The 143,305-nt window shown below is 46.2% G+C and overlaps 2 protein-coding genes across 2 annotated transcripts; one reads left to right on the plus strand and one right to left on the minus strand.

The window, feature by feature from the left end:
* Nucleotides 1-31,150: 31,150 nt before the first annotated feature.
* LOC101001601 lies at nucleotides 31,151-31,729 on the minus strand. The gene has a single exon (XM_003895226.5). It carries the CDS (start codon nucleotides 31,710-31,712, stop codon nucleotides 31,203-31,205), a length of 510 nt encoding a protein of 169 aa, XP_003895275.2. The 5' UTR covers nucleotides 31,713-31,729; the 3' UTR covers nucleotides 31,151-31,202.
* Nucleotides 31,730-32,605: 876 nt separating this feature from the next.
* Nucleotides 32,606-108,972, plus strand: TRIM71 (tripartite motif containing 71). Its single transcript, XM_021934940.2, has 4 exons — nucleotides 32,606-33,514; nucleotides 88,222-88,389; nucleotides 99,869-100,003; nucleotides 105,126-108,972. Exons 1-4 carry the CDS (start codon nucleotides 32,663-32,665, stop codon nucleotides 106,575-106,577), a joined length of 2,607 nt encoding a protein of 868 aa, XP_021790632.2. The 5' UTR covers nucleotides 32,606-32,662; the 3' UTR covers nucleotides 106,578-108,972.
* The last annotated feature ends 34,333 nt before the right edge of the window (nucleotides 108,973-143,305 follow it).

Raw genomic sequence — 143,305 nt, forward strand, 5'->3', positions numbered from 1 at the left:
AGTAGAACGGCATGAACCCGGGAGGTGGAGCTTGCAGTGAGCCAGGATCGCGCTACTGCAGTCCAGCCTGGGCAACAGCAAAACTCCATCTCAAAAAAAAAAAAAGACTAATATCAAAATCCCCCTTCTAGGAAACTACATTTTCCTCTTAGATACTAAATGGAATGCCTTCCTGATGATTTGCTGTTGTATAGCTTCACTAGTTCTGAAGGCCACACGTCAAGATCAAGGTGCCAGCACGGTCAGGTTCTAATGGGGCTCTCTTCCTGGCTTATAGATGGCTGCCTTCTCCCTGTGTCCTCACTTAGCTAGAACTGGTTTCCCTCCCTCCCTCCCTCCTTCCCTTCCTTCCTTCCTTCCTCTCTCTTTCTTTTTCTTTCTTCTCTCTTTCTTCTTTCTCGCTCTCTGTCTTTCTCTCTTTCTCTCTCCTTTCCATTTCCCTTTCCCTTTCCTTTCCTGACAGGGTCTCACTCCATCGCCCAGGTTGGAGGGCAGTGGCACGATCTCAGCTCACTGCAACCTCCGCCTCCTGGGTTCAAGCGATTCTCCTGCCTCAGCCTCCTGAGTAGCAGGGATTACAGGCAGGCACCACCACACCCCACTAATTTTTGTATTCTTAGTAGAGACGAGGTTTCACCATGTTGGCCAGGCTGGTCTCAAAACTCCTGGATTTAAGTGATCACCCACCTTGGCCTTCCAAAGTGCTGGGATTACAGGTGTGAGCCACTGCACCCAGCTGCTATCTTTAAAAGTTTGCTCTTGCTTTTCTATTTAGCTCCCAGCACTCCTGTCCCCACACTGCTTCCAAAACAATCCAATAAGGAAAGCACAAAGACATCCAAATTTCCCTTTGTAAAAATGGCATGTTTTCTAGGTTGAGAAACTCCAATTTCCATTTAATTATTGTGGCTTTCATTAGCGCTGAACACCAGAAAGGGAGGAATCTGGGAGATTTGGGAGGTGGCTGCAGATGCAGGCAATAGTCAAAACACTGGTTAGAGGAGCCCTGTTAGGATGAGGAGATGCAGCACGGGGTTGAGAAGTGGTTAGTGTGGCTGCTCTTTCTTGATCTACATCTGGTGAAATGCAGGGTGGACAGCAGTCCTGAGGTGGGGATTAATCCATCATCATCTGGTGGGGGCAGATTTTTAAGGTCCTGTATCTCAGATAGGGTTAGGTTTAATGGCAGGACTGGAAAGAAGCATAGATCGGAAAGGTTGAAAAGAAGCCTTCGGCCAGGCACAATGGCTCACATCTGTAATCCCAGCACTTTGGGAGGCCTAGATGGGTGGATCACCTGAGGTCAGGGGTTCAAGACCAGTCTGGCCAACATGGTAAAACTCCATCTCTACTAAAAATACAAAAATTAGCCAGGCGTGGTGGTGCGTGCCTGTAGTTCCAGCTACTAAAGAGGCACAGGTGAGAGAATCTCTTGAACCTGCGAGGCAGAGGTTGCAGTTAGCTGAGATGGCACCATTGCACTCCAGCCTGGGCAACAGCGTGAGACTCCATTTCAGAAAAAAGTAAAGTGAAAAAGAAAGAAAGAAGCCTTCTTCCCGTGCCACACTAAGTGGTTGGGACAAGGAGCCTACTTGGACAAGATTCCTGCTGTCCCCCTGAGAAGATCAACACTAGCCACAGGCCCAGTGATGACACCGCCAGGCACATGAGTCCCACCAACACAGGCTTCTGTCACTCAAGTCAGGCAAAAGGTGGGTTCTTTTCCATGGACTTTGGATTTTCACTTTGCTGCTTTCTAATTTCTTTGTGATGCATCCACGTGTATGCCTCCTCCTCCTCCTGGATAGCACTTCAGGGAAGGTGGGAAACATGTTCTCAGAACCAAACTACTGAGGTCCAATTCCCAGCCCTACTATTTCCTGTGTGACCTAGAGCAAGTTACTTTACCTCTCTCTGCTGCAGTTTCCTTTTTTTTGAGACAGGGTCTTGCTCTATCTCCCAGGCTGGAGTGCAGTGGTGCTTTCTATGTTGGCCCACTGCAACCTCCGCCTCCCGGGTTCAAGAAATTCTCGTGCCTCAGCCTCCCGAGTCGCTGGGATTACAGGCATGCACCACCACACCCAGCTAATTTTTGTATTTTTAGTAGAGATGGGTTTCACCATGTTGCCCAGGGTGTTCTCGAACTCCTCAGCTCAGGCAATTCGCCTGCTTCCGCCTCCCCAAGTGCTGGGATTATAGGCGTGAGCCACTGTGTCCAGCCAATTTCCTTATTTGTAAAACAGGATGATAATGATACAGACCCCTAGACCTGTTAACGAAGCTTAAATGAGGTTGTATTTGTAAAGCTCAAGAAACAGTCAGTCCCTAGTACTCAGTAAGTATTATACTAGCTCAGTGAAAGTTACATAAATTAAGTAAATGCAGAAGCTACCATCAATGCCATGTAGAACTCCTGTATCCAGACCTCCCTTGCAGACTTGGAAGGGAAGCAGGATGCGTTCTCGGAAAAGTCTTGAGCATTGGGATTAGACGCTCCTGGATTCAAATCCCAGCTCTGCTACTCCCTGGCTCCGTGAGCGTGTAAGCTTGGCCTCTGAACCTCAGCCCCCACACCTGTAAAATGAGAATACTGCTCACTTTGCAGGGCAGTGGTAAGGAAAAGAGTTTCCTTAGCTAAGGCTACACAGTAAATGGCCTCTGCTGTTGTCAGAGTGGTTCCTGAGGTTTTCTGGGTTTTGCCTATGAAAATCCAGTCCACTAGGGATGGCAGCTGCCACAGGTGTAAGGAGTGGGTAAGAGTGAACCTTCCCTGGCCTATACTTCCCCTGAATCCCCTGAAGTTTTCAGGCCTTCTTTCCCAGAATGGGGGGTGAAAAATAGGCTTTTTTCTTCCTTCTGGTTTTTCTTTTTTTTGTTGTTGTTTTTTTGTTGTTGTTGTTTTGTTTTTTTTGAGACGGAGTCTCACTGTGTCTCCCAGGCTGGAGTGCAGTGGCGCGATCTCGGCTCACTGCAAGCTCCGCCCCCCGGGTTCACGCCATTCTCCCGCCTCAGCCTCCCAAGTAGCTGGGACTACAGGCGCCCGCTACCGCGCCCGGCTAGTTTTTTGTATTTTTAGTAGAGACGGGGTTTCACCATGTTAGCCAGGATAGTCTCGATCTCCTGACCTTGTGATCCACCCGCCTCGGCCTCCCAAAGTGCTGGGATTACAGGCTTGAGCCACCGCGCCCGGCCCTTCTGGTTTTTCATAAGAACAGTTGTGGTTGGGCGCCGTGGCTCATGCCTGTAATCCCAGCACTTTCGGAGGCCGAGGCGGGCGGATCACAAGATCAAGAGATTGAGACCATCCTGGCCAACATGGTGAAACCCCATCTCTACTAAAAATACAAAAATTAGCTGGGTGTGGTGGCAGGCACCTGTAGTCCCAGCTACTCTGGAAGCTGAGGCAGGAAAATTGCTTGAACCTGGGAGGCGGAGATTGCAGTGAGCCGAGATCGCACCACTGCACTGCAGCCTGGTGACAGAGCAAGACTCTGTCTCAAAGAAAAAAAAAGAGGGAGAGAACAGTGTGAAAAACTTTGAAAATCACAGGAGTGGTTTTGTGATCAAAACCCTGAAGTCACATGCAACCCCTCATTTGGCCTGTCAGCCCCTCACAGGCCCCAAAAGTGGGGCAGCTGTCGTGGAGCCCAGTATTGCTATTGACAATTGTCCCTTCAACTAAGAGTCTGATGCTTTGTAGAACTCTTGAGTATAGGTTTTATCTATCTATCTATCTATCTATCTATCTATCTATCTATCTATCTATCTATCTATCATCTATCATCTATCATTTTTTACTACAATCCAGGCTAGACTAATCATTAAAATAGAAAACAGGGGCCAGGCGCGGTGGCTCATGCCTGTAATCCCAGCACTTTGGGAGGCCGAGGCGGGTGGATCACAAGGTCAGGAGATCGAGACCATCCTGTGAATGGTGAAACCCCGTCTCTACTAAAAATACAAAAAATTAGCCGGGTGTAGTGGTGCGTGCCTGTAGTCCCAGCTACTCCGGAGGCTGAAGCAGGAGAATGGTGTGAACCCAGGAGGCAGAGCTTGCAGTGAGCCAAGATTGTGCCACTGCATTCCAGCCTGGGCCACAGAGCAAGACTCTGTCTCAAAAAAAAATTAGAGAACAGGATTCTTGGAGGAGATGACAAGCTGTGGTCCCTCCTTCACTGATTCCTGCAGTAAAATTCATAGAACAAAAGTATTCAAGGCCGGGTGCGGTGGCTCATGCCTGTAATCCCAGCACTTTGGGAGGCCGAGGCGGGTGGATCACTTGAGGTCAGGAGTTTGAGACCAGCCTGACCAACATGGAGAAACCTCGTCTCTACTAAAAATACAAAAATTAGCAGGGCATGGTGGTGGGCGCCTGTAATCCCAGCTACTTGGGAGACTGAGGCAGGAGAATCACTTGAACCCAGGAGGCGGAGGTTGCAGTGAGGTGACATCCTGCCATTGTACTGTAGCCTGGGCACGAAACTCCATCTCAAAAAAAATAAAAAATAAAAAATAAAAAAAAGCACTTTGGGAGGCCAAAGCGGGCGGATCACCTGAGGTCGGGAGTTCAAGACCAGCCTGACCAACATGGAGAAGCCCATCTCTACTAAAAATAAAAATACAAAATTAGCTGGGCGTGGTGGCACATGCCTGTAATCTCAGCTACTCAGGGGGCTAAGGCAGGAGAATTGCTTGAACCTGGGATGCAGGTTGCAGTGAGCTGAGATCGGGCCATTGCACTGCAGCCTAGGCAACAAGAGCAAAACTCCCTTTGAAAAAAAAAAAAAAAGGATTCAGCAGAAACAGATCGACATGGTTTTTTTTCTTTTGTTTTGGAAATTTTAACCAGGTTTGGCTGTTCATGAAAACTTCTAATAGCTGAGTTTTTTCTGTGTTTTGTTTTGAGTGGGAGTGAAGTTCTGAAAGGGTCAGGAACAAATGGAAGAAAATGGAGCTAACGGGGGGCCTTGAGGCACAGTGAAGTGTTCTTAGGCCCACTGAGTCAAAGGCACAAGAATCAAATTGTAGAGAGTGAGGAGCTCAAGCCAGACAAAGCCAAAGTGGTAGATTTCCTTTCTTAGGGCAACTAGGTTTTCCTTTGCTATGAAGGAAGAGGGGCTTTAAAATTTTTGATCTAAAATAGAGGTGAGTTTAGGGTGCCGTACGGCTGCATTTTTCACCCCTCAGAATCCCTTCTGCTTGAAAAAGGTCTTAATGAGGCCTAGTGGCCCTAACTCGACCTGCATGGTCAGTGTTTCTTTCTTTAGAGAGTGATTCTGCTGAATTAAAATTCAATTAATCCAACTTTAAAGGCAAGAAAAACTATTTGTGAAAAATCATTAAACAGCACATAAAACCTTTTGAGGAAGAGTGAATACTAGGAGAAGTACAGCCTGGCTTTTGTTAAGGTACTTTGGGCCCAATGAGTTAACTTTTTCAAGGAATTTTAACAAGATAGTGGTCAAAGTGGAATTTGTTCGTGTAGTTTATTTAAGGTTTTACAAGGCCCTGCAAAGAGTCCCTCCCCTAAGTCTGGAGAAGAGAGTTTGTAACAACGTGGTGAGAGGTAAAATCGTAGGGGGGCATTTTTAGACCTGGGAGAAAACAAAACTACTGGCCTAGATGCTTCAAAAATATCAGGGTCCTGGCCAGGCGCTAAAACACTTTATGGCAGGGCGCGGTGGCTCACACCTGTCATCCCAGCACTTTGGGAGGCGAGGCGGGTTGATCTTCTGAGATCAGAAGTTCGAAACCAGCCTGGCCAACATGGCAACCCCCCCGCCCCCCCGCCATCTCTACTAAAAATACAAAAATTAGCTGGGCATGATGGCACTCGCCTGTAATCCCAGCTACTCGGGAGGCTGAGGCAGGAGAATCACTTAGAACCCAGGAGGCGGAGGTTGCAGTGAGCCCAGATCGTGCCTTTGCACTCCAGCCTGGGTGACAGAGCAAGATTACATCTCAAAAAAAACAAACAAACAAAAAAAAACAGGGTCTTGAAAGACAAAGGAAGGCCAGAGAACTGCTACAGATGAAAGGAAACTGGGCCCGGAAAGTAGCTCACGCCTGTAATCCCAGCACTTTGGGAAGCCGAGGCAGGTGAATCACAAGGTCAGGAGTTCAAGACCAGCCTAGCCAACATGGTGAAACACTGTCTCTACTAAAAATACAAAAGAATTAGCCAGGCGTGGTGGCTGGCGCCTGTGATCCCAGCTACTCGGGAGGCAGAGGCCAAGAATTGCTTGAACCTGGGAGGCGGAGGTTGCAGCGAGCCAAGATTGCGCCACTGCACTCCAGCCTGGGTGACAGAGCAAGACTCCATCTCAAAAAAAAAAAACAAAAAAAAAAAACTGCAGAGACTTGACAACTGAATGTAGCATGTGATCATGGATTGGATCCTGGGAAGGGAGAAACAAATTTGCCCAGAAAGGACAGATTTGGGACAACTGGTGAAACGTGAATCTAGTCTATGGATTAGATAATGGTAGTATATCAACATTTAATTTCCTGACTTTGAGAACTGTACTTTCGTTATGTAAGATAATGACCATGGTCTTAGGAAATGCACAAGGAAGTGATTAGACATAAAGGGGCATCACTGGAGCACCAGTTCACGCCTGTAATCCCAGCACTTTGGGAGGCTGAGGTGGGCAGATCACATGAGGTCATGAGTTCGAGAAATAGAAGGGCGTCATATCCACAACTTTACTCCCAGATGGTTCAAGAAAAATAGTATACGTGTGTATAGATATATATACTCACACTTATACACACGTATTTACGTATCCCAACATATACGTACTGTGTACATGTAACACATATATATAATATAAAGATATAGTAATATATATATAAATCTATGGGAGAGAAGAAGTGATAATGCAAATTGGGCAAAGTGTTAATATTTGGGGACTCTAGGTTAAGGATATATTGGGGTTATTTGTACTATTACAGTTTTTCTCTACATTTGAAATTATTTCAACATACAAGGTAAGGTAATAAAAAATTAAGTGAAACTAAATAAATTTAAGAAGAGATAAAAGCTTCAAAAAAAAGCCAGGCATGGTGGCTCATGCCTGGAATCCCAGCACTTCTGGAGGCTGAGGCAGGAGGATCATTTGAGGCCAGGAGTTCAAGACCAGGCTGGTCAACATAGTGAGACCTCATCTCTATTAAATAAACAAACAAACAAATAGGCTAGGCGCAGTGGCTCGCCTGTAATCCCAGCTCTTTAGGAGGCTAAGGCAGACGGATCACAAGATCAGGAGATCGAGACCATCCTGGCTAACACGGTGAAACCCCGTCTCTACTAAAAATACAAAAAATTAACCGGGTGTGGTGGCACACACCTGTAGTCCCAGCTACTCGGGAGGCTGAGGCAGAAGAGTCACTTGAACCAGGGAGGCGGAGGTTGCAGTGAGCTGAGATCGTGCCACTGCACTCCAGCCTGGATGACAGAGAGATTCCGCCTCAAAAAAATAAATGAATAAATAAATAATAAACAAACAAATGAATAAATGAAAAGAAACCTTAAAAGAAAAAAAAAGAAAGAAAGAAAGAACAAAAAGGAGGTAGATAGGGAAACAATCTGTGACATTTTTTGATTTCCTCTTGCCCCATAATATACCAAGACAGGTGCTAATAGGCTACATAAGAATCACCCCAAAGAGGTTTGTAACCAAACTAGGAAGACCTAAGGCACTTGCAGTAATTGAAAACCTGTGTAGTGCTTGGTGGCGTGGCTCGAGCATAATCCAGCACTTTGGGAGGCCGAGGCCGGTCCGAGGTCAGAAGATGAGAGACCATCCTGGCTAACGGTGAAACCCCGTCTCTACTAAAAATAAAAACTAGCTGGAGGAGCCTTGAATTGGCGAGAGCCTGTAGTCCCCAACCTCGAGGAGGCTGAGGCAGGAGAATGGCGTAAACCCGGAGGCAGGCTGACTGAGATCCGGCCACTGCACTCCCAGCCAGGCGACAGAGCCAGACTCGATCTCAAAAGCCACAGGTGTGCATCCATGTGTCCAGCAGCCATCATTCAACAAAAGAGTTAATGAAGACTTCTAGGCGGCTGTGATAGCTCAAGCCTGTAATCCCTGCACTTTGGGAGGCCGAGGCGAGGAGGCGGGATCTACGAGGTCAGAGGTGGGGTATCCTGACTGCTTCCGGTGGAAACCCGTCTCTACTAAAATACAAACTAGCCCGAGCAGTGGCGCTTCAGCCGTCCCAGCTACTCGGGAGGCTGAGGCAGAGAATGAGTGTAAACCGGGGCCGGAGCTTGCAGTAGCTGAGATCCGGCCCTGCACTCAGCCAGGCAAGCAGACTCGTCTCAAAAAAAAACCTGTGGTCATCCATGTGTCCAGCAGCCATCATTCAACAAAGAGTTAATGAGGCACTGGGCGGTACAGCGGTGGCTCAAGCCTGTAATCCTGCACTGGGAGGCCAGAGGCAGGCGGGATACGAGGTCAGAGATGAGACCATCCTGGCTGGCACGGTGAAACCCCGTCTCTACTAAAAATACAAAAAAGAAAAACTAGCCAGGTGACCTGTCAGTCCCAGCTTCCTGGGAAGCAGGGCAGAATAGATGTAGGCAGGAGGCCGGACTGCAGTGAGCCAGGTCAGGCACTGCACTCCAGCCTGGGCGACAGAGCGAGACTCCGTCTCAAAAAGAAGAAGAAGAAAAAAAAGACTTCTGGTTCCCAGGCCAGAGTTTGTGATTTAGCTCCTGCCTCCAAGGAGCTGGCAGTTTTATGCAAGAAACCAACACACACAAAATTATTGCAGTGTCCACAAGAATTGTGATGGTAGCATAAACGTGGAAGTGTGCATCTCAGTCTGGGGAGGGAACCTGCCAGAAAAAACTTACTTCTCAGAACATGTGACACTGAAAGTAGTTTCTGAAGGCTGAGTAGGAGTCGTGAGCCATGGTAGACGAGACGGTCTGCAAAGCACAGAGATAGGAAACAGTATGCAACAGCCAAGCAACAAGGGCACATTAAGCAAAGTGGGTGCTGAAAAGCATCAGGCAGGAGTCTGGACAGGCGAGTCACCGCTGAAAGGCTTCGAAGAGGCTAGTTTGAGCTAGGATTTGAAGAAGGAGACTGCCAAGGATTCGTGAAAACCACGTATTATAGACAAACAGAGGCAAAGAGCACACAGGTCAGGAATGAGCAAATCCCGAGGCTGAGGGGATGGTAAACACTCTGGAGCCTGGGCGTCTGCACCAGGTGAGGTTGTGCAAGGTGTTTGCTTCTCACCTGAGCCTGCAGGCTTTCACATGAGGCCTCAGCCTATAGTCCCATGGTCAGGGTCAACCCAGGAAAACAGAAATGACTTCACATATTTATAACAGAGAAATTGAATGGGGGGATTTTGTTGGACAGGTGATAGAATCAAGAGGTCAGCTAGAGCAGGAAGCCGCTGCCACTTCTAGGCTGGAGGGTCAAGGGAGGAAGTGATGTTACCTGAACCCAGGGGTTGAGGTCACCTACTGGAAGCTGAAGCCACAACAGGTCTGTAACTGGAGCCATGGAAGAGATGCAGCCACTACTGAAGACGGGAGTTGCTACCCAAGGCAGAGGGAAGAGAGAATACCCTGGTTTTTCCCTTCTCATCCTCTAGTCAACTGTCATCCTCCTATTGGCTAAACCCAGCCAAAGCCAACTGACATAGGAACTGAGGGAGTATACCTGAGGATCAGCGTCGCTGTGATCCAGGACAGACCAGGGGAAGGGCTGGGAATGGATCTGAGGGCACCCAGACCCAGAAGCAGTCCATATGGGAGCTGTTTTCAGTCCCACACATAAATTGGGCAGTCTTTTCTGTCCATGTGTCAGCACTGACCCATTCAATCCCCCAGTGTTCTTCGGCTCAGGAAATGGTACCACCATACCTCCAGATGCTCACAAAAAATCTCTGAAGTCAACCCCACTCTCACCTTTTGACTTCTGTCTTTCATCCAATCCATCAACAAATCCTAAGGGCTCTATTTTGTTTTTGTTTGCTTGTTTGTTTGTTGTTGTTGTTTTGAGACGGGTCTAGCTCTGTTGCCAGGCTGGAGTGCAGTGGCTTGTAAAATGGAGAAATCAAAAGTGCCATTTTCTGGCTATTTAGAACCATTATCGAGTTTGTATTGGGACCAAGCGGTGTTGCAGAAAAAAAGTAAGACGCTTAGATTTTAGGTCAGGCGAGAGTTGAAGAGGTTTAAGTTTTTGAGAACACAGGCTAAGGGAGAAGAAGGAGGAATGGAGGGTGGAAGGTTGCCCATAGTGAAGGAGGCAAGCCCAGAGAAAAGACAGGGTAAAGACATGGAGAAGCGGGTGTAGTGAGCAGCCCTGGGCTGCAATGTGGGTGAGCAGCCAAAGCAGGCGTCCCACAATTGACTTGCCACCAAGGGAATGTGGGTGAATGACCAAGGCAGGTGTCCCTGCAGTGATCAGACACCAATAGAGTGTGAGTGAATAATCAGGCAGGCGTCCCCGCGGTGATTAAACACCAAGGGGGCCGGGCGCGGTGGCTCAAGCCTGTAATCCCAGCACTTTGGGAGACCCAGACGGGCGGATCACAAGGTCAGGAGATCGAGACCGTCCTGGCTAACACGGTGAAACCCCGTCTCTACTAAAAACTACAAAAACTAGCCGGACGAGGTGGCGGGTGCCTGTAATCCCAGCTACTCGGGAGGCTGAGGCAGGAGAATGGCGTAAACCGGGGAGGCACAGCTTGCAGTGAGCTGAGATCCGGCCACTGCACTCCAGCCTGGGCGGCAGAGCAAGACTCCGTCTCAAAAAATATATATATAAATAAATAAATAAATAAATAAATAAATAAATAAATAACACCAAGGGAAGACTGTCTTCCTGAGTCCGTGACCGGCGCTGGAGTTTTGGGTCCACGATAAAATGTGTCTCCTTTGTCTCTACTAGAGAGGAAAAAGAACTGCAATTGGAAGGTCAGGGAGATTGAAGGGTAGCTAGAGAGGCTGGAGAAGAGAGTAAAAAGACCGCTTACCCGATTTGAAATTGGTGAGATGTTCCTTGGGCTGGTTGGTCTGAAGACCCGAGGTCATAGGTGGATCTCCTCACGGAGTGAGGGCGAGGACAGGGGACTGGTCTCCCAAAGGAGTCCTCCTGTCCCGGGTCTTCGGCACCAAATGTCACACGCGTCTGTGTAAAGAGACCACCAAACAGGCTTTGTGTGAGTAACAAGGCTGTTTATTTCACCTGAGTGCAGGTGGGCTGAGTCCGGAAAGAGAGTCAGTGAAGGGACATGGGGTGGGGCCATTTTATAGGATTTGGGTGGGTAGTGGAAAATTACAGTCAAAGGGGGTTTTTCTCTTGCGGGCAGGGGCGGGGCGTCACAAGGTGCTCAGTGGGGGAGCTTCTGAGCCAGGAGAAGGAATTTCACCAGGTTCATCGCTCAGTTAAGGTGGGGCAGGAACAAATCACAATGGTGGAATGTCATCAGTTAAGGCAGGAACTGGCCATTTGCACTTCTTTTGTGATTCTTCACTTGCTTCAGGCCATCTGGACAAATACGTGCAGGCTTGGGCTCAGAGGCCTGACACAATTCTCCTGCCTCAGCCTCCTACGCAGCTGAAATTACAGGCATGCGCCACCATGCCCAGCTAATTTTTGTATTTTTATTTTTTATTTTTTTGGTTTTTTGAGACCGAGTTTTGCCCTTGTTGCCCAGGCTGGAGTGCAGTGGCACGATCTCGGTTCACCGCAACCTCCGCCTCCCGGGTTCAAGCGACTCTCCTGCCTCAGCCTTCCTGAGTAGCTGGGATTACTGGCATACACCACACACCCATCTAATTTTGTATTTTTAGTAGAGACAGGGTTTCCCCATGTTGGTCAGGCTGGTCTCGAACTCCTGACCTGAGATGATCTGCCCACCTCGGCCTCCCAAAGTGTTGGCATTACAGGCATAAGCCACTGTGCCCGGCCAATTTTTGTATTTTTAGTAGAGACAAGGTTTCACCATGTTGGCCAGGATGGTCTCAATCTCCTGACCTCATGATCCACCCGCCTTGGCCTCCCAAAGTGCTGGGATTACAGGCATGAGCCACAGCGCATGGCAAGGGCTCTACTTTAAAAACATTATGTATTTCATTAGTTTGAAGAAGCACATTTTTCTTTTTCTTTTCTTTTTTTTTTTTTTTTTTTGAGACGGAGTCTTGCTCTGTGCCCCAGGCTGGAGTGCAGTGGCGCGATCTCAGCTCACTGCAAGCTCCACCCCCCCTTCACGCCATTCTCCTGCCTCAACCTCCCAAGTAGCTGGGACTACACCCGGCTAATTTCTTGTATTTTAGTAGAGACAAGGAATTTCAACGTCGATGTTAACCGATCTTGATCTCTGACCTAAATGATCCGCGTATCTCGGCCTCCCCAGCAAAGTGCTGGGATTACAGGCTTGAACAGCGCTTGACGATCTCTTTCTTTCTTTTTTTTTTTTTTTTTGAGATGGAGTCTGGCTCCCGGTAAGCCATGCTGGAGTTCAGTAGAAGCCATCTCCGGCTCACTGCAAGCTCCGCCTCCGGTTCCGGCGGGCTACTCCTGCCTCCAGCTCCCCAGAGTAGCTGGGACTGGGCACCCACCACCTGCACCTGGCTAATTTTTCTGTATTTTTAAATAGAGACAGGGGATTTCACCATAGTAGGCAGGATGGTCTGGTCGCCCTGACCCTCATTGATCCGCCTACTCGGCTTCCCAAAGTGCTGGGATTACAGGCGTAAGCCACCATGCCTGGCAAAGAGGCACATTTTTCACTTGACATTTCTGAATTTGGGATGAAGTTTTCAGAGGACTAAACTAGTGGAGTTTTTCTTTGTGTGGCGGTAATAATGGTATATGCTTCAATTATTTAGTGCTGCTTAACAAACCACTTGAGAACTGAGCTGCATAAAACAACCACCATTTTACCTTGCTCACAGGTTTTGTGGGTCTGGAATTGAGAGAAGGCACAGCAAGAAATATTTGTCTCATCTTCACAATGCCTGGAGTCTTAGCTGATGGCTGGGATGACTGTAAGGGCTGGAGGCTAGAGTCATCTGGAAAGGAGTCACTCTCAAGTCTGGCTCCTTGGTTGGGATGACATGAATAGCTGGGGGCTCACTGGCTGGCTATCTATCTATCTATCTATCAATCATCTATTGTTATATATTCTCGGAACTTCTCCATGTGGACTCTCCACATGGCTTCCTCTCTATTATGGCAGCTCATGGTTCTGAGGGCCAGTGTCCCAGCTTCTTATTCCGATTGGACTGCTATAATAAAATACCGTAGACTAGGTAGCCTGTAAACAACAGTTTACGTTTCTGAAGGCTAGGAAATTGAAGATAAAGTACCAGTAGATTTGGTTTCTGGTAAGGGCCTGTTTCTTCATAGAAGACATCTTCTCGCTGGGCGGGTGGCTCACGCCTGTAATCCCAGCACTTTGGGAGGCCAAGGTGGGTGGATCACGAGGTCAGGAGTTTGAAACCAGCCTGATCAACATGATGAAACCCCGTCTCTATTAAAAATCCAAAAACTGGCCAGGCGCAGTGGCTCACGCCTGTAATCCCAGCACTTTGGGAGGCTGAGGCAGGTGGGATCATGAGGTCAGGAGATGTCGAGACCATCCTGGCTAACACCGTGAAACCCATCTCTAATGAAAAATTACAAAAAATTAGCTAGGCTGGTGGCATGAACCCAGGAGGGTGGAGCTAGCAGTGAGCCGAGATGGCGCCCGGCACTCCAGCCTGGGCGTGGGCCCGAGACTCCGTCTCACAAAAAAAAAAAAAAAAAAATCCAAGAGCTAGCCAGGTGTGGTGGCACGCGTGCTGTAATCCCAGCCTCAGGAGGCTGAGACAGGAGAATCGCTTGAACCTGGGAGGCCGGAGGTTGCAGTGAGCCAAGATTGCACCATGCACTCAGCCTGGGGCGTGGAGCAAGTGAGACTCCATCTCAAAAAAAAAAAAGAAGGCATGTTTTCGTTGTAACCTCACAGGGCAGAAGGGGTGAGGGATCTCCCTGGGGTGTCTTATAAAGGCACTAAGTGATCATGAGGCTCCATTCTGATGGAATGGAATGCCTCCCAAAGGCCCCACCTCCTAATACCATGCACCTTGGGTGTTGGGATTTCAACATATATGAATTTTGTGGGGAGACACACATTCCAGACAGCCTTTTAAGTGAGCAAGGTTTTGCCTCGAGGAAGTCACATCACATCACTTCCATTGTACTCTGCTGCTTGAGCAGTCATAAGCCACCCAAATTTTGGGGAAGGCACACAGACCCTCACCTCTCCATGAAGAGTGTCACAGCGGGCGTGGCTCCGCGCCTGTAATCCCAGCACTTTGGGAGGCCCGGTAGGCGGATCCATGAGGTCAGGAGATCAAGACCATCCTGGCTAACATGGTGAAACCCTGTCTCTACCAAGAAATACAAAAATTAGCCAGGCGTGGTGGCGGGCACCTGTAGTCTCAGCTGCACAAGGGAGGCTGAGGCAGGAGGAATCTCGTGATGATGGATAAACCAAAGTGTCGGTGGTCAAACCGCAAAGGCCGTCAGTCCGCAAACCAATATGGTGCGCTGGTTACGATACCAATGCCAGGTTTCCATCGGCTATAACTGCCCTTAACTTGACTTATAAGGGCCCTATAATCAAACCCCTGACTTTATAGCTGACCTTACTTCCTGGCAGTTTACCCGCCTGTTCATTCCATTGTTTCACTGGCAACATTGCTGTTTCTCAAAGGAATCTATCATATTCATACCTCAGGGTGTTTTAATTTGTGGTTCCCTCTTTCTGTTACACTTCTCACCTAGGTATCTACATAGATATCTTTCACCTCATTCTGGTCTCTACTCAGATGTCATCTCTTCAGACAGGCCTTCCTTGACCTCTCCATCCAAAAACAGCACACTCAACTCTATCACTCTGTCCCCACGCCTAGCATGGCTTTGCTGTGCTTTGCTTTACAGCACTGATCACAAAAGGCTAATCTACTCCACATTCATTTACATGTGACAGCCCGGTCTCCACCTACAAGGCTGGGACTGTTTTGCTCACTGCTGCTTTCCCAAAGCCTAGTATATGGTAGGTGCTCAACAAATACTAATTGAATGAATTCACTTATTGCCTCATTTCCTCACTGTGTAACCTCAGGCAAATCACTTCTCAGGGCAGTTGGCAAGCAGACTGGTGGATGGCTGTTCCCGCAGGGTCTCACTCACATAGTTGTTAGTTGGCCAGCTGTCTGTGGGGAGATGGAGGTAACAGAGCCACATGTCTTTCATCCACCAGCAAAGTAGCCCAGGTGATCACATAGGTTGAATAGCAGCAAGAAGGCAAGCTCCACATTCTCTTCCGCTTGTGTCATGTTTGCTATTGTTCCATTGGCCACAGCACGTCATGTGGCCCTTCTCAGAGTCATGGTGAGAGCAGTCAAAAGGCAAGCATACAGGGAGGCGTGAACAAATCGGGGGCCACGATCACAACAGTCTACCCCAACAGCTAATTTCAGAAGAGAGTACTAGCTTAAGTGCAGCAAAGGTGGGAGGTGGCAAGGAGGAAAAACAACTTCTGACCTTAGCAGGTTCTGGAAAAGCAGGGGACTTAGAGTCACTTTTTCTTTTTCTTTTTTTTTTTTTTGAGACGAAGTCTCGTTCTTGTCCCCCAGGCTGGAGTGAAGTGGAAAGCGATCTCGGGCTCACTGCAAGCTCCGCCCGGGTTCACGCTTCATTCTCCTGCCTCAGCCTCGAAAAGGCTGGGACTACAGGCTCGGGCCACCTCGGCCTCGGGCTAGTTTTTGTATTTTTAGTAGACGGGTTTCACCCTGTTAGCCAGATGGTCTTGATCTCCTGACCTGGATCCCACTGCCTCCCAGTGTTGGGATTACAGGTTTGAGCCACCGTGACCCGGCCTGTATTTCTTTTTGTAGAGGGTTTGCCATGTTGCCCACGTTAGTCTCAAACCTCTGGGCTCAAGTGGATCTGCCCTCCTCGGCCTCCCCAAAGTACTCATGACACCACAGGTGTGAGCCCCCATTACAGCCTTAATATCTGTTTTTTTGTTTTTTGTTTTTTACTTATTTATGTATGTATGTATGTATTTATTTTATTTTGAGACAGAGTCTCATTTGTCGCCCAGGCTAGAGGCAGGGAAGCTGTATCTCAGCTCACTGGTAAGCTCCGCCTGAAACACCATTCTCCTGCCTCAGTTCAGCAGCTGGGACTACAGGCGCTCACACCCCCAGCTGGCTGCTTCTGTATTTTGGCACAGACGGTTTCACCTGTTAGCCAGGATGGTCTGATCTCCTGACCTCGTGGATCCGGCCTGCCTTGGCTCCCTCAGCTGGGCGATGACAGGGAGCCATCACCGTCCTATTTTTGCTTTTAATAGTAGCCATTTTGCCCGGCTGCGGTGGCCTGCCTGTAATCCCAGCACTTTGGGAGGCCGAGATGGGCTGGATCACAAGGTCAGGAGCTTGAGACCATCCTGGCTAACACGGTGAAACCCCGCTTTCTACTAAAAATACAAAACATTAGCCCGGGCGTGGTGGCGGCTTCGTAGTCCCAGCTACTCGGGAGACTGAGGCAGGAGAATGGCGTGAACCCGGGAGGCGGAACTTGCAGTGAGCCGAGATGGCCCCACTGCACTGTAGCCTGGGTGACAGAGCGAGACTCTGTCTCAAAAAAAAAATAGTAGCCATTTTGATCGACGTGAGATGGTATCACACTGTGGCTTTGATTTGCATTTCTCCAATGATTAGTGATGTTGAACATTTTTTAATGCTTGTTTGCCATATGTATGTCTTCTTTTGAGAAGTGTCTGTTCATGCCCTTTGCCCATTTTTTTAATGGGGTTGTTTGTGTTTTGCTTGTTGATTTGTTTAGGTTCCTTATAGGTTCCCGATATTAGATCTTTGTCAGATGTATAGTGTGCAAATATTTTCTTCCATTCTGTAGACTATCTGTTTACTGTGTGATAGTTTCTTCTGTGTGCAGAAGCTTTTTGGCCTAATTAGGTCCCACTTGTCAACTTAGGCTTTTGTTACAATTGCTTTTGTAGTCTTTGGCATGAAATCTTTGCCAAGGCCTGTGTCCAGAATGGTATTTCCTAGGTTTTCTTCTAGGGTGTTTATAGTTTTGGGTTTTATATTTAAGTCTTTAATCCATCTTGAGTTGAGAAGGAAGGATCCATTTTCATTCTTATGCATATGGCTAACCAGTTATCCCAGCACTATACATTGAATGGGGAGTCCTTTCCCATTGCTTGTTATTATCAACTTTGTCGAAGATCAGATAGTTGTAGATGTACAGCTTTATTTCTAGGTTTTCTATTCTGTTCCATTGGTCTATGTGTCTGTTTTTGTATCAGTACCACACTGTTTTGGTTACTGTAGCCTTGTAGTACTGTTTGAAGCAGGGTAGTATGATGCCTCCAGCTTTGTTTTAAAAGCACTATCTCATTTAATTTTCATAATCACCCAGAGCACTAGGTTCCATTTTCTTTTTTTTTTTTTTTTTTTTTCCTGAGACGGAGTCTCGCTCTGTCGCCCAGGCTGGAGTACAGTGGCCGGATCCCAGCTCACTGCAAGCTCCGCCTCCCGGGTTCCCGCCATTCTCCTGCCTCAGCCTCCCGAGTAGCTGGGACTACAGGTGCCCGCCACCTCGCCCGGCTATATTTTTGTATCTTTTAGTAGAGACGGGGTTTCACCGTGTTAGCCAGGATGGTCTCGATCTCCTGACCTCGTGATCCGCCAGTCTCGGCCTCCCAAAGTGCTGGGATTACAGGCTTGAGCCACTGCGCCCGGCCCTAGGTTCCATTTTCATCTCTTTTTTTTTTTCTTTTTTATTTTTGAGATGAAGTCTTGCTTGTTGCCCAGGCTGGAGTGCAGTGGTGCAATTTTGGCTCATTGCAAACTTTGCCTCCTGCATTCAAGTGATTCTCCTGCCTCAGCCTCCCAAGTAGCTGGGATTACAGATGTGCACCACCATGTCCAGCTAATTTTTGAAATTTTTGTAGAGATGGGGTTTCACCATGTTGGCCAGGCTGTTCTCAAACTCCCAACCTCAAGTGATCTGCCTGCCTCAGCCTCCCAAAGCTGGGATTACAGGTGTGAGCCACTACTCCTGGTCACAATCTTGAGCAACAAGAACAAACCTGGAAGCATCACACTACCTGATTTCAAAATATACTGCAAAACTATAGTAATTAAAACAGCGGCCGGGCGCGGTGGCTCACGCCTGTAATCCCAGCACTTTGGGAGGCCGAGGCGGGCGGATCACAAGGTCAGGAGATCGAGACCACGGTGAAACCCCGTCTCTACTAAAAATACAAAAAATTGGCCGGGCGCGGTTGTGGGCACCTGTAGTCCCAGCTACTCGGGAGGCTGAGGCAGGAGAATGGCGTGAACCCGGGAGGCGGAGCTTGCAGTGAGCCGAGATCGCGCCACTGCACTCCAGCCTGGGCGACAGAGCGAGACTCTGTCTCAAAAAAAAAAAAAAAAAAAAAACAGCATAGTATTGGCATAAAACAGATACATAGATCAATGGAACACAATATAAAGCCCAGATATAGATCCATGTATTTATGCGCAATTAATCTGCAACAAAAGTGCCAAGAGCACACAATGGGAGAAGGACAGTCTCTTCAATAAATTGTGTCAGGAAAAGTGAATGTTTGCAGGCAGAAGAATGAGATTAGACCTTTACAGCACACACAGAAATCAACTAAAAGTGGATTAAAGACTTAAAATATAAAACCAAAAACTGCAAAACTACTAAGAAGAAACGGGGAAAAAGCTTATTCACATTGGTCTGGACAATGATTTTTTTGGGGTATGACCCCAAAACCACAGGCAACAAAAGCAAAAATAGACAAATGGGATTGCATCAAACTAAAAAGCTTCTGCACAGCAAAGGAAATCAACGACAGAGTTGAAGAGAACCTATAGCATGGGAGAAAATATTTGCAAACCACACATCTGATAAGAGTTAATATCTAAGATATATAAGTAACTCAAGTAGCTCAACAGCAAGAAAACAAATAACCCAATCAAAAAATGAGCAAAGAGGCCAGGCACAGTGGCTCATGCCTGTAATCTCAGCATTTTGGGAGGCTGAGGTGGGTGGATCACCTGAGGTCAGGAGTTCAAGACCAACCTGACCAACACGGTGAAACCCTGTTTGTACTAAACATACAAAATTAGCGGGCGTGGTGGCACATGCCTGTAATCCTAGCTACTCGGGAGGCTGAGGCAGGAGAATCGTTTGAACCCAGGAGGTGGAGATTACAGTGAGCCGAGATTGCACCATTGCACTCTAGCCTGGGCAACAAGAGCAAAATTACATCTCAAAGAAAAAAAAAGCAAAGAGCCAGGTGCAGTGGTGTATACCTGTAGGCCCTCCTACTTAGGAAGCTGAGGTGAGAGGATTGCTTGAGTCCAGGAGTTTGAGGCAGACCCAGGCAACATAGGGAGACCTCATTTCTAAAACAATAAAAATAAAAAATTTAACGGGCAAAGGACTCAAATAGATATACCTCAAAAGAAGACATATAAATGGCCAATAGGTGTATGAAAAAATGTTCAACATTGGCCGGGCATGGTGGCTCACGCCTGTAGTCCCAGCACTTTGGGAGGCCAAGGCAGGTGGATCATGAGGTCAAGAGATTGAGACCATCCTGGCCAACATGGTGAAACCCCGTCTCTACTAAAAATACAAAAATGAGCTGGGCATGGTGGCACATGCCTGTAGTCCCAGCTACTCGGGAGGCTGATGCAGGAGAATTGCTTGAACCCGAGAGGCAGAGGTTGCAGTTAGCCGAGACTGTGCCACTGCAGTCCAGCCTGGTGAGGTGAGTGAGACTCCATATTAAAAAAAAAAAAGAAAGAAAGAAAAATACATCACCACTCATCAGGGAAATGCAAGTCAAAAGCACAATAAGGTATCACCTCACACTTGTTAAAATGGCTATGATCAAAGAGACAAAAGATAACAAAGATGGGAACCCTTGCATACTATTGGAGGGATTATGAGTTGGTAGAGCTGTTACGGAAAACAGTTATGGTGGTTCCTTGAAAAATTAAAAATAGAACCACAGGCTGAGCGTGGTGGCTCATATCTGTAAGCCAAGCATTTCGGGAGGCCAAGGCAGAAGGATTGCTTGAGTCCAGGAGTTTGAGACCAGCCTGGGAATCACAGTGAGACCCTATCTCTACAAAAAATAAAAAATTAGCAGGGCCTGGTGGCCGCACCTGTAGTCCTAGCTCCTCGGGAGGCTGAAGTTACAGAGTGAGACCCTGTCTCAAAAAAACCAAAAGAACTACCATATGATCCAGCAATCCCATTTCTGGCTATATCTCCATAGAAAACGAAATCAGTATGTTGAAGCGGTATCTGCGCTTCCATGTTCATTGCAGCATTATTCACAATAGCCAAGATATGAAATCAACCTACGTGTCTGTGGAAGGATAAATGAATTTTTAAAATGTGGTATATCCAGAGAATGGAATATCATGGAGCCTCAAAAAGGAAGGAAATGTGGTCATTTGGAACATGGATGAAGTTGGAGGACATGCTAAATGCAATAAGCCATAATAAATGAAATAAGCCATTATGCTAAGTGAAAATATAAAGACAAATATTGCATGATGTCATTTATATGTGGAATCTTAAAAAGCTGAACTCATAGAAGCAGAATGTAGAATGATAGCGGCCAGGGACTGGTGGGTGGAGGAAATGGGGAGCTACCGGTCAGTTATTATTACACAGCTGTTTTAGTCATGCAAGATGAATAAATTCTGGAGATCTAATATACGGCAATTATAGTTAATAATACTGTATTGTACAGTTGAAATTTGCTAAGAGAGTAGTTTTTTTTGGGGGGGGGGTTGGAGGGTGAACTGAGTCTCGTTCTGTCACCAAGCTGGAATGCAGTGGCACAATCTCGGCTCACTGCAACCTCCACCTCCTGTGGTTCAAGCGATCCTCCTGTCTCAGCCTCCTGAGTAGCTGGGACTACAGGCACGCGCCACCACGCCCAGCTAATTTTTTGTATTTTTAGTAGAGATGGGGTTTCACCATGTTGGCCTGGATGGTCTCGATCTCTTGACCTCGTGATCTGCCCACCTCAGCCTCCGAAACTGTTGGGATTACAGACATGAGCCACTGCGCCCGGCTGAGAGTAGATCTTAAATGTTCTCACACATGCACAAAAAGCAAAAAGTTAACTATGTGAAGTGTTTAATATGTTAATTAGCTTGATGTGGTAATTATCTTTTTTTTTTTTCTTTTTTTGGGACAGGGTCTCGCTTTGTCACACAGATTGAAATGTAGTGGTGCAAACCCTGCTCACTGCAGCCTCAATCTCCCAGGCTCCACCAATCCTCCTGCCTCAGCCTCCCAACTAGCTGGGACTACAGGTGCATGCCACCACACTCAGCTACTCTTGAGATGGAGTATCAGCCTGTCCCTCTCTCAGGCTAGAGTGCAGTGGTGTGATCTCTGCTCACCGCCAGCTCCACCTCCTGGGTTCATGCCATTCTCCTGCATTAGCCTCCTGAGTAGCTGGGACTGCAGGGGCCCACCACCACACCTAGCTGATTTTTTAGACATTTTTTTTTTTTGAGACGGAGTCTCACTCTGTCGCCTAGGCTGGAGTGCAGTGGCCTCGACCTCAGGGGCTCACTGCAAGTCTCACTCTGCTGGGTTCCTGCCATTCTCCTGCCTCTAGCTCTCCCGAGTAGCTGGGACTACAGGCTTCACCACCCTCGGCTAGTTTTTTATTTTTTTTAGTAGAGACGGGTTTCACTGTTACCAGGATGGTCTCTGCACCTCTCTGATCTTGATCTCGCCTGGCCTCTCGGCCTCCCCAAAGTGCTGGGATTACAGGCTTGAGCCATCACACCAATGATTTTTGTATTTTACTAGAGACGGGTTTCATCATGTTAGGCCAGGGATAGTCTCATCTTCTGACCTCGTGATCCTCACTTCCCAAAGCTCAGCTAATTTTTGTATTTTTTGTAGAAACAGGATTTCATTTCAACGTATTGCCAAGGCTGGTCTTAAACTCCCAGGCTGAAGCAATCCACCCGCCTCACCCTCCCAAAGTGCTGGGATTACAGGCATGAGCCACCGTGACCAGCCGATGTGGCACTTATCTTACAATGTGTAGGCATAACAAAATGTTATGTTGTTAGCCAGGGATGGTGGTGTACACCTGTAGTCCCAGCTACTCCAGGGAGGTGGAGGCTGTAATGAGTTGACGAAGCACTGCATCTCGGGTTGGGTAACAGAGGGACACCTTCTTTTTTTTTTTTTTTTTTCTGAGACAGAGTCTCCCTCTGTTGCCCAGGCTGGAGTGCAATGGGCACTTGGCTCACTGCAGCCTCCGAGTCCCGATTTCAAGCAATTCTCCTCTCTCAGCCTCCCGAGTAGCTGGGACTACAGGCGTGTGCCACCACACTCGGCTAATTTTTGTATTTTTAGTAGAGATGCGGTTTTGCCACGTTGGCCAGGCTGGTCTTGAACTCGTGACCTCAAGCGATCTGCCTGTCTCAGCCTCCCAAAGTGCTGGGATTACAGGCACAAGCCACCAATTGTCTGTATTATTCACAATATGACTTTTTTTTTTTTTTTTTTTTGAGACGGAGTCTTGTTCTGTTGCCCAGGCTGGAGTGCAGTGGCACGATCTTGGCTCACTGCAAGCTCCACCTTCCAGGTTCAAGTGATTCTCCTGCCTCAGCCTCCCAAGTAGCTGGGACTACAGGCACCTGCCACCATGTTCGCTAATTTTGTATTTTTAGTAGAGATGGAGTTTCACCACGTTGCCCAGGCTGGTCGCAAACTCCTGAGCTGGCAATCCGCCTGCCAAAGTGCTGGGATTACAGGCATGGGCCACTGCGCCTGGCCATGACTTTTTTTTTGAGATGGAGTCTCGATCTGTTGCCCATGCTGGAGTGCAGTGGTGCTATCTTGGCTCACTGCAACCTCAGCCTCCCAGGTTCAAGCAATTCTCCCGCCTTAGCCCCCAGAGTAATTGGGACTATAGGCATGCACCACAATGCCTGGCTAATTTTTGTATTTTCAGTAGAGACGGAGTTTCACCATGTTAGCCAGGATGGTCTCGAACTCCTGACCTCAGGTGATCTGCCTACACCTGGCATTACAGGCATGAGCCACTGTGCCTGGCTTGTTGTCGTTTTTTTCTTTGAGGCATTGTGTTGCTCTGTTGCCCAGGCTGGAGTGCAGTGGCACAATCACAGCTCACTGCAGCCTCAACCTCCCAGGCTCAAGTGCTCCTCCCGCCTCAACCTCCTGCTAGTAATATACTATTGGCATGTGCCACCATACCTGGCCAATATTTTTGTTTTTTCTGTAGGGACGGAGACTTGCCATGTTGCCCAGGCTGGTCTCAACCTCCTGGCCTCAAGAGATCCTCCTGCCTTGGCCTCCCAAAGTGCTGAGATTACAGGCGTAAGACATTGTGCCCTCATATACACTTTATTTATCGATTACACCTCAGTAACCCTTGAAAAAAACCTTAATTTAAAAATAAATAGGTTGGGTGTGGTGGCTCATGCCTGTATCCCAGCACTTTGGGAGGCCAAGGTGGATGAACCAGGCCAGGAGTTCACAACCAGCATGGCCAGCATGGCCAAATTCGTCTCTATTAAAAATACAAAAATTACTCGGGCATGGTGGTGCATACCTATAATCCCAGCTACTTGGGAAGCTGAGGTATGAGAATCTCTTAAGCCCGGGAGGCAGAAGTTGCAGTGAGCTGAGATCATGTCATTGCACTCCAGCCCAGATGATGGAGCAAGACTCTGTCTCAAAAAAAGAAAAAAAGGCTGGGTGTGGTGTCTCATGCCTATGATCCCGGCACTTTGAGAGGCCAAGGCGGGTGAATCACTTGAGGTCAGGAGTTTGAGACCAGCCTGGCCAACATGGTGAAACCTTGTCTCTACTAAAAATACAAAAAATTAGCTGGGCATGGTGGCGAGCACCTGCAGTCCCAGCTACTCAAGAGGCTGAGGCAGGAGAACAGCGTGAACCTGGGAGGTGGAGGCTGCAGTGAGCCGAGATGGCGCCACTGCACTCCAGCCTGGGAAATAGAGCGAGACACTGTCTCAAAATAAAAAAAGAAAAAAGAAAAAAAAAAAGTCTTCCCCCAATTTTCTGTTTTTTTTTTTTTTTTGAGACAGAGTCTCGCTCTGTTGCGGAGGCTGGAGTGCAGTGGTGCTATCTTGGCTCACTGCATCCTCCGCCTCCTGGGTTCAAGCGATTCTCCTGCCTCAGCCTCCTGAGTAGCTAGGACTGCAAGTGTGCACCACCATGCTTGGCTAATTTTTGTATTTTTAGTAGAGACCATGTTGGCCAGGATGGTCTCAATCTCCTGACCTCATGATCCACCCGCCTCAGCCTCCCAAAATGCTGCGATTACAGGTGTGAGCCACCATGCCTGGCCTTAAAAATTTTTTCTTTAATTTAAATATTTTGTAGAGATGAGAGTTTTGCTGTGTTGCTCAGGCTGGTCTCAAACTCCTGGGCCCATGAGATCCTCCTTTGGCCTCCCAAAGTGCTGGGATTACAGGTATGAGCTACTGTGCCTGGCCAATGAAGCTGTTTTTAAAAATGAGCTGGGAGTGCCCGGACACTGTTGCTCAAGCCTGTAATCCCAGCACTTTGGGAGGCTGAGGAGGGTGGATCAGGAGGTCAGAGGTTTGAGACCAGCCTGGCCAACGTGGTGAAACCCCTTGTCTACAAAAAATAAAAAAATTAGCTGGGTGTGGTGGTGTGCGCCTGTAATCCCAGCTACTCAGGAGGCTGAGGCAGGAGAATCACTTGAATTTGGAAGGTGGAGGTTGCAGTAAACCTAGACTGTGCCATTGTACTCCAGCCTGGGCAACAGAGCAAGACCTGTCTAAAAAAAAGAAGAAGAGCTGGGAGTAACAGATGTCCCCATTATTTATTCCTGTGCTGCAGCAAATGACCCCAAAATATAGTGGCTTAAAGCAACAGTCATACCATTATGTTTCACAATTTTGTGGATCAGGGAATTCAGACAGGCTTGGCTGGGTGGGATGTTCAAGGATGGAAGTTTCAAGATGGCTTCACTCTTACACCTACCACCTTGGCAGGGACAGCTGGGAGGCTAGGCTCCAGTGGGTCCCTGTCCTTCATGGAGATTCTGAGCCTCTTCATGTGGTCTCTCTAGAAGGAAGGTCAGACTTCTTACATCATGGCTCAGGCTATGAGAGACCAAGGTGGAAGCTGCCAATTATCTTAAAGGTTAGACCTGGACCTGACATAGCATTACTTCTGCCATGCTTTATTAATCAAAGTAGTCATGTTCTGGGAAGAGGGAAAAGGCTGAGTTGGAACTGCCAGGCAGAGCTACGATGGCACAAGTGCACTCCAGCCTAGACAACACAGTGAGACCCTGTTTCTAATAATAATAATAATAATAATGCAAAATAAAAAAGGAAGCCATAATGGGTCCTAAGCAGTTGAGTCTGGGTATATGATGGTTGTGGGTGGGCCTTGTGTGGAAGAGTGATGGAAATAATACTGAGTCGGGCACCGTGGCTCACGCCTGTAATCCCAGCACGTTGGGAGGCTGAAGCAGTTTAATCACCTGAGGTCAAGAGTTCGAGACCTGCCTGGCCAACATGGTGAAACCTCGTCTCTACTAAAAATACAAAAATTAGCTGGTATGGTGGTGCATGGCTGTAATCTCAGCTACTCGGGAGGTTGAGGCAGGAGTATCACTTGAACCTGGGAGGTGGAGGTTGTAGCGAGCCAAGATCGCGCCACTGTACTCCAGCCTGGTGACAGAGCAGACTGTCTCAAAAAAAATAAATAAATAAAAAATAAAAAAATAAATTAAATTAAGTTTAAAAACAAACAAAAAAAGGAAGCAATGCTGGGTAGGAGTCTTATGAGAGACTAGAGAGGTCCTCGGCTGCCAGGTTAAGCAGTTGAGTTACCTTTTCTAGGTAAGAGGGTAGTCCTTGAATTCTACAGCAGGTGAAGTCAACGAATGGGTAAAAGACAGCATTAGGCCAAACAAGGATGAATAAATGGCATAAAAATTTTCAGCTACAAAATCAGGCAGCATTTGGAGTAAGAAGCGGGTCAGGCTTAACAGCATGTATTGATTTATATATCTTTTGATTTTTCTGCTTTATTTATTTATTTATTTATTTGAGATAAGGTCTCGCCCGGTAACTCAGTCTGGGGTGCAGTGGCACGATCTCGGCTCACTGCAACCTCCACCTCCCGGGTTTAAGTGATTCTCCTACCTCAGCCTCCCAAGTATCTGGGATTACAGGCGTGTGCCACCACGCCTCGCTAATTTTTGTATTTTTAGTAGAGACAGGGTTTCACCATGTTGGCCAGGCTGGTCTCGAACTCCTGACCTCAGGTGATCTGCCTGCCTCGGTGAGCCACCATGCCCAGCTCGGATAATTTTTCGTATTTTTTGTAGAGATGGGTTTTCGCCATGTTGCCCAGGCTGGTCTCGAACTACTGGGCCCAAGCAATCTGCCCTCCTCGGCCTCTCAAAGTGCTGGAATCACAGGCATGAGCCACCATGCCCAGCCTGTATTTTAAAAACAACTTTCATTGTTTTTACCCTTATTATGAAAGACACAAATTTCATTTTCAAAAATCCAGAATGACAGTTGAGCTTTAAAATGGTTGGCAGCAGGTAGCTACTTTGGGGTCTTGAGCTGGGAATGACAGGAGGCAAGACTGCAACTTTCACTGATGGAGGAGAAGGAGGATGTGGTTTATTGTGTGAGACGCTGAGGTCCAGGGGAGGGTAGTGATTAGACAATGACAGACTTAAGGGTTGGCAGGCAATTTGCAAACCAATCTGCTGAATACCAATTATTATAATTTTTTTTTGGTCTTTTTTTCCCCCCTTTTTGTGGATAACGAGGTCTTACTATATTACCCAGGTATGTCTCGAACTCCTGGGCTCAAGCTATCCTCCCGCTTCTGCCTCCATGAGAGTGGGGATGACAGGCGTGAGCCACTGCACACGGTGAATACCAATGATTAAAAAACAGTGAACATGGGGCCCGGCGCCGTGGCTCACATCTGTAATCTCAGCATTTTGAGAGGCTGAGGCGGGTGAATCACGAGGTCAGGAGTTCGAGACCAGCCTGGCCAGCATGGTGAAACCCCATCTCCACTAAAAATACAAACGAACTAGCTGGGCATGGTGACATGCTCCTGTAGTCCTAGCCACTTGGGAGGCTAAGGCAGAATTGCTTGAACCTGGGAGGCAGAGGTTGCAGTGTGCAAAAATTGCACCACTGCACTCTAGCCTGGCGACAGAGGGAGACTCCATCTCAAAAAAAAAAAAACAAAATAAACAAAAAGCAGTGAACATTTATTGAGCACTTACACATGCTTGGTATTATACTAAACACTGTACATTTAATAACCCATTTAACCCTGATAGTCAGGTACCTGTATCATTCCCATTATATGGATTAAAAATTTGAGGCACCAAAGGGTTAGGTAACTTGTCCAAAGCTCCAGTTAAGCGTGGTGGAGCTCTCAAGTCTGTAGTCCCAGCACTTTGGGTGGCTGAGGCAGGAGGATTGCTTGAGACCAGGAGTTTGAGACCAGCCTGGGCAACACAGTAAGACCTTGTCTCTAAAAACAAGAAAAAAGGGGGAAAAAAAAAAGAGTAGTGGAGATGAAGTGTTAGTTTAGCTGAGTTCTGTAGTTATCTACCAAAGCTAGATATTTACTTTTACCTTTTATATGTGCAATTCGGGTTTCTCCATTCTAATTTATAAAGTTCTAGATGACTAGAGCTTCCATGATACCATCTGACATGTTGCTGCTCTGGACTCAGGGTTGTTGAAAGCAGCTGACATACTCTGTTAATGATTCCAAGCCAGAGTCAGGCTGGAGTGAAGAGTTGGCCCGGTGTGTAAGAACTCCATCCCCCCTTAACTGGCAGGATGCAGGCAATGATTCAGCAGGTGAGGCTGGTCACCTCCCCCATCCCCTCACCCCCTGCCATCGTTCAAAATAGTAATTATGATGTAATGTTGGTTTAATGTTTAAAAAAATACTCTGATGATTTATGGACTTAAAAGTTATCTAAATGCACCCTGAGGATGATGGTGAAAGGTGCAATTTTGACATCAAAACAAGCGGGTGCATCGAATATTTAATTAAAGGATCAGATGAAGAAAGCAGATGCAAAGTCGCTCAGATGGAAATGTGGCCTAACCCCCCAACCCAAGGTCTGAGAGTGGCAGAAGCTAGTGTCACCTTTGAATACAAAACACGGCTACAGACGAATTCAAGAAAGAGTGAGAATGTATTGCTTATATAATTTTAGGGCTTTTTTTTTTTTTCTGAGGCGGAGTCTTGCTCTGTTACCCAGGTTGGAGTGCAGTGGCACAATCTCAGCTCACGGCAACCTCTGGGTCCCGGGTTCAAGCAATTCGTCTGCCTCAGCCTCCCAAATAGCTGGGATTACAGGCGCCTGCCTCCACACCCGGCTAATTTTTTGTATTTTTAGTTTCTTTTAACAAATGATTAATTATTAAAATACAAGATGATTTAAGGATTCTTGAAGGCATATAGACTCCCTTTCAAATGTAAACGAGTAGAGGAAAAACCGGAAGCCTGCAGTCCTCCTCCTTGGCTAACAAAGGGTGTTTATTAGCTAGGATGGCAATGAAACATTTAATACAATGTAGTTTATAGCAGTGGACCGTGTCTTTGGCTCCTCATCTGGATGTGTAGCTCTGGCTTCTCATGGATAAGCTGTATAAAGCCTTATTAGATTCAAATACTGTCACCATGCCATATTAAAAAAAAACATAGCTATGAACTGTATTTCTTATACAAGTGGGGTTAAATTAGTTGATTTAAAGATTTCCCTCTTTCCTACTGGTGCTAAAAAATTGTTAAACAAAATTAGGAATGTGCTAATTTAACAATTTACACTACAGGCCTGCTGCCTGGCAATGTGCTGTCAATTCAAGAAAAGCAAGCAAGCAAGCTACTTCATGATGAGAAATCAAACCTCACCCCCACTTCTCTCTCTTTTCTTCCTTTTTTTTTTTTTTTTTCCCCTCTGAGCAATGGTCCCCAGGAAACAAACCCACAAACCGCTGTCAAGTCTGATTCCTCTTTCTGGAGTTACAGCCTTCCTGCTCCTCCGTGATGGCTCAGCGGACGCACCACCTCTGCTACTCGTTTTCAAAATACATGTTGAGTCTTAGGACCAGGACCAGGAGGACGATTGAGATTTTTTTCCTTGTCATCTTTCTTTTCTTTTTCTTTCTTTCTTTTTTTTTGGTGGTGGGTGGGGCCAAACTAAGAGGGAGACAGCAGGTCTGGGCCATCCCTCCTCTGACCCTCTGGGGCCATCTTCCTTCTGGCAATTCTCTTCCCCCATCTGTTTTCCTCTTGTTTTTGTTTTTTAAAAGAGAAAGAAAAACAATCAAAGAAAGGAAAAGAAACGAAACAAAACTACATGAAACATCTCTATGGCAAGGCCAGTACGGTAGAAAATTATGGTTAAAAAATTATAGGAGTGCATTGATTCATGTGAGCATTCCATGTTTCCACAAAGGTCTCAAATTATGGAAGAAATACATTGTTTAGGCAATAGATGGTGGCATGAGAAGCTTCCTCTTTTAATTTTTAAATTATACAAACTTTGCTTCTTCGTCTGGCAAAGGAGGGGCTCTGTTTTGGTTTTATTTGATCAGTAATTTTTCATTCCTTACACATTTCAGTAAATGTTCACTGATCTTCGCTTTGCTCCAGGTGCTGAGGAGGGAGCTCTGGGGGCAGCTGAGGGCTTAGGCATTCCTGGTGGGGCTGCCAGGCTCTTCCTCAGCCTGGGAAATGCTCCCATCACAGGACAGCACCCGGGCCCCTGAGATGGCTTCATCCTTTTGGAGAGGTACTTCTGCAGCTTCCTAGGGCCTTCGGCACATGTGTCTAGCGGGGTTGATTTAAGGACTCTTTCCAGGGTGATCATCCCATGGATTCCAATGAGCAAAACCAGAGGAGCTGGGGAGGTCCACGTAGTGTATTTCTAAATTTCTCCATCTTTATGATCCAGGCATAGTTATGAAGGTTGGACACCGAGGTGTTTTTTAAAATTGCTTATCGAAGTATAATTTAAACAGTGAAATTGTGCACAGATCTTAAACGGCATTTATAAGTTTTGACAAATGTACATACATGGCAATCTATTTTTATTTCACTATCCCAGAAGGTTCCTTCATGCCCTTTCCCAGTCAATACCTCCTCATCCCCAAGGGTACTTTTCCTCTCCCCATAGCTTAGTTCTGTCTGTTCTAGAATTTCCTGGAAATGGAATCACGCAGTATGAACTCTTTTGTGTTTGGGTTCTTTCTCACAACACCATGTTTTTGAGAGTCATCAGGTTGTTGCCTGTACCAGGTTAAATAGGATATCACTAACAGCGAGATAGTGTTAAGAAGGGACAATTTTTACCCCGTTGGCCTCCAGGCCAGATACTACCTAAATCCTGGTAAGTGGCCCTCTTCCGCCCTTCCAAGTGAGTCTCTCTCCAGGGCCATGCAAGTTTCTCTCCCAGAACCGCTCAGGCGGCCTCGGGCACCACCCAGATGGCTGCGGGGCCATCACCAGGTCGCCTCCCCAGAACAGCTGCCCCCTGCTTCCCCCCAGCCCCATTAAAACTCAAAAGGGAACTCTGGCCCCTCTGCCGATCAGAATTCAGATTCGCTTAATTCCACGCATCCAACTGCACACAACTGTGGGATGTTTTGGTGATCACAGATATGCAGAGTCCTTTAAAAAACGTAAAAAGAAAAAAAAAAGGTGGGTAAAAACCGAGATCTCCAAGGCAGTGGATATCAGTCTCGGTTGAGCCAGGGATTCAGAATGAAATCTTTTCTTTTTTAAATAAACGGAAGAGTCGTTCTCTGCTCCTCGCTCAGAAGGTTTCAAAGGTCGTCACACTGAAGCCCGGGGGCGTTCATCTCCCCAGCGGCCGGGAGAAGGGAGGAGGTTGGAGGGAGGAGGGAGGGAGCACACAAAAGCGGGCCGTGCTGAGAGGGCTAATGTTTCCTGTTTGCCTGGAGCCCCCTCCCCTGCCTCCCCTCCCCCAGCCCCCTCCCAGCACTCGGGCGGAAGTGAGTTTGCTCCTTTGGAGATTAAAAGGATTCCGAATTCCGATCAGTCCCAATAACCGGCGTACTGAAGAGAAGAGGAGGAGGAGGAGGAGGAGGAAGAGGCGGCAAAGCAGAGAAAGAGGGGGCGCGCGCGCGCGCACGCAACCCGAATTGGGGGAGTTGTGCAAAGCCCCAGGAGGCCGGGGCACGGCGAGAGCAAAGCCCGGTAGGCGCAGCGCGGCCGAGGCCACCCGCGTCCGGATCGGCGATTCGTTTCAGAAAGAAGATGACGCGGGCGCGAGCCGGCGGCGTTGGCCACGCGGCTCCCGAGCTCGCCGCGCGGGGCTGTTGCCGGTTCCACTGATTCCAGCGCGCCTGAGAGGAGCCTCCATCCCCGAGGCTCGGGATCGGAGGGGGGACCAAGGCGAGGGCGAAATGGCCCAATGACAAAGGAAATGTGATCCCCCTTCGCTGCCAAGGTTTCAGAGAGGACGGACGTGAGGAGGAGGAGGGGCGCAGGGCGCGCGCGGAGCTCGGATAGCATTGCACGACGGTCCGCGCGGAGCGGGTACATCTAATATCTTCCTGCTGATGAATAATTCAGGGCGGCCCGCGGGGACCTGCGGCCCCGCGCGCTAAACCGAAGGGGAAGGAGCGTGCGGGAAGCGCCCAGGCCAGGCGAGGCGGGGGCACGAGGGCTCCGGGCCGCGTGGGGCGCGCGTGCGTGTTAAGCGCGGGCAGCCGCGGCCCGGCTGGGCAGGCGCGCGGGAGACTCGAGGCGCGTGGGACGCGCGTGCGTACTGCACGCGTGCGGCCGCGGCTGGGCCACCACGAGCTGCAGCTGCTGCGGGGCCCACCGCCCTGCAGACGAGGCCGCGCCTGGCGGTGCGCAAGCCCCAAGCGCAGCACGCCGGGCCACCCAGGAGCCCCTAGCCGCCGCGTCATGCGGCGGGGCGGCCGGCGTCGCGCGGGGAGACACCGGCTTGGCGACGCGCCGCTCCCGCCTTTACTAGTTTGGGGCGCCTTCCCCTCCCAAGAACAGACTAGATTGGTTTAAAGAAAAGCAACGCACCAAATACTCGTGGAACCAAATTCTGCTCTCGCCAGGACTGGGACTGCACAGAGAACTCTCCTTTTGGGAACTCCTTTCGGCTATCGCGAAGCGAAGCCCCAGCTGCTCCAGGGAGTCTTCCGACCTCCCTGCCCCCGCTCGCCCCTCGCCTGTTGGGGCTTGTTCCGGTCTTCTCTCTTCGGAAGGCACGCGGCCCCCAAGTTATCCGGAGGAATCTTTGTTGCCGCTGGATAGTGGCATTTAATGCCTGCAGTGTCGGGGGTGGCAGCGCTCGGGCCGGACGTGGCGAAGCCTAGCGGGCAGCGCTGCTCTGGTGCCGGCTCCCGGACTGCAGGCCTAATCGATGCATTTTTCTGAGTGAGTCGGTGGCTCCCCCACCCACCTCGTCCGCTCTCTCCTCCTCCTCCTCCTCTTCCTCTCTGGTCTCCTCCCTCCTCCGGGCTGGGTTGCAAATGGCTTCGTTCCCCGAGACCGATTTCCAGATCTGCCTGCTGTGCAAGGAGATGTGCGGCTCGCCGGCGCCGCTCTCCTCCAACTCGTCCGCGTCGTCGTCCTCCTCGCAGACGTCCACGTCGTCGGGGGGCGGTGGCGGGGGCCCTGGGGCGGCGGCGCGCCGCCTACACGTCCTACCCTGCCTGCACGCCTTCTGCCGCCCCTGCCTCGAGGCGCACCGGCTGCCGGCGGCGAGCGGCGGCGCGCCTGGAGAGCCGCTCAAGCTGCGCTGCCCGGTGTGCGACCAGAAAGTAGTGCTAACAGAGGCGGCGGGCATGGACGCGCTGCCTTCGTCCGCCTTCCTGCTCAGCAACCTGCTTGACGCGGTGGTGGCCACTGCCGACGAGCCGCCGCCCAAGAACGGGCGCGCCGGCGCCCCGGCGGGCGCCGGCGGCCACAGCAACCACCGGCACCACGCTCACCACGCGCACCCGCGCGCGTCCGCTGCCGCACCGCCACTCCCGCAGGCACCGCAGCCGCCCGCGGCTTCCCGCTCGGCACCCGGCGGCCCGGCCGCTTCCCCGTCGGCGTTGCTGCTGCGCCGGCCTCACGGCTGCAGCTCGTGCGATGAGGGCAACGCAGCTTCCTCGCGCTGCCTCGACTGCCAGGAGCACCTGTGCGACAACTGCGTCCGAGCGCACCAGCGCGTGCGCCTCACCAAGGACCACTACATCGAGCGCGGCCCGCCGGGTCCCGGTGCCGCGGCAGCGGCGCAGCAGCTGGGGCTCGGGCCGCCCTTTCCTGGCCCACCCTTCTCCATCCTCTCAGTGTTTCCCGAGCGCCTCGGCTTCTGCCAGCACCACGACGACGAGGTGAGTGCGTGGGGGCGTGTGTTTGTGTTCACCGGATAACTGCGTGTATGCTCAACAGTGGTCTCCTGGCCGGTCCCGTAGCGAGGAGGGGAGGCCCTCTCCGGATTTGCTTTGTATTTCCTTCAGCTACGTGGCAGTCCTCGCTACCAAAGTAGATCATGACCTGGGAAGTATGTGGAAGTGGATTCTGTGTAAGTGTCGCGAGGGGCCCCGAAATATCCCATAGCGTGGGATCCTCCCTTTTCCGATTTCAATTTGTGTGTGGCAAAACGCGGCAATCGTCTTCAGTTAGGCATGAGTTGGGAAGAGATAGGTGTGTTTGTGTAGACGTGGCCTCCTGGCGCGGGCACGCCAGAAGCCTCCCAACGTGATGAGAAGGGGCTCCTTTATTTTCAGATTTTTGTTTGGAAAACTCCTAGGTTGTTGCCTTTAAAATAGGGCGTGAGCCCGGAAGGGATGGTTGTGTGGTGGTTGTGTGGGTGAGTGCGTGGAGTTGGTGTGCCTCCGTAGACCTGGTTTCCACGTGCGCACTTGTGAGGGGAAGACTTTTTTTTTTGTTGTTGGGACAGCATGGTAGTCCTTGCCTCCTTATGTTGGGTAAGAGTGGGAGAGTCTGTGGATCTTTGAGGGCCAAGGGCCCCCAGTCTTAAGGCCTTCTCGCCGCGGCTGCTTCCTATATTGTTTGAAATGCGTGTTCTGGCCCCTGAACTCTCCTAGCGTGAAATCGCCTTTCGTAGGCCCACGGCTCCACCCCGAGATAGAAGCAGAATAAGGGGACGACGTTACCTTCACCCGCCTGAGTCTCTTGGGCCGCGCCCGCCTGCCCGGACTCCAAGCCCTACAGGAACCGGTTTCCCTGGTTAGGAGGTATCCACCCGTCTCAACCAGGGGCTCCACTTCCTTGGAAAAGACCAAGGCAGCCGTACGCTGCTGGAACGCCGGAGCGCGAAGGGTCTTAGGGCTACATCGCAACCCTCGGGCTTGATTTCGCCCTTTGGGCTGTCGAGTAAACTTTTGCTTATTTTTCACACAGTGTGAACCCTTTCTCGTTTCCTTTGGTATTACGCGAGTATCTTCTGCTCCCCCGAACCCAATAAAGGCAGGCCAAAAGTCTTGAGAAGCAGGCTCTGCCGGAGGGGGTCAGTAACTTAAGCGATCTACCTGTAGACCGGTGAGAAAGGGTGTTGGTGAAAGTCTTGATAGCGTAAGCTGGAGACTGCAGAGGCTTTAAAAACCATAGTGGGGGTCATGGCCTGTGTGAGCTGGAGAGTGGGTACCGAGCACCGCAAAGGTGAGCCCAGCGCTGCTACCTTTTCCACTCCTAACCTGCTATTTGGGGAGGAGGGCGGAGCCCATTGCCTGATGGCCTTTAGCTGGCTTCTCCTGTTGGGAAAAAGTTGAAATTCTAATCTACTTGTTGTGGGCATCTCCTTTTAAAAGGTTTCTTCTAGGTAAGAAGCTAGGGGGCAGTTTTCATTTTTAAACTTTGAATGGACTCCTAGTTTTAACATATGGGTTCATGTTCTTTAAGCACTTTTAGAAAAATGAATGATTGAGGTAAATACCGATCCAAATCCCAGGAACAGAAAAATGGAGCCAGTTCACTTGCAGATTGGGATCAAATGCAGGGCGAGCAGAATGGGGTTGAATCCAGGAGTTTCCCTCCTGAGAGCTGCTTTTAGTTTAAACGTCAGTTTATATTTCCAGTTAAAGATCCACCTATATTTTTATTTAGACTGAAACAGTAGATGCTCAGTATTGGCAGACTTGTAAAAGATTGATTCACTTTTAAAATTAGAAAACCCTTCAAACTGCATTGGGGAGTGTGAATTGAGAAGTGAAGCTCTCCACTCACCCTGGGTGGGAGGTACTCGGAAGCTCTTCAGATTCACTTTTTAGCATGTGCAATGTCAGGTTGAAGTAACTAATACTTAACATAAAATTTGCTCAGTTTTGAGCAAGATTCTACTTACTCTCTTTAGCTTTTCATGAAAAACGTTTTGGAAATTAATTGTTTGGCCCTTTTATTCTTTCCTGGATTTAGAACGCCAGCAATTTGAGATTAAAGGTGACAAACCAGTGTTCTGAGTAGAAGACAAGTGTTTAGGAGAGAAAGCACTGCCAGGTAGTGAGGTTCATAAACGGTTCCACCCACAGCTTAAATAATTCCTTTTCTTTGAAGGAAGTGATCACGTTAACAGTTTGAGAATATTGTTCCTTTAAAAAGACATCCCTCTGGCTGGGAAGGAGCTTTAGGACATTTACATTTGGAGGATGATAGGCCCATATCTTGACTGTGGCATACTGAATGCCTAAATCCACTTATTTTAATGTGTATACTGTCTACCTCAATTTTTAAGACAAGCTCCTTAACTGAGTTACTTCCCTTGTCAACAGGCTCCGCTAAATAATTCAGAGCAGCACCTTTTCCTCATAGTGACTGACCTTGGGAAGGAGGCCCAAACACCCTACCCCAGCCTGCAGTGTCTCTCGCCCAAGGGGACTTTCTTCCATAAGCGTCCCCTTGGAAATGTCTCCTTAGGATTGGCAAGTGAGGTGTCTTGTCTGAGCAACTGGCTTTAAGCCGTAGTGATGATAACCTGGAAATCTTTGGGTTTTTCAACGAAATAATGAGACTTGCTTGCTACTACTCTCTTTGGCTTATTTCAACAGCATAGTTGGGGCTTTTCACTAGTTCTGTGCCTCCAGAGTCCGAAAGACCTGCAGGCTCCGTGGCCCAGCCAGCATCCGGGCGGGGAATCCGAGGCCGCTGTCCCCGGAACAGCTGGCCTCGGGCCCGCTGCGTGCCGCGGGTCCCGGGAGAGGCGGGTGCAGGCAGAGTCGCCACGGGCCTGTGCCGCCGCCCGGCCAGCCCGGAGCCTGTCTCGGCTCTGGGGACGTGGCCTGGCCGGTGGCTGCTCTTCTCCCTGCAGGCACCCGCTGGGGTGTTCACGGTTGCTCTGGTCATGGAGAAGGGTCTTCGCTTGAGTTTTGGAGGAAGAGTTTCCCAACTAGGGAGCTGTGAGCGCTGCTCCAGCTGCTCACAAGTGGCCTTTTAGCATTGTTTTGCTTTTGGCACATAGGACATGAGCCCTTTGCAGCCTTGGAGGCGACACCGGGAGCAGAAATCCTGGGTGTGTTATGTGCCTAAGCTGGGCGTCAGGATTCTGTGAATGGCGGGAAGTTGAGCAAGGTTTGAACCCAGGAAAGCCTCTGTCACTAGTGGTGAGGGGCAGTGGGGGTGACATTGTTGCCACCCGGAAAACATTGTAGCCCGCCCCACCCGAGGATGGCAATATTGTTCCCAGTTAGGCGGGTCTGGGGGTGGAATTTTCTGGAGTCTCTGGTTGGAAAAAGGGGTGCAGGTGTTGGTAGTATGCATGCGGTCCCTGTGTTGGGTTTTAAAATGCCACCTGAAGATAAAAGTTCTAGAATTCCAACCTGATTTGACCCTGAACATTGAGCACTCCCTGGGACTGTCTCCTGGCAGGAAACTTAAAGTGGCTTCAGACTCTTGGAACAAGGTTTGCTGCCTAAAATAATCGGTTGTTGTGTGAATTTCTGTTTCGTATATTGCGAGTAAATGGGACCGTACCTGTATTCAGTACCAGTGTATATTATTCTCTGTTCCCAAAGTCTTAAGTTTTTTCGAGCCTGCATATACTCAGTGTATGCACGCTTATTTTTAAATTATATGCATGTTCTTGTGTAAATTATAAAATCCATACCAAAATATTTTTAAAAGCATAATACAAATTTCCCACTTATACTGTCCTATCTTTTTCTTCTTTAGAAGTTATCAGATGTAACTAAGTTGGTGAAATTTATGATACAGTTTGAGAATTTCTAGCTGAAATTGGGATTTCAATTGGAATCTGATTGATTCATATTAATTTCAACAGCTTTTTTTTTTTTTTTTTAAAGTAAGGACAAGGAGAGAAAGTGAACAGAAATGGGTATTCTAGTATTTCTGTCCCTGCTCTACACTACCGGGTGAATATGTCCTCTGAGTGCAGACATCTCACCTACTGGCTGGAAAACCAAACTTTACATGCCTTGGAAATAGTTACAGAGGTTGCTGCTTTGAATCCAGTTCAGCAGGTAGACATTTGGAAGCCTATTGAATTCAGAAAACACTTGATAAAAATATATAGGAGGGAAATGTTCATTATTGATATGTTAATTGCTTAGCCTTTGTGGACTTAAGCTATTTCCATTAAAGTGCATAGGAATGGATTTTTCAACATGGACCCTCAGGAAGTGGGGGCCATGGCTAGTTTGGCAAGCCTGTGCTGATGAGGTTGCCTTGAAGGCATAAGGTGTCATGAACTGTGCTAGTAATATGGAGGCTGTTGTAGTATCAGCACTGTCTGTGAAACCTTTTGTGATTATTTGTTCAGTTTCCTTTCTTTGAAAAGATAAACTGTAGTGATTTGGGGATTGCATAGATTTGATACAAGATTTTTATTTCCAATTCTGGGAATATACATTTTGGAAAACAAGATATTTGGGAACAAAACGGGTACTTTTTCTAGACTGCCAGGTCTTCATTTGACAATAATATCTGTTCTTTATCATTGACATTGTTTTCTTTTTTCTTTTTTTTTTTGAGATGGAGTCTCACTCTGTCGCCCAGGCTGGAGTGCAGTGGCGCCATCTCGCCTCACTGCAAGCTCCGCCTCCCGGGTTCACGCCATTCTCCTGTCTCAGCCTCCCGAGTAGCTGGGAGTACAGGCGCCCGTCACCAGGCACGGCTAATTTTTTTGTATTTTTAGTAGAGACGGGGTTTCACCGAGTTAGCCAGGATGGTCTCCATCTCCTGACCTCGTGATCCGACCGCCTCGGCCTCCCAAAGTGCTGGGATTACAGGCGTGAGCCAGGCGCCCGGCCAACATTGTTTTCAACGTGAAATAGGTGTACTTGAAATGGGGAAACCCAGGAGGCGGAGGTTGTGGTGAGCCGAGTTGCGGTGAGCCGAGGGGTTGCCATGTTGGCTAGGCTGGTCTAGAGCTCCTGACCTCAAGGTGCTCTGCCTGCCTCGACCTACCAAAGTGCTGGAATTCAGGTGTGAGCCACTGTGCCTGGCCCTTAGATATTTTCTAGAAGGATCTCAGGAGGCTAAAATGTGTAGTTTTCTCAAGTACTACTTAATATGGATGTAACTTTCTCCTCACATGTAAAATTATGAGCATAATTGGACTTCTTGTCTTTTTACTGAAAAAAATAACTAATAATCGCGCATGTATAGTAAGAGAGTTAGCTCTTGTGGAAGCTGTCAGTGAGGTGAAAAGGCTAAAATGCTTTTTGAAGTGTTTTGCCAGGGTAAAACGTGTTTGTAAGTTTTTCTGGTTCAAGAGGAATTTTCATTATTTCTGTAGGTCTAAAATTTAACCCCCTCCCAGTTATTTTTGGTGCTAAAAGTCACATGGTTTGCCATTTCTCCATCCGGTTCTCCACACAGGGCAAGGTTTATTTTGTCTGTATTCATTCTTAGCAAATAAAGGACCATTTCAGTGTCAGTTTTGACGCTTAGGCAAAAGGGTGAGATGAATTCTATACTATGCAGGCAGTTTCAAAATACTGCTTCCCTTCTCCCACTCCCACCTATAAAACTAATAAACTAATAAAGGTTAAAGGCCTGGCTCACTAAGGCTGTTTTTGCTATCTCTGCCATTTTGGAAGAGAGCAAGAGAAAGATAATGATAAAGAATTACAGTGGCCTTAAGGGAGCAAGATGCCACCCATTGAAGCCCACTGTTACCGCTTTTCTTCTTGACCTTTCAAGCATTGTGGCTTGCAAGAGTAAGCTTGATCCATCTTTCCTCTAAAGCTGATGTGACCTCCTACTTGTTCAATACTAAATTATTCCCCTCCTTTTGAGGTTTTGTCTATACTCACAAACCGAGTTGGCTGAAACCAGATTGACTGTTTTGATTGACAAGACTCTGACTTGTCAACCTAAAAAGTGGGAGGAGTAGGGGGCCTAGTGGTGTCCCTTTACATTTGAAACTGTTTGACTTAAACCATATTCCAAGGTAAATCTTTGCCTCTCCCATGCCATTTCTTGCCTTCCTCGTGGTGTAGATAAATGCAGTTTACTTACAAACTGGCTTTGAAGGTAGAATGAAATGAAATGGGGGACGATCCCACTCAACTGCCCTCCGGTGGGGGTGCGGTGGCTTATGCCTGTAATCCCAGCACTTTGGGAGGCCGACGTCCGATCACATAAGGCCTGGAGTTGGAGACCAGCCTGGCTAACATGGTGAAACCCCTTTGCTACTAAAAATACAAAAATTATCTGGGCGAATCCCAGCTAGTGAGGCTGAGGCAGGAGAATCACTTGAACCTGGGAGGCAGAGGTTGCGGTGAGCCAGGATTGTGCCACTGCACTCCAGTCTGGGCGATAGAACAAGGCTATGTCTCAAAAACAAAAACAAACTCCCATCCAAACCTGAGTTTTAGAGATACTCATATTAGACTTAGGCTAATAGTTTTTTGGGTCATCCTTACTGTAGATTTTCTAATCCTAGATGGTTCCTAACCTGAACTTTAATTCCCATCAGGTGAGTTCTGGTGTTTTTTTTTTTGTAGGTGTGAGCCACCACACCCGGCCAGGTGAGTTTGTTTGTATTTTTGAGACACAGTCTTGTTGCCAGGCTGGAGTGCAGTGGCCTGCTCTCTGCTCAGCTCACTGCAAGCTCTGCCTCCCGAGTTCACGCCATTCTCCTGCCTCAGTGTCCTGAGTAGCTGGGACTACAGGCGTCTGCCCAGCTAATTTTTTTGTAATTTTTTTTAGTAGAGACAGGGTTTCACCGAGTTAGCCAGGATGGTCTCAATCTCCTGACCTCGTGATCCGCCCACCTTCGGCCTCCCAAAGTGCTGAAATTACAGACATGAGCCACCGCACCCGGCTGTGAGTTTGTTTTTAATGAAGCTGTAGTTAAATTATCAGTTGGAACAAAAAATTAGCAGCCAGTTGTATTTCACTCAAAAACATTTTTCCACATAGAAGTAGTAGTCTTTAGCAATAAAAATACTGTTTTCAGTAATTATGTTAGCGTATTGAAGTTGTGATTATTGGGAATGAGGTCCTTTGTCATGAAGTGTGGGGGGATAATTCTTTTTTTTTTTTTTTTTTTTTTTTTTTTGAGGTGGAGTCTCACTCTGTTGCCCAGGCTGGAGTGTAATGGTCTGATCTCGGTTCATTGCACCTTCTGCCTCCTGGGTTCAAGCGATTCTCCTGTCTCAGTCTCATAAGTAGCTGGGTATGCACCACCATGCCTGGCTAATTTTGTATTTTTTGTAGAGACAGGGTTTCGCCATATTGGCCAGGCTGGTCTCCAATGATCACCTTTCTCAGCCTCCCAAAGTGCTGGGATTATAGGCGTGAACCACCACGCCCTGCAAGGGGGCATAACTCTTGATTGTGATCATTTATATGAGCTTCTGCAGAATAGCACATTTTGTCAACATTAATAGGTTTTAAATAGAGCGGTGGGCACAAAAAGAATAAAGTGGATGCAGATCAGTTGTGTAGACTGAGGACATACCCTTCTGGGTCTGACACCCTGTGAATTCCACGGGCCCTTGAATGGACTTTGGAGCCTGAGTGGTCAGTCAGGTCAGGCGCCCCTGAGAATGAGAGCCTTTGTAAACATCTGTTGGCTGCTGCATCCTGTAGCTGTTACTTCTGGAAAGTTTGGCCAGCCATTTTGTTCTTGTCTTAACCTTTTGCAGTTCAAATGTTTTTCTTGAAATGCCAGTGGATTTGGGGAAGTCGTTTCATACTCTTTTGAGACTGATTGGGATAATTCCTAAAATGGTGTTGTATAAAAAAATCTGCACTTAAGGTTTGCTGCTGAGTATAGATTTGATGACTACTTAAGCACTGGTGTTTTAAAAATGAGAATTGTGAATGAGTGGCATCAGCAGCCATTATTACCATGTGTGGGACAATTAAAGGAAGTCAGGAGTTTAGATCGTTTATCTCCACATTTTGATCTGTACGCTCTGAGATCAATGTCAAAGGGAGACATTTCTTCTGTTACTTAGGATTATCAATAGATTTGTACTGAAAATGCTTCCAGAAATGTTGTAGATAAGCATTGAGCGGGAGAGTAGAAAGTTTAGGGTAATAGTTGGAAAAAAGTAAGATTCCTGATAGGCAGTCTTAATCAAGTGTCTGTTTAATTATTTGGCTTTGCTTGAGTGCTCTGGTTCTAGGTTAGATTCTACTTTGCCTCAGTTTTTGCATCTGTAAAATGAGGGTAACTCTTTGCGGTGTTGTAAGGATTAGAGCTGACATGTAAAGTCTTATAGCACAGTGCCCTACAATTGAAGGCAATTGTAAACTTTTTTTTTTTTTTTTTGAGGTGGAGTCTTGCTCTGTCACCCAGGCTGGAGTGCAGTGGTGCAGTCACAGCTTACTGCTGTCTCAACCTTCCCGGCTCAACTGATCCTCCCACCTTAACCTCCCAAGAAGGTGCATGCCACGAAGCCTGGCTAATTAAAAAAAATTCTTTTTGTAGAAACTGGGTTGCACCATGTTGCCCAGGCTTGTCTCCGACTCCTGGGCTCAAGCCCACCCTCCTGCCTGTCCTCCCAAAGTGCTGGGATTATAGGCATCAACCACCTCACCTGGCCCCTGTTTACATTTTCTATGATGTGTTTGAAAACCACTAATTTTTCTTTTTAATTTTTTTTGTAGAGACGGGGTTCTCACTTTGTTGCCCAGGCTGGTCTTGAACTCTTGGCCTCAAGTGATAGTGATCCTCCTACTTCAGTCTCCTAGAGTATTGGGGTTACAAGCATGAGCCACTGCCCTCCACTAGAAAACACTAATTTTTTTTTTTTTTTTGACACAGACTCTCGCTCTGTCGCTCAGGCTGGAGTGCAGTGGTGTGATCTCGGCTCACTGCAACCTCCACTTCCCCGGTTCAAGCGATTCTTCTGCCTCAGCTTTCTGAGTAGCTGGAACTACAGGCATGCACCACCATGCCTGGCTAATTTTTTTTTTTTTTTTTTTTTGCGACGGAGTTTCACTCTTTGGTGTGATCCCGAGTAGCTGGGATTGCAGGCGTGAGCCACCACACCCAACTAATTCTGTATTTTTAGTAGAGACAGGGTTTCTCTGTTGGTGAGGTTGGTCTTGAACTCCTGACCTCAGGTGATCCACCTGCCTCCCAAAGTTCTGGTATTAGAGGCGTGAGCCACCGCGCCCGGCCACGTCTGGCTAATTTTTGTATTTTTAGTAGATACGGGGTTTCACCGTGTTGGCCAGGCTGGTCTCCAACTCCTGACCTTGTGATCCACCCACCTGGCCTCCCAAAGTACTGGGATTACAGGCATGAGCCACCGTGCCCTGCCACCATCACTAATCTTTAAAGCCAGGATATTGTGTGGAGGCTGGGGAGAGGAAGGGAAACTGTGGCATATCAAGGAAGCAGATCAACTTGCTCAATGGAACAGTCTAATCTCTGCAACTAGAGTATTTAGTAAGCATTAATGTCATGGTATTGTATCTGTGTGTGTGTGTGTGTGTGTGTGTCTGTGTGTGTGTGTGTGTGTGTGTGTGTATGCATTGGAGGAGGCATCTGAAGAAGAATCAGATTGTCACAAGAAAGGCCTTAAGTCTTCATAGAAGAAGCTTCTCCATTACAAATGGGAATGCTGGCCGGGCGCGGTGGCTCAAGCCTGTAATCCCAGCACTTTGGGAGGCTGAGACGGGTGGATCACGAGGTCAGGAGATCGAGACTATCCTGGTGAACATGGTGAAACCCCGTCTCTACTAAAAAATACAAAAAACTAGCCGGGCGAGGTGGCGGCGCCTGTAGTCCCAGCTACTTGGGAGGCTGAGGCAGGAGAATGGCGTGAACCCGGGAGGCGGAGCTTGCAGTGAGCTGAGATCCGGCCACTGCAACTCCAGCCCGGGAGACAGAGCGAGACTCCGTCTCAAAATAAAACAAATGGGAATGCTGAGGCCTGGGGTATGAAATGACTTGATCAGAAACTGTCCTGACTCCTAGTCTAGCACTCTTTCCACATTGCTCTTTATGTGACAATAACATGTGTTACTGACAAACGTAGCTTTTTGAGATTAATCCTTAAAAATCTGCTTAATACTAAATTTACGGCCTGAATTTTTTTTTTTTTTTTTTTTTTTGAGATGGAGTCTTGCTCTGTCACCCAGGCTAGAGTGCAGTGGCACCGTCTTGGCTCATTGCAACCTCTGCCTCCTGGGTTCCAGCATTCTCTTGCCTCAGCCTCCCAGGTACATGGGACTATAGGTGCATGCCACCATGCCCGGGTAATTTTGTATTTTTAGTAGAGATGGGGTTTCACCATATTAGCCAGGCTGGTCTTGAACTCCTGACCTCAGGTGATCCGCCTGCTTTGGCCTCCCAAAATGCTGGGATTATAGGCGTGAGCCACTGTGCCCAGCCTCTACGTGTGTTTTTTTTTTTGTTTGTTTGTTTTGATTTTATCTTCTTGCTTTGACCTAAGTCATTAAGGAGAAAATTAAAAAGCATAAATGGGCTCTGGTCTCTTAGCCAAAAACTGAGTGTAACCATCTTGCAAAAAACTGCTTGTCATTCCAAAATTAATTTAGTAAGTATTACCAGAACGATAATTTAGCAAAGGAGAAAGCTTTGAGTTTTGTTAATCTCTTGAAATGATAACTGCATCTCATAGTGTCAGGGTGAGGTACATCCTCTGGGCATATTCTATTCCAGATTGCCGGGAATGGAGCCCACCTCCTGCTCCTGTCCCCATGCCCTCTCACCCTAGCCCCAACACCTCAGAGCAATTTGACATTAATGGAGTGGGGATTTTTACACTAAGTCTGGCCTCTTGTCGATATCAGCGGATTTAAGGACCACTTCCAGCTTTTGCCTGATTGTCAACTTCCAATGAGTTAATGCAAGTTGGGTTTGACCCTCAGAAGATGCCCTTCATTCCTTTGCAGAAACAAAGGAGACTTCTTAGTTTTCAAGCCATAGAATGCCTCCCCCTGCCCCAAATGTTGAGGGTTTTTTTTTTGTTTCTATGTTTTGTTATTTTGCCAGAACTGGAGTGCAGTGGCGTGATCTAGGCTCACTGCAACCTCCGCCTCCTGGGTTCAAGCGATTCTTGTGCCTCAGCTTCCCCAGTAGCTGGGATTACAGGTGCCCGCCACCATGCCTGGGTAATTTTGATATTTTTTTTAGCAGAGACTGGGTTTCACCATGTTGGCCAGGCTGGTCTCGAACTCCTGACCTCAGGTGATCCACCTACCTCGGCCTCCCAAAGTGTTGGAATTACAGGCGTGAGCCACTGTGCCTGCCTGCAAATGTTGAGTTTTGATGGACTTTTCCAACCACATTATATAGATGGGGGTGGGGGACTGTTGGGGGATTTTGGAGATGAAAGGGGAAGAGTAGCTTGAAAAATGCTCACAGCTTCTTGGTATAGGTAAGACCATGAGCCATAGGATAACGACTGGATTTAAGTCCTAGTGTTGCCCTGTGTGACCTTGGACAAGTCACTTAACTGACTTGATTTCTGACCCTTAAGATGGGAGTGATAGGGGTGGCTACATCTTCCAGACCTATTTATGGGGAGCTCTTTCACATGAAGGTGGTTTGAAAGAGATAGAAAAATTTGTATTGTAATGTATGTGCCCATAACTGTAAATATCATGAAAAAATTTGGCTTCAACTTTTCCTGCAAGTTGCAGCCAAACAGCTAAAGTTTGTTTTCGTGAAATTAAACAATGTTGCTTATCTTCCTTTTTTTTTTTTTTGGAGACAGAATCTCGCTGGGATGACCAGGCTGGAGTACAATGGCGTGATCTCGGCTCACTGCAACCTCTGACTCCCGGGTTCAAGTGATTCTCTTGCCTCAGCCTCCGGAGTAGCTGGGACTACAGGCGCATGCAACCACACCTGGCTAATTTTTGTATTTTGAGTAGAGATAGGGTTTTACCATGTTGGCCAGGTGGGTCTTGAACTCTTGACCTCAAGTAATCTGCCCTCCTTGCCCTCCCAAAGTGCTTGGGATTATAGGCATGAGCTATTGCACCCAGCCGTTATCTTCCTTAAAAGATATTTTTTGGTTGATGGCCAAGCAGTATTTGATGCCATGAAATAACTTGGGCAGTTCCTCATTGCTGACAGAACTTGGATGTGTTAAAATTTGCCTTCAAAATATTTGAATGCCTATTTCTGCTCAGTGTGAATTGTGCTCTTCGCTGAAGATGTGTAAGAGCAGTCTAGGTTCTATTCCTTGCTTTAGTCTTGTGGTTTGACTGGGAATATAAAACTGAAAAGGAAAAGGTGAATTGCGGGGAGGGGATTCTCTACTTCCCTATATGGCCTCTTTATATGTGGCCTTATTTAAATTACTAGATGAAATTTAAATGCTAAAGTTGGCCATGCACATTGGTTCATTCCTGTAATCCCAGCACTTTGGGAGGCTGAGACAGGAGGATGGCTTGAAACTGGGAATTTCAAGACCAGCCTGGGCAACAAAGCAAGACCCTGTCTCTGCAAATTAGTCGAGCACCGTAGTTGTGCCCCTGTGGTTCCAGCTACTGGAGGAGTGGGGAGGGTCTGAGGTGGGAGGATCACTTGAGCCCAGGATGCAGTGAACTATGATCATGCCATTGCATTTCAGCCTGAGCAACGGAATGAGATCCTGTCTGCTAAGGTTGATGGAATCCAAATAAGTTCAGATGGGGAGATGAGTTTGAGGCTGAATGAACAGTAATGTTGGGGAATTACCCAGGTGTAGTGGCACACATATGTGGTCCCAGTTACTCAAGAGATAGGATTGCTTGAGCCTGGGAGGTGGAGGTTGCAGTGAGCTGAGATCATACCACTGCATTCCAGCTTGGGTTGCAGAGTGAGACTCCGTCTCAATAAAAAATAATACAAGTTTAAAAATCAGACCTTTTACCTAATTATTTCTACTTCTTTCAACATCCGTAAGGAAGATATAAGGGTCCCCTCCTCTTCCTCCCTTCCTAGGGGGTGGATGATTGATACATTGAAGAAATAATATCAGGGGCCAGAGCCACATTAAATAATAGATAATATAAAGAATTATTGACTGGGCCGGGTGCAGTGGCTCACGCCTGTAATCCCAGCACTTTGGAGGCCAAGGCAGGTGGATCACCTGAGGTCAGGAGTTCGAGACCAGCCTGGCCAACACATGGTGAAACCCAGTCCCTACTAAAAATACAAAGTCTAGCCAGGCTTGGTGTTACGCGCCTGTCATCCCAGCTACTTGGGAGGCTAAGGCAGGAGAATCACTTGAACCCGGGAGGTGGAGGTTGCAGCGAGCTGAGATCGCACCACTTCACCATTGCACTCCAGCCTCGGTGACAAGAATGAAACTCTGTCTTAAAAAAAAAAAAAAGGCTGTTGTTCCCAAACCTGCTTATTGTAATTAACCTAGCTCAAGTAAAGATGAAATAGGGGTGCAGAATATTGTAATTTCTATGGAAACTGGAATTTCTATGAAAACTGATTTGATAAAGTAAGCCCTGGGGAAACAGCAGAGAGCAAAACAGTCCCGCATCCCTGCTGTAGACTTCACATTTGGGATAATAAGATGATCCCCTGCCTTGGCTGTGTCCTTAATCTGCTTCTGACTGGAGTGGAGGCTGCTGCTGTTGCACAGAGGGAGCGTCTGTGGATAGCTGGTTTGGAACCCCCCGGCTGTCTCCCCGGTGTGAAGTAAGACATTCAGTGCATGATGGTTATAATCTTAAGAGTGAGATGGGGAGGTTGAGTACAGGCTGCAGGAGTACTGAGCACGTTTTTTTTTTTTTTGCTCAGGCTAAAGTGCAGTGGGAAGAACGACCTGACTTTTTTGTTTGAGAATCAAATGAAATATTTTCTGCAATATGCCCTATTTATAAGTGAAGACATTTATGTAGAAATTTAATGTGAAACAATTAATATGGGGACAGTGCTGCATAGGGCTAATGGAAGCACCTACTGTGCCCCACCCCCATCCTTGATCTTTGGGGAAAAAAATGCGTCTTTGTTTGTTTTTAATTTTCTTCATTTTCCTAATACAACAGGTTTCTACTTCCTTTGTTTCTGTCGTTAGCTTGAAAAGAGCCTTCAGGGATTTAGAGGAATATTTCAAGAGGAAAATTAGTTTTTCCAATTTAATTTGATTTTGAAAACCACATAGGTGCTGCAAATACAAAGAAAAAACACAGCTCTGTTCAGCTGTGGACTGACCCAAAATATTTGGAGCTTTGGGGCTCAGAGTTACCTCCGTGTGTATAAGTTAAGTAAGGTTTAAGTGTCTCCACTTTTAAACTGAAGTTTGGTAGGTGAAAGAGTGATTGTGTTTGTTATGGTCATAAATGGAAACCATTTGAAGAAAGGATAGCAAAGCCTCTCATAGCAGGAGATAGTGATTAAGTCTAGATGACGTTTGGGACTTGACAAAGCAGCTACAAATTTCATGTTAAGCCTGTTGTGCAATAAATCCAGACTTGCCTTGATTGAGATCCTGTAGCTGAAGTTGTTACCTGTCTTCATCTGCAGCTTTATTGTTGGTTTATTTAAGTAGATTGTGTGTTAATTACATACACAAATGTTAACATACACAGGCATACAATGAAAGGCATTAAGTATACCAGGGTTTCCTAGATCGGGGGAATTTTACTTCTAGTATAGCCAGTTTTAAAGTTGGAAAATGAGCATTTCCTTTTCTCATAAAAGGAGGGATGGTGGGAGGCTGGGTGCGGTGGCTCACACCTGTAATCACAGCACTTCGGGAGGCCGAGGTGGGTGGATCACAAGGTCAATATCGAGACCATCCTGACCAACATGGTGAAACCCTCTTCTCTACTCAAAATACAAAAATTAGCTAGGCGGGGTGGCGGGCGCCTGTAGTCCCAGCTACCCTGGAGACTGAGGCAGGAGAATAGCCTGAACCCGGGAGGCAGAGGTTGCTGTGAGCCGAGATTGGCCAGCTGCACCCAGCTCAGGACAGGAAACAGACTCCATCTCAAAAAAAAAAAAAGGAGGGATGATGTTCACATTTGGCGTTTTGAGCATTCGTTTTGTCTATGGTCTACTACAGAATCTGAGCACAGAATTTGTCTGAATGTAATGACATTCAGACAAATTCTGCCCTAACTGGCAGAATGAACTGTCAGTGCCTTTTTGTCCTAACCCCATAGAATTTTTTTTTTTTTTTTTTGAGACGGAGTCTCTGGCCTGTCGCCTGAGGGCTGGAGTGCAGCCTGACCCCTGCCTTCATCAGCCCGGGCCTCCCCGGGTTCACGCCATTCTCCTCGCCTCAGCCTCCTGAGTAGCTGGGACTACAGGCGCTCTGCCACCTCAGCCTCCCTCGCTATTTTTTGTATTCTTAGTAGAGACGGGTTTCCACTGTTAGCTAGGATGGTCTCGACCTCCTGACCTCGGATCCGCCCCATCTCGCTCCCAAAGTGCTGGGATTACAGGCTTGGAGCCACCGCCTCAGCCCCATGGTAGTAGAATTTAATTCTATACAGATTTTTGTTTGGTTTCTGTTGAGACGTGAAAACCAGCTGTCTCTCTCCCCACTTAGAAAAGCATCGAATGGAATAAAATTTAAAAGCCGTGTGCAAGATGAAACTATGAAGATGAGAAGGAGGTGATGTTAAGCTCTGGTTTGAGAGAAGAGGTTGAGTTTCAGGCTCTGTTGGGTTCCTGCTATTGGTACAAGCTGGCTAATGACCTGACAAACTACAGGTTTTACGCAGCCACATGCGGGGAGTGGGGCAGAATGTCCAACGTGTAACAGTTCTGTAGCTTCAGCAGGTTAAGAAACATTCTCGGCCGGGCGCTGTGTGGCTCAAGCCTGTAATCCCAGCACTCTGGGAGGCCGAGATGGGCGACCATGGGCAGCCAGGAGATCATACCATCCAGGCTAACACGGTGAAACCCCGCCCCACTAAGAAACAAGCAAAAATAGCCGCCAGTGGCAGCCACTCTGCAGTCCCCAGCCACCCGGGAGGCTGAGGCCGGAGAATGGCGTGAACCCGGGAGGCGGAGCTTGCAGTGAGCTGAGATCCGGCCACTGCACTCCAGCCTGGGCGACAGCGCGAGACTCCGTCTCAAAAAAAAAAAAAAAAAGAAACATTCTCATTTTAATTCCTTGACTTTACACCTATTTGTAAATGTTATCACTGTGCGAGGGTCCTCTCCCCCTCTAAATGGTAAAAACAGGTTGACTCACTGTGAACAGAAAAGAGGAACCCAGAGGAATGAATGCTTAATCAAAAGTATGTTAACACTTGATAGGGGTGAAAAAGGGAGGGAAGGGGTAACAATTTTGTTTTAAATGTGTGTTTAAAAGACAACAACGTTTAATGGTTTTGGGAAAATGACGTTTTGTTTAGAATTCACAACGCCTGTCATTTTAGGTTGTAATTTTTCTGAGTATGTCTATGCCTGTGAGTATAATATTTGATGTTTTTCATTTCTCCTTCCTTCACCATCCTTAGTCAGCTCGTAATTGCTGGATGAATAGAAAACTGAGATTTTTCTCAGGGATACCTTTTATCCTAGGAAGTAACTGTAGTTAACTCTAATCGTAAGTAATATAAACCTATTTGTTGTTTGGATTATCTGTAAATTTTATTTTTAAAATGTACTTCTGTCCCACTTCTTTCCAAAGTGTGTGGTGTTCCAGGTTCGTGGGGCTCCTTTCAAGCAACCATTTACAGACACAAGCATATAGAGTTTAGTCTCAAAAAACATGTGTAGATGCCACCCTGTACTGACTTGCTGGTCGTTATTTGCACTAAACTTGGCCTTTATAGTGTGAAATTTATTTTGCCTTTCTCTGCTTCTGATTGCCTCTTTTATTTGGCTATTGCCAGCAATGCACATCCTTGTGTCCCTGTTACCCTCTCTTATAGAAGGGAGATCCTCCCCTCCCCCGCCTGCTTCCCCAGCTAGGAGATCTCTGGAACCCTGGAGAGGCACATTTGAGATGTTAATAGATCGCAGCACTTTACTCCTGAGAGCTTGCCTCCCACCAGCCACATTTCCTCCCTCTCCACCCCTCCCTCATTGCCATCAATCTAATGAAAAAAAGGGTTCGTCCTGTTGTTTTACTCTTCATTTCTGCGATCGCTATGAGGTGTGCGTGAGCTTTTTGTATGTTTATTGGCCATTTGAGTTTTCCTCCTGAGTTCCCTGCTCCTGTTCCTGGGTTGATTTCTTGGGTTTAAAAAAATTTCAATTTGTAGGCATTTTGGATAAATACTGATTACTAGTTGTGTGTTACAAAGGATTTCTCTGAGGCCATGGTTTGCCTCCATTTAGTTGAACTTGGTATACATTTTAAATTTTAGTGTGATAGACATTTACTTTCTCTACATTTTGTGTCTTTAGGTCCCACTTTAGGATATAGTCTTGGTATATCATATGAGGTGGATCTAATTTTATTTAGAACAAATGATGAGCCTAATGTCCTGTCTCTGTTAGTGAATGGTTTCTTGTCCTTTTTTTCTTTGTACCTTAGATTTCAGGGAAGCCATTCTGAAAATAGCTAGTGGCTGTGGATGAAGAGCAGGTATATGAAGGTCCTTAACTTGTGAATGCCAGCTGGCTTGCAATCAGTTGAGTGTTCATGCTTCGTGGCCATATACTGGTAGCTATTATACTGGTAGCTATTAAGGAAATAGTCTCTGCAGACGTTCATTTATTCACAGCAGACAAGTGATGGTGCTTGTATTGGTCTAGGTCTTGTTACAAACCACCCATTCCTTCAGCATGTACCATTGGTCTAGGTCTTGTTACAAAACACCCATTCCTTCAGCATGTACCTATTCCCGGGCTGGGCTTTTTCAAAAACATACAGAATTGCTGTCTTATAGGTGCCTTTTCCCCCCTCAATTTTTATCTTCATTGGATTTTTAAATTGCAAAAGAAATAAGTAGTCACTGTAACACAGGCAAACTTGAAGTATATTTAAAAACAAAAAAAAAAATTACCAGTTTGACTCCCCAAATGTAATCATTGTTAACAGCATGGATAATATCATTGTTCTTATTTCCTAAGCGTATGCAATGCCATCTTTATGACTGTCTGTAATTTAGTTGTGTACACATTGATATAAAGGTGTTTTGAAATATATATTGCATTTTGTACTGTCTGATAAGTTTGTGTTGCCACCACCACAATCAAGATAGGGCATTTCCACCAGCCCAGAAAGTTCCTTTACTACGTTGCCTTTTAGTACAAATCTGTGGAGAATTTGGCCTGCTTCTCTGGTTATGGGTCTCAAAAAGATTTATGAAAAGTATAGTTTGAGGGGCTGCGGATATGGTCAAGTCTCTAAGGATGAAAAGTTGCAATGTCTGATGTCCTGGCTTACTACTGATCTGATAATAGTTGTAAAACTTAATAACGTCACTGGGCATGGTGGCTCACGCCTGTAATCCCAGCACTTTGGGGAGGCCAAAGTGGGCGAATCACGAGGTCAGGAGATCATCCTAGCCAACATGGTGAAACCTCGTCCCTACTAAAAATACAAAAAATTAGCCGGGCATGGTGGGACGCACGTGTAGTCCCAGCTACTCGGGAGTCTGAGGCAGGAGAATTGCTTGAACCCAGGAGGCGGAGGCTTCAGTGAGCTGAGATAACGCCACTGCACTCCAGCCTGGGTGACAGACTCAAAAAAAAAAAAAAAAAAAAACAACCTCCTAAATTCTTTACCTCTATGGCATTTAGCTTCTCAGAAGGCTCAGATTCTCTCTGTTTTTCTGTTTTAAGGGCCACAATGCAAATGGCCAGGGCACATTGTTGTCCTCTGAGCAGATGCCTGCTGGCAGGCAAATTCCTCAAGGATTGCTCGAAAAATGTGGATGTGAATTTCATGTGGATGTGAATTTCGCTCAATCAACACACTTGTCATTGAGCATCTGCCATGTGCCTGGCTCTCTCCGGGTGTTGGAGGACATAAAGCAATAAACAGGGCTTGCCCTCTGGAGGCCCTTATATCACTTATAAAGGGAAGTAGAATTACTGGGGATTTGGGGTACCGTGGATAATGATGTACATGTAGAAGTACTATATTATTTTGGATTAGGTACTATCCAAGTTTCACTCTTGTTGCCCAGGCTGGAGTGCAATGGCGCGATCTCTGGCTCACTGCAACCTCCGCCTCCCAGGTTCAAGTGATTCTCCTGCCTCAGCCTCCCGAATAGCTGGGATTAGAGGCATACGCCACCACGCCTGGCTAATTTTATATTTTTTAGTAGAGAGGGGGTTTCTCCATGTTGATCAGGCTGGTCTCAAACTCCCGACCTCAAGTGATCCACCCGCCTCGGTCTCCCAAAGTGCTGGGATTACAGGCACCACTGCACCTGGCTTTTTTTTTTTTTTTTTTTTAAGTCAAGCACTGAAGGGGCATGCAGTGGAGAAGTGAAGCCCTAACGCAGAATGCCAGTTTCTATGTATTCTCCTAGCGGCGCTTGGTATAGGGGAGCTAAAGCTCTTTTGTCCTTGGAGGACAGTTGCTTGTAGAGACTAGTGAAGGCTTATGAGAAAGTTCATAGCTTTTCAGGCCTGCTGGTCAATTGGATGTGACAGATTGGTGGTTTCCATTCCTGAAGACTTTTCTTCTCAGGAAAAATTTGGGTTCTGAGCTCTTTTTTTTTTTTTTTTTTGAGATGAGGTCTTGCTCTGTCACCGAAGTTGGAGTGTAGTGTCGCGATCTCAGCTCTCACAGCAACCTCTGCCTGCCCGGTTCAAGCAATTCTCCTGCCTCAGCCTCCTGACTAGCTGAGATGACAGGCACATGGCACCATGCCTGGCTAATTTTTGTAATTTTAATGGAGTCGGGGTTTCAGCATGTTGGCCAGACTGGTCTCGAACTCCTGACCTCGGATGATCTGCCCGCCTTGGCCTCTGGGATTACAGACGTGAGCCACCATGCCTAGCTTAGAGCCTCCTTAATCAGAAATCTAAACTTACAAGGACGTTTCATTTCAGGGGTGTGAGTGGAGGGTGTTTCTTGTCATGGACCAGCTATTATACATGCCATTCAGAACTGCCTTTCATGGATGGTAAGGTCCTGTGTGAAAGTGACATGAATTTTTTCTGAGACAAGAGTCTCATTTGGTCACTGAGACTGGAGTGCAGTGGCACCATCTCACTGCAACCGCCGCCCCCTGGGTTCAAGTGATTCTCTTGCCTCAGCCTCCTGAGTAGCTGGGATTACAGGTGTGCACCACCACGCCTGGCTAATTTTTGTATTTTTAGTAGAGACGGGGTTTCGCCTTGTTGGTCAGGCTGGTCTCGAACTCTTGACCTTGTGATCCATCTGCCTTGGCCTCCCAAAGTGCTGGGATTACAGGGGTGAGCCACCGCACCCGGAAGACATGATCTTACCAAGGAGGGACATCTGATCCCCCAAGCCCCAGAACTTACAGTAGGCTTTAGGCTGTTTCCTCGTGCATAATTGTTGAGACCTCACTGTAGAAAGTCAAATTGATTATTGAACTTTTTTGTAGGGGCAAGGTCCCTTATCACTTGGCACTAGCAGGGTTCGGAATTGGTTCCTCATATCTAATTCTTCCCTCACGCGTGGATCTGCTGGCAAGTCAGAGTTTGCTGGGCCAGAATGGGGTACGGGCATTGAGGGTGGGGGTACTGCCCGGGGAAGAGGGTATAAGAAACACTTGCAGGTCCCAGAAGAAAGATCTGGGTGCTTTTGAGGAGCTGGGTGTTGGGAAAATTGGGAAGCACTTTGCTGAGGACTCCACTGGCGATTAGAACTGTATCTACAAAGCAAATGTTCAACCAATGTTTACAGAGTTCATTCAGACTGGCTGCAGTTTAAAAACTTGCCGCCTCTGCCCTTCAAAGCAAGAGAGAACCTTGCTGTTTTGTAAGTATGCCTCAAAATGTCTTTCCCAAGGCCCCCGCAAGCCGCCTCCAAAACAGAAGTTGTTCATCTCCTGTTCATTTGAAGATGTACCCACTGTATTGTCAGTGGAGGAGTGCACCAGCACAGGGAGGGAGAAAAGTTTGCTTTCACCAATTCCTGTGTTCCCCACCCCTCTTCTCTTCCAGAGGTCCTTTTTGCTGGGGATCTCTGATTGGAATCTCCCTAGAATCATCTCATGTTGATGCAGGCAGTCTTTTAAATAGGCCAACAAGCCCCACATTCTGTGCTTTGAAGGACAGTAAAATGTTTGCACTGGTTACAGTAAAAGCCAGTACATGGCATGAATACAAAGCCCCTCGAGATAAAGTTAATGATTAAATTCAGAGGTTTTGGCCTGTTTCCTATACAGATTGCTCTCTCCTGAACTTTACTCCATTATGTTTTGAGACAAAGCCCCCAAATTGCCTTCTGTGTTTATAAGGTCCAGTTGTAATCTGTGCTGGAGCCTTTTCCTTGAGTTTTCTCCATTCCTCCAGCAGGGCATGCAGTGGGGGTAGGCTTCCTTAGGGCCCCTTGCTGGGGCTGCTTTCTTCTGTCCAGTTTTGTTTGGATACCACCCCCAACCCACATGCTTGGGGCAGGAGGAATTCCACCCTGGGCTCTTTGTTCAGCAGGAATGGCTGCCTCCTGGAATGTTGATCACCTTGGCCCAAGTGGCTAACACTGGTGAAGCCTTGTGTTTCTGCTGCTAGGGAGCTTTCAGGGCTCAGCTGGGGGTGCAAGGGGGCATGCGTTTGGCCCTGAGTGGTGGCCTCCCTTCTCAGTCACCTCTGGGCTAGTCTAAATGAGCCAGCTTTTATCTTATCCACAAACTAAAGATTCTATCCCTTCCTCATTTAAAAAAGCCAGGGAGCCAGGCACAGGGAAAATGTGTGCCTTGATTATATCGATAGCACCCTGAGTGTGATATTATACTATTGTTTTGGGAGATGTTACCAGTAGGAGAAACTGGGTAAAGAATACTAAGTATCTTTACCTAGTGAGGTGGCTCACACCTCTAATCCCAGCACTTTGGGAGGCCAAGGTGGGTGGATCACTTGAGCTCAGGAGATCAGCCTGGGCAACATGGCAAAACCCTGACTCTACAAAAAAATACAAAAGTTAACTGGGCGTGGTGGTGTGTGCCCTGAACCAAGATTACGCCACTGTACTTCACTGTACTCCAGCCTGGGCAATGAGTGAGGCCCACCCCCAACCCCTACCCCCCAAAAGAAAAAGCCCCAGAGGCGGGGGATTGGTTAATATGTTTAGTGCTGTACCCATTCTTTGGCTTAACGAGGCTTCTCTACTGATGAAGCGTTGTAAGGTTTATTGTTTCCTTTTTCTTTTTTTTTTTTTGAGACGGAGTCTCGCTGTGTCGCCCAGGCTGGAGTACAGTGGTGCGATCTCGGCTCACTGCAAGCTCCGCCTCCTGGGTTCACGCCATTCTCCCGCCTCAGCCTCCAAGTAGCTGGGACTACAGGCGTCCGCCACCTCGCCCGGCTATTTTTTTGTATTTTTAGTAGAGACGGGGTTTCACCATGTTAGCCAGGATGGTCTCGATCTCCTGACCTCGTGATCCACCCGCCTCGGCCTCCCAAAGTGCTGGGATTACAGGCTTGAGCCACCGCGCCCGGCCAATTGTTTCCTTTTTCAAGAGGTTTGTGGGACTTCACCTAAGTTGGATTCCCAGGACTTACCAGGAAGCTTCCTTTTTAATTTATTTTAATATTTACTTTTATTTAAAAAATTTCTGTAGAGACAGGAGTCTTGACATGTTGCCCAGGCTAGTCTGAAACTCCTGTACTCAGGTGATCCTTGGCCTCCCAAAGCCAAGGGATTGTAGGCATGTGCCATGGTGCCCAGCCAGGGTGCAGTTCTTGAACTCACGGCATACACCTAGGAACAACTCCACTCGTTTCTGAGCAACTGTCTCTACCTGCTTTGCTCTAGCATAATAAAGATTGCCCCTGTAATTTCAGCAGGGATTTCCCCACAGCTTAGCAGGGAGAGAAGGGAGGAGTTCTTCCTTCTCTCAGTGCTGGTCCTCATATGCTCAGAAGGGGAATTTGCAGTTCCATCACTGTCTAGATTTACTGCTGGGAAAACATTGTCCGTATTGAAAACTGACAGTTTGATAATGGCATAATTATTTAGTGTTGCTCATTTTGCTTTGACTGCCAGGAAGCTCAGAGCCAAACTCATGGTCTCAATCCAGGAAGTCCTATCCGCATGCTGCTCTTCTCCTTTCTTGACTGGAGCTTGCTTGTGTTTGTCTTCTTTGTAAGCTGCTTTTCTTAGATTTGGATGAGAGTTCCTGAAATAAATTTCAGTAAAAATTGAGTGAAAGATGATGGGGTTATAAATTGTCCAGGATAGACAGGTTTTGATCCAACAAATCAGACTGCTGAGTAGGTAAAAGAATTAGGCCATTGTACCAGCATAGCACTTGTCAAACACGCACGTAATCCCCATGTATGCTCTGTCCCTTCCTGGATAGAGTCCAGACCCGTGCCAGGGGGCGGGTGCAGAGACTTGCTAGCATGTGCCTCACAGAGAAGCCTGGGCAGTGAGGACTACAAAGCTCTCCTCTGTAAAAATCAAAGTGATTTGAGAAACCCCAGGGTTATTCATGTCCCCTTATACAGGCCTTAGCCAGGTGTAGGCTCTTCTGATCCCCGTCTCCCCGCCCCCACCCAGGAACGCTCTATTCTGCAATTTGGTACATCTTGAAACCCCTTCTTGAGAGGTGGGAGGAAGTGGTTAATCCCCACTTCCTTCCCTGGGAGTTTTATGGGCCTCTGGGAGCCTGCCTTACTCTGGCCTTAATGGTCATAAATGACCCTCTCTCAGGGCAGGGTGAAGCCCCTATGAGTCTTTGCTTGGACTCTAGGCAGTTAGGTGCTTAATAAATGCTTTTTGATGGTGATTCCCTTGGTCTTCTGTAATTGGAGGGTGGGGGTGGGACTGTTTGTAGGATTATCGGGGTGTTGGCCACAGCCCCTCCAGCTGGGTATGGGCCTGGAACGTTGTGATCGGGCAAGGGCTTCCAGGGGGCTGGGACTAGGTTTGACGGAATTGGTCAAGTCATGCTTTTGTTGAGAAATCCAAGGGGGCAGGGCCTCACCCTCCAAGGGAGCCCTCTGCTTCCTGTTACTTTCACCCCCCAAGATCTGACCTGCATGGTAACAGGGGGTAGGAGAAATGTGAAGGTAATCGTAATTGAGGGTTGATCTGGCTTTCACCTCAGGACACTCTCCCCAACTCCCCAGGATCCTTTTTTTTCATCCACCAGAGTTTTAAAGCATAGCAGTAACTCCTCAGTAAGCTTATTTCTTGGTTTGCCCAGCTCTTGGGACAGGCTTACCCAGGGGCCTTCAAGTAAGGGATACCGGGATCTGTGAAAATGGAGTGGATGGCCCAGTTGTGCTTAGCACGTTTAATCTTTATTAGTGGCAAAAGAGCTCTGGGAAGGAAATCTGGGCAGGCATCACCTCTCCTGCTAGCAGGTCCCCCTCCCTTTCCCTGCCAACTAATCCCCGTGCCTCCCATTCTGCAGGGTTTTAATTAACTGTGTTTAATCTTCCCCGGGAAGCAGGCTTAATGCCCGCCTGCGTGCTTATCCCGTTACCCGCTGGGTTTTCTGTTCCAGCCCAGCCAAGGACAAGTAACATTCTGGAGGAGTCTTCGCCCAAGGGCCATTAGCTGAGGGAACCTCCCTGAGCTCCTTTCCTGTCGTGCTGCTTTTTGGGAAGGTGCAGAGCCGGCCCAGAAAGCAGCCAGGGTGTGGGCAAGGGTTAATCTGGGCCCTGCCCGCCCACCCTGCCTTTGTGGAGGAGCTCCATAAATCCTGCTGGATTTAATGTTATGCAAATAACTCCAGATAATGCACTTTTTTCTGGTTAGAATCTCAAGATGTCTTAATGTGAAATACAGAAAAAATAAGTGTCCTAAAAACGATGAGAGCCGAAGTATTTTACAGGAAATCATTTGTGGTGACTGCCTACTATGTGCTTACCCATGCTTTCTGGCTGTGTCGTGGTTATTTTGTGTGGTTGCATAAATCAGCCCTTCCCTGGTTAACAATGACCTGGGAGTTGGTTAGCCCTGGGGCTCCCTACCCCGTGGAGATTCTGATTCTCTGAAACTGGGGTGGGGCTCAAATTTGCATCTTTAACAAGTACCTCAGGGGATTCTAATGCTGGTGGCCCCTTTGAGAAACAGATTTAAATGTTGCCCTAGAAGGAAGGAGGGGACTTTAGGTCATGACGGAGTTCCCAGCACACTGTTTTGTTTTGTGAATTGGCATTTTACCCAATTGTCAGTCATAACTTTACTTTTATTCCCTTTCCTTGAGACTGGGTCTCAGCTTGTCACTTAGGCTGGAGTGCAGTGGCATGATCACAGCTCACTGGAGCCTCAGCCTCTCAGGCTCAAGCAATCCTGCCTCAGCCTCTGGCATAGCTAGGAGTACAGGCACTCTCCACCATGCCTAGCATCTCACCAGTGATCCACCATGCCTGGCCAATCATAACTTTTCTATTTAATTTTACATGATGTCTCCTGAATTGTAAGTTGGTAGACCTATATTTAAGCAGCCCTTGATACTAATGAAGCTTTAACTTAGCTGATGAAGTAGGTTAACCAACTTTAAGACGTAACAATTCCTAGAATATTGAATCAACTTTTAGCCGTTCCTCTCCTGAGCCACCTTGAAAAGATAGCCAATGGGGACATTATATTTCTGAGAAGCCATTCCATACTTCCAAAGTTCCCCAATTTTAATGACATTGGGATGGAAATTCAATTTAAGACAAGATAGTGAAGACAATGAGTTTTTGGACTGAATTTGAGCTAAACTCCCCGAAGTTGTTTCATGTGCGACTCTGCCTTCGACACAAGCAAGGGCAGCTTAGAACTAGGTGATGGAGCTGCTCTTGGGGTGAGGCTGTCCATCTTGAGGGCCTTGCCAGGTTTTCCCTTCTGCTTTCACCTCTAGTTGGCATCTCTGTTCTCTCTCTAAATGGAGCTGAACGGGAGCCACCTGGAGGCTTTCCAGGTACCTGTCTGGATTGTATAAAAACAGCTGGTGCTGTGCCATGGAGGGGAGTACAGCAATTTTCAGACAGAGCTGAAATGTTTGTGGCCGTGTCTCCCAGACCATGCCACGGCTTCCATTTCACTCCCAGGGTTAATTGGGTGAAAATGTGGGAGACACATGGCTCAGACCCACAGAAGGCTTGCAAAGATGTAGGAATCCCCAGGAGCCAGGGCAAAAAGGATGAAAAAGAATGCAGGTGTTTAGTATATTCAGGAGTCCCCAGTGTCCCTCATCTGGCTAAGCAGCTCCTGCCACCACACCATGAACAGTCTTACTGCCACCTCGCTTGGCAGCCCTCCTTCCCTCTAGCGGGTTTGCAGGGAGTCTTGAGTTTGGGGTTACTCACAGGTACAAACCTTTGTTAAACTCGGTGGTCACTAGGTAAATGAGATCATATGATATTATAAGCCAGTTGTATGTATTGTTAATGACAATATGCTCTGAGAGAACAAAAGGCCTTGGGATCTTACATGAGGTTACTGGGTCAAATTGCCATGCGACCTGGGCAAAGTTTCAGTTTGGATCCTTTTTTTTTTTTTTGAAACAGAGTCTCTCTGTCACCCAGGCTGGAGTGCAGTGGTCAGCTTACTGCAACCTCTTGCCTCCCAGGTTCAAGCGATTCTCCTGTCTCAGCCCCCTGAGTAGCTGGGATTACAGGCACCTGCCACCATGCCTGGCTAATTTTTGTATTTTTAGTAGAGACAGGGTTTCGTCATGTTGGCCAGGCTGATCTCGAACTCCTGACCTTAGGTGATCCGCCCAACAGTTTGCATCATTTTTTAAAAAATGGAGTTGGAGATTATGGCTCACTAGCTTGTGCATTTATTTATTGTGTTTTTGGGTGGGAAACTAACTTGGTAAGCCACTTCTTATTTTTAAATTGGTATAATAATTATATATATTTAGGGGGTACAATGTGATATTTGGTATATACATACATTGTGGAATGATTATTTTAAGGTAATTATCTCAGATACTTAGGTTTTTTGTGATATTATTTAACATGTTTAAAATCTGTTCTCAATACATCATTAACAACTGTGGTCACCATGCCGTGCATTAGCTCTTGAACACTAGCTCTTGAACACGTAAGTCTTCCTGTCTAACTGAAACTTTGTGTGTACCCTTTAACCATATCTCCCCTTGCCCCTCCCCTATACCCACCCCCGTCCCCACCCCGCTCCTAGCCTCTGGTATTCTACTCTCTACCTCTCCTTTAGTTCTCTACTCTACTTCTGTGAGCTCAGCTTTTTTAGTGACATCATGTGGTGTCTGTCTTTCTGTGCCTGGCTTGTTTCACTTAGCATAATAACCTCCAGTTTCATCCCAGTTATTGCAAATGACAGGATTTCCTTCCTTTTAAAGGCTGAATAGTATTTACCCATGCGTATATGGCACATTTTACTGTCTTGTGAACAGTGCTGCAGTGAATGAGAGGACAGATAGCTCTTAGACATACTGATTTCAGTTATTTGGGGTATATACCCAGAAGTGAGATTGCTGGATCATGTGGTAGTTTTTGTTTTGTTTTGTTTGAGACAAAGTCTCGCTCTGTCACCCAGGCTGGAGTGCAGTGACACGATCTCTGCAACTTCTACCTCCCTGGTTCAAGCGATTCTCCTGCCTTATGCTCTGGAGCAGCTGGGACTACAGGCTCACGCCACCAGGCCTGGCTGAATTTTTTTTTTTTTTTTTTTTTTTTTGGAGACTGAGTTTTGCTCTTGTTGCCCAGGCTGGAGTGCAATGGCGCGATGTCACCGCAACCTCCGCCTCCTGGATTCAGGTGATTCTCCTGCCTCCACCTCCCGAGTAGCTGGGATTACAGGCATGCGCCACCACACCTCGCTGATTTTGTATTTTTAGTAGAGACGAGGTTTCTCCACGTTGGTCAGGCTGGTCTCAAACTCTCGACTTCAGGTGATCACCCGTCTCGGCCTCCCAAAGTGCTGGGATTACCGACATGAGCCACCGCAGCTGGCCTAATTTTTGAATTTTTAGTAGAGACGGGGTTTCACCGTATTGGCCAGGCTGGTCTTGAACTCCTGACCTCATAATACACCTACCTACCTTGGCCTCCCAAAGTGCTGGGATTACAGGTGTGAGCCACCGCGCCTGGCCAGGTTAGTTCTGTTTTTAACTTTCTGAGGAACCTCCATACCCCTCTCCATAATGTCTGTACTAACTTTAAGGTTGTGCATTTTAAGTGAGTTTATACAGGGAAGCATCACCAGTGCCTGACTTACTGTATCCTTACATTTGGCAAGTACACATGGACTATCTGTTTTGAGCTTAGCTTTGTGCTCAGTTAAATGCAGCCCCTTCCATATGTGACAAATGAATGTGCTGACAACCAGAGATTCGCCTGGAGTCGGCTTCCTCCCACATTTGCCTCTGAGTCTTGGCTTAGCTGGCTCTCAATATGGCGCTCTGTTTTTTTGTTTTGCTTTGGGACTGGTAATGTTTTGTATATGTATGGGCTCAACCAACTGTGGATTGAAAATATTAGAAATAAGGCAATAAAATTCAAATACAGTATAGTTATTGACATAGTATTTACATTGTAGTAGGTATTCATAACCAATCTAGAAATGATTTGAAGTATATGGGAGGATGTTCATGGGTTATATGCAAATACTACACCATTTATATAAGGAACTTGAGCATCCTTGGATTTTGGTATCCAAGGGGGTCCTGGACACCCAGTCTTCCACAGATAACGAGAGACGGCTGGACTTTATACAAGCGTGGCAAAGAGCCACTTAATACTGTGTGACCTCGTGTGAGTTAATCTCTTTGCCTTAGATTTTTAATTTGTTAAATAGAGATGATAGGTAGACACTTAATGGTATCCTGTGCGCTGACGAAATGCACAGATCTGAATAGATGGTGAGTTTCGACAGTTGTGCACCCCAGGGTAGTGTGCATTTCTTTCTGCCCTCTTAGTTCTACAGGTCAGAGGAATCCTGCCAAAGGAGTTCTGCAAGGTCTGGCCCATAAACTCTTATCTTGTCTGCAGAAGTCAGCTGGTCTTGTCACTTCTTTCCCTGATAACCACTCCTCTTCCCTGGAGGGGTGGGGGCCTGAGTCATCAGGGCAGGAAGCTGTTGTGGAAGGTTCCCTCCAAAGAAATAAGGGGATTGTCTTTGCTAATTCTTTGCTATCTCTTTATCTCATATTTCTTAATACTGTTTTTTTTAATGGTTCTTTTTGGGAAATGAGGCTCAAAAATATACCTAGTTTTATCTGTGATTAGGATCCTGAGGTTATTTTTCCCTTGCCGCAGGCAGTTTTAAAATGCCTGATGCCTCTTTATCTTTGCCCCTTAAACACCAGCCCTGGCCAGCGAAACGAAACCTGGGACAGTGGCCAGGCCACGGACCCAGTGGAATCTGGGGATGGTGGGAATCACCTTGGTTAGCTGAGACTTGAGGTGACAGGAAAACCAGAAAGCTGCGCTTTCATGTGGTAGTGTCATGGAGTGGAAACGTCTGGATTTCAGAGCCCTGCCAGACACATCCCTAAGCCCCTAAACCCCAATTCCTCACTCCTATTCAGTGAGTTCCCTGAAACTCTGGGGGTCTAGGGTTGGAGAGAGGTTAAGATGATACTTAAATTTTTTCAAACACTCTTATTTTAGGAAATGGGAAAAAATGGGATCCTGGCCCTGGGCAGTCAGGGGAGCCTTAAGCTGGGTGTGCTAACTGGACAGAGGACTTAAGGGCATGATAACTGCAATTTAATTTAAAAAGCTGCATGTTGGAAAATAAGCCCCTCAGTTTGGATGGATAAGGACAGAAGGAACACAGTCTTGTGAAACTACTTCTTGGTAGTTAAACATCATTTCATGGTGAAGGCAGAGTGAGTTCATTTACCTGCCTTAGATGAGAAACCCCAGTACTGCAGTTTCCCCCAGGACCAATTTTTAAACAGCGTGGTTAGAGGAAGGATCCTGCATAGGGCCTGGAGTTTTTTTTTTCTTCTTCTTCTTCTTTTGAGACAGAGCCTTACTCTGTTACCCAGGCTGGAATGTAATGGTGCAGTCCGAGCTCACTGCAACCTCCGCTTCCCGGCTTCAAGCAGTTCTCCTGCCTCAGCTTCCCCAGTAGCTGGGATTATAGGCGTGCGCCACCACGTCCAGCTAATTTTTGTGTTTTTAGTAGAGATAGGGTTTTACCGTGTTGGCCAGGCTGGTCTCGAACTCCTTGCCTCAAGTGATCCACCCACCTCAGCCTCCCAAAATGGTGGGATTACAGGCGTGAGCCTGGCCTAGGGCCTGGAATTCTAATGTTTATTTCTTAATTAAGCTGTGGCTGTTTTACTAGGTAAACAGGCCTCCTTCCCCTTCTACTTTTTTTGTCTGGTGGGGTAAGAGTTGGGTGCATTGGTTATGGATTCTTAACTTTTTTGTCAAGAACCCCTTTAAGAATCTGACCTGTGTACTTTCTCTCCAGAAGGAAGTGCACACTCAAAATTTTGCACACTAATTGAGGGGTTACCAGGCCCTGAGATTGTCACAGTTGTGCACACAAATTGAAGGTAGCTCCCATCTGGCTCCTAAGCTTGTGTGGCTCAAAGTGTTCTTGGGGTATGTCTTCAGTGTCTTTCAAAGCAAAATAGTAATCTGTTGTTATGAATTTCCAAAAACGAAACAAACCCCCACACATCCGGGTGGTTTCAGAATTTAGGCCCTGTGGCATGGAGGTTCGTTGTGGTAAAGCCTTCCTTCCAGTCTCCCTCCATTCCGTGCCTCTTTTCCAAAGGCAGGTAATGGGACAGAAAGGTGTTGAAGTATTTCTGAGTTTAAAATACTAATCCTGTGGCAAATCTAGGGTTTTCTATAGGAGGATATGGTGATTAGCAGGTGAAGTTTGCATCGTTAATTGGGAATACAGATTTTTTGTGTGCAATTCTCTAAAAGCAAGTGTTAGGGAGGGTGAAAAGCTAAGAGGAAATTGTTTCTCAAAGGATTTTCGCAAAAGGCATTTCCCTTCCCCCTCCTCTTATGTTTGACCTATTTATGTACTTTCAGAGTGTTGATGTCATAGTATTTCAAAGGGATATTGTATGTCTTGACTGGTAACTGCTTTTAAATAGGCCCAAAATACTCCCTCCTCCATTAATGATCGGCATGGCTCCGGCCAGGAATGGAAATTGTCAAATTGTCGTAGAATGTCTTAGTCATCCTAATGACTAGAGTCATTCTCTCTCCTGCTTAATTCTGGACCTTCTTTGGCAACCACTGGAACATAATCAGCAAATAAAAATAACCTTTAAGGAAGACTAGCTTGTGCAGACGAACGTTCTTTGAATTTTAAGCTGAAATGCTGAGTGCAGGATGGAGAGAATGCTGCTAAGCAAGGTATCTTGACTGGCTTGTTAGTGAGGGTTTTGTAGGGGGACCATTCCCTGCCCCATCCGCCTGTTTCTCTTGTGGGATTAATCATTTCCTTTTGACCTTGTGCTCTGCCCCTAACATGTTGCATTGATCAGATCCCGAAATCTCAAGTCATTCTCCACCCCCACCACCCACCTCATTCTAATTAGACATCCTGAGGTGCAGGTGGGGGAGGGGTTTAAATAGAAAAGGTATTCTCTATCACAATACACAAAATGAAAAACAAATCTTTATTTTTCAAAACAAGCCTCTCCACTTTCCTGTTTTGTTTTCTTATGATTCTGTCAAGCCTTTTAGAAAGCTCCTTGACTATGGAAATGTTACTGGTTCAGCTTACACATTTTAAAGCCTTGTGTTTCTTAGGCTGTGGGGAAAAGTTTGTTCTTTTTCATAAGCCTTACATCTCAATTTCTTCCTCACTCTCACTTTTCAGAAAATTTCTAAGTAGATGGTGAAATTTGAATTTCAGGCTACAATTCGTAAAATAATTGAATACAATTGGTAATAGAGTAGAATACAGTGAACAAATGGCCAAGCCAATAAGGAGGGTATGCAGAACTGACTGATTGATTTTGGTGTATTTCCCTCCTTAACTGAATCCACCCAGCTAAATATAAAGTTCTTTGAAGACATAGTGTTGTCCTCACTTTTGATTAATAAAAGAGAATTGGCAAACTGGAAACTTTGTTTTTTTGTTTTTGTTTTGTTTTGAGACAGAGTCTTGCTCTGTTGCCCAGGCTGGAGTGCAGCGGTGCGATCTCAGCTCACTGCTGCTTTCACCTCCCAGGTTCGAGCAATTCTCCTGCCTCAGCCTCCCGAGTAGCTGGGATTACAGGCGCCCACCACTATGCCTGGCTAATTGTTGTATTTTTAGTAGAGATGGGGTTTCACCATGTTGGCCAGGCTGGTCTCGAACTCCTGATCTCAGGTGGTCTGCCTGCCTGGGCCTCCCAAAGTGCTGGATTTACAGGTTTGAGCCACCACGCCCTGCTATAACTGGCAACTTTGAAAGAGATGGGGCAGTTCTACTCTGTGTGACGTTAATCTTGGGAAACGTAATTATTTCAAACTTAAATTTCAGGGTGGCAAAACAGAGGTCTGAAGAGTATCAAAATTGCAAAAGAGAGAAAGGAAAGCTGATTTTATCACTTAGGCATAGCAACAGCTTTCTTTTTTTGCCGGGTGGGCAGGAAAGGAATTTTCTCTTCACTTCCCACTTGCACGTACGGAGACCCTCTGGAGCGTGCCCAGGGAGGGGGTCCTGTGGGAACAAAGCTCTGCATTGGACCTGCTGCAGCTTGGACCAGGCTGTTTTATGGCCGGTCCTCGACCTTGGACCAAAGTGGCTACAGATTCCCTGGGGGTAGCCTTTTGGATTGTGGGGCTATGAATGAAATTGGGGACAGGGACAGTGTCACGGCCTAAACTGGAGCCCCGGAGGCACATCCTGGAGAAGGACATTGAGGGCTGTGTTCCTTCTCTCTGACCAGAGGGAGGGTGGGGGTTGGGAGGTAGATAATTAGGTCTCTCCAACTTCTCCATATGTCCACTACTGGGTTTATGCCTGAGGGTGTTGTGTAGACATGTGAAGTATTGGGAAGCAAAAAACAGTGGTTCAAACAAATGCAGTGATAGGAGAGTGGGGCTCTCAGATGTGAGAACTTACAGACGACCCAAAGCAAGACAAGAACATTTTGCCAGAGAGGTCTCCTTGTGCTAGGCTCATTTTAGGGAGCTATAGAGATGTGCTATTAAAGTCAGGCTTGTTAAACCCAACAGGCATTTATTCTCGACCTGGAGGGATAGGGAGCCATTGAGGGTGCTTGAGTTTGGAAGTAATGAAAAAAAGAAAGCAGTTGAATTAAGCAGTGGTTGATGGCACACAGGTAGAATTGCCTCTGCCTGAGGATTACAGAACCCTAACTGGGTAGAGGAAGGTTTGTATTCGTGTACTGTCTTTAAAAAAACAGAAACAAAAACAAACAAAAAAAAACCCTTTGGTATTTATTTAGTATAAGCAGTAATGAAACATGCAGCTTTGTAGCTTTGTCTTGGCAAATATTTCAGGAATATGAAAGAGAACAGCAAAAGGTATTTGCAGTTAAGTTCTAAGTAGCTACACAAATACACCCCAGTTTGGTGTGAATAAAAAGTATGGGCGGGGCGCGGTGGCTCACGTCTGTAATCCCAGCACTTTGGGAGGCCAAGACAGGTGGATCACAAGGTCAGGAGATCGAGACCATCCTGGCTAACCATCCTGGCTAACACAGTGAAACCCCATCTCTACTAAAAAAAAAAATACAAAAAAATTAGCCGGGCGTGGTGGCGGGCACCTGTAGTCCCAGCTACTCAGGAGGCTGAGGCAGGAGAGTGGGGTAAACCTGGGAGGCGGAGCTTGCAGTGAGCTGAGATCTGGCCACTTCTCTCCAGCCTGGGTGACAGAGCAAGACTCCGTCTCAAAAAAAAAAAAAAAAAGTATGAAATTTTGTTCTATGACATACAAAGAATGTGTGCCTAAGTCAGCACCAACACTGAACTCCAGTCCAGGCTCTGCTCAGATGGGGCCTGTGGGAGATGCCAGCTACCCACATCTTGGGGCATCTGTCCTGTATGCTATCCCTCTGAACTGTACCCTCTCACTATAGATTTGGTTATCAAGGAATACTTTTACCTATTTTTCTTCTTTTTCACAGATAGTAACATACTGTGTACATTACTCTGTTCGTATTTTTTCCATAGTAACGTATCTTGGAGATTATTATTATATTTTGAGGCAGAGTCTCACTCTGTCACCCAGGCTGGACTGTAATGGCATGATCTCAGCTCACTGCAACCTCCGCCTCCTGGGTTCAGGCAATTATCCTGCCTCAACCTCCTGAGTGCTGGGACTACAGGTGCCCACCACCACGCCCCGCTAATTTTTTTTGTATTTTTAGTAGAGACGGGGTTTCACCGTGTTGTCCAGGATGGTCTCGATCTCCTGACCTCGTGATTCACCCGCCTCAGCCTCCCAAAGTGGTGGGATTACAGTCGTGAGCCACTGCACCTGGCCAGAATATCCCATTTTTAAAAAAATGGTTGCCCTGGAGTCAATTTATTTAACAATTATTAACTAGTACTCTATTAATGGACATTTAGTTTACTTCCAGTCTCATGTGGTACTATAAATCATTTATTTTTAAGGAAGTGCTTCATTCCTGCCTGGGTGAACATCTAAAGATTGTCTTGTAACTTGTAAGTGTTCTTACGAGAGAAGGGACACCATTTTTCCTGAGGAGAAATGGAAGTTAAAATTTTGTGCTGAGATAATGTTGAGCCGTTGGTGAGTTTGTCAAGTCTGGGGTTTGGTTTTGTCAAAAGTTTGTGGGAGGCCAGATGTGGTGGCTCACGCCTGTAATCCCAGCACTTTGGGAGGCCAAGGCAGGTGGATCACTTTTGAGGCCAGGAGTTCAAGACCAGTCTGACCAACAGAGTGAAACCCCATCTTGACTAAGAATACAAAAATTACCCGGGCAAAGCGTGTGTCTGTAGTCCCAACTACTCAGGAGGCTGAGGCAGGAGAATCGTTTGAACTCAATAGGTGGAGGTTGCAGTGAGTTCAGACCACACCACTGCACTCCAGCCTGGGTGACAGAGCAAGACTCCGTCTCAAAAAAAAAAAAAAAAAAAAAAGAAAGGAAAGAAAAGCCTTGGTGTTGGCCCCTTTGGGCCATCTTGGCTCACAGCAACCTCTGCCTCCTGGATTCAAGTAATTCTCATGCCTGAGCCTCGCAAGTATCTGGAATGGTAGGCATGTGTCACCATGCCTGGCTGATTTTTTTAGTTTTTGTAGAGACTCAGAGGTCTCGCTATGTTGGCCAGGGTGGTCTCAAACTCCTTGACTCAAGTGATCTGCTCACCTCGGCTTCCCAAAGTGCTGGGATTACACATGTAAGCCACTGCGCGCCTGGCCTACATTCCCATTGTAATAGTTTTGTTCCCTAGCACGTTCTCAAAGATGGTTATTTCTGGAGAGGCACCTCATTCGTGGACATATACATGGAAAGATGCTTCTGGACATTGCTTAGGCTGTTTAGGTTCTGAGAGGTTGTGACCAGCTCATGGAAACCTTGAGTTTTCCTCTGACTCTCTGTGGCTACCCACCTGACCAAAGCTCTGGAATGGAATCCATGAATGAAATTTTGATGGGATTAGCTGTGGGCAGAGCTAGGAAGGAGCCTTAGTTTGAATATCCTCTTCATTCCCTAGGCCTTACTCAAGGAGGAAACAAGGTGGCATCATCTGGCTAAATCTTTCTAGCCCTCAGCCCCAACTCCTCACAAAGCTGTTTTCTGTTCTTTAATAGATGAGAATGGTGTTATGATGATCATTTTCTGGCCACAGTTGGATGCTGGTGGGATACAGTGCTAACCACCCACTTAAGTAGAGCTATTGCATAAGCCGTTATTTCCTTCTTTCTGTTTGTTCAAATGTGTATTGAGCATCCATGTGCCAGACACTTAGATGCTTGGAATGAAGCAGTGAACAAGAGGGAAAAGTCAGTTCCAGCCTTCTTGTACAGTGATCTCCCTTACCCACAGTCAGCCACAGTTGGAAAATAGCTGAGTGCAGCACACGATATTTTGAGAGAGAGATACCACATTCATATAACACAGTATATTGTTACACAATACATCGTTACAATTGTTCTCTTTTAATATTGGTGGTTGTTACTCTTCTTACCTTTTATCATAAATATATATGTATAATGAAAAACATAGTATATGTAGGGTTTAGTACTATCAGTGCTTTCAGGCATCCACTGGGGGTCTTGGATGTATCCCCCAAGGATAAGAGGGAACTACTGCACTTAAATTCGAATGGGCAGGTGGTGTACAAGTGACTAGATACACATTTTCAGGGATTGAAAAGGGCTGTGAGGTACCTGCTTTCTCCGATAGTTTTCTTTACCTGGAACTTTCACTACCACCGCCCCCTCACACCCCCCATCTACTTGTACTTTTAAGACTTGACTTCTCCTCCAGGAAGTTCTAGGAGATTACATCTCAGCTGGACTTAATTCAGTTGTCCCTTCTATTAGACTGTTAGCACTTTGAGGGCAAGGACATCATAGTGCCAAGCATGAGGCAATAAGGAAATGTACCGGATGTTAAAAATAGGACCTCTGTTGGTGGAAGGTGGAAGGGAAGAAAGGCTGTTTTGACTGGACATGAATAAGAGTGGAGTCACTGGCCTCCTGCAGAGGAATTTGGGACACGTAGGGTCAGAGGTCATCATTCAGCATGCTTTCTCCCACTCTTATTTATGAAATCTCTCAACCTTCTTTTCAACGAGCACAGTAACCCAGAGAACCTGGGGCAGGAGTGCCGCCTTGGCTCATTGTCAGTCCTGCTTTGCAAACACTGTGATTTAACTTGCCTTGCCGCTTACCAGGCCGGAACCCTTCTGGGCTCATAACCCTTCTGGGCTCATAACCACGCCTTTTCTTTCTGTTGGAACTGCCACGGACGTTTTTGGGTTTCATGTATGGTCCTCGGATGAATTCTCTACCACCACCCTGAGAGGAAATGTAGTATCCCCATTGATGGGTGAAAACAGAGCTCAGTGAGCCAACTTATCCAAAATTGCTGGAGAAGGACCACTCAACATTTGAACCCAGGGTTTCTGACTCCTCAACACAAGGTGGCCCAAAGTTGTGTCCTGGCCTCTTTCCACGTGGCTGGAACGATCGCTAACCGCTGGCCCCTCAAGGTCATACACACTTCTCTTCAGGAGCTTTCACTGGGTCCCCTATTCCCTCTGTTTTACTTTGAGTTCTACACTTTGGCCAGGAATAGCGTGCTTCTTTGCTCAAGCTGTTCTTTTAACTGGCAGATTTGTAAATCTTCCACCTCAGTCCTCCTGGGTCTGTCCCATTCTCCTTGAGAAGCTATTTCTGATTTACCTGCTTATCCCACGGGCATGCTACTGCAGTGTCTCCTAGACAGTGGTTGAAGTTCTTGTTGAATGGAGTCATTTTGTGCAAAATTTCTAGCCATTTTTAGCAATTTTTCTCTAACTGGCCTCATGTGCAATTCACTCTTGAACAATGTGGGGGGTTAGGGGTGCTGACCCCCTGTGCAGTCAAATTTGTATGTAGACTCCCCCAAAACTTTATAGTATGCTGTTGATTAGAATTCTTACAGATAATAGTAAGTCAATTAACACATGTGTGTATTATTTGTATGTTACATGTATTATATGCTGCTGTATTCTTCAATAAAGTGAGCGCAAAAATAATGTTACTAAGAAAATTAATAACGGCCAGGTGCGGTGGCTCATGACTGTAATCCCAGCACTTTGGGAGGCCGAAGCAGGCAGATCACTTGAGGTCAGGAGTTCAAGACCAGCCTGGCCAACATGGAGAAACCCTGTCTGTACTAAAAACACAAAAATTAGCCAGACATGGTGGTGGGCGCCTGTGATCCCAGCTACTCTGGAGGCTGAGACACAAGAATCCCTTGAACCCAGGGGACGGAGGTTGCATCAAGCTGAGATCATGCCACTGCACTCCAACCTGGGTGGTAGAGCGAGACTTAGTCTTGGGGCCGGGAGGAGGGAGGACACTAAAAGAAGAAGAAAATGTATTTACTATTTAAGTGGAAGTAGATCATTATAAAGGTCTTCATCCTCCTTATCTTCATATTGAGTAGGCTGAGGAGTTAGAGAGAGAGAAGGGTTTAGTCTTACTGTCTTAGGGGTGGCAGAGCTAGAAGAAAATCCATGTATAGGCCGGGCGTGGTGGCTCAAGCCTGTAATCCCAGCACTTTGGGAGGCTGAGACGGGTGGATCACGAGGTCAGGAGATCGAGACCATCCTGGCTAACACGGTGAAACCCCATCTCTACTAAAAAATACAAAAAAACTAGCCGGGCGAGGTGGCGGGCGCCTGTAGTCCCAGCTACTCGGGAGGCCGAGGCAGGAGAATGGCGTGAACCCGGGAGGCGGAGCTTGCAGTGAGCCGAGATGTGGCCCACTGCACTCCAGCCTGGGCGACAGAGCGAGACTCCGTCTCAAAAAAAAAAAAAAAAAAAAAAAAAGAAAATCCATGTATAAGTGGACCCTTGTGTTTCAAACCCATGTTGTTCAAGGGTCAGCTGTATTTTGGTAATTCCTCATTTGTCTTACTGATCCTCTCTATCAGGGGTATATTTTCCAAATCAGGCCATGTCTGAGCGTGAAGGGGGTGCTGTTAACAATTAAGCCTTAAAAAAAAAAATTAAGCCTAGACATCATGAGCAAACCTGTCCAGACTGACCAACACCTCTAGGGACTAGAAGCTTCTCAAGTTGTTTTTTCCTTCAAGGCTTTTAGCGCAGTCTTAAATCCGATGTAAACAGTTTAAAAATTAGCAGTGAGCACAGCACACTTGACTATGAGGCCAGGATACTGTGGCCTCATAGTCTCTGAGTCTGAGTACAGACCAACTTTAAGAGCTGTCTCTAAAACAGATGGAGTTGGAGGCCCAGGAGGAAGTTCTGGGAGAGCCAGGAGGCTCAGCTAAACAGCCCGAGCCTCCCTGGCCACCTCTTCTTGGGGAAGAGTTTTAGATGCAGTGGGATGAGTATTGTGGAAAGACTAAGGAAAAGCTACATAGGGCCTCAGAACAATTTGGGGGAAGGACAGAGCCAAATATTTAGATTTCTTGTGCCATGTGTATCACCTTTTCCTGACTTTAGGTGATAGACAAAGTAAAGAAATAAAGGTGACTTTTTCAGGGCCAGGTGGAGCAAGACAGGAATTTCAGGACCCAAGTAAAGACTACTTTGGGGGCTTAAAAAAGCCTCCTGAAAACTTCGATTATGTAACTGATATCACCTGATTGTTTCACCAGCTAAGAGCTTGTGAAATTTCTTTTTCCCATCATAGCAGGTCTGGCTTTTCCCATCTTTGTGAAGTTTACCCTTGCTTATCTGACGGAGTGCATGGTCAGGTTCTGCCCCTCATCGCCTTTATAGGGCAGAAGTGTGGGGGTTCTCTTGGCTCCGTGACCTGCTGAATCTGGGCGGTGGGTGCCTGTTTCACAAGTTCTGTTGAACAGCATCCAACAAGCTTCATTTGTTGGAATGAGGTAGGATTTCTGAGAAACATTCACATCTGAGACTTGAAATTATTTTTCATTACCATCATTTGCTAAAAGAGGAAAAACACGATGAGTGGTACCGCAATTTTAAGCTTTTCTTTTTTCTTTTGGAGACAGTGTCTCGCTCTGTTGCCTAGGTGGTGTGCAGTGATATGACGTCAGCTCACTGCAACCTCTGTCTCCTGGATTCAACGATTCTCCTGCCTCCCAAAAAGCTGGGCTTACAGGTGCACACCAACATGCCTGGCTAATTTTGTGTTTTTTTTTTTTTTTTTTTTTTTTTTGAGACGGAGTCTCACTGTGTCTCCCAGGCTGGAGTGCAGTGGCGCGATCTCGGCTCACTGCAAGCTCCGCCCCCCGGGTTCACACCATTCTCCCGCCTCAGCCTCCCAAGTAGCTGGGACTACAGGCGCCCGCTACCGCGCCCGGCTAGTTTTTTGTATTTTTAGTAGAGACGGGGTTTCACCATGTTAGCCAGGATAGTCTCGATCTCCTGACCTTGTGATCCACCCGCCTCGGCCTCCCAAAGTGCTGGGATTACAGGCTTGAGCCACCGCGCCCGGCCTAATTTTGTATTTTTAATAAAGATGTTTGTATTCACCATGTTGGCTAGGCTGGTCTTGAACTCCTGAGGCTAGGCCTTCCAAAGTGTTGAGATTACAGGCGTGAGCCACTGTGCCTGGCCAACTTTGGGGTTCTGAAGAGGGGTTTGATGCCAGTGGTTTTACGTACAGTGTCCCCAAATGTTGGTCTTTTTTCTGGTTGTATCTCGTTACCATTTAGTTGACATTTCCCTGCCTGGAATGCTGCTGGCCTGGGGGCCTGGGTTCCCTGGCTTTCCAGGGGTCATTTCACTTGGTCTTTGCTTACATCCTGCTGTAATGACTGCTTCTTTGGAGTGGACTGTGTACACTGGTGGGAAGAGGGTTTCGGGGAAACCAAGGGACTGGGACTTTATTTCTGGCCTTAGTGGAGCCCAGTAACATGGTTCCTGGTTTGGCAGCTGAACTGATAACAGTGGGTGGGTTGATCCCCATGTGATTCCTGCACGGGGTGGGCCCTTCTTCCTCAGGTCACACCACCTAAGACTTAGAATCCAGCTTTCCTGCCACCCAGTTCTGTTCCCTGTTGGGCCAGTTTCTTCTGCTTTGCCTAGGCCTTTTGGCCCACCCTTTGTTGTGCTTTCTCTTCCTCCCCTGCCCTCCCCTCCCGTCTCTTGCCCTCCCCTCCCCTCTCCTCTCCTCTGCTCCCCTCTCCCTTTCCCTCCCCTCCTCTCTCCCCTTTTCCCTCCCCGCCCCTCCCCTTCCCTCCTCAATGGAGTCTCACTCTTGTTGCCCAGACTGGAGTGCAATGGCACGATCGCAGCTCACTGCAGCCTCTGCTTCCGGGTTGAAGTGATTCTCCTGCCTTAGCCTCCCAAGTAGTTGGGATTACAGGTGCCCACCACCACGCCCAGCTATATTTTGTATTTTTTGTAGAGACGGGGTTTCACTGTGATCAGGCTGGTCTCGAACTCCTGACCTCAGGTGATCCACCCGCCTTGGACTCCCAAAGTGCTGGGATTACAGGAGTGAGCCATCACGTCTGATCCCTCAACACCTTCCTTTAAAAAGGCCTTGAAATTTGAGGTGTATTTTGCCTTTTATGCCTCATTTCAGTTGCCCTACTCTCCTCATCGCTCTACCCAGGACCCTCTAGATTATTGATGGTTGGTAAGAGAAAATCACCATTGCTCTCTACAGTTTGGGGTTTTTCCTGGGGAGGTGGGAGGACTCTTACCTGCCCAGTAACTGCCTAGATCACAGCCGTGGGGCCCACCTGCCTCAGGTTACTCCCTGTGTGGGGGACAGACGGGTAGCTTCCATCTCAGAAGCTCCTAAAGCAAGCTGCCCGGCCTGGACTCTGCGCACCTGGTCTGTGCCCCTTTGACATTTGTAGAGGTGTCTGCAGGGCTAGGTTTCCTACTTTCGGAGTAGAGGCTACAAACACTAACTTGAAAAGGGTTTTTAAAAATAAATCGTGGGGCCGGGCGTGGTGGCTGATGCCTGTAATCCCAGCACTTCGGGAGGCCGAGGCAGGCAGATCGCTTGAGCTCAGGAGTTTTAGACCTGCCTGGCCCACATGCTGAAACCCCATCTCTACTAAAAATTCAAAAATTAGCCAGGTGTTATGGCACGTGCTGTAGTCCCAGCTACTCTGGAGGCTGAGGCAGGAGAATCGCTTGAACGCTGGAGGCGGAGGTTGCAGTGAGTTAAGATCGTGTCATTGCACTCCAGCCAGAGCAAGACTGTCTCAATAAAATAAAATAAATAAATAATCTTTTTTTTTTTGAGATGGAGTCTCACTCTGTTGCCCAGGCTAGAGTGCAGTGGCTGATCTCGGCTCACTGCAGCCTCTGCCTCCTGGCTCAATCGATTCTCCTGCCTCAGCCTCCTGAGTAGCTGGGATTACAGGCATGCACCACCACAACGCCTGGCTAAATTTTTTTTTTTTTTTTTTAAAGTAGAGACTGAGGTTTCACCATGTTGGCCAGGCTGGTCTCGAACTCCTGGCCTCAGGTGATCCACCCACCTCGGCCTCCCGAAGTGCTGGGATTACAGGCATGAGGTGCGATGGCTCACGCCTGTAATCCAAACACTTTGGGAAGCCGAGGTGGGAGGAATGCTCCGGAGTTCAAGACCAGCCGGGGCAACAAAGTGAGTCCCTGTCTCTACAAAAAAAATAAAAATAATTTTCTTTACAAGACTAAGCATCCCCCCGTTCCCCCGCTTTTGCACTGAAGATGTTTGCTCTGCTCTCGCTCATTTTGCCTTTTACTTACAGAGAAAGATGTCAAGAAAGGCTCTGGTAATTGCTGGAATGTCTGGGGGAAGATGAGGTACTGAGAGAGTGTGTCTGGCTTCTCTCTTTAATACTCTCCTTGACAGGTGCAGTTTTGGGGAATGCCATAGAAGAGCCCAGACTTGGTACTTGGGAGACAAATCCCCGTAATTCACAGACACACCCCAGCACCCACTCCTCCACATCCCCACACCCTACTTGAGCCTCAGCAATCCCCGCTGCAGCATGGGCACTTCTTGGCATTCAGAGAATTCACAGAGGCCACATATGTGCTACCTGCTGCTTCCCAGGATTGGTTACTTCCCAATTGAAAAGTTACTCCCTGTGAACAACTCTGTATTAAAACAAAATTTCCATAGTAATATCTTTCTGCCCCCCCCCCCCTGCCTTTTTTTGGGCGGAGAGTAGGCATTGCCTAGAAAGGTAAGTGGCTTTAAGCCTTATCAACAGACAGGACAGTGTCACCTTGATTCACTAACCCTAATCAAGACAGAAGACAACTAAGTAACGCAGGGGACAAGGACACAAGATGATGGAACTTGCAGAGAGGAGTGAAATGTTAGGTTGTGTTAAAGGTAGAAAGCATGACTAGTAATATTTACTAACAGTTTTTATTACTAGTGTATTCTCATCTGAGTCTGTATTTCTGCTTCTCTTCTCAGGACAGTTTTACCCAGGTGATGAGTGCCTTCCCTTGCTTTAAAAAAATCTGCCTTTCTACACCATCTCAGCCACATGGGCGATTGAAACCTACTTAGCTTCTTTAGGAACTGAAACGGTTTCAGGTGTACACTGTTGCCCGCTGTTTAAGAGGCGAGGACTGAGTTACATGGCCACCTACAGAGTCTGACCATTTTTTAAATGTCAACCCCAAAGTACCACTGACTCTTGTCCATAGCACAACAGATTCAAACCGTGCCTTGCTTTTGCAACCTTGGAGGCAGCCGGAAAACTTGTGTGTCTACGTCCAAATCTGTCTTTTCGTGTCCAGTTTAAAAATATATAATTTACATGGGCAGTGATCTCAGTGTTGGAACAAATCTCTTTTATTTGCTGCTGGAAGCTGCATGGGCCACTCATTAATACATCAGAGGTCAGATGCATGCCGGGGCAGCAGCTGGGACACTAATGATTTCATACGGCTTTGTATGACCGCTGGCCGCCTGTGGTGCTGTAAATCGGGACTCAGGGTTCTAATTTTTTCAAAACCTCCAGGGAGGTTGCCTCTTGCGAGATAGAACTTAAGATAATATTTATAGTAGAGGGCAAAGGAAAAATAATACCTAATGGGAACATTGTGGAAAAAATGGTAGCAACCTATTAGAAGTAAATTATGTGGGGCCATTGGAGTTAACTCATTTATGGGCTCCATGAGTATTTTATTAGGTCCTTAGCTATGAAGACTGCTGCGCTGTGGCCAGGCTCCAAGCATCACCCCCTCAACACTTAGGTTGCCAGTGGAAGGATTCTCCCCTCACTTTTGGGAGGGAGGAGTAGAATTGAATCCCCCCCACCCTTTTTTTTGAGCCAGTCTTGGTGTGTCTCCCAGGCTGAGTGCAGTGGTGCATACATGGCTCACAGCAACCTCAAACTCTTGGGCGGGCTCAAGCCATCCTTCTGCCTCAGCTGTGACTAGAGGCATGCGCCACCATGCTTGGCTAATGTTTATTTTTTTTGTAGAGGCAGGGTCTTACTTTGTTGGCCAGGCTAAGTGTACATTTTGAGTTTTGATGATTTATATATACCTGTGTAATCAGTCCTCCCCCATCAAGATATAGATTTCCCTCACTCCAGAAGGATTCCCTTGGGGTCCCTCCAGTTTATCTCCCTTCTCACCTGCAACTACTGTTTTGATTTCTTCGACGTTTAGTTTTATCTTCGTATGTTAATAAATGGAGTTATGCAATATATTCTCTTGATTTTGGCTTTTTTTCACCAGTCTAGTGCCTTTAAGCTTCTTGTCTGTAGGTATATTTATTTATTTTTGTTTGTTTGTTTTTTGAGACAGAGTCTCACTCTGTCACCCAGGCTGGAGTGTAGTGGTGAGATCTTGGCTCACTGCAGCCTCTGCCTCCCAGGTTCAAGCAATTCTCCTGCCTCAGCTTCCTGAGTAGCTGGAACCACAGGTGCCCGCCACCAGGCCTGGCTAAAGTTTTATATTTTTAGTAGAGATGGGGTTTCACTATGTTGGCCAGGCTGGTCTCAAACTCCTGACTTCAAATGATCCACCCACCTCAGCCTCCCAAAGTGCTGGGATTACAAGCTTGAGCCACCATGCCCGAACTTCTTGTATGTAATTACTGACAAACATCCTATTGTGTGGATGAACCACGGTGTATGTTGATGTGGAAGTTTTGTTTTTACTTTTAAACATCCAAGACTGATTGATTGAGACAAGGTTTCTGTCACCCAAGCTAGAGTGCAGTGGAATGATCATAACTTGCTGTAACTTTGAACTCCTTGGGCTCAAGCCATCCTCCCACCTCAGCCTTCTGAGTAGCTAGCAAGTTTTATTTAAGTAAACATATTTATTTGTTCAAAACTGTGTTTGGGAGGCAGTAATCCAAAACACAACTCTGGCACTTTCTAAGCCGTCTCTCAGTATTGTGTAGTGTAACTTGGATCTGTTAGAGGACACCCCAAGCACAGGTGTGGCACTCGCCACCCTCAGGAAGATGCCCTTTTGCTGCAGAGCCTTCAGGAAATGTGTGAGAGACTGAAGGCGGTGGGCCGGTGGGCCATGAGTTTGCCTCAAGCTGTGTGGGGTGGGTGCCAGCCCAAAAAGCAGATTCTGATCTGGGAGGCAGATTCTGATCTGGGAGGCAAATAAGTCCAAAGGGCCTAGGGAGCTGGTGCCCTCTGGGTTCGCCAGAGGCAGAGTTTGGAGAACATGTTAATTCGAGATCCCCTGCTTTGAAAGGCAGGATGCAGGCTGTCAACAGGGTCCTGACACCGCAGTGCCCCCAGGGGCAGAGCACGAGTGTCTGCTGCCTGCCCTCAGGGCTCAGGCTCAGGCTCAGGCTCAGGTCTGGTGTAGGATGGAAAGTCTGGGTAAAGGAAATGGCAGGCATAGCTACATTCCCCACTACGCATCCCTCTTCCCCCACTTGGCGTGTGTATTGTCTCACAGTTGGTATTTTGCAACATCATGATTATACTTTTAAATATTAAGTGGTGTGTGCGTGTGTGTGTGTGTGTGTGTGTGTGTGTGTCTGTCTGTCTGTCTGTGTGTCTTCACAAAGGCCTGGAGAAGTGCTAATTTTAGCTCAACATGGGAGGTCCCTGTCATTTTCCCTGCCGGAATCTCCTTTTACCTCGACCTCTGCCCCTTATGACTCACCTGGAGGATTGCTCCTGCCTTGTAAAACTCAATGTAGCAGGGCCAGCCGGGGGGGTGGCTCACGCCTGTAATCTCAGCACTTTGGGAGGCCGAGGCAGGCGGATCACGAGGTCAGGAGATTGAGACCATCCTGGCTAACATGATGAAACCCCGTCTCTACTAAAAATACAAAAAATTAGCTGGGTGTGGTGGCACGCGCCTGTAGTCCCAGCTACTCAAAAAAAAAAAAAAAAAATCCTGGAAGCATCATGTTTTAACAATAAGTCATATTGTACATGGTGGCTCACACCTGTAATCCCAGCACTTTGAGAGGCTGAGGCAGGCAGATCACTGGAGGTCAGGAGTTTGAGACCAGCCTGGCCAACATGGCAAAACTCATCTCCACTAAATATACAAAATAGCCAGGCGTGGTTACAGGCATCAGTAATCTTAGCTACTCAGGAAGCTGGGGCAGGAGAATCGCTTGAACCCAGGAGTTGGAGGTTGCAGTTAGCTAAGATCACCCCACTGCACTCCAGCCTAGGGGACAGAGTGTGATTCTGTCACAAAAAAACAAACAATAACAAAAAAAACCCCAAAAAACCCACTGCAGCAGCCTGCAGAGGTCGGAATCACAGAAAACTACAAACACGAGTTACACCACCCTTTCTCAGGCCACACTGTGCGCTCGGGGTTAGGCGGCAGCAAGAGACATATTCATGAAACTGCTTTGTCTGACTCTGCCAAAACTGGTGGAAGGCGTTTGCTGTGCTGCCCAGGGCATTGTTCTTATCTGGGTTTTCATCTTCCTTAAGAGAGTCATTGCTGGGGGAAAATGATTTTCTTCCAGGATGAACTCATTTTCACACTTTTAATAGTTCTGATAGTTCCTGTGAGCCACAAATGGGGCTATTTCTCTTTTTATCAAGTCAGCAAGTAAGCTCAGCCAAATTCCAGCATTCAACTCTGTAAACAGAATTTAGTCACTTTCATTATCTGGGCCTTTTAATTTGCTAGGTTTTGTTGTTGTTTTTAAGACAGAGTCTGACTTGTTCTGTCACCCAGGCTGGAGGCAGTGTCAAGATTTTGGCTCACTGCAACCTCTGCCTCCTGGGCTCAAGCAGTTCTCCTGCCTCAGCCTCCCGAGTAGCTAAGATGACCGATGCCTGTCACCACGCCTGGCTATTTTGTATATTTAGTGGAGATGAGTTTTGCCATGTTGGCCAGGGTGGTCTCAAACTCCTGACCTCCACTGATCTGCCTGCCTCAGCCTCCCACAGTGCTGGGATTACAGGTGTGAGCCACCACGCCTGATCAACGCTTTGTGTTTTGTGTATGTTACTAGTAAGAGCTGTGTGCTCAGAGAAACACCCAGACATGGTGGTGTGCTACTGGAGTGTGCTGAGGCTCTGAGCCCTGAGACTTTGCACAGGGCCATGTTGATGGAAAATAGTTCAGGGATTGTGAAGCTGGACCCTTGGACTTTACCAAGGGCCTGTGTGATTCTGGGGCCTGGTCCCACAAGCAGGGGAGCAGGTGATAGGAGAAGGAACTACTCAGCGTTTGTGGAAGCCTTGTAGAATGGTGCATTGCGGGAGCAGGGGCTTGCTAGATGTGGTTGGTTGGCTGCTGTTGGGGGCGGAGTAATGGTAACTGTTGGGGGAGCAGCAGTTGGTAGTGAAGAATTTTTGAAGACAATTAGGGAGGAAGGGAGCGTGGTGTGGCTTTTGGAGTCACCTAAAAACTTTAAGTGAACAAATGCTAACAGATGACATTTTGTGATTGTCAAACTATGCTTCTCCCTGGGCACCAGCAGTTGCGGTGAGTTCAGATGCAGAGGTAACAGCATCCCTCTCTGATTTCAAGTTTTCCTTTCAAATTGCCTTGTCCATGGAGCCTAAACATTTAAATTGGAGATGAGAGGATGCCTCTGACCCCACTTGAGGCTGTTCTTGGACACTCCCACTTTCACCCTACCCCCCCCCCCCTTTAGATCTTCAAGTGTTATATTGCTTATTTAGTCTGAAAATGAATCTTGTTCCGCCAGACAATATTACATGTGTGCATTTCTTACCTTAACCTTTGAGGTCAGTTGAGCCTCATCCTTCAAAATTTCAAATTTTAGAAAGTTAATACTGTGCATTTACATAATATGTATAATGGGACTGCAAAATAACATTATTTTTGCAGTGAGATACATAAAAATTTACTGAATGACATAGGCAAAAATGATTAATCCTTTTCACACCAGTTCCAGTTTTTAAAATTATTTTACTGACAATTGTGTGTGTGTGTGTGTGTATGTATGTGTGTATATATACATACACATTTTTGAGACAGGGTCTCGGGCTCTGTGGCCTAGGCTGGAGTGCAGTGGTTCGATCATGGCTCACTATAGCCTTCATCTCCTGTGCTCAAGTGATCCTCTTGTCTTGGCCTCCCAAAGTACTGGTATCGTAGACCTAAACCAGCATCCCCAGCCAAAAATCTTATATATTTATTGTGTACAACATGTTTTGAACTCCGTATGCATTGTGGAGTATGTATGTTGAGCTCATTAACATGCATTGCCTCACATATTTATTTTTTTCTGGTGAGAATACATAAAAATGTACTCAGCGATGGTCAAAAATACTATAATAGCTATAGTACCTTGTTGTACATGAGTTTTGCTGCCAAATAGTATATGGAAAAACTTTTGTATTCCAGAGCATCATTTTGGATTTTGGAGTTGCAGAAAGGGGATTGTGGGCCTCGGGGGTGGGTGTGTGTGTGTGTGTGTGTGTGTGTGTGTGTGTGTTTTAATTCCTAACACCCCTCTTCCTTTTTATCGCCTGAGATTCCTTCAATTTGTAGAGATACCATGAAGCAGCCCCGCTTAATCTATTTAACAGATGCTACTGAGACTGCCAGAACGCAACACAAGACTTTTTCCTTGGGCTGCTCCTCGTCTAGGCCCCTTTTCAATGTTGGCACCCATCAAAGCCTTCCACCCAAGCAGAAGCAGATCTTAACTCCAGTCCCAACTGTGAACTGTGTCCATACTGACTGCCTCTCCTGGCAGCCCCTGCTGGCCTTTTGTGTTCGGTTGTGTTGAGAACAGAAACTGGTACTTTGCCCTTCACATGGGTGAAGGTCGACCTGACTTGGATAGTAATTCTTACTATCCAAGCTTGCAAGTAGGTTTCCACCGATAACCATTATATCAAGTGATGTAACAATTGAATATATTACCAAATTGAAAACTAGGGTTTCTCTAAAGAACAAGGATGTTAACTGTGGCATTGCTTGTGCTTTTTCAAAAATCAGGAAACAGTTTTCAAATTGTATTAGTATATACTGACAGTACATTCATATAGCAGCATACCATGCAGCCATTCAGAAAGCCAGGCATCTCTCTGCATGGAGTGACCCAGAACATTCAGAACAAGTTAATATAGTTAAGAGAAACTTTTTTTGTCTTAAAAAATTCAATTATGTCTAGAATATAGCTTTGTTTTTTCATGGTTAAAGTGGAGACAATTGAGCGAGACATTAGGGATTTTTTTTAAAAAACTGTTTGCTAGGCCGGGTGCGGTGGCTCAAGCCTGTAATCCCAGCACTTTGGGAGGCCGAGACGGGCGGATCACGAGGTCAGGAGATCGAGACCATCCTGGCGAACACGGTGAAACCCCGTCTCTACTAAAAAATACAAAAAACTAGCCGGGCGAGGTGGCGGGCGCCTGTGGTCCCAGCTACTCGGGAGGCTGAGGCAGGAGAATGGCGTAAGCCCGGGAGGCGGAGCTTGCAGTGAGCCGAGATCGCGCCACTGCACTCCAGCCTGGGCGACAGAGCGAGACTCCGTCTCAAAAAAATGTATTACTTTCTGCATTTGAACAAATACTTGTTACCTAGCCAAATGAAAAATGTTTTGGAAACACTCCTTCCCCATACCCCCACTAAAGTAAGGTTAATTTGTCTGCGGCGGGGACTCTCTTGTCTTTAACTGGTGAGCACTGTGTATGAACTGGGTCCCTATTCCTTTCTCCTGTTTATCCAGGCCACGGTTGTGGGGCAGCACGTGGCCAGAGCTACAGGAGGGGCTTCTGCTGAGGGTTTGGGCTGCGGGTTTGAGCACAAGCACTCAGTCTGTCTAACTCAAGTAAAGCTTCGTTTTAATATTACTTAATAGACTTGTTTCATGGGTAGACTTTACTCCCTTGAACTTGGCTTACCATTTTTAAAATGAATCCTCTGTTGTCCCACCTGAGAACCTGCAGAGTAACACACACAGGTAAGGCTTCTTGTGGGCCTCATTGGCTTCTGTTGCCTCCACTTTACTTCTGTAGTGGGAAACTCAGAAACCCTCTGGGGTGGGTGGAGATCGAGCCAGGCGTCACGGTTCAGCCTTGGTTTGTGGGAGGCCAAGTAAATGTCCTCAGTCATTTTAAGGGATATTGAAGTAATCTTTAAAAAGTTTACAGCAGTTTACGTATTTTAGTTGAGACATTTTGATGAACTTAAATGGCGATCTGGGCCTTCCTCCATCCTTCCAGCTTACATTCTTCACTGATAGGGGTAGTTGTATTTTAAACCTCAAGCTCATTCTTTGAGATGTGCCGGGGCTGCAACAGAGGTCCCTTGGTGTGTGTGTTCTTGTTGGGCCACAGATAGGAGTGCAAAATCTAGATTCCAGAAGCCTGGATGCGTGTGCATTTGCATGTGCACACGTGCGTGCACACACGTTCATTAACAAAGTATTTTATTTAAACACTCGCTAAGATACAAACATGCGTATTTTGTATTTTTATTTATTTATTTTTCCTTTAATCTCCCTCCCCCATTCCCCCCCCCAGTCCCCCGCCCGTTCCTTTCCTGCTGGGCTCACATTCCTAGGTCTTTGTCTCTGCCTGGTATTTTAGAAATTTTGGGAGAGGAAGGCAATGGGTGGGACGTTCTGGAAGCTGGGGGCAGGGAAGAGGGTGGTCACTTGCAGGGTCAGAGGTCAAGCCTCCTCCATTTAGCTGGGGCAGCCGGATTGTCGCCAGGCCCGAGGGGGCGTGTCTGTGCATCTGCCCGGGAAGCCCCAAACAGGCCCTGGAATTCCTGCTGCTAGACGACCTGTTCTTCCCAGTCCCTTCCCCCCTTTCCCGGGAGCCACTGTTCATGGCTGCTCCCACATTTCTGGCTATAGGACCCTCCACACAGCTCCAGCTTATTCCCTTAAAAATAATTTTACACCTGTTTCAGAGATAATTGCACCCATGCACATCCTCTCCTATCGATTGTTTTAACAGCTCTAAAATTGTGGTTTTTCAATCTCAGAAATTGTGGTTAGATGAGACGTGGAGCTTCTAAATGAAGAATGAAATCTTACCAAAGTTTTGCTCCAACTTTTATAGCTGGAAGGTTTATAAAAGTGGATTTCATTTTATAGTTTTTGGACAATGCATTCTTTTAAAAATTCATTGTTTACTAATTACAAGCCCATTGAGGCCATTCTTTCACTCACTGGTAGCTTTTTATTATCAACCGTTTGGGTGCTCCCCGCCCCCATCTCTGTTCCAGGCGGCCTGGAGCTGTGGAATCATTGGCTCTTCTGAAACCACAGCGTGTTCTGGGTACTTAGAACTGCATCGATCCTGTATAAAATGATACCAGGCAGGGATTGCATTCAGAGACCCCTTTCATTTGTATATCTGGGCTCTCAAGGCTGGTCATGGGAGGGCTCTGGTGTCGGCTAAGGGCACCCTGCCTTTCGCTGCCATCACCGCCCACTACCTGTTCTGACCAGGATTTTTTTTTTCTGGACACTGCATCTGCAGAATCTTTTAAAACCTACCATTCATGGGGGCATTGCAAATGTCCAGCATCATCCAGGTTCTGTGTTTTAAGGTTGATCTAAACCTAAGAAAAATCATCTTAATTCTTTATAGTTGCACAGTTGGAGTCTGGAGTGGCCACCCTGGCTCAGCCCAGAACTTGTTTTGTTTTGTTGTTGTTGTTGTTTGTTGTTGTTATTGTTGTTTGTTTGTTTGCACTCTTAGCCGGTGTTGCCTAGGCTAAGTTCATTGCCATGGTCATGGCTCACTGCAGCCTCGACTTCTTGGGCTCAAGGGATCCTCCCACCTCAGCCTCCAGGAATGAGCCACCGCGCCCAGCTAATTTTTATAGTTTGCTCCAAGTGCTCCTCTAGCCTCGGCTTCTCGGGGAGCTTGGACTACAGGCATGAGCTGCCATGTCCAGCTACTAGAACTTAATTTTGAAGCTCTTTAGTTTCTGTTGTCAAGTCTCTATAGATAGGCTTTCTGCGGTGGAAGGGATCTCCGGAGGTACCTAGTCAGGACCCTTTTGTTTCACAGATGAGACTGAATCCCAGACAGGTCAAGAGAACTGGCTGGACAGAGGGTTCCATAGCCAGGTTGTGCCAGGCTCAAGTTTACAGCCTGAGGTTCTTTTCTACTCACTAGCCATGGAGATGAGAACAATGTAGGTAGTTATCCGAAGGAAGCAGGAGAGTGCCATTCAGTCCACACAGCTGTCTTGAGGGAAAGACAAGAGATGCCTTCTCAAGGTTGCTTAGCGGTTAGAAGCAGGGAGGCCATCCGAAGGTTTAGTGGCATGTTTTATTCACATGTAAAAGAGACTTTTCTGATGGAAGGTTTTTCACACTTCACATCAGCATAGGAGTGATCCCTACATTACCTTGACAAATGGAGAGAGCAAAGGAAAGGAATGTAGTTCAAGCTGGTAGAATTGCTTTAGCACCATGTTGTAAAAGAGTGATCGGCCAGAAATTTTTCCTGAATTTATCCAGCTCAGCATCTTTTGGTTAGTATTTATACTTGAGAATTTTAGATTTAAAAGATTATTAGGATTAGATAATCTCTAAAGGATGGATCAGCTTAAAAAGCAACTGACTTAAAGGAGGCAAGTTGCTGTTGCCTGGTTTCAGTCTGCCACTATTGCTGGCAAAGCACTGCAGTGATCAAAACTGGCAGCAAAGTTGCAAACCTTACCACATTTCCCTTGTATAAAGTAGGATCTGGGCCAGGTGTGGTGGCTCACGCCTGTAATCCCAGCACTTTGGGAAGCCGAGATGGGCGGATCACGAGGTCAGGAGATTGAGACCATCCTGGCTAACACAGCGAAACCCCGTTTCTACTAAAAATACAAAAAAAATTAGCTGGGCCTGGTGGCGGGCGCCTGTACTGCCAGCTACTCGGGAGGCTGAGGTAGGAGAATGGCGTGAACCCGGGAGGCAGAGCTTGCAGTGAGCGGAGATCACGCCACTGCACTCCAGCCTGGGGAACAGAGTGTGAGACTCCATCTCAAAACAAACAAACAAATAAGTAGGATCCATAAAACCTGATGGTTATAGCAGAACTGTTTCTTTACAAAAGTAAAAACACAATATCCTGAATCTTTCCTTTTTCCTGTTTCTGAATTGTAAAGTTTCTGGAGAACCAGTTTAACCCTTGCTAGATTACACGCTTCCCTATTAACTCAGCCCTGAGTGGAGTAACTCTGTGTGCTTGACTGAACCAGTTAGGGGGAGCATTTTTCTAGTGGACACATTTTATGCAAAGATTTTGGTTATTAATAAAATAAGCATCTTGGAGAAGGAAGGAAGCAGCAGTCTCCCTCTATTTGCCCCCAGCCCTCTCTGTTTGGAGCTCTCCACCTAAGAAAACTTTCTGGGCCGCTTCCAAGTCTTCTCCCCATCTGTGTCTCCCACAACACTTCTGCCCTGCTTCTCGCCAGAATGAGCTTCTATTCAGTCTGCGTGGAATCGCCTGGATCTCCACCATACCTAGCAAGGTGCTTTGTACTGGGGATGAGAGAGCCGGTGTCGCCTGTGTTGGACCCAGCTTTGCCGAAGGCTCATGTTGGCTTCCCTGCTGTGTCTTTGCTAACACTGTGGCCTTGAACACCCCCCACCTCCTGTCTTCCCCTGGAGATAAGTGTGGTGGTGTATTTGTGGAAGAATTCCCCTTGCCTACTGCTTCCCTGCCTGTTGCATGTTAGCTAGCTTCCCCTCATGCCCAGGTGTACCAGAGGCAGATTTAAACTCTGCTCTTGAAAGCAATCCAGCAAACATTGACAGAGTGGTGCTAAGTGCCCTGCTCTGTGGAGAGATACACAGTAATGAGACTGGCCCAGTTTCTGTGCCAAGGAGTTTCCTCTCTTGAGAGCTGCTTGTTTATTAGCAGGTAAAGGTTGTGCCAACCCTTTCTCTCTCTCTCTCTCTGTCTGTCTCTTCTCTCTCTCTCTCCCTCCCTCCCTCCCTCCCAGCGTGCTGGGCCCCAGGGAAGTGTAGAACATCACATAAAGCAGTTCTGTCAGCACTGGCTGCCTCCCAGGTTCAACTCCTTGGAATAACTTGGCATGAAGAAGAAAGGCAAGGAGCTGGCTGACCTTACCACTAGCTTTTTGCCTTCGTTCCAGAAACTTAAGCCTGTGAGCTCGCTCGAGTGCCTGGGAGAACCATGCTTTGCACTTTGCACTTTGCATGACAAGCTGTGGTGTGAGGATGGTTGTTACTGGCTCTTAACCTTGCTTTACACATCCAGGCTAGAGCAGCAAAGGAAACTCTCTGGTATATTCTTGCATCCAGGCCACCAATATCAGACTAGGCAACACAGTCTTAACAACTTTTCTGGATAATGAAGCTAAGATTCAGGAGAAACTCTCGTGCCGGGAGGTTTTTGTTTGGTTTGGTTTCTGCCTTTGAAGTGTCTCTGTTACATTCTGAGTGAGACTACAGTGGGATGTGGCATTCAGTTGTGTTCCCCACTCCATTCCCCCTTGATTTGGGGCAGAGAGAGTGGGAGAAAAAGGGAAGCAGACAGTTTTGGTTATGTTTGCAGTTACTCCGCTGCTGTCTCTCCCTGTGGGGTGTGCTTGCTCATTTGGAAGCTGGTGGTTCGGTTGTGGGATCCAGGACCCTCAAGTTGCTGTCTTCCCTCCTCCTCCCGTCCTGTATCTCTATTTATGCCTGTCCTCTCTCTGGTCACCAGGTGCTGCACCTGTACTGTGACACTTGCTCCGTGCCCATCTGTCGTGAGTGCACAATGGGCCGGCACGGGGGCCACAGCTTCATCTACCTCCAGGAGGCGCTGCAGGACTCACGGGCACTCACCATCCAGCTGCTGGCAGATGCCCAGCAGGGACGACAGGCAATCCAGGTGAGCCTTCCCTACCCTTCCGCAGTTCCCATGTGAATCGGGTCCCCCTTTCTGTCAGGTGGCATGGACAGACATTTGGGGCGGATTCCAGTGTGGGGGGTGGAATAGTGACCCAGATGAGCTCAGGTGACATCCCTGCAGCAGCGATCCCTTTGGGGTTCTGGTAGTCTTGTGAAGATGTCAAGGACATGTCCAAAGTTACTGGTCAGATTTCTAAGCACCTGGCCTGGGTCCTAGCATACCACCTGCACGTGTGCCACCCGGCTGCCTCCCAAAATCAGAGCGGACATTGGCACTTCCAGCCAGGACCGCAGAAATGCTGGGTGCTTATTGCTTATTATTATTATTATTATTATTATTATTATTATATTTTTTGAGATGGAGTCTTGCTCTGTCACCCAGGCTGGAGTGTAGTTGTACGATCTCGGCTCACCACAACCTCCACCTCCCGGATTCGAGTGATTCTCCTGCCTCAGCCTCTCGGGTAGCTGGGATTACAGGCATGCACCACTGCATCTGGCTAATTTTTGTATTTTTAGTAGAAATTGGGTTTCACCACAGTGGCCAGGCTGGTCTTGAACTTCTGACCTCAGGCGATCCACCTGCCTCAGCCTCCCAAAGTACTGGGAGCTACTGAGCCCAGCCAATGCAAAACAGAGTCTCACTCTGTCACCCAGGCTGGAGTGTAGTGGCGGGATATCAGCTCACTGCAACCTCTGCTTCTCAGGTTCAAGTGATTCTGCTGCCTCAGCCTCCCAAGTAGCTGGGATTACAGGTGCCCGCTGCCACTCCCAGTAATTTTTCTTTAGTAGAGCCGGGGTTCCACCATGCTGGCCAGGTTAGTCTTGAACTCGTCCTGACCTCAGGTGATGCACCCGCCTCGGCCTCCCAAAGTGCTGGGATTACAGACGTGAGCCACCATGCCTGGCCTAATGCTTTTTAGACAGAGACCTTTATGATACAGATTTACTTATTTATATGTGAGAAATTAGTGAGCAGGAGAATGTTGTGTGAGGTTCCGTGTCTACAGTCCTTTCCTGGATGGTAAATCCCCCGTAATTGAAACTGTCGTTTCTGTTGAATTCGTATCAACAGCTAGGGAGGGGCATGTGTAACTTTGAGAATTGACAGGGTTCTCTTACATGGTTAGGTGATAGTGTGCCTGAATTGCTGTTAAATCTTGTCTGATTCAGGTGACAAGGTTTTAGGAAATCAGAAAATTGTGGCGTTTTCCCTGTGTTGTAGGATACTTTGAAAGTCAAGAAAAGTTGTTCACCCTCTAGGAGAAATAACATAGGAACCATTTTAGAATATTTATATAAGTGAATTGTTTTAAAAGTAAGATTCTGGCCAGGTGCAGTGGCTCACGCCTATAATCCTAGCACTTTGGGAGGCCGAAGTGGGTGGATCACTTGAGCTCAAGAGTTTGAGACCAGCCTGGGCAACATGGGGAAACCCTACAAAAAGTACAAAAATTAGCCGGGTTTGGTGTGACACTCGCCTGTAATCCCAGCTACTTGTGGGACTGAGGTGGAAGGGTTGCTTGAGCCCCAAAGGTGGAGGTTGCAGTGAGCCAAGATTATGCCAGTGCACTCCAGCCTGGGCAACAGTTAAGAGCCTGTCTCGAAAAAGAAAAGAAAAAAAGAAACCCTATTTTGAAAGTGCTGAAGAATTGAGATCATGTGTCTTACAGAAGAGGGAGGAGGATGTGATTTAATAAGTTTCTCAGCCGCTATCACATTCCCATGCATGATACTGAAACAGTCTTTTCTGATGAGTCAGATTTTATGATGTTCAGATTATAAAACTGGAAGTTTGAGAGACTTTCTGGAATGACTCATGCTGTCATCGTTACACCAGTATTGTTTGTCGTCTTTAAAATGCCTTGAGTGTCTCTGTTGCTCTTCTCCTTTGTCAGTGTCTTCACCTGTGCGTCATTCTGTTGTGTATCAGTGCGTCTGTCCCTGCGGATGAAGTGATTTGTGTCTTTCATTTTATGCCACGACAGTTAGGACCTTGACAAACAAATGCCTTACCCTGCTGGTGTCTCCTCAGCACCGGTGCCCAGCCTTCACTGTGGCTCGCATCTATAATCCCAGCACTTTGGGAAGCTGAGGTGGGTGGATCATCTGAGGTCAAGGAGTTTGAGACCAACCTGGCCAACATGGTGAAACCCTGTCTGTACTAAAAATACACAAATTAGCCAGCCGTGGTGGCGGGCACCTGTAGTACCATCTACTCAGGAGGCTGAGGGAGGAGAATTGCTTAAACGCAGGAGGCAGAGGTTGCAGTGAGCCGAGATCGTGCAGCTGCATTCCAGCCTGGGCGACTGAATGAGACTCCATCTCAAAAAGACAAACAACAAACAAAAAGAGCCACTGGTGTCTAGGTCTGAACTCCTAGATTGTGTTACGATTTTATTATGCTCTTACTGTCTTAGGAGGTCGAAAACACTTGGAGAATTATTGAGAGAATGCTGGTACTCTCTGTGCTTAGTGGGAAAAGCCACTGTGGGGGAGAAAAATGACTTGTAACAATTTGCTGGAGACTTAAGGAGAGCACCCAACAAATCATGAGTGGGTAACATGGTGAAATCTCAGAGAAATGGAAATTCAGACTTTTTGTGGAGAGAAAAGAGTGGGAAAAATAAATATAGTCAACTGTATAAGTGGTGAGAACCTAGGCATAAATCCTAGAGGTATGATTTAAATGTTAGTTGAAAGTGTGTGCCCAACATTAATCTGAATTCTAGATCATGGGGTATTTTGGGTAGAGGCATTTTAGATCTGTTAATCTATAAGGCCACAGCCAGCTACACTACATAGATTGTGATTTCCTAGAAGGTTTTTGTTTAACCATAACTTGTGTGTGCTTAGCACCCTTAAGTCTTGTTCTGTCACCCAGGTTGGAGTACAATGGTGCAATCTCCGCTCACTGCAACCTCCGCCTCCCAGTTTCAAGTAATTCTCCTGCCTCAGCCTTCCTGAGTAGGTGGGATTACAGGCACCTGCCACCACTCCCGGCTAATTTTTGTATTTTTAGTGAGAGACGGAGTTTTACCATGTTGTTGGCCAGGCTGGTCTTGAACTCCTGACCTCAGGTGATCCACCCGCCTCGGCCTCTCAAAGTGTTGGGATATCAGGTGTGAACCACCGCGCCTGGCCATTATTATTACTGTTGTTATTATTATTATTATTATTATTATTTTAAGAGACAGGATCTCTCTCTGTCGCTCAGCTAGAGTGCAGTGGTGCCATCATAGCTCACTGCAGCCTGGAACTCCTGGGCTTTTAGGCGATCGATCCTCTTTCTTTCGCCTCTCACATAGCTAGGACTACAGGTATGCTCCACAACGCCCAGCTAATTTTTGTATTTTTTGTAGAGATGGGGCTCGCTTTGTTGTCTAGGCTGATCTCAAACTCCTGGCTTCAAGCGATCTTTCACTTTGGCCTCCCAAGGCGCTGAGATTAAAGGCATCAGCTGCCTTGCCCAGCCTGACAATTTCTTAAAATGTAACACAAGTCTTCATCCCTTTATTTTTCTCATGAGATTGCAACAATTCAGTCACATCTTCAGACTCCACTTCTAATTCTAGTTCTCTTTGTATTTTCACCACATTTGCAGTGACTTCCTCCACTACTTCTTTCTGCTACAAGAAGTTAATCAGCGGCCGGGCGCGGTGGCTCAAGCCTGTAATCCCAGCACTTTGGGAGGCCGAGACAGGCGGATCACGAGGTCAGGAGATCGAGACCATCCTGACTAACACAGTGAAACCCCGTCTCTACTAGAAAATGCAAAAAAAGTAGCCGGGCGAGGTGGTGGGCGCCTGTAGTCCCAGCTACTCGGGAGGCTGAGGCAGGAGAATGGCATAAACCCGGGAGGCGGAGCTTGCAGTGAGCTGAGATCCGGCCACTGCACTCCAGCCTGGGCGACAGAGCGAGACTCCATCTCCCAAAAAAAAAAAAAAAAAAAAAAAAAAAGAAGTTAATCAGCTTCTTCAAACATTCTATTAATGTTGATATTTTGACCCCTACCCATGAATCACGAATGCTCTTTTATAGTATATCCAGTTTTAGTCTATGTGCTGCCAAAGTGAGCACCACACATGTTCTTAATGGCACCTGGAATGGTAAATTCTTTGCCCAGACCCATCAGAGGAATCACTCTCTGTAGTAGCTATAGCCTTACAAAGTTTATTTGTTAAATAATAAGACTTGAAAGTTGAAACTACTTCTTGATCCATGGGCTGTAGAATGGATGTTGTGTTACCAGACATGAAAACAACTTTCATGTCCTTGTGCATCTCTAGCAGAGTCTTCTGGGTGAAGAGTCTTCTGGGTGACCAGGCACATTGTCAGTCAGCGGTAATATTTTGAAAGGAATCTTTTTTTCTCAGTGGTAGGTCTGAACAGTGGGTTTAAAATATTCCATAAACCGGCCAGGCACGGTGGCACAAGCCTGTAATCCCAGCACTTTGGGAGCCCGAGGCAGGTGGATCACCTGGGGTCAGGAGTTCAAGACCAGCCCGACTAACATAGAGAAACCCCTTCTCTGCTAAATACAAAAAATTAGCCGGGCATGGTGGCTCATGCCTGTAATCCCAGCTACCTGGGAGGCTGAAGCAGGAGAATTGCTTGAACCCAGGAGGCGGAGGTTGCAGTGAGCCAAGTTTGCGCCGTTGCACTCCAGCCTGGGCAACAAGAGTGAAACCCCGTCTCAAAAAAATAAACAAATAAAAATTTAAAAAATTCCATAAACCGTGCTGTAGACAGACATGCCGTCATCCAGGCTTTGTTGTTCCATTTGTAGAGCACAGGCACAGTACATTTAGCATAATGCTTAGGGGGCCTAGGATTGTCAGGATGGACAGTGACTGTTGGCTTCAACTTAGTCCCTACCAGGAGAGTCAGCCCGTCCATTGAAGCTTTGAAGCCAGGCATTGACTTCTGAAGCTATGAAAGGTCCTAGATGGCATCTTCTTCCAATATAAGACTATCTCTTTCCAATATCAGGCTGTGTCCTTCCAATAAAAGTCTCCTTCCAAAAAAAATGTCTGAAGTCTGTTGTTTAGCTGTCTTCATCAATTACCTTAGCTTGTTCTTCTGGGTAACTTGCTGCAGCTTCTGTATCAGCGCTTGCTGTGTCACCTTACACATACGTGTTTTGGAGATAGCTTGTTTTCTTAAACCGTATCAACCAGCCTCTGTTAGCTTCAAACTTCTGCAGCTTCCTCATCTCTCACCCTTCATAGCATTGAAGAGTTAGGGCCCTGCTCAGGAAGGATTAGACTTTGCCTTAAGGAGATGTTATGGCTGGTTTGATCTTTTCTCCAGATCATTAAACTTTCTTCATATCAGCAATAAGGCTGTTTTGCCTTATTACTGTTTGAGTGTTCACTAGAGTGAACTTCTAATTTCTTTCAAGATCTTTTGCAATCACAGCTTTAACTGTTTGGTGTGAGAGGCCTAGCTTTCAGCCTGTCTGTAGCTTTCTACTTGCTTTCTTTACTAAGCTTAATCATTTTAGAATTGTGGGACCTTTTCTTTCACTTGAATACTAACGGCCATTGTAGGGTTACTAAGTGGCCTGATAAACGCCAAAGGTCACTTGTCACAGATCAGCGCACCAGATAAAGTAATAATGAAAAACTTGAAATACTACAAAAATTATCAAAGTGTGACACAGACAGTACGGGCTTTTGGGAAAATGACACCAATAGATTTGGTTGATGCAGTATTGCCACAAATCTTCAATTAAAAAAAAAAAATCACTGGCTGGGTACTGTAGCTCACAACTGTAACATCAGCACTTTGGGAGGCTGAGGCAGGAGGATCACTTGAGCTCAGGAATTCTAGTCCAGCCTGGGCAACATAGTGAGACCTTGTCTCTACAAAAAATCAAGAAGGTTAGCCGGGCCTGGTGTTGAGCGTCTGTAGTCCCAGCTACTCGGGAGGATTGCTTGAGGCCTGGAGGTTGAGGTTGCAGTGAGCCAAGATTGCACCACTGCACTCCAGCCTGGGCGACAGAGCCCAAAAAAGAGCACAGCGAGACTGGGCAACACAGCGAGACTGTCTCAAAAGAGAAAATGTGGGTTTTTCTTTTCTGTCTATGAAGTGCAATAAAATGAGGTATGGCTATAGTTTGTGATTTTTTTTTTTTTTTTTTTTTGAGACGGAGTCTCGCTCTGTCACCCAGGCTGGAGTGCAGTGGCCGGATCTCAGCTCACTGCAAGCTCCGCCTCCCGGGTTTAAGCCATTCTCCTGCCTCAGCCTCCCGAGTAGCTGGGACTACAGGCGCCCGCCACCTCACCCGGCTAGTTTTTTTTTGTATTTTTTAGTAGAGACGGGGTTTCACCGTGTTAGCCAGGATGGTCTCGATCTCCTGACCTCGTGATCCGCCCGTCTCGGCCTCCCAAAGTGCTGGGATTACAGGCTTGAGCCACCGCGCCAGGCCTATAGTTTGTGATTATATTGTTTGTGGTTGCAGTTAGTAAAGATCTGTCGCTGCGTTCCAGTCTGGGCAACACAGCGACAGATCTTTGCTCACTGCAACCTCTGCCTCCCGGGTTCAGGTGAGGAGCTGGGATTACAGGCATGTACCACCACGTCTGGCTAATTTTGCGTTTTTAGTAGAGATGGGGTTTCACCATGTTGGCCAGGCTAGTCTTGAACTCCTAAGTTCAGGCAGTCCACCCGCCTCAGCCTCCCAAAGTGTTGGGATTACAGGTGTGAGCCGCTGCGCCTGGCCAAGAATTACGTTTTAGAGTGGACCACAGTAGCTCCCCATACCCGGTATGGTCGCCTGCAAGTGTATGGGTGATGTTTGCATTCTCTTACCTTCTGACCATTGGGCTTTTTAAATACAGGTCATTATGCCACCACTGTTCTCCACAGTTGGCATCACTGATCGATATCTGTATTCTTTCCCTTCAAAGCCCTCGAGTCTCCTCCATACTGAGTGAGGAAGTGCACTGGAAAGTGCACTAATGCGCCAGTCCAAATGGAGACCCTCAACTTTCAAATGTTTGATTCGATCTGTTAACATCTCAAAGATGGTTAAATTTTCTCTCCAGCACCATGCTTGTTGGGTGATTTCTCTTTCCTTAGTGTGAAGTGTATTTATCTGTTTTGGAAGTTTACCCAGCCTTTCTACATTGTCATTTCCCCCAATCCATCTGCCTTATATTTCTTCAAATGCTCTGCTGTTAGAGGTTGGGAACTATTTCAGTAAGTCCTGGTCTGCACATCTTGGAATGCGGTGCTTGGCTGGGTACTACATAGTTTGGAAGGGAAAGACCTATTTTTCTACTATGCATTGGGTAGGGCTTTTGTGACTCTCAGCCCAAGGAGTATCTTTGCATGCTTGCTGATTATTAAAATTGCAACAAAAGCTTTGAATCCCCTGAACCTGTTTGAAAAATGGAAGGAACTGTTTTTATCATAAAATGTGAGTTCCAAACATGAGGGATAAGCCTGGCTAGGAGACTAGGGGAAGAGGTGAGTAGGGTGGTACACCTATTCCTGTGCAAAGGGAGTGGTTTTGTGTTTGTTTGGTTTTGTTTTTGTTTTGTGAGACAGAGTTTTGCTCTTGTTGCCCAGGCTGGGCCTTTTTTTTTTTTTTTACATCTGATAGACGTTCGATGTAAAAAAAAAAATTAGTTTGGCAAGTAGTATGACATTAATATTAGTTTGCCACCTCTGCTTTCTATTGAGGAATTATTAAGAAATCTTACAGACATAGGTTTGGTCGCCTTGGTCAAATATTAGCTTGGACACCAGTTGTGCTAATTAATAACCAACACATCTAAAAACATAGAGGGTTCCAGTTACTAAGTTCTACTCTTTGGGCTCTAACCCTGTCACACTCTTGCCATGTGATACTGGGGCTGTGACTCTTCAAACTACATGTATGGGAAAAGGACTTCTTCCCTTTTTCTTCCAATTCATTTTAATTATATTATTATCATATTATGTATTTGTTTTGAGACAGAGGCTTGCTCTGTCACCCAGGCTGGGGTGCGGTGGTACAGTCACAGCTTGCTGCAGCCTCGATCTTCCAGGACTCAAGCAATCCTTCCAGCTCAGCCTCCCAAGTAGATGGGACTACAGACAAGCACCACCGTGCCTGGCTAATTTATTTATTTATTTTTTTGTAGAGACTGATGGAAGGAAAAAAAAAACCCGGCGCAGCAGAGCAGGGGTCGGGGCCCCTGGCCCCCCCACTGCCGCTCAGGCTGATCTCAAACTCCTGGGCTTAAGCTATCCTTCTGCCTCCCAAAGTGCTGGGATTACTGGTGTGAGCCACTGTACCCGGCCCCAATTCTTAATAGCAATGCTTTTTCACTCCGACAGCAGAAGTTGGTTTCAATTTCAGATCTTGCCACTACCAGAATTAGCTGGACGTAACCTCGCCACCTTATTCTGTGTTCTTGTAACCACAGCTTTCTTTCCTTTGTTCTCTCAGACAAAGCAGGAGAAGCTGCTTCTGCAGGTACTGTCTGCCTCCGTGTGCTCTTTGCCCCAGCAGTTCTCCCATACCTGTGTAACCATTTCCCTACGCTAAATTCTGTTTAAATGTCTAGGGAGCTCTCTGGCTGTCTCTCGCTTTCTCTGTTTTTCCCTGGATGAATCCTGACAGCCTGAGATACTACAAATTTATCAGTGCTATTATGATACCTGCTTATGTGCATGCTCATTTGATTGGCCATTCTAATTTTTTAACTTCTAGGTAATGTGGATGTAATATCTGTCTGCTTCACGTTATTGGCTTCTGTATTCGTTTATCGGGTCTGTTGTAACAATTACCATAAACTGGATTACTTAAAAACAGCAGGCCGGAAGTCCAAGATCAAGGTGTCAGGACCGTGCTCTCTCTGAAGGCCCTCAGGAAGACACATTGCTTTCCTCATCCGGGCTTTTAGCAGTTGCCAGCATCCTTGGCTTGTACCTGCATCAGTTTCCATTTCTGCTTTGGTCTTCGCATGGCTTTGTTCTCTGTGTATCTGGGTCTGCACATGACCCTCTCTGGACATCAGTTGTGGGATTTAAGATTCAACTTAATCTACTATAATCTCATCTTAGCTAATTACATCTACAAAGACCGTATTTCCACACAAGGTCACATCCTGGCCCCCATTTAGTTGAGCCCAAAGTTTGGAGGGACAATATTTAACCTGACGCAGCTACCTAGTGCTTTGGTAAACATGATTATGGCTAGAGATGTGCAAATATAAAATTTATAGATCGTTCTGCTAATTGTTCTGCTAAATTCCAGGTGCCTTAAGTATCATGGGCTTTGTACTTAGCTCCTCCTCTGATTGATATGTAATGGTACTTGAGACAGGATTGTAAAGGTGGAGCAGAAAGGTTATAGAAATATGCTGTTCCCTTCCAGCTTCAGAAGGGAAGTGGCATCAGCACTGGGTTTGGAAATTTAGGGTGAAGCATTCCAGGCTGTGGGCAGCCTGTGAGCCCTCTGGATCTACCCAGTTCCCCTGTGAATCAGTTCAGTGGATCCTTAGGACACACAGGATTCTCTTAGGCAGGGAATGCAGTGTGGCAGCTAACCATTGGAGTCATGCATGGGTGGTGTGCTTTTTGTTTTTTGTTTTGTTTTAAGTAGAGACCAGGTTTCACCATGTTGGCCAGGCTGGTCTCAAACTCCTGAGCTCAAGTGATTCGCCTGCCTTGCCCTCCTAAAGTGCTGGGATTACAGGCGTCAGCCACTGTGCCCAGCCACCATGGGTGTTTTGGGGCTGCACCTTTGAGCATGTCTTGCATGCCATGAATGTGTCAGCTCTCATCCAGACTGAGTCAAACTATTGGGCAGGAAGAATACTCATAAAAATAAGGTAGATTGTGTATTGTATGATGATGCCATCTATATGAAATACCCAGAACAGGCCAGGCGCAGTGGCTCATGCCTGTAATGCCAGCACATTGGGAGGCCTAGGTGGGCAGATCACTTGAGCCCATGAGTTCGAGACCAGCCTAGGCAACATGACAAGATTCCCCCATCTCTATTAAAAAAGAAAGGAAGGAAGGGGTGGGGGGAGGGAGGGAGAAATGCTCAGAACAGACAGATTTGTAGAGACACAGTAGATTAGTGATCTCCATGGGGGAGAAGGAGGGAAGTGGAAATGACTCCTTAATGGTTATGGCCTTTGCTTTTTGGGTGATGAAAATGTTCTGAAGCTAGGTACTGGTGATGATTACACAACACTGCACATACTAAATGTGACTCATGGTAAATCTTATGATAGGAGCTAAGTGGCCTGACGAGACACAATGGCTGAACTTTTGTCCCAGGTGTTTATCAGATGAGAACTACTAATAACAGTGTTTTACTCTGTGCCAGGTGCTGAGCTCAGCTCAACCCATGCATTGCTCTGCATTTCCCTCAAATCTCCCCTTTACCAAGGTTGGAGAGGACCAGGAGCTTGTCCGAGGCCTTACAACTAGTAAGAGGCCCTAAACTAACCCAGGATTAGAACCTGGGTTACCTGACTCCAGGGATGACTGACTAGCCTGGTTTGCCCAGGACTGTCCCAGTTTTAGCACTGAAAGGTCCACATCCTAGAAACCCCTCAGTCCAGAGCAAACTGGGTGACTGGTCACTCTGATTCCTAAGCCCATGCCAGGCCTTTGTGCTTCCCTGACACCCTCCTGATTGGATCACCTGCCTGAAACCTGTTGCACCAAGAGCAATCACTTTGGAATCCCTGATTTAATACCTCGGTATCTCAAAGAAATCCTTGTGGCTTTTCAAGACACAGCATGTAATATTAATGAAAACACCATGCCTTCTGTCTGGATTAATTTTTTATGAACAATAATACGTCTGATTAAACTGGCTGATTTACTAGGGCTGGTACAGGGTGACGTGTGTGGTGACGTGTAGAGGGTCTCTGACCACGGGGCACAGCTTCTTAGGTAGATCGGGGGATATTCCCAGTGTGCACTTGGCGTTCCTTCTGGCTGGGATGAGCTGTGTTGCCAGTGCCTTGACAAAAACAGGATGGATTAGCCACTAGCCTATCGCACACCCTCACGTGAGGGATGGGCCTGGCCTATGGGGTTTTGCCCAGGCAGAGAGTGAGGCAGGGAAGTCTGGGGAAGCCACTTGTGTGGCTGGAGTTGCACATTTTACATCTGATCCTCATTCCCCATTTTCGGCTGTCACCCAGCTACACTGGTTTCACTGTGTTAGAGTATCTCTTAATAGTTCTGACATTCACTGTGTAGGTGCCATTTCTCATGCAAAGAAATCCAGCTCTTGCCAGCAACTCCTTTAGTTACATGTCAAAGAGATGCCAGTCTCTCCCTAAGTGCCTGTTTTCCTTCCAAGGGAGTGAATCAAGTGGTCTGGGAACCCAGGGTGTCAGCTTTTCAAGTCTGACAGCAGATTCAAATGTTTTGTATAAGGAATGACAGTCCTTCTAATGCCTCGAAGTTGTTTTTTGTTTTGTTTTGTTCTGCAGCTGAGCATCGAGCAGGCCCAGACGGTGGCGGAACAGGTGGAGATGAAGGCGAAGGTTGTGCAGTCGGAGGTCAAAGCGGTGACTGCGAGGCATAAGAAGGCCCTGGAGGAGCGCGAGTGCGAGCTGCTGTGGAAGGTAACGGAGCACTCCCCCACCCACGCTGTGCCCGCTCGGCTTCCATGAACCCCAGCAGCGCTCTACAGGACTCTTTTCAGATCCGGGAGCCAAGCTCTTACGTGTAAAACATTTGGTAATTTTCCCGAAAGTCTGTTGGCAGAAAGATGCAGGGGGTCCCTGGAACATTGTGGGTGCTGTTTGCGGTAAAACAAGAAGGGTTTTCGGAAGTACATGGGTAGCCAAGACTGGAAGCGGTGAAGCGGTCTCCAGTTTTATATTGCATTCACTCAAAGGGAGGCTAAAGAAGGGAGCGTAGTCGAAACTGTTGTTAAGAAAGGCAGGCTGGTAGGAAACATCCCTATTTTCGGTGACCTGGCTGGTTGCACTTCCTGATCTCTTGTGGAAAACCAGTTTTCCTCTTCGGAGGCAGTGAGTGTGTGCCCTTTCTTCCTGTTGGAGCAGGAAGGAGTGCCGAGCACACTAGTGTGCGGTTTAGATAAAAATCAGCTGGAAGGACTACTCGCCCCACCCAGGCCAGCATTCCAACTGTTCCTTTTCTGATTTTATGTCCCCACTCAGAAAGGAGGAGAGTTATGTCTATGAAAGGGCCAGTACTCCATGCCAGTTCTTTAGCTATAATTACATTCTCTGAACACATGAAAAAGGCTAGAGCTGAACACATGAAAAAGGCTAGAGCTGACTTTAGAGTATCCTTGTGGAGCGTGCCTGTTTCCATCTCCAAACAATATGATGATGGTGGGGATGGGCCTCAGTTTCTGCAAGTGACCTTTGCTAACTACTGTGCCCTACACTGTTCTGCAAGGCATCACTGGATTTTGCATTGCATTTTCCATTTAGTTAACTTCACAACTGGATGCTTTCTGCCTCTTCTCACCTCTTAAGGAATATGGCTCAGTTGCTTTCTGACAAGAAGAGACTTTGGAGGTGTTAGTCCAAGGTTTTTAATTCAGCACATTTTTTGAGCACCTTTGTGGGCATGACATCGTTTTCAGACATTCAGATGTCCCCATGGGTCTGCCAGTGTTATGCCACCCACGAATGTTAATTATAACTGAGGGGCCCACTTCTTGCAACCTGAGAGCTTTGTAGTGAACTCTGCCACAAACTCGCTCTTCTGGATTTCCTGATGAAAAAGGCCTTTGTGTGTGGGGGTTTCTGCCGCTTTCACCTTAGTTACCCTCCCTCCTGTGAGGCTGACCCACTGTCCTCTCTAAAGGCAGTTCTGTTTCAGAAGAAGTAGCAAGTTTTTACTCTTGGGAGAAGCCTCTTGAAAGAAGAGTCAAATCCCTTCTTCGTTGTAGTAAGCAGTTAGTGCGTGCCCAAAAATTCATCCTCAGAGCATTCCAAAAGAAGCTGCCTTAGTTTGGACACTTTTGCTATAGAACCTTGCTCCGAATCCTGGGGGGGTCCCTCTCTAATTACTGTTTTTTTTTTTCCCCCCCCCCCCCCCGTTCCTTCCCAGCAAAGCCCTCTTGCCTTGCCTGTCTGTGTCTGGGCATCTCTTTGTTACAAGTTTTGTTTTCTTGCATCTCTGGTTACTTCACTTTAAGATATATAAGTGCAAGGATTGAGACAACCCTGTTGTAAATATCCAGATGCCTCTCTTCGTTCTTGGGCCTTATGTATTTCCAGTGGACTTGTCTACCTCATGGCGTTAGCTGCATATATAGTTCATGGGTAAGAACCAAAGGTGGAGGTTTGGCCCAATGGGCAAAGCTTCTTTAATCTGTCCCCACGTGGGCCTCTCCGTACACGTGTATCCTGGTTCACTGAACAGGTGAAAAAGCAGGAATGAGTCGAAATCATATAATCACCCCTCCCACCCTAAAGGGAAAGTCAGGTTGAAATCCAGCTCTTTCAACAGTGGACGCTTATTCTGAAATAGCCTTCTATGGCTTTCAGATCTGTAGAACAACTCAAGTCACGATCCTCTGTGAAAACTATTTGGATAAGTTCATTCCCTTCACGGGGGAAAATTGCTTAGAATTAGAGAACTTTTAAAGGATAGAGAAACTAATGTTTCACTGGCAAAACAAAATCCCGTATTTCTAAATAGCATGGTTTGAGAACCTCAAGCAGGAATTATTTCGGCAGGTTAGAATCCATGTCCATACGTATTATAGCATTTTAGATTTAAAGGGCTCTTTTGGAAATAATATAGACAAATTATTGCCAAAAGCGTGCTATCTTAAAATTTGGGGTATAGGGCTTCTCAGGTTCCCAGTTGGGTTTTTAAAACTGTTTTTAAAATACAGAAGTAAAGAGAAACTGGCCAAGCACAGTGACTCACGCCTGTGATGCCAACACTTTGGGAGGCTGAGGTGGGAAGATTGCTTGAGCCCAGGAGTTTGAGGCCACCCCCGGCAACATTAAGACCCTATCTCTACAAAAAAAAATTTTTTTTTGATGCCCTATGGTGGTGCACACGTAGTCCCAGCTACGTAGGAGGCTGAGGTGGAAAGATCACTTGAGCCTGGGAGTTCCGAGGCTGCAGTGAGCCCATTCTCAACACATAGTCTTTATCCCTCTCAGAGAGAGGCGGGGGAGAGGGGAGAGGGGCGGAGAGAGAGAGAGAGAGATACACACATATATATATACAGTCACACGCCACCAAGCCCAGCTAATTTTCGTATTTTTGGTGGAGACGGGGTTTCGGCATGTTGGCCAGGATGGTTTCAATCTCCTGACTTCAAGTGATCCGCCTGCCTCGGCCTCTCAAAGTGCTGGGATTACAGGCATGAGCCACCGCACCCACACACTACGTGTGTGTGTGTGTGTGTGTGTGTTCTTTAAGAGGTTTCAGGCTTCTTGCGGGGTAAGACTAGCCATGAAGTCCTGCCTGATTTTGCCTCTGGTAGCCCCTCTGTCACTCTCTCCACTTTCACAGCTACTTCTGTTGGCTAAACCACCTCCAACCCACAGGTGGGTGATCTCTGGTCTCTGTTCCCTCATTTGTTCCCCTTTAATAAACATTTCCCAAACTAATCCTTTTGTGTTGTTGTTGTTTTGAGACAGAGTTTTGCTAGTGTTGCCCAGGCTGGAGTATAATGGCATGATCTCAGCTCACTGCAACCTTCGTCTCCTGGGTTCAAGCGATTCTCCTGCCTCAGCCTCTCAAGTAGCTGGGATTACAGGTGCCACCACGCCTGGCTTATTTTGTAATTTTAGTAGAGACAGGGTCTCACTATGTTGGCCAAGCTGGTTTTGAACTCCTGACCTCAGGTGATCCACCCACCTTGGCCTCCCAAAGTGCTGGGATTACAAGCATGAGCCACTGTGCCCGGCCCCAAACTAATTCTTTAAGAATACGAATCTGTCATGTCATTCCCCTACTAAAAGCTGTGGTTTTGAAATGCTGAGCCTGTGCCCGCAGTAGGACCTTTGTGCTGGCTGTTCCTTTGCTGAGATAGCTCTCCCTTTGGCCTTTTGTCTGGTCTCAGCCTGTAGGTCTGAACTTGTGAAAGGCACTGTCCCTCAGCACTCTGTCTGTATCAGGGCCCCTAGTCACTGTCTTCCACATCCTTTTTCTACCTTTTTTTTTTTTTTTTTTTTAGATGGAATCTCGCTCTGTCTCCCCGGCTGGAGTGCAGTGGCACAATCTCAGCTCACTGCAAGCTCCACCTCCCGGGTTCCCGCCATTCTCCTGCCTCAGCCTCCCGAGAAGCTGGGACTACAGGCGCACGCCGCCACACCTGGCTAATTTTTTGTATTTTTAGTAGAGACGGGGTTTCACCATGTTAGCCAGGATGGTCTCGAACTCCTGACCTCGTGATCCACCCGCCTCAGCCTCCCAAAGTGCTGGGATTACAGACGTGAGCCACTGCGCCCGGCCCCTTTTTCTACTTTTTAACGGCTATCACTATCTGACATGATCCATATTTCTTTGTTTGCTTTCGAATATTCCTTTTCTAAACTACAACTCTGTGCAAGCAAAGACCATATTTTATATTTTCTGTGGATTACGGCAGTACCTCCAATGCCTGGCAGAGTGTAGGTGCTCAGTAAACTCCTTTGTCAGGTGGCTGTTTTTGGTTTTGGTGGTGGGATCTTGCTATTTTTTTAAGGTGGGATCTTACTGTATTGCGCAGGCTGGAGTGCAGTGGTTATTTACAAGTACAGTCATGGCACACTGCAGACTCAGCCTCCTAGGTTCAAGTGATTCTTCCACCTCAGCTTCCCGAGTAGCTGGGACTACAGGTGCACGTCACTGTGCCCAGCTCTAGATGGCTGTTTTAACTTTTATTTTTCTTTAATTTCTAGCTTACAGAAAAGTTGCAGTAATTATAGTAACTCCATATATTCCTTATCCAGATTTACTGATTATGTACGTTTTGTTCCAATTATTATTATTACTGTTTTTTGAGATGGAGTCTTGCCCTGTTGCCCAGGTTGGAGTGCAATGGCGTGATCTCTGCTCACTGCAACTTCCACCTTCCAGGTTCAAGGGATTCTCCCCACATCAGCCTCCCAAGTAGCTGGAATTACAGGTGCCCGTCACCACACTTGGCTAACTTTTGTTATTTTTAGTAGAGACAGGGTTTTGCCATGTTGGCCAGGCTGGTCTCGAACTCCTGACCTCAGATGACCTGCCTGCTTCGTCCTCCCAAAGTGCCGGGATTACAGGCATGAGGCGTGCGTGTGCGTGTGCATCTTGTGTGTGTGTATGTATGTATATGTATATATGTTTGTGATCTGAGAGTGAGTTGGCGTATTGGAAGCACAGCGCTTTTATCCCAATCACATTGCAATTACAGAAATCAGGAAATTTGATTTTGATACAGTACTAGCATCTATTCTTCAGTCCATAATCAAGGTTCCACAATTGTCCCAACAGCACTCTATTCGCCCCAGCCCCAGCCATTCCCCCCAGTCCAGGGCCACTGATTGCATAGTTGTCCTGTTTCTAGTAACTATCTTCTGTAACCCAGAACAGTTCTTCAGGGTTTTTTTGGTCCATTTTGCTTTTGCTGCCTTTGAAGAAAGCCCAATGTCTTCTGTAGACCATCCCCCAATATGTATTTGTCTGATGCTTCCTTGTGATTAGTTGTGGCTTATGTGGTATTTTCTGTGCTTGGCTCTAAGCCTCTGTGTCTTTCTTCACTCTTGCTTTTCCCTCCAGGTAGAAAAGATCCGCCAGGTGAAAGCCAAGTCTCTGTACCTGCAGGTGGAGAAGCTGCGGCAAAACCTCAACAAGCTTGAGAGCACCATCAGTGCCGTGCAGCAGGTCCTGGAGGAGGGTAGAGCGCTAGACATCCTGCTGGCCCGAGACCGGATGCTGGCCCAGGTGCAGGAGCTGAAGACCGTGCGGAGCCTCCTGCAGCCCCAGGAAGATGACCGAGTCATGTTCACACCCCCTGATCAGGCACTGTACCTTGCCATCAAGTCTTTTGGCTTTGTTAGCAGCGGGGCCTTTGCGCCACTCACCAAGGCCACGGGCGATGGCCTCAAGCGCGCCCTCCAGGGTAAGGTGGCCTCCTTCACAGTCATTGGTTATGACCACGATGGTGAGCCCCGTCTCTCAGGAGGTGACCTGATGTCAGCTGTGGTCCTGGGCCCTGATGGCAACCTGTTTGGTGCAGAGGTGAGCGATCAGCAGAATGGGACATACGTGGTGAGTTACCGGCCCCAGCTGGAGGGTGAGCACCTGGTATCTGTGACACTGTGCAACCAGCACATTGAGAACAGCCCTTTCAAGGTGGTGGTCAAGTCAGGCCGCAGCTACGTGGGCATTGGGCTCCCGGGCCTGAGCTTCGGCAGCGAGGGTGACAGCGATGGCAAGCTCTGCCGCCCTTGGGGCGTGAGTGTAGACAAGGAGGGCTACATCATCGTTGCCGACCGCAGCAACAACCGCATCCAGGTATTCAAGCCCTGCGGCGCCTTCCATCACAAATTCGGCACCCTGGGCTCCCGGCCTGGGCAGTTCGACCGACCAGCCGGGGTGGCCTGTGACGCCTCACGCAGGATCGTGGTGGCTGACAAGGACAATCATCGCATCCAGATCTTCACCTTCGAGGGCCAGTTCCTCCTCAAGTTTGGTGAGAAAGGAACCAAGAATGGGCAGTTCAACTACCCTTGGGATGTGGCGGTGAATTCTGAGGGCAAGATCCTGGTCTCAGACACGAGGAACCACCGGATCCAGCTGTTTGGGCCTGATGGCGTCTTCCTAAATAAGTATGGCTTCGAGGGGGCTCTCTGGAAGCACTTTGACTCCCCACGGGGTGTGGCCTTCAACCACGAGGGCCACTTGGTGGTCACCGACTTCAACAACCACCGGCTCCTGGTGATTCACCCTGACTGCCAGTCGGCACGCTTTCTGGGCTCGGAGGGCACGGGCAATGGGCAGTTCTTGCGCCCACAAGGCGTAGCCGTGGACCAGGAAGGGCGCATCATTGTGGCAGATTCCAGGAACCATCGGGTACAGATGTTTGAATCCAACGGCAGCTTCCTGTGCAAGTTTGGCGCTCAAGGCAGCGGCTTTGGGCAGATGGACCGCCCTTCTGGCGTCGCCATCACCCCCGACGGAATGATCGTGGTGGTGGACTTTGGCAACAATCGAATCCTAGTCTTCTAATTGCATTTCCTAGGTTTCTGTGTTTGGGGTGTGTGTGCGTCTCTCTCCCTCTCTTTCTCTCTCTCTCTTTTTGAATTTCAAAGAAGAAACAGTCTCAGGGAAATTTCTTTTTTCTTTTTTTTTTAAAAGAGAACAAGAGAAGTACAACATTGCTTAAGTCCTACCTCATCTTTATTTTTTTACAGATGAATGTACTTATCTTTTCTGCAGGGATTGAGCCTGTGAAGTGATAATTTCTATCTACCTCATAAATCTTTACATTTCCTTCTGCAGCAGGCCCTCTTCCCCTCCTCAGTGGAGTTCGCATTTCCCTCTTCCCCTGCGTGGGGCATGATATGCACAAGCCTGGCATCCGTATGGCTGGGAGGGCACTGGATGTGTGTGGTGGGGTGTATTCTGTAGATTGAGCCAAGGAAACACAAAAAAAAACTACTAAGTAAAAAAACAAAAAACTATAAAACATGGAAAAAATAGGATTTGAAATGCATAATTATAGAGTATCTGTGTTCTTGAGAATACTGTGTTTATATGGGGTTAGATTATGTTGTGTCGTTTTGATCTTTTGGAAAATCTTCTCTTTTTTTAAATGCTGCAACAGAGAAATTTCCTCTGTTCTCCGTTCATACCTCAGTGTGTTTAACATCCTCTTCTGTATCTTTTCTTAATCTTAGACGTTGTGGCTGTGGCTTGCTAGCCAAGAAAAGCAGACCCTTCATGTTTTAGGGTATATAATCTTTATTTCTTTTAAGGGAGGGTGTGTGCGTGTTTGTTTCAAAGCCATCTTGCACCCAAGTAGCTGAAAATGACACACTGCCTCCCAAAGAAGCTCTCCTTTTCACACTTTGGTTTCTTGAAAAAATATATAGATGGTAGCTCAGGATTTTTGATTAAACGTATTCTCAAAAGTTAAGCTTTCTTATTTTGCTGTTAGGTTATAAAGGGTTAAATGGAAGGAAGAAGGAAATTAACCTCATTCCCAGAGAGGGTTTTCAGGCATGGGCTGATGTGGACATGAATGTGGGTGGATGTGTGTGCTGAGGGAGTCAGGGAGCACATTAAAGAACAAGGCACCCCCAATCTATAGTTGTTCTGTAGTCCTTGGAGTTTCTTTTCCTAAGAAGAGTAGGCAAAGGAAAGAACTTCCATTTTACAAGCACAATTTTTTTCCTGCTTTGAAAGTTCAGGGAAATACAATGTTTGAAAGTCAAAATACACCAACAGCCCAGTCCCACACCCTCTGCTTGGGTCACTTTTTATAGGATTGTTTGCACCCAGGCCATGCTTTAGGACCTCGTGGTTAACATGAATCCCCCCGCCCCCCTCCCCTCAAGGCCTTTGAATATAAAGGATCTAGAAACCAAATTGTCCAAACCTGAAATGTGGGATGTAATGTCTTTTCTTAAAACTGTAACTCGGTACCAAAGAATGAAAATTTAAGGCTCCCACTGCAGAACTGTGGGGTAGAATCTGTGTCACTTTACAGGATTGGTTGGTTGTAAGCTGGACTTGGGTACAAAACTTGTGCTTCTGGGCATTGTCTGTCTCTCAAGTGCAAAGCAGATGTAGCTGATACCCTGCTTGTCAGAATCTAGTGGGTTCCTGCATTGCCCCAAATACTGAAATAAGAACCAAATTCTGGAGGAGCCCTCCTCAGGGAAAAGAGGGACTCGCAAACAAACGTCAGTGACTTACAAGGGAGATCTCTTGTTTAAAAATAAAGACTTAGGGATTAACTTCTGTTCTCTATTTAAGAGAAATTTCTATTGCAAAATGGGTATAGTTTTAAATGAACAAAACAGATTAACAAATGGAGCAATTTGTTTCTATTATCCCAATAGAAAAGGATATGATGGGGACAATGTGACAAGTCAATCAAGTTGCTTTTCCCATATACCTCTTTTGGACGTTTAATTTACGTCCAAAAGAGGACAGCTACGCTGTCTCTTCCCATTGCTTTAATTCTATCTAGGGTTTCTGAGTGACCAAAATGGGAAGGAAAAAAAACACCTCATCTCACAGAGGAGAACTGCATGCAATAAAAGATTCAAAAGTTGGAAAGTAACTTCAAACTGCTGCTGGCTCCCAGCTGCTGTTACAGGGTGGGAAGGTGTTAAGAAATCTTGTTTGTTAGAAGCTCCTTTTACTGTAGAATTTAATAGCGAATCCTTCCCCAATGCCTATTCAGTTGCCTTTTGGCCATGAAGCTCTTTCTGGTAAAGAGTTAATATAATTAAACATTTTTGCTGTTTTCTATTTTGGAGTAACTTGGTGCTGATCTTCCCTCTCCTCAGCCGCCCAACAAACCACCCTTTAAATACCAAAGACAACTGGTTTTAAATGCTTGAAAAAAATTTTATTGAGGAGATGGATCTTGATTAAAATCCTTTCATAGTCATTTTCATTCCACTCTTTTCTTTCTAATTTCCCCAGATGTAGGAAAATTTAGGGACCTGAATGAGAAATGTTCTTGGTGCGTAACAGTTGCTAGAGCTCCTTATTTGACATTTTACTATGAATGTGATTCAAAAGCCAAGATTTTCGCTCCATGGCTGAAATTATCAGGTCTTAATTTACAGACTTAAAAATTTGCAGGCTTAGAGCAACTAGAAACTATCCCCTGAAATATGTGTGTAGGTCAGAGATACTACTACCTTTGTCCTCAGTGGTGGTGTATCTCCTTAGCGTTCTGTATCCAGAATGGTGCATGACTGGTATTTGAGAAACATGGTCACACTTGGAAAGCTTTTGTTTTTAAAACATTGGCCGTTTTTGGCTGTCCACGATTGACTCCTGACCCATAGGGATTGGTGCGAAGCACTTTGGAGAGTTCATTGTATGATGTGAAGTGTTCAAATCAAAGAAAGATGATAAAAGCCAACATTTGGCAGTCCCTAGTGTGAAACCGAAAAGTACCTGTGTTTAAATACGTAATCTCCTGCCCGTTATGAGGTAATGCCAGGGTAGCCAGGAGTTGGGTCAAAGAAGGGAGTCTTCAGCCTAATGGAAAAAATAAGGTCCTGGGTGTTAGGAGGTAGGAGAATAAAAAGGTTTCTGGGGCGTAAATGTGACAATTAGACAGTAGTCCCCATGGAGGTCTGGATCTGGTCAGGTGGCAAGGGTTGGGTGGGGTATGATGTAACCTCAGTTTCTGTTTGGAGATGCCCATTGGGTTTGGATATATAGGTTTGGGTATTGAGGTGTTTAAAGGAAATCTAACCCATAGGTAAAAACTACTTTTGCTTGACACTTAACATTTCAAAAGTGCTATTTTTGGTCCCGAGATCTAATGCTGTCTCAGAACGTGTGCCCTGTTGTGGCTGCAAGTGGCACTCAAGTTGACTAGAGCACAGTGACCTGGGCTGTACCCCAAGTGCACTAACTCCTCAATGCCCTTTTAAGTCTAACTTACTTGGGAAAACACGTAACAAAGGGTACCATAAACCGAATCCAAATTACGTGTTGGGCCAAAAATGTTGCCAGAATTGAGGCACTTTGTGATGGAGTTGCAAGGGAATAGCTTGAGATCGGCTCAGTCGGATTTATTCTAGTTAAGCCAAAGCTTAATTATTTGAGGAGGAAAGTCCCTTAGGCTTGAAGCAGCAAAATACTGTTTTTATATATGTTGCCTTCCTCATTGGAAGATTCTAAGATTGCTCTGTTCTGGTAGGTGGTGAAAGATATGCCAAAGTTTTAGGCTTGTTTTTCTGATTTTATTTTATTTTTTAATCCAGTGGTGCCAAAAAGTATTTAGGGTATATTTAAGGTATATTTAAAACATCACTCTGAATGAGTTTCCAACAGTCTGGGGCTGTATAAAAGTCACACTCTTGTACTTGTAGGTGATGGTGTCACAGGGCCAGGCCTCCAGAGCTCTCCGGCTTTCTCTGGCATTCTGTAGGGCCAAGGGCATAGGACACAGCATTCCAGACCACACTGACTGCTTTTGTTGAGTTTCTACCTCACTTGTGGCAAGTCATCTACCTCATGTTAGCATCTGACAGGTCTCAAAAAGAATAGTATTAATCCAGTGGGGAGTGGGTGGGAGTGGGAAGCTACCTCTAAAAGAAACGTTACCATAAATCTACAACTGATTTCTCCCAGGAGAAATGTTTTATTTACCTTGAAAGAGAAATGTCAGGCAAATGTAGTCATAAATCCAAGTAGTTCTTCGCAATCTGGCTTTTCCCCCTCCAAAAGAATTATGCATACCGTAACTATTGTTCAGTATTATGAAACTACTGGTTAATCTGGCGTATTGGAGGACTTAACTACAGATAAAGACCTTTAGGTCTCTTTCTCTTCAAGAGAAAAATATTTTATCTGTATTTCAAATGTCTGCAAATAATACCCTTTAGGAGCAATTCTAAAGGTCTAGTTCTTGGAAACATCAAATATTTGAAGGGAATGAGAATCCTCTTGACTTCATGATTGTATTTGTAGCTCTCTGGACCCAGCAGGACATTCATCACCATGATGTTGGAGCAATCACTGTTTTCACTGAGCAGTGACTGTTGAAGTATGTATTGCTCTTTTGTTTTGTGTTTTGATTTTTTTCTACCAAAGGTAACATGTTGACGGGTTTTTTTTTTTTTTCCTTGTTTATTAAATACTTGATATCAAGTTGAGAAGCACATTACCAGGATATACTGTATTGACCTTCCCACCTCTCTTCTGCCCTAATTTTTGGTTGGTTGGAAGAGAGGAGGGTCCTAAGACCACTGTCATTATCATGAGGGGCTTATAAATGTCATGGTGAAGAAATACCTCAATGATGTCTATTTTTAAAACTGATCTTACGGGTTAACAAGCCAGCCTGGTGGGATGTTTTCCATCATCATTTAACCAATAATGGTTCTAAAAGTTTTGTGTATCCACATGGTCGTAGACCTCCTTTTAATGATTGTATTAACTTACAAGCTCAGGTAGTATTTTTCTGAAGACTCTTATCTCAGAGCACACTGACTGAATGTTGATGTGTGTAGCGAAGTGTTTACTTTCTTTAAATAACCAGCTCTGTAACTCTGTAAGTTCTTTGTGTTTCTAGCCGTCTGTGTAGTTGTCTTCTTCAGAGGAAGATTTTTCACATTTCTGGGATTTTCTTGCTTTTAGGGTGGTAAGATTCCTTTCTTTTTTTCCCATTTCTCCTAAAATCGATGCAGGTGAGGGTGGGTGGGTAAGGGGTGTTGTTTTTTAACTAGCATGTTAGTTATACTTGGGTGGGTGGGAGGGTTGTGAAACTGAATCTTGCTTAATACTGTCCATTAGCTCTCATGCCGGGTCAGCAAAATGCTTTAATTTTTAACTGTAGAACATATGACTCGGTTGAGTCTTTTTGTCTTTTTTTTTTTTTTTTTAAGTAAACACAGAGTTGGGGGAATTAGCCTGGGCATGTTGCCTTATGTTAGAATGACTAAGTTAAACCTCTTAATTTGTATTTGTCCAAGGCAGACATGATATAAGGAATATGCACTACCGTAGTAACTCCCCTGGCTGCAGAAACCACACTGCAAGCCCGTCCGGGGTGGGGTGCTGACTGCCATTTGCCACTTTGAAATGGGCATTGCCATGGTGAATCCCATCAATTCAGTAGATGGGTGGGGAAATGAAGATTTCCCCCCAAATCCTTAGGCAAAAGTGAGTTTTTGTTTGGTTGGTTTTGGTTTTTTCCCCCCCTCCTCTTGGCTTTCACATTTTAAATCTTAAATGTTAACTGTTGCAGGCCGTAGGCATGACAGGCAATGAGCAGGTGAAGAACCAATGGAAAAGTATTCAGAAACTCCTGTGTGAGCTAACAGGCTTCTGAATGTATCGCTGTGGTCCACAGAGAAGGCTGGAGAAGGTAGCAAGGAGATGCTGTATCAGCTACTACAGCCTTAAAACAAAGTTGGTGTCTCTTTGGACTTTAAAATTGTTCCTATGCAGCTTATTTTATTTTTGTTTAATCAAATAAACAAGAGGGTTTTTCCATGGCATCAGTGTGTCTGTGTGGTCCTTTAATATAGTAAATAAGGGTGTGTGCACTGTACTGGAGGGAAAGGGAGTCTCTGAGGTGGACAGTTCAGGGGCTGTACTGTGACTGCTGGGCCAGATTGGGCCGGTGCAGTGCCTTCAAAAAACGGTGATGGGAGCATTTTTAAATAGAGGAAATGTTAAAGAGCCTAAAAGTTCTGGATCATCACGAAATTTCAGACCTGGAAGCCCTGTGTGTATCTTCTCCCAAGGAGCTGGGTAGCAGATGTCGCCCTAGAGGCAAGTACGTGATTCCCAACTGCCAGTGCCCTGTCCCCCTTTTTTTGGAAGGTCTTGGCCTTATCACCTCTGCCTGAGTAGGGATACCAGAGAGCCATTTGGGGTCTAAACTGTGGCCCCAGGAGATGTGAGCAGCTCGTCCAACTGGCTTCTCCCTGAGTGGGGGGGATACTGTAGATGCTAGGTGGGTCGAGACTCTTCTCGTGAGCTTAATGTGTTCAGAATTTATTTGGAGATTTAATTTTTCATTGGATTTCATTTTCCCAACTTTGCTCGCCTATTTCGAGTCATACAGCCTCAGGCTTGACTTTTGAATGCGTATCTGACAAACTAGAGAAACCAGCACCCTCGGTTCTGCTTTTCCTGATTTTTTTTTTTTTTTTTCCCCTGTCCTGTGTTCCTTTCCTGCTGTGAGACGTTTACACAGGTTCTAATGGTGCTGGGTCTTACACTACAGTACAGGAAACACCCTCTTAAAAGTGCAGAGCCTCAGCACCTGGCTTGGGAACCACTGCTCTTTCCCATGTTGGTGTTGATACCTTCAGCTTCAACATTAACACATCCTGAGCAGTTGCAAAAAGACCCTGAAGTGTAACTTAATGGACTCCGAATTCTTGTCTCCATTATTCCATCTTCCATCTCACTTTCCCTTTTACCCATAGCTGGACACAAGGGAAGTGTTTTTTTGTTGAATATAAAAGTTGGGTGGATGCACTTTTTCTTTTAAATAAGGAGTCTTTTCTCTTTAATCTGTTAAAGACCTAAGAGAAGCTAATACAATGAAGCAGGACCCATTTCTGAAGGAAGTGCAGGGAAGGGAAGCGTACAAAGAACACCGGATCTTCAGCCTCCCTGATTTCACAGCCTCTTGGACAGGGTGAGATGAGCCTTGAAAGGGCTTAAACTTTCTAAGAATGCCTATACCTCTTTGTAGCAGGCCATTAGGCTGCCTTTCTTAAAGGTTAACAGCCAATAATAATACAGTAGTGAGTATTGGCAAGAATGTGGAGTAATTGGAGCCCTCGTATACGGTTGGTGGGATTGTAAAACGTTACAGACACTGGTTGAACACTTCTTGACTGTTCATCATAGTGTTAGACATAGAACCCAACAATGTCAGTCTTAAGCACATATCCAAGAGGACTGATGACATGTCCACACAAAAACTAGTACATGAATGTTCATAGCGACATGATTCATAATAGCCCAAAATGCAAGCAACCCAAATTTCCCTCAACTGAAAACTGGACAAACAGCAGTATGTCCTTTCAGGGGAAATATTATTCAGCCATGAGGTACTAATGCATGTTACAACGTGGGTGAACCTTGAAGTGCTAAGGGAAAGAAGTCAGGCACATAACTGATTTCACATGTGAAATGTCCAGAATAGGCAAATAGTTGCAAATAGATTTGTGGTTGCCAGGGCCTTGGAGGTTGGGAGGAATTGGCAGTTTTCTTTGTGAAACTCCATGGCAGCCATGGGTGATGCAAGTGCTCCGGAATTGGATAGTGGTTGTCGTTTTACAACTGGTGAAAATACTGGAGATTCCTGAACTTTACATATTAAATGTAAAGTGCATTTTATGGTATATAGATTACGAGAAGGCACAGCAACAAATCAAATTTATATCTGACTGCATTAAAAACTTCTGTTTGACCAGGTGCAGTGGCTTACGCCTGTAACCCCAGCACTTTGGGAGGCCAAAGCAGGCAGATCACGAGGTCAGGAGTTCAAGACCAGCCTGGCCAGCATGGCGCAACCCTGTCTCTACTAATAATACAAAAATGAGCCAGGCGTGGTGGTGGGCACCTGTAATCCCAGCTACAATCCGGGTTGAAGGAGAATTGCTTCAACCCAGAGGCGGAGGTTGCAGTGAGCCAGGATCACGCCACTGCACCCCAACCTGGGCAACAGAGCAAGACTGTCTCGGGGAAAAATAAAAAAAGCAAAAAACTTCTGCTAAGTGAAGAGGTTTGATTTTTCTTTTCTGACCTCCATGCAACTAGTGTGAGCAGCAGTGCAGTTGACCCTTGAACAACACGGGTTCCGCATCTGCAAACAAACGGACGGAAAACATTTGTGGGATGTGAAACCGACCTGTGTGGAGGGCTAAGTTTGTATCCACGGGTCCCGCAGACCATATGAAATACCTGTGTTCCACAGAGTGGCTGCATGGAGTATATGCAGGTTCCACGGAGTGGCCGAATGGAGCATGCGCCGTTTTTGGTAGCTGTTAGCAGTCTTGAAAGCAATCTCCCGTGGTGCTGAGGGATGGCTGTATTTCATTGCATCCAAGTGAACTGTTAGATCTCTTCACCTCCCATGACCACAGGCAGTATTCTAGTATTCCTGGTGGCAGGAAGTGTCATCAGCCTGGATCTGGGAGAGGCTGACACAGCAGCACGCCAGGCAACCAGGAATGCACATGTGATAAAAATATATACTCTGGTTGTAGTTTTGTTTTAAAAATCAGTTCAATGAAGTACAGTAGGGAAATTATCAATAATGTATCGTAAATTTCAAAATAGAAGAGATTTGTATTGTTCCTACAACAAAGAAAAATGTTTGAGGTGATGGATACCCCAAGTACCCTGATTTAATAATCACACATTTTACAAGTTTCAAAACTCATATGGACCCCCAAAATATGTCCAACTACTATCTATCAATTTTTTAATTACAAAAAAAGAAACTTGAAAAACTAATGAGCAGTATTAAAGAACCAAAAGCATAAGCCTCAGAATGGGAGAATATAAAGGTATAACTAATAAAGGATTGCCATCCAGAACATTTAAAGAACTACAATAAGGAAAACATACCCCAATTACAAACAAGGAGGCAAAGGATGGGGTTAAGTTCTTTACTGAGCTTAACTGCCCTAGAACTCAGGGAAATACAAACCAAAGCAACAATAAGATACAACGTTATAAACTCATCCTTTTGATAGATATACCCAAGTCTAATTATAGCAACTGTTGGTGAGAAATGGGAACTGTCCTACACAGCCGGTGGGAGGGAAAAGGAGTATAACCTCTTTGCAGGGGAATTTGTCCATGTCTAGTAAAGTTGAAGATGTAGACATACACATGGATGCAGTCATTTCACCTACAAAATACACTGTGGAGAAATTCTAGCACAAACAACAGCGTAAGAAGAAGTCGCTGCCTGGTCGTCTAGAGTAGGCAATGCCAAGTATCTTGTCAGTGGGGAAATAGAAGAGTACCTTTGATATATTTATTCAGTGCAAGTTAAAGTGAATGGGTCGCTACATGTGTGTAGGTACATCTAAAAATCGTATTGAGTGAAATAAGTTCTGGTAAGATTTTACAGTATACCTTTTACATAACGTTTGAAAAAAAGTACAAGACTACGTATTTGCTGTAGATTTGACTTGTTCGGCGAGCATTAAGTGGCTAGGTGGATGGCATGTGGTGGGACTTCTTGCTAGAAGAGGAAACTGTAAAAAAAAAGAACCAAATTCTTTATGGTTACTAAAAATGGAGGTTGAGCAAGTAGATTAAGAAAGCCTCAGAACTTTGTTTTCCCTCTTCCTCCCTTTACGACTTGCTCATAAAACATGACAATAGGAGACAGAAATATAAAAACAATGAGGACAGAAATCGGTGTTTCTAGAAAGAATGGAATGGGTATAAAACGGGTATATACCAGGGTATGAAGCAGTAAGAAGTTGCTTTTCCAGGACAGACAAGCAACTGCCCCCACCTCACCCCCACCAACACTTCCTTTTCTTCAAAACATGTTGTTTTCTCTACCCTTAACAATATTTGTCCCTAAGTATATAGCAATAGACTTAAAAATATGCGTTTCAGGCCGGGAATCTGGCTGGGCGCGGTGGCTCACACCTGTAATCCCAGCACTTTGGGAGACTGAGGTGGGTGGATCACCGGAGGTCAGGAGTTCAAGACCAGCTTGGCCCACATGGTGAAACCCTGTCTCTACTAAAAATACAAAAAATTACCTGGGCGTGGTGGCACATGCCTGTAATCCCAGCTACTCAGGAGGCTGAGGCAGGAGAATTCCTTGAACACAGGAGGCGGAGGTTGCAGTGAGCTGAGATCATGCCACCGTACTCCAGCCTAGGCGACAGAGTGAGACAACGTCGCAAAAAAATACAAAGTTTCATGTCTCCCAAGCGACAATCCGAGTTTTAAAAATTTAATTGATAAGCACCAGAATAAAACACTTGAAGCATATAATTTGGTAGAATATTCAGACAGAATTCAACTTTTTAGAGACTAGCATTTTTATGGTTTAGGTATACTTTACATACAATACATTTCACACATTTTAGAACACGGTTCTGTAAATCTTAACAAAAACACAATCACATAACCAACACAACAAGCACCATCAGGGCAGAAAAGCCAACTTGGCTTTCTAAAGGAGACAGAAGCGAATGTCTCACTAGTTTCATGGCCATTATCCATAAGATTGTAATACATGCTTAATCTGTCAAAATGTTAACATTTTTATAAAATAATTGGTCTTTACTGTTCAGCTATCATTGTCACTAAGACAAAGAAAGTGTTCCAGATTTAAAAAGAGAAAGAAAAAAAAAGACCAAAGAGACATGGCAACTAGTGCAATACTGTACATGATCTTGCTATAAGAACAATTTGCAAACTGGAAAATGATCAGTAGATTAGATATGTGTTCTGTCAATATTAAATTTCCTAAATTTGATGTATTTAATGGTTATGTAAAATATCTTTTTATGAAGATTTAAAAGAGCATAATGAATGCATCCTACTCTCAAATGATTCAGAAGAGTGTATATAGATACACAGGAAGAGAGAGGGAAGAAGAGAGAAAAGAAGACAGTGATAAAGCAAGTATAGCAAAATGTTAAAAACTGGTACATCTGGATGAGTGGAACATTTCTTTATACTATTTTTGCAACTCTTCTATAATTTTTAAATTATTTTAAAATCAATCTTTTTTTTTTTTTCTTGAGACAGAGTCTTGCTCTGTTGCTCAGGCGGGAGTGCAGTGGCATGATCTTGGCTCACTGCAACCTCCACCTCCCGGGTTCAAGTGATTCTCCTGCCTCAGCCTTCCAAGTAGCTGGGTTTAAAGGCGCCCACCACTATGCCCAGCTAACTTTTGTATATTTAGTAGAGACTGGGTTTCACCATGTTGGCCAGGCTGATCTCAAACTCCTGACCTTGTTATCCACTGCCCTCGGCCTCCCAAAGTGCTGGGATTATAGGTGTGAGCCACCAGCCCGGCCTAATAAGCCTTTTTTTAAAAAGAAAGTTTAATGCTAACTGGTACTTTGTAAAAATTTTTTTATGAGTTTTTTTGTTTTGTTTTGTTTTGTTTTGTTTTTGAGACGGAGTTTCGCTCTCGTTTCTCAGGCTGGAGTGTAGTGGCGTGATCTCCACTCACTGCAACCTCTGCCTCCCGGGTTGAAGCCATTTTCCTGCCTCAGCCTCCCGAGTAGCTGGGATTACAAGCACCCGCCACCACGCCTGGCTAATTTTTCTAATTTCTTGTTTTAGTAGAGACAGGGTTTCACCATGTTGGCCAGGCTGGTTTCAAACTGACCTCAGGTGATCCGCCTGCCTCAACCTCCCAAAGTGCTGGGATTACAGATGTGAGCCACCACGCCTAGCCCTAACTGGTACTTATATACCCTTCTCATCGGTGCCAGTTCCTTAAAACACTAACACCGTTAATCAGCCTTCTTTGACTTAGATATCTTTGTTGACTGTATTTTAATATTCTCTATGTTCTTAGAACCCACAGAACATTACAATTGTTTTATACAGTCACTATCCATTTAGATCAACCCACATATTTACCTCATTATTTTTTCTTCATACCTTCCCACAACTTTGAGCTGCCTTTTGGGATCATTTCTCTCTGCCTGAAGAATACTCTTCGTTATTTTCTTTAGCAAGGGTCCATTGATGATGAATTCTCTCATTTTTCCATGTCTGAAAATGCCTGTATTTCACCTTTAATTTTGTAGATATTTTAGCTGGAAATATAATTCTAGGTTGAAATTTATTTTCTTTCAGCCTTTTTTAAAATTAAATTTTCGGCCAGGCTTGGTGGCTCACGCCGGTAATCCCAACACTTTAGGAGGCCAAGGCTCATGGATCACCTGAGGTCAGGAGTTTGAGACCAGCCTGGCCAACATGGCGAAACTCCGTCTCTACTAAAAATACAAAATTTAGCCAGGTGTGGTGGTGTGCTCCTGTAATCTCAGCTACTCAGGAAGCTGAGACAGGAGAATCGCTTGAACCAGGGAGGCAGAGGTTGCAGTGAGCTGAAATCGCACCACTGTACTCCAGCCTGTGCAACAGAGTGAGACTCCATCTCAAAAAAAAAAATTAAGTTTTTATTGTGGTAAAATATACATAATAAGCTGGGCATGGTGACTCACGCCTGTAATCTCAGCACTTTGGGGAGGCTGAGGCAGGCGGATCACCTGAGGTCAGGAGTTAGAGACCCGCCTGACCAATATGAAGAAACCCCATCTCTACTAAAACTACAAAATTAGCCGGGCATGGTGGCACACGCCTGTAATCCCAGCTACTCGTGAGGCTGAGGCAGGAGAATCGCCTGAACCTGGGAGGCGGAGGTTGTGGTGAGCCGAGTTGGTGCCATTGCACTACAGCCTGGGCAACAAGAGCAAGACTCCATCTCAAAAATAATAAATAAATAAATAAATATATATATATATATAAATAAAATAAACTTACCATTTTAGCCATTTTAACATGTACAATTTAGTGACATTAAGCAGATTTGCAATATTGTGCAACCATCGCCACAATCTTTCAGCATTTTGAAAACAGATTTTCTTCAGGCTTCTGTTGTTTCTGTCGAGAAGTCTGTTGTCAACTTCAGTATGGCCCCTTTGAGTGTAATTTGTCTTTTTATAATAGGCGCTGTCCCTTTTATGATCTTTGTTTTTGTTTTTGTTTTGGACACAGAGTTTTGCTCTTGTTGCTCAGGCTGGAGTGCGGTGGCGTGATCTCGGCTCACTGCAACCTCCACCTCCCAGGTTCAAGCGATTCTCCTGCCTCAGCCTCCCGAGTAGCTGGGATTACAGGGAACTGCCACCAAACGCGGCTAATTTTTTTTCTATTTTTAGTAGAGATGGGGTTTCACCATGTTTGCCAGGCTGGCCAGGCTGGTTTCGAACTCCTCAACTCAGGTGATCCTCCAACCTCAGCCTCCCAAAGTGCTGGGATTACAAAGCATAAGCCACCGCACCTGGCCTTCTGATCTTCTCTGGTTTTCAGATGGGCTTACTTGTTGATTTATTTTTATTTATCCTGCTTTGGATTCTTTGTATTGTTTAATTTGCCTTGACATATTTCATCAGTTTTGGAAAGTTTTGGTCAGTTTCTTTTCAAATGTTTCTTCTACCTTATTTTCTTTTTCTTTTTGTTTTTTGAGATGGAGTCTCACTCTGTCATCCAGGCTGGAGTGCAATGGCTTGATCTCGGCTCACTGCAACCTCCAACTCCCAGGTTCAAACGATTCTCCTGCCCCAGTCTCCCAAGTATCTGGGATTACAGGCACCCACCACCACACCCATCTAATTTTTGTATTTTCAGTAGCGATGGGTTTCACCATGTTGGCCAGGCTGGTGTCAAACTCCTAATCACAGGTGATCTGCCCACCTCGGCCTTCCAAAGTGCTGGGATTACAGACGTGAGCCACCGCACCCAGCCTCCTATTTTCACTTCTATCTTTGGGACTTCTATTTAATATATACTGGACTTTCTCGTAAATCATTTTTGTCTCACTGAATTTTCCATCGTTTCCAAAATCTACGTTTTTGAGTCAGTCTTGCTCCATCATCCAGCCTGGAATGCAGGGACATGATCATAGCTCCCTGCAGCCTCAACCTTCTGAGCTCAAGCAATACTCCTGCCTCAGCCTCCCCAGAATAGCGGGGACTATATGCACACGCCACCATGCCCTACTAATTTTTAAATTTGTTGCTAGAGATGGAGTCTTGCCGTATTGTCCAGGTTGGTGTTGAACTCCTGGGCTCAAGGGATCCTCCCACCTCAGCCTCTCAAAGTACTGGAATTACAGGCATGAGGTACCATACCAAGCCCAAAATGTACTTTTGAATTTTCCACGTTTTTTATTTTTCTGAGCCTTATTCTTGGATTTTCTTTTTTCTTTGAGACAGGATCTCATTCTATTGGCCAGGCTGGAGTGCAGGGTCACAATCATTGCTCAACCTCCCGGTCTCAGGTGATCCTCCCACCTTTCAGTCTCCTGAGTAGCTGGGACTACAGGCTTGTGCCACCACGCCCAGGTAATTATTGTGTTTTTTTGTAGAGAAGAGGTTTTGCCATGTTGCCCAGGCTGGTCTCAAACTCTTGGCCTCAAGTGATCTACCTGCCTTGGCCTCCCAGAGTGCTGGGATTACAGGGTGAGCCACCACAGCTGGCTTCTTGGATTTTTTAAACCTGTTCCAGTTCACAAAAATCTCTCTTCATTTGTGTCTAATCTGCTGTTAAACCCATCCATTCAGTTTTTTGTTTTGGTTTTTTTTTTGAGACAGTGTCTCACTCTATTGCCCAGGCTGGAGTGCAGTGGCACAATCTCGGCTCACTGCAGACTCCACCTCCCAGGTTCACTACTGCCTCAGCCTCCTGAGTAGCTGGGACTACAGGTGCCCACCACCACGCCCGGCTAATTTTTTGTATTTTAAGTAGAGACGGGGTTTCACCGTGTTAGCCATTATGGTCTCGATCTCCTGACCTTGTGATCCGCCTGCCTCGGCCTCCCAAAGTGCTGGGATTATAGGCGTGAGCCACTGCGCCTGGCCCCATTCAGTTTTTAATTTTGATTTTTATATTTTTCTTTTTTTTTTTTTTTTTTTTGAGACGGAGTCTGGCTGTGTCATCCAGGCTGGAGTGCAGTGGCGCGATCTCGGCTCACTGCAAGCTCCGCCTCCCAGGTTCACGCCATTCTCCTGCCTCAGCCTCCGAGTAGCTGGGACTACAGGCGCCCGCCACCACGCCCGGCTAGTTTTTTGTATTTTTAGTAGAGACGGGGTTTCACCATGTTAGCCAGGATGGTCTCGATCTCCTGACCTCGTGATCCACCCGCCTCGGCCTCCCAAAGTGCTGGGATTACAGGCTTGAGCCACCGCGCCCGGCCTGATTTTTATATTTTTCAGTTATTGAAAGTTTAGTCTATTGAATGTGGCTTTTGTTGCAAAGAAAAGAATAAAAATAAATAAATAAATAAGGAAGTTTAATCTGTTATATCATTTTACAGGTTCAAGTTCTCTGAAATTCTAAGTTGTGTCTCTGATCTCTTTAAATGTATTAGGTGTAGTTATGTAAAAGTGTTTGATAATTTTTTTGTTTGTTTGTTTTTGTTTTTGAGATGGAGTCTTGCTCTGTCACCAAGGCTGGTGCGATCTCGGCTCACTGCAATGTCTGCCTCCCGGGTGCAAGTGATTCTTCTGCCTCAGCCTCCAGAGTAGCTGGGACGACAGGCATGTGCCACTGCAACCGGCTAATTTTTGTATTTTTAGTAGAGACGGGGTTTCACCATGTTGGCCAGGCTGGTCTCGAACTTTTGACCTTGTGATCTGTCCACCTTGGCCTCCCAAATTGCTGAGATTACAGGACTGAGCCATCGTGCCAGCCCAATAATTGTTATTGTTATTGTTGTTGATGCTGACAGTGTTCTCTTTCTTGTCCTATTTCTTTGTGTACATGGTCACTTTTTTTTTTTTTTTTTTTTTTTGAGGCACAGTTTCACTCTGTCACCTAGGCTGGAGTGCAAAGGCGTGATCTTGGCTCACTGCAACCTCCACCTCCTGGGTTCAAGCCATTCTTGTGCCTTAGCCTCCCAAGTAGCTGGGACTACAGGTGTGCACCACCACACCTGGCTAATTTTTGTGTTTTTAGTAGAGACTGGGTTTCTCCATGTTGGCCAGGCTGGTCTTGAACTCCTGACCTCAAGTAATCCACCTGCCTTGGCCTCCCAAAGTGCTGGGATTACACGTGTGAGCCACTGCGCCGGCCCTGTTTCTTTGTGTGCTTGGTCACTTTGATTGTGTTAGATATTGTATTTCAAAACATATTTGGGGGCATTGTTTGAATCCTAGAATAGTGTCATCTTTATCTAGACTAGGCTAGAGAGTCAGAAAGTCTCACCAGACGCCTTGGGCACTAACAGTGGGGATCACCAGGTTTTGGGGCTTGAGATGATTTGTAACTGGCTTCAGATCCATGAGGCCTGGTCTACTGTAATGCTACAGGGCAGCTCTTCAGAGTGCAAACTCGAAGTTAAGGGTGTTTACCAGGCATACCTTCCTCTAGAGGCCCCGGACTTGGACTTTTGTCCTTTTAGCCCTACAGGTAGTCAAAAGTGCAAAGAGCCTGTTGGCTACTTCTTGAATAATTGACAAAGCTCCCAAAGAGCTGAGTTAAACTTCTGGATTCCTGTTTTTTCTAAGTTCTAATAATTCTTCAGTAGTTAGTTAACTCTCTGAGGCCTTCGGTGGGATGTTTTCAGTATTTTTTCAGCTTTTTTAGTTGTTCTCACTAAGAAGATTGTCGCTTGTTCCACTGGGGGGAAAAAAAGTAGAGGAAAAAATTCAAGTTCATGAAAAAGAAACAAAGAGAGGTCTCTATGAGCTCCTGGACATCCAGTGCGGGTGGCATGAACTCTGCATGCACCAAGCACCTGCCCTCCATTCCAGGAGCATAGGCTATTGACTGTGGCTAACATGGCCAGGCGTGGTGGCTCACACCTGTAATCCCGGCACTTTGGGAGGTTGAGGTGGGTGGATCACTGGAGGTCAGGAGTTTGAGACCAACATGGAGAAACTCTGTCCCTATTAAAAATACAAAATTAGCCGGGCATGGTGGCTCGTGTCTATAATCCCAACACTTTGGGAGGCCAACGTGGGAGGATCACTTGAGGCTAGGAGTTCACCAGAAGCCTGGGCAACAAAGTGAGACCCCATCTCTACAAAAATAAAATACTAATAAAGTGGTTTTTTTTATTTGTTTGTTTTTGTTTTTTGAGATGGAGTTTCGCTCTTGTTGCCCAGGCTGGAGTGCAATGGTGTGATCTCGGCTCACTGCAACCTCTGCCTCCTGGGTTCAAGCAATTCTCTTGCCTCAACCTCCTGAGTAGCTGGGATTACAGGCGTGTGCCACCATGCCCAGCTAATTTTGTATTTTTTATTTATTTATTAATTTTTGGTATGGAGTCTTGCTCTGTTGTCCAGGCTGGAGTGCAGGGGCACAATCTTGGCTCACTGCAAGCTCCATCTCCGGGGTTCATGCCATTCTCCTGCCTCAGCCTCCTGATAGCTGGGACTACAGGTGCCCACCACCATGCCCGGCTAATTTTTTGTATTTTTAGTAGAGACAGGGTTTCACCATGTTAGTCAGGATGGTCTCGATCTTCTGACGTCGTGATCTGCCCGCCTCAAACTCCCAAAGTGCTGGGATTACAGGCGTGAGCCACAATACCCGGCCCTAATTTTGTATTTTTTTAGTAGAGATGGGGTTTCGCCATGTTGGTTAGGGTGGTCTTGAACTCCTGACCTCAAGTCATCCACCTGCCTTGGCCTCCTAAAGAGCTGGGCTTACAGGCGTGAACCACCACGCCCAGTCATAAAGTGTTTTAAGCATTAAAACTTACCTACTGTTTTTTTCTTCTTCTTTGCTTTTCTCCTTTACCTGTTTCTTCTTCTTACTGCTATTTTTTTTAACTTTTTATTTTGAAATAAGTTTAGACTTACAGAATAATTCTAAAGATAGTAGAAGAGAGTCCCTGTATATATTTCATCCAAATTCCACTAATATTAATGTCTTACATAACCGTGGTACGTTTATTCAAAACTGATAAACTGACATTTGTACAATGCTATTAAGAAAACTATATGGATTACACTTGTTTTCCCGCCTCACAAGGAGCTGGGACTACAGGTGTGTGCCACCATGTCTGACTAATTTTTTGTATTTTTAGTAGAGATGGGATGTCACCTTTTTGACCAGGCTGGTCTTGAACTCCTGACCTCAGGTGATTCACCTGCCTTGGCCTCCCAAAGTGCAGGAATTACAAGCATGAGCCCCCGTACGTGGCCTTCCTTCATCTGCTCCAGTCTGGCAGTTTATTAGTCTTTCCTAGTTTTTGATGACCGTGGCACTGCTGGGGTGTACTGGTCAGGTATTTCTTCAATTTGAATTTGTCTGATGTTTTAAATGATTAGCTGTGTTATGGAGTTTTGGGATAGAACGCCCCAGAGGTGATGTGCTCTTCTCATTGCTGTTGCTATCAATGTTTCTATTGCTATCAGGGTGTACATACTCTCAAAATGATTTATCGTTGGTGATGTTAACCTTGATGACTTGGTCAAGGTGGTGTCTGCAAAGTTACTATTTATTCCTTTCCAAAATCTATTTGTTTATGTCTTATTTCCCCTTTAAGAATTATGTTTTACTGGCTGGGCGCGGTGGCTCACGCCCGTAATCCCAACATTTTGGAAGGCCAAGACTGGCGGGTAACCTGAGATCAGGAGTTCGAGGCCGAGACTGGCGGGTAACCTGAGGTCAGGAGTTCGAGACCAGCCTGGCTAACATGGTGAAACCCCGTTTCTACTAAAAGTACAAAAAATTAGTCGAGCATGGTGGCGGGCTCCTGTAATCCCTGCTACTAGGGAAGCTGAGGCAGAAGAATCGCTTGAACCTGGTAGGTGGAGGTTACGGTGAGCTGAGATGGCGCCATTGCACTCCAGCTTGGGCAACAAAAGTGAAACTCTGTCTCAAAAATAAATAAATAAATAAATTAATTAATTAATTATTTAAAAGAATTGTGTTTTATTAAATATAACTTATTTTGTCTTGGCTTTACCCATCACAACTGTGTGCTGCCTATGATATTCTCTTTGGTACTGATTGTTTCAATTGTCCCTGATAACATTACTCCCTATGTCATTAAGTCCTGATAGTCTTCATAAATGACTCCAAAACTTCTCAACATTTTAATGTACTGGGACTTGAAATTTTCATATTATGGAAAAATTGCCTGTATATTTTAATTGGAAATGTGGTTGGAATCACCATTTAAGGAATTATATTTACATGACTTTAGAAGCTCATGCTTATATTAAGACTTACATTTTTCATGGTGTTTACATACTGATCACCAAACAAATATTAGTAAAATCTTGAGCACAAAAGAAGGAAAGAAAGAAGTAGTCTAAATTTATTTCCTTTATACCATACTACCCAAAATATATACAACAACAACAACATAGCGTGAGATTCTAGGGTCCCCAGTGGCTGAAGTTAAGACTCTCATGTCCAGGTGTGGAATGGCTTGGGCTTGGCCTGGACAACTCAGAAAAATGGCCTATAGCCCTATTGCTGTCTTTCTCAGCATCAACAGTTTGCTCCGTAAAACTCACAAAATGACATGTCATTAATTGTAAGAAGTCAATCATGAGTTAGTGGCTTTTCTGAAGAAGTTAGTAAGATAATCTTTTTTAAATTTTAGGACAAAAATATTTTGGCCCACTTTCTTGATTTAAAAGAAATGTTTAGGCTGGGTGCAGTGGCTCACGCCTGCAATCCCAGCACTTTGGGAGGCCGAGGCTGGTGGATCACTTGAGGTCAGGAATTCAAGACCAGCCTGACCAACATGGAGAAACCCTGTCTCTACTAACAGTATAAAATTAGCTGGGCATGATGGTGCATGCCTGTAATCCCAGCTACTTGGGAGGCTGAGGCTTGAACCGGGGAGGCGGATGTTGCAGTGAGCCAAGATCGCGCCATTGCACTCCAGCCTGGGCAACAAGAGCGAAACTCCATCAAAAAAAAAAAAAAAAAAAAGAAATGTTTAATAAAATTTATTTATTGAAGTTTAATTTTGTCTGTTCATTGAGGTATTGTTTCCCAGAGCTCTTTTCTGGACCACTCTCACTGAGGAGTCTCCTCAGTAGTTCTGCCTTTGATGCTATTGTCCTTTTCAGAAATCTATGGGCTTAATTTTCTCGTTATTTGATATGATTTCATAGAGTCCTCTCAACAACCAACATTTCTTGCATTCAGGGTGAAGGGTGAATATTAGATGGTGTTGGAGGTAAACTATGTTGATAGACATAAGCAAAGCCAGATGGTCCATTTGGAGACTGAACTTGTGGCTGACCTCTAGCAGTTTCACATACGAGCTGGGGCCATGTTCCTACTTGCAAAATGATTTGTGGTGTATTGGCTCATTCCTTCTAAATCTTCATATTTAGGAAGAGTGGTAATTTAGTTTGGGCATTATCTAGGACATTCTGATCATTAGATTTTCCAGTAATGGAAGATGGGGAAAAAAGTTCACTAGAGTCCATTTTGCTAAGTCTCTTTCTGACAATTTAAAACAAATTACTGTCTTCTCAGTTAACTTACCATTTCCAGTGTGTCTTTATTTTTCTCTCAACAAGACTTTTTTTTTTTTTTTTTTTTTTTTTTTTAACATTTTTATACCTTAAAGAAAGGATGAGACACAGTCTTGCTATGTTGCCCAGGCTGGTCTCAAACTCTCGACCTCAAGCAATTTTCCTACCTCAGCCTCCCAAAGTGCTGAGATTACAAGTGTGACCCACCGCACCCAGCCTTTTTTCTTTTCTTTTCTCTTCTCTTTTATTTATTTATTTATTTATTTATTTATTTATTTATTTATTTATTTTTTGAGACAGGGTCTCGCTCGGTTGCCCAGGCTAGAGTGCAGCCTTGGCCTCCTGAGCTCAAGCAATCCTCCCACCTCAGCCTCCCAAGCAGCTGGGACTACAGGCATGTGCCACTATGCCCAAATAATTTCTTTTTTCAATTTTTATATATGTGCTGCCAAAGTAAGCACTCTTTAAAATTTTTCTAGATACAGGGTCTTGCTATGTTTGCCCAGACTGGTCTTGAACTCCTGGCCTCAAGTAATCCTCCTGCCTTAGCCTCCCAAAGTGCTGAAATCACAGGCACGAGCCATCATGTCCAGCAGTTTTATTTTTTGAAAGCAGCGTTATGGCTTATATTTATTCTTGATTCTCTATACTTAGCCTAGTGACAGAAATGAAGGCTCTCCTGGAAGAAGTGAGGAGGTTGGGAAAGGAACTCTTTTGTAGGGAGGAAGAAGACATATGGAGTGGAGTTTGGAGCTGGGTTTGGAACCTGATACTTTCTGCAATGTTGACAAATGTGACTATGACCTTTTTAGTCAAAAGTCATACAGACACATGGTTTGGCTGGGTAGTCACATGCTTTTGCCTGTTGAGTTTTGTGATGTGAATGTGTTTTCTGCTGAACCAACCCCTTGGGGCCTGCTAAAACAGGTGGCTCAAAAACAACTTTGTTTTCTTGGGTGGAGTAATTTCCTGGTGTTTTTCTCAAAAGATGTCAACTTTTATTTTAGTGATGGAGGCTAATCTTGACAACTTTTATGGTCAAGCATTCTCAGTATGTTTTAAAATGGGTTTCAGGCAAGGTGTGGTGGCTCATGCATATAATCTCAGCACTTTGAGGGGCTGAGGTGGGAGCATCGCTTGAGGCCAGGATTTTGAGACCAGCATGGGTAACATAGCAAGACCCCATCTCTTCAAATAAATGAAAAAATTAGCTGGGTGTGGTGGAACAAGCCTCTAGTTCTAGCTACTCAGGGAGCTGAGATGGGAAGATTGCCTGTGCCAGGAAGTCAAGGATACAGTGAGCTGTGATAGTGCCACTGTAGTCCAGCTGGGTGACAGTGAGATCCTGCTTATAAAAAATTTAAAAACAATTTTTTTTTTTTTTTTTTTTTTAGATGGAATCTGGCTCTGTCACCCAGTCTGGAGTGCAGTGGATCAATCTCGGATCACTGCAACCTCCGCCTCCCAGGTTCAAACAGTTCTCCTGTGTCAGCTGCCCACGTAACTGGGACTACAGGCACGCACCACTGCGCCCACCTAATTTTTGTATTTTTAGTAGAGAAGGGTTTCACCATACTGACCAGGCTGGTCTCAAACTCCTGACCTCATGATCCACCTGTCTCGGCCTCCCAAAGTGCTGGGATTATAGGTGTGAGCCACCATGCCTGGCCAAAACAATTTTTAAATTTAAAAAATGAGGCCGGGCGCGGTGGCTCACGCCTGTAATCCCAGCACTTTGGGAGGCTGCTGCAGATGGATCACCTGAGGTCAGGAGTTTGAGACCAGCCTGACCAACATGGAGAAACCCCGTCTCTACTAAAAATACAAAAATTAGCCAGGCGTGGTGGCACATGCCTGTAGTCCCAGCTACTCAGGAGGCTGAGGTAGGAGAATTGCTTGAACCTGGAAGGCGGAGGTTGTAGTGAGCCTAGATCGTGCCACTGGACTCCCGCCTGAGTGACATAGTGAGACTCCATCTCAAAAAAAAAAAAAAAAAAGGCTAAAGACAGTATTTTCTCTGGACTGAATTAACTGGCACTAATCTGAAAATTATAACTTTTTACACTATGTCCTAGCCACAGGGAGATCCTATTGTACAGGGAGATTTCAACTGCAACATGGACCACCTTCTGCCAGATGAGGCACTGGTTATCTGTGTGAGGCTGGCACTGGGATGAGTGCTTAGTGAGAATGGGGTAGGGTGGGGTAGAGACTGAAACACAGCCTCTAATCTGGACTCAGCAATCTGCTTTTGAGGTTTGGCAACTCGGTTTAGGAATGTGCCCACAACTTTTAGGTTTGTGATGGGAATGAGAAGAGAAGGGGTGAAGGACCCACCCAGAACACACTGTTCCATGTCCCTCATGCAAAGAAGGGCTGGGCAGGTGCCAGCATGTCAAGGTTCCCAGCCAATTCTGGCAGATTCTCTGAGAAACAAGCTCTGTCGTGATTCCAGCACCACCCATTATTGCTACATCTTCCACACAACATGTCTCCTGAAAAGATCTCCCTCCAGGACATTGTTCCAAAAGCAAGGCCAAGACGCAGGCAGAAGTCCACTTCTGAGGAATGAGAATGTGTGCTGGAGACACAGCAAGACCCCGGTGTGTGCCTTTTGTGAGTGGGGCAATTTGCCCAGTTGAGAAACAGGCCAATGAACCACCCTTGGTATTTGAAGAGCCACTCCTTACTCATCTGCGTTCTTTTCTGCTGTAAGTATTTTTATCCTTGATCGTGCCAGACAGGCGTGTGTGTTTGCACCTAAAAGGTCATTTTTTTATTTGTCAGTTCTCCAGGAAACCTCTGCCACTACCAAATTCAACATGCTGTCAAACTGAACCCATCGCCTCTCTTCCCGCCCCTGGCTTCCCTGAGAAACCTCCTCATTCCTCCCAGGGAGGGCTTCCTTCACTGTTTCACTCTCAGACTAGAGGCTTTAGCAATGCTCTTTTACTTATTCATGAGCTCATTCAATATTCAAATACATATTCAAATACTTACTGAACATTTCTTTTTTTTTTTTTTTTGAGACAGAATGTCACGTTGTCACCCAGGCTGGAGTGCAGTGGTGCCATCTTGGTTCACTGCAACCTCTGCCTCAAGGTTCAAGCAATTCTTCTGCCTCAGCCTCCCAAGTAGCTAGAACAACAGGCATGTGCCACCACGCCCGGCTAATTTTTGTAATTTTTTTTTTTTGAGACGGAGTCTCGCGCTGTAGCCCAGGCTGGAATGCAGTGGCCGGATCTCAGCTCACTGCAAGCTCCGCCTCCCGGGTTTACGCCATTCTCCTGCCTCAGCCTCCCGAGTAGCTAGGACTACAGGCACCTGCCACCTCGCCCGGCTAGTTTTTTGTATTTTTTAGTAGAGATGGGGTTTCACCATATTGGCCAGGTTGGTCTCAAACTCCTGACCTCGTGATCTGCCTGCCTCAGCCTCCCAAAGTGCTGGGATTACAGGCATGAGCCACTGCACCCAGCAAACGTTTCTTTTTCTTTCTCTCTTTTTTTTTTTTTTTAATTGAAACGGAGTTTCACTCTGTTGCCCAGGCTGGAGTGCAATGATGGGATCTCGGCTCACCACAGCCTCTGCCTCCCCAGTTCAAGCAATTCTCCTTCCTCAGCCTCTCGAGTAGCTGGGATTACAGGCATGTGCCACCATGCCTGGCTAATTTTGTATTTTTAGTCAAGACGGGGTTCCTCCATGTTGGTTAGGCTGGTCTCCAACTCCTGACCTCAGGTGACTTGCCCACCTTGGCTTCCCAAAGTGCTGGGATTACAAGCGTTGGCCACTGTGCCTGGCCTCTTTCTCATTTTTATTAGCAGTTATCACTAGCTTGAATTATCTTGCTTATTATCTTTTCTTTTCTTTTTTTTTTTTTTTTTTTTGAGACAGAGTCTCACTCTGCGCAGGCCAAAGTGCAGTAGTGCAATCTCAGCTCACTGTAACCTCTGCTTCCTGGGTTCAAGCGATTCTCCTGCCTCAGCCTCCTGAGTAGCTTGGACTACAGACACTCGCTGCCACGCCTGGCTAATTTTGTATTTTTAGTAGAGACAGGGTTTCACCATGTACCAGGCTGGTCTTGAACTCCTGACCTCAAGTGATCCACGCACCTCGGCCTCCCAAAGTGCTGGGGTTACAGGTGGAAGCCACCTCGCCTGGCTTATCGTTTTTTTACCTCTTCCTCATTGAGCTCATTCACTGCTGTACTCACATTGCCTAATACAGTGTCCAGTATGGAATGAACACTCAACACATATTTGAAAAATAAATGAACAAATCTATGGAAGATATTTGTAATTTAGTAAGCAATACAAATTTAATGAATTCTGTTTTTATTTATTTTATTTTTAAATTTTATTTATTTATGTATTTATTTATTTATTTTATTTTATTTTATTTTTTTTGAGACAGAGTTTTGTTCTTGTTGCCCAGGCTGGGGTGCAATTGTGCAGTCTTGGCTCACTGCAACCTGCACCTCCCAGATTCAAGCAATTCTCCTGCCTCAGTCTCCCAAGTAGTTGGGGTTACAGGCATGTGCCACCATGACGGGCTAATTTTGTACTTTTAGTACAGACAGGATTTCTCCATGTTGGTCAGGCTGGTCTTGAACCGACCTCAGGTGATCTGCCCGCCTTGGCCTCCCAAAGTGCTGGGATTACCATGCCCGGTCTATTTATTTATTTTTTTTGAGATGGAGTCTCATTCTGTTGTCCAGGCTGGAGTGCAGTGGTGTGATCTCAGCTTGCTGCAACCTCTGCCTCCTGGATTCAAGCGATTCTCCTGTCTCAGCCTCCTGAGTAGCTGAGATTACAGGTGCCCACCACCATGCCCAGCTAATTTTTGAATTTTTTTAGTAGCAATGGGGTTTTGCCATGTTGGCCAGGCTGGTCTCGAACTCCTGACCTCAGGTGATCTGCCCTTCTTGGCCTCCCAAAGTGTTGGGATTATAGGTGTGAGCCACCGTGCCCATTCTTTTTTTTTTTTTTTTTAGAGACAGGGTCTTACTGCTCATTGTGTTGTCCAGGCTGGAGTGCAGTGGCTATTCACAGGCATCATCATTACGCATCACGTCTCAAACTCCCAGTCTCCAGACTGCCTCCTGCTTCAGCCTCCTGAGTAGCTGAGACCAGGTGTGTAGCACTACACCCCGCTTTATGATGATTTTTGTTTCATCTTCCATCGCGTCACCTTGTCTGCTCACATTTTTTGAATGCCTTTATGTGCCAGGCATTATTCAAAGTACTAAGGACACTACAGTGAACACCACCAATAAAACTCTCCTCATGGAGCTCACATACTGTATTCCCTGTTTCCAGTCTCTCACCAGATCATTTGATTTGTCTTCCTCAAACGACCCCATCAATGGCTCTTTCCTCTTTTCTTTTTTTCTTTTGAGATGGAGTCTTGCTGTGTCACCAGGCTGGAGTGCAGTGGCGCGATCTCGGCTCACTGCAACCTCTGCCTCCCAGGGTCAAGCGATTCTCCTACCTCAGCCTTCCAAGTAGCTGGGACTACAGGCGCCCGCCACCATGCCTGGCTAATTTTCTTGTATTTTTAGTAGAGACGGGGTTTCACCATATTGGTCAAGCTGGTCTCGAACTCCTCACCTCGTGATCCACGCTCCTCAGCCTCCCAAAGTGTTGGGATTACAGGCGTGAGCCACCACGTCCGGCCTTAAAAGTGTTTCTATCAGGAAGTGTTCCCAGAAAAACTCTTTAAGGAAGTAGTGACATAAGAAAAGGAGAGGCCAGACACCGTGACTCACACCTGTAATCCCAGCATGTTGGGAGGCTGAGGCTGGGATAACATGAACCCAGGAGTTCAATACTAGCTTGGGCAACATACTGAGACCCCATCTCTACAAAAAATTTTTTTAAAATTAGCTGGTCATGGCCGGGCGTGGTGGCTCAAGCCTGTAATCCCAGCACTTTGGGAGGCGAGGCGAGTGGGATCCACCCGAGGATCAGGAGATGAGACCATTCCTGGCAGCTAACAGTGAAACCGGTCCTCTACTAAAAAAATACAAAAAAAAAACTAGCAGGCCCGAGGTGGCGAAGCCTGTAGTCCCAGCTACTCGGGAGGCTGAGGCAAGAGAATGGCATAAACCCGGGAGGCGGAGCTTGTAGTGAGCTGAGATCCGGCCACTGCACTCTAGCCTGGGCGACACAGCGAGACTCTGTCTCAAAAAAAAAAAAAAATTAGCTGGTCATGGTGGCACATGCCTGTAGTCCCAGCATTTGAGAGGCTGAGTGGGGAGGATCACTTGAGCCCAGAAGGGAGGCTGCAGTGACCAGTGATTGCACCACTACACTCCAGCCTGGTGACAAAGCTAGACCCTGTCTCAAAAAAAAAAAAAAAGAAGAAGAAGAAGAAGAAAGAAAAGTTACTTTCATATAAATTTCTCATTTTTCCCTTAACATCCACCTTTCAAGATAAATTACCACAGCTAAACAAAGGCAGAGAAAATCCAGGCCTAAGACTCCAATTTTCCAGACCCAGGGTTGGGGTTGCAAAGGAAAAATGGCTCTGGACTGGGAGAGACTCTGGAATAAGTGGGATGAGCTTATTACATGGGGGAGGTGTGGGTGAGGAGGAACCCAGTTCACTTGGGCCCAGATTCCTGCAAAGACAAACGGGTTCTAAGAGAAGGGAAGGGGCCCTGGAGCTCATTTCGGTGGTTTTGTTTTATGGGGCGGGATAATAACGGGGTCGGGATGAGTGAAGTGTTGGAAGACTGGTTCTATTATTATTATACTATATATTATATATATATTATACTATATATAATATATACTATATATTATACTATATATTATTACTATATAATATAATGATATATTTTATAATATATTGTTATATTCTAGGGTACATGTGCACAACGTGCAGGTTTGTTACATATGTATACATATGCCATGTTGGTGGGCTGCACCCATTAACTCATCATTTACATTAGGTATATCTCCTAATGCTATCCCTCCCGCAGTCCCCCACAGGCTCTGGTGTGTGATGTTCCCCACCCTGTGTCCAAGTGTTCTCATTGTTCAATTCCCACCTATGAGCGAGAACATGCAGTGTTTGGTTTTCTGTTCTTGTGATAGTTTGCTGAGAATGATGGCTTCCAGCTTCATCCATGTCCCTACAAAGGACACGAATTCATCCTTTTTTATGACTGCATAGTATTCCATGGTGTATATGTGCCACATTTTCTTAATCCAGTCTATCATTGATGGACATTTGGGTTGGTTCCAAGTCTTTGCTATTGTGAATAGTGCTGCAATAAACATATGTGTGCATGTGTCTTTATAGCAGCATGATTTATAATCCTTTGGATATATGCCCAGTAATGGGATGGCTGGGTCAAATGGTATTTCTAGTTCTAGATCCTTGAGGAATCGCCACACTGGGAAGACTGGTTCTATTGCAGGTGCAGGAGGCCAAGGTGAGGGATGAAAAGCCAGAGACAGGTCCAGAGGGGAGAGTGGGAATAAGTGGGAAGATTGCCAACTAAGAAAATCTGAGTGAGGGCTGGGCGTGCTGGCTCATGCCTGTAATCCTAACACTTTGGGAGGCCAAGGCGAGCGGATTACCTGAGGTCAGGAGTTCGAGACCAGCCTGGCCAACATGGTGAAACCCCGTCTCTACTAAAAATGCAAAAATTAACTGGGCATGGTGGTGCGCACCTGTAGTCCCAGTTACTGTACTCGAGGGCTGAGGCAGAAGAATTGCTTGAACCCAAGAGATGGAGATTGCAGTGAGCCAAGATTGTGCCACTGCAGCAGTCCAGCCTGGGCAACAGAGTGAGACTTCGTCTCACAAAAAAAAAAAAAAAGAAAAGAAAAGAAAAGGAAAATCTGAGTGAGGATGTTAGTGGGGATCTGGAAGGCTTAGAGACACAGGTGGAGTTGGAAGTGGGAGAACAGAGCGATTCTGCCTCTAGTTCAGTATCTTGCCCAAGGTCAGAGAGGGGTCCGAGAACAGGAGGGTCTGGTTCCAGCCTGTGCTGTGATCTTTCTATATTTTGGTCCGGGTCCATCAACGGGGAGCTTTTCTCTTTTCTTGCCCAGCTTTTGTCATCCATCCCACAGGAAAAGACCCCTGTGGGTCGTGGCCCAGAAATCTCAGCCTTCAGAGGACTCTAATTCAGATCCTGCTGCCTCCTCCCGAAGTCTGAATTTGTCTTAACTTTTGGCTCACATTTCTCATCTTCCAAGCAAACCAAGAACCTTTGTGCAAATCACCAAACCCTTCCCTGTCTTGCCCCACAGAACTGTGGTGGAGTCCAAACAATTCACCGTGTGGGGAATGTCCTAAAAATGGCCTCAGGCTGGGAATCAAGTGTTGCTGTCAATCTGCTGCAAAGCAAATGACATCAGTAACAAGGGAAGGAGAAGCCCAGTTCAGCAATGATTTCAAAATCATCACTTACTAGCAGGGTGATCTTGGGCAGGTCACCTCTCAATCTTAATTCCCTCACCTATAAAAATGGAGATTATTAGCTGTTGTGCAGGGTCATGGTGAGAAGTAAGTAAAATAATGGATGGAAAGGGCCTCACTGAGTATCTGGCTCAGTGTAAACCCTTGGTGAATGGGAGCCAGCGTGATGATGGTGGCTGCCTGTATTAGGAAAGGCATTGTCTAGCGCAAGGTGTTGGTAAAGGCATAACACACCAGTGTAGGTCTGAAATTCGCTTCACATAGGAAGAATCTTTTAAGACGGTGTTTTTTTTGTTTGTTTGTTTTTGTTTTGTTTTTTTTTGAGATGGAGTATTGCTTTGTTGCCAGGCTGCAGGGAAGTGGCGCGATCTCAGCTCACTGCAACCTCCGTCTCCTGGGTTCAAGTGATTCCCCTGCCTCAGGCTCCCTGGTAGCTGGGACTACAGGCATGCGCCACCACGCCTGGCTAATTTTTTGTATTTTTAGTAGAGATGATGTTTCACCATGTTGGCCAGGATGATCTCGATCTCCTGACCTCGTGATCCACCCACCTTGGCCTCTCAAGTGCTGGGATTACAGGCATGAGCCACTGCGCCCTGACTTTTTGGAGACAGGGTCCCACTCTGTGATTCAGGCAGGTCACCCAGGCTGGAGTATAGTGGTACGATCGTAGTTCACTGCAGCCTCAAACTCTTGGGCTCAAGTGATCCTTCTGCCTCAGCCTCCGGAGTAGCTGGGAATACAGGCACCCACCACCACACCTGGCTAATTTTTAATTTTTTTGTAGAGATGGAGTCTCACTATGTTGACCAGGCTGACCTCAATCTTCTGGGCTCAAAGGATCCTCCTGCCTTGGATTTCCAAAGTGCTGGGATTACAGGCGTGAGCCACTGCACCCAGCTAGGATGGCGTTGGATTGATAGACTGGGGATCTGTTTCACCACTGACACTGGGAGGCTGCATCACAACTGATGAGGGCCATTCATTGGTCACTTTTGTGGTGAAAATAATCAAACTCCTAGAGTCCTAGAGTTGGGAACATCTGGTCACCAAAGAAGATACACAGATAGCAAATACCCGTATGAAAATACGTTCAACACTGGCCGGGCGTGGTGGCTCATGCCTGTAATCCCAGCACTTTGGGAGGCCGAGGCAGGCAGATCACCTGAGGTCGGGAGTTTGAGACCAGCCTGACCAACATAGAGAAACCCTGTTTCTACTAAAAATACAAAATTAGCCGGGCATGGTGGCACACGCCTGTAATCCCAGCTACTCAGGAGGCTGAGGCAAGAGAATCGCTTGAAACCTGGAGGTGGAGGTTGCGGTGAGCCGATATGCCGCCATTGCACTCCAGCGTGGGCAACAAGACTGAAACTCCATCTCAAAAAAAAAAAAAAAAAAAGATGCCAGATGTGGTGGCTCATGCCTGTAATCCCAGCACTTTGGTAGGCTGAGGTGAGAGGATCACTTGAGCCCAGGAGGTCGAGGCTGTAGTGAGCTGTGATCGTGCCACTGCACTCCAGACTGGGGGGACAGTGAGACCCTCAGTAAAGAAAATAAAAAATAAAAAAGATGGACTTTATTAAACTGTATACAATATTTTTTTGGATAAATGCTTTAATATTTATTTTTACTTTTTTTTTGAGACGGAGTCTTGCTCTGTCACCCAGGCTGGAGTGCAGTGGCGTGATATTGGCCCACTGCAACCTCTACCTCCCAGGTTCAAGTGATTCTCTTACCTCAGCCTCCTGAGTAACTGGGATTACAGGCACATGCCACCACACGCAGGTCATTTTTGTATTTTTAGTAGAGATAGGATTTCACTATGTTGGCCAGGTTGGTCTCAAACTCCTGACTTCAAGTGGTCCACCCATCTCGGGCCTCCCAGAGTGCTGGGATTACAGGCATGAGCCACCAAGCCTGGCCAAATGCTTTAATTTAATAGTAATTCCAATTGGTGAAGAACATTTACATTTTTTCAGCTTAAAAAAATGTCAGAATTGCTATACCAAGGCTGTTGCTGTTCTTAGTATTCTGGATGACAAAATGAGAAGTTATTTTGGGCTAGAGCACTTCTGCATACAGTGTGGTCCCTCAGTATCCAGTAGGGGATTAGTTCCAGGACCCCCCGTTGTTACCAAAATTCGAGGAGGCTCAGGTTCCTTGTATAACATGGTTAGTATGGGCATATAACCTATGCACATCCTCCAAAATACATAAATCATCTCTAGATTACTTATTTCACTGAATACAATGCAAGTGCTATTTTAATAGTTGTTACACAGAATTGTTTTTATTTGTATTATTTTTATTGTTGTATTGTTATTTATTATTTGTTTTTATTTCAATAACTTTTGGGGTACAATTGGTTTTTGGTTACAGGGATGAATTCTACAGTGGTGAATTTTGAGATTTTAGGGCATCCATCACCCAAACAGTATACATAGCACCCAATATGTAGTATTTTATCCCTCACTCGCCTCCCAGCCTCCCCAACCCGAATCCCCAAACTCCATTATATCACTCTATGTCTTTGCATCCTCATAGCCTAGCTCTTACTTATAAGTCAAAATATATGGTAGTTTTTCATTCTTGAGTTGCGTCACTTAGAATAATGGCCTCCAGCTCCATCCAAGTTGGCTCAAAAGACATTATTTTATTCCTTTCTGTGTCTGAGAAGTATTCCATGGTGTATACATACCACATTTTCTTTTTTTTTTTTTTTTTTTTTTTTTTTTTTTGAGGCCAGTCACCGGCTCTGTCATTAGGCTGGAGTGCAGTGGGCAGTCACCGGCTCACTGCAAGCTCACACCTCCGGGCTCACCTTGTTCTCCGCCTCAGCCTCCGGTAGCTGGGCTACAGGCCCGCCACCACGCCCGGCCCCAGTTTTTGTATTTTAGTAGAGAACTGGGGTTTTCACCATGTTAGCCAGGATGGTCGCGATCTCCTGACCTCGTGATCCACCCGCCTCGGCCTCCCAAAGTGCTGGGATTACAGGCTTGAGCCACCGCGCCCGGCCCACATTTTCTTTATCCACTCTTTAGTCGATGGATACCTAGGTTGGTTATCTTTGCATTTGCAAATTGTGCTGCTATAAATGTGTGTATGCATGTGTCTTTTTCATAGAATGACTTTTTTTCCTTTGGGTAGATCCCCAGTAGTGGAATTGCTGGATCAAATGGTAGATCCTACTTTCAATTTTTTAAAGGAATCTCCATACTATTTTCCTCTGAGGTTGTACTAATTTACATTCTTACTAGCAGTGTAAATGTGTTCCCTCTTCACCACCTCCATGCCAACATCTATTGTTTTTTGGCTTTTAATTATGGCCATTCTTATAGGAGTAAGGTGGTATCTCATTACGGTTTTAATTTGCATTTTCCTAATGATTAGTGATGTTGGGCATTTTTTCATATGTTTGTTGGCTGTATGTCTTCTTTTAAGAAATGTCTATTCATGGTCTGTGCCCACTTTTTGATGGGATTATTTGTTTTTTTTCTTGCTGATTTGTTTGAGTTCCTTGTAGATTCCGGATACCAGTCCTTTGTCAGATACATAGTTTGCAAATATTTTCTCCCACTCTGTGGGTTGTCTGTTTACTCTGCTAATTATTTCTTTTGTTGTATAGAAGCTCTTTAGTTTAATTAGGTCCTGATATGGTTTGGCTATGTTCCCACCCAAATCTCATCTTGAATTCCCACATGTTGTGGGAGGGACCCAGTGGGAGATAATTGAATCATAGGGGCAAGTCTTTCCCATGCTGTTCTCAGGATAGTGAATAAGTCTCATGAGATCTGATGCTTTTTTTTTTTTTACAGAGTCTTACTCTGTTGCCAGGCTGGAGTGCAGTGGTATGATCTCGGTTCACTGCAACCTCCGCCCCCTGGTTTCAAGTGATTCTCCTGCCTCAAGCAGCTGGGACTACAGGTACGCACCAATGCCCCCAGCTAATTTTTGTATTTTTAGTAGAGATGGGGTTTCATCATGTTGGCTAGTATGGTCTTGATCTCTTGACCTCATGATCCGCTCGCCTTGGCCTCCCAAAGGCTAGGAATACAGGTGTGAGCCACCGCACATGGTGAGATCTGATAGTTTTAAAAAGAGGAGTTCCCCTGCACAGCTCTCTCTTATCCCTGCTACCCATCCATGTAAGACATGACTTGCTCCTCCTTGCCTTCTGTCATGATTGTGAGGCTTCCCCAGCCATGTGGAACTATAAGTCCAATTAAACCTCTTCTTGTTTTTTTTTTTTAGACAGAGTCTCACTCTGTCACCCAGGCTGGAGTGCAGTGGCATGATCTCGGTTCACTGCAAGCTCCGCCTCCTGGGTTCACGCCATTCTCCTGCCTCAGCCTCTGGAGTAGCTGGGACTATAGGTGCCCGCCACCACGCCCGGCTAATTTTTTGTATTTTTAGTAGAGATGGGGTTTCACCATGTTAGCTAGGATGGTCTCAATCTCCTGACCTCGTGACCTGCCCGCCTTGGCCTCCCAAAGTGCTGGGATTACAGGCATGAGCCACCACACCGGACCGAGATTTGTGGAACTTTAAACTTGAGATAGAAGATTGAGGGTACTGGCAGAAGAAATTTCTAAGCAGCAAGGCATTGAAGAAGTGACTTGGGTGCTGTTAAGGTGTTCAGTTTTATAAGGGAAACAGAGCATAAAAGTTCAGAAAATTTGCAGCCTGACAATGTGATAGAAAAGAAAGCCCCATATTCTGGGAAGAAACTCAAGGCTGCAGAAATTTGCATAAGTAACGAGGAGCCAAATGTTAATCCCCAAGACAATGGAGAAAATGTCTCCAGGGCATGTCAGAGGTCTTCATGGCAGTCCCTCCCATCACAGGCCCAGAGGCCGAGGAGGAAAGGATGGTTTTGTGGGCTGGGCCTAAGGTCCCTGTGCTGTGCATAGCCTAGGGACTTGGTGCCCTGTGTCCCAGCCATTCCAGCTGTGGCTGAAAGGGGCCAATGTAGATCTCGGGCCATGGCTTTAGAGGGTGCAAGCCCCACCCTTGGCAGCTTCCAAGTGGTGTTGAGTGCACAGAAGTCAAGAATTGGGGTTTGGGAACCTCTGCCTAGATTTCAGAAAATGTATGGCAATGCCTGGATGTCCAGGCAGAAGTTTGCTGCAAGGGTGGGCCTCTCATGGAGAACCTCTGCTAGGGCAGTGTGGAAGGGAAATGTGGGGTCAGCGCCCCCACACAGAATCCCTACTGGGGCACCACCTAGTGGAGCTGTGAAAAGAGGGCCACCAGATGCCAGGGTCCTCCAGACCCCAGAATGGTAGATTCACTGACAGCTTGCACCGTGCACCTGGAAAAGCCACAGACACTCAATGCCAGCCCATGAAAGCAGCTGGGAGGTAGGCTGTATCCCACAGAGTCACAGGGGCAGAGCTGCCCAAGACCATGGGAGCCCACATCTTGCATCATCACAACCTGGATGTGAGACATGGTGACAAGGGAGATCATTTTGGAGATTTAAGATTTGACCGCCCCACTGGATTTTGGACTTGCATGGGAACTGTAGCCCCCTTGTTTTGCCCAATTTCTCACATTTGGAATGGCTGTATTTACCCAATGCCTGTACCCTGACTGTATCTAGGAAGTAACTAACCTGCTTTTGATTTTACAAGCTCATAGGTGGAAGGGACTTGCCTTGTCTCAGATGAGACTTTGGACTGTGGATTTTTGAGTTAATGCTGAAATGAGTTAAGACTTGGGGGACTATTGGGAAGGCATGATTGGTTTTGAAATGTGAGGACATGAGATTTGGGAGGGGCCAGGGGCAGGATGATATGGTTTGGCTGTGTCCCCACCCAAATCTCATCTTGAATTACTATGTGTTGTGGGAAGGACCTGGTGGGAGATAATTGAATCATGGGGGCAAGTCTTTCCTGTGCTGTTCTCATGATAGTGAATAAGTCTCATGAGATCTGATGGTTTTAAAAAGAGGAGTTCCCATGCACAAGGTCTCTCTCTTTGCCTGCTGCCGTTTATGTAAGACATGACTTGCTCCTCCTTGCTTTCCACCATGATTGTTAGACTTCCACAGCCATGTGGAACTGTAAGTCCAATTAAACCTCTTTCTTTTGTAAATTGCTCTATCTCAGGTATGTCTTTATCAGCAGCATGAAAACAGATTAATATAGGTCCCATTTATTTATTTTTGGTTTTGTTGAATTTGCTTTTGGAGTGTTAGTCATGAATTCTTTGCCTTGGCTAATGTCCAGAAAAGTTTTCCAATGTTATAATCTAGAATTTTTATGGTTTCAGGTCTTAGATTTAAGTCTTTATACATCTTGAGTTGATTTTTGTATAAGGTGAGAGATGGAGATCCAGTTTCACTCTTTTATATGTGGCTTATCAGTTTTCCCAGCACCATCATTTATTTATTTGCTTTTATTTTATTTTATTTTATTTTATTTTATTTTATTTTTATTTTTTTTTTGGGCAGTCACCATGTGTCACCAGGCTGGAGTGCAGTGGCGTGATCTGGCCACTGCAATCCGCCTCGGGTTTCACGCCATTCTCCTGCCTCAGCCTCGGTAGCTGGGGACTACAGGCCAGCCTACCCGCGCCCGGCTGGTTTTTGTATTTTTGGAAGAGTAGAGGCGGGGGTTTCCACCTGTTGTAGCCAGGATGGTCTCGATCTCCTGACCTGCGTGATCCACCGCCTGCGGCCTCCCAAAGTGCTGGGATTACCACAGGGTTGAGCCACACGCCTGGCCCCATTTTATTTTTTTGAGATGGAGTCTTGCTCTGTCACTTAGGCTAGAATTAAGTGGTGTGATCTTGGTTTACTGCAACCTCTGCCTCCTGGTTCGCTCTCCTGCCTCAGCCTCCCAAGTAGCTGGGATTACAGGTGCCTACCACCATACCAGGCTAATATTTGTATTTTTAGTACAGATGGGGTTTCACCATGTTGGCTAGGCTGGTCTCAAACTCCTGACCTTGTGATCTGCCCGCCTCGGCCTGTAATCAAAGTGCTGGGATTACAGGTATGAGCCACCATGCTTGGCCTTTCAGCACCATTTATTGAATAGGGTATCCTTTCTCCAATTTATGTTTTTATATGGTTTGTTGAAGATCAGTTGGCTGTAAGTATTTGGTTTTATTTCTGGGTTGTCTATTCTGTTCCATTGGTCTAAGTGCCTATTTTTATACTAGTACCATGCTGTTTTGGTAACTGTAGCCTTGCAGTATAATTTGAAGTCCAGTAATGTGATGCCTCCACATTTGTTCTTTTTGCTTAGGATTGCTTTGGCTATGCAGGCTCTTCTTTGGTTTCATGTGAACTTTAGGATTGTTTTTCTAGTTCTGTGAGAAATGATAATGGTATTTTGTTAGGAATATCATAAAATCTGTAGTTTGCTTTGGGCAGTATGGTCATTTTCACAATATTACCTTCCCATCCATGAGCATGGTATATGTTTCCATTTTTTTGTGTCATCTATGATTTCTTTCAGCAGTGTTTTGTGGTTTTCCTTGTAGAGATCTTTCACCTCCCTTGGTTAAATATATTCCTAGGTTTTTTTTTTTTTTTTTCAGTTGTTATAAAGGGGATTGAATTCTTGATTTGATTCTCAGTTTGGTCATCATTGGTGTACAGCAGTGCTATTGATT

Source organism: Papio anubis, chromosome 2 (genome assembly GCF_008728515.1).
Source record: "Papio anubis isolate 15944 chromosome 2, Panubis1.0, whole genome shotgun sequence".
Lineage (NCBI taxonomy): Eukaryota > Metazoa > Chordata > Mammalia > Primates > Cercopithecidae > Papio > Papio anubis.

Coding starts and splice junctions, on each gene's coding strand:
- LOC101001601 (XM_003895226.5), bottom strand. CDS start 31,712: ATGTACCCGCTCCGCGCGGACCGTCGTGCAATGCTATCCGAGCTCCGC.
- TRIM71 (XM_021934940.2), top strand. CDS start 32,663: ATGGCTTCGTTCCCCGAGACCGATTTCCAGATCTGCCTGCTGTGCAAG. Junction 33,515..88,221: donor GCCAGCACCACGACGACGAG/GTGAGTGCGTGG, acceptor TCTGGTCACCAG/GTGCTGCACCTGTACTGTGA. Junction 88,390..99,868: donor AGGGACGACAGGCAATCCAG/GTGAGCCTTCCC, acceptor TTTGTTCTGCAG/CTGAGCATCGAGCAGGCCCA.